This window comes from Ranitomeya variabilis, chromosome 2, assembly GCF_051348905.1.
Source record: "Ranitomeya variabilis isolate aRanVar5 chromosome 2, aRanVar5.hap1, whole genome shotgun sequence".
NCBI lineage: Eukaryota > Metazoa > Chordata > Amphibia > Anura > Dendrobatidae > Ranitomeya > Ranitomeya variabilis.
In genome coordinates, this window is record NC_135233.1 from 90768404 (window position 1) to 90912582 (window position 144179).

The 144179-nt window shown below is 43.4% G+C and overlaps 1 long non-coding RNA gene across 2 annotated transcripts; it reads right to left on the bottom strand.

The window, feature by feature from the left end:
- Window positions 1-19225: 19225 nt before the first annotated feature.
- Window positions 19226-68275, bottom strand: LOC143804519 (uncharacterized). Of its 2 annotated transcripts, none has more exons than XR_013221042.1 (3): window positions 68162-68275; window positions 55788-55909; window positions 19226-19456 (listed from the first exon to the last, which is right to left on the bottom strand). It is a non-coding gene; the product is annotated as an uncharacterized LOC143804519 (long non-coding RNA). The 2 variants fall into 2 exon arrangements; XR_013221041.1 differs by lacking the exon at window positions 19226-19456 and adding an exon at window positions 28161-28224.
- Between the last annotated feature and the right edge of the window lie 75904 nt (window positions 68276-144179).

The window sequence follows — 144179 nt, forward strand, 5'->3', positions numbered from 1 at the left end:
GCTGCACCCAGCACCAAGGTGGGATTCTTGACACCTGTGCTGTGTCTCATTACAAAGGGAACTCTCGCCTCCATTACACAGTTTGACTGTATAAAGGGCTAAATGTTATACGTGTTTCATTCAGCGTGTGCAAGGAGAAAAATTAAAAGAGCAACCTTTGACTTGTGCAGCACTGCTGCTGCATAAGCTGTGGCTCTTCTACTTTCTAACCCCTGAGGGGGGGTTAAAGGTGACCTTTGAAATCGGTTCAAGTAGGCTTCGGCCTACACTCTGCTCCCCCTGCAGAGCCCGGGCTCCAACACCGATCGTTGCTGTCCGGAAGTGCTGGCTGCACAGAGCCAAACACCTCGCCAATGTGTCAGTGGGGTCCAGCATCGCCAGCTGTTCCCCTGCTGTGTAGCCGGCAACGTGTCCTGCAAAAGCCACGCAGACACAACACACCCAAAGCTGCCGCCAGTGCAGGCTTCGGCCTACACTCCCCTCCCCCTGCTCCTCCTCCTCCTGCTCCTCCTCCTGCTGACCCTGGGCTCTAACAAACCGCCAGTTGGGGCCCAGATGTGCTAGCTGCACAGAGAAAAACACCTCGCCAATGTGTCAGTGGGGTCCAGCACCGCCAGCTGTTCCCCTGCTGTGCAGCCGGCATCGTGTCCTGCAAAAGCCACGCAGACACTTGCTCTTGTACCTTCTGCTCCCCATCCTGGTTCCAGTACCGTCAGCTGGTTCCGGGCAGAGCCTTTGGCTTAGGTGCCTCCCTTTGGTATCCGAGTTCCACCAACGTCAGGTGGTCCTTGGTAGTGCTTTCAGGCACGGGTACCTCCTGCTTAGTAACCGGGTTCCAGTAACGTCAGCTGGTCCTCGGTAGTTCCATTGGCTCTTGGACCTTCGGCTACCCATCCGGGTTCCAGCACCGTCAGCTGGTTCTCGGCAGTGTCTTTTGCTCTTGTACCTTCTGCTCCCCATCCTGGTTCCAGTACCGTCAGCTGGTTCCGGGCAGAGCCTTTGGCTTAGGTGCCTCCCTCTGGGTATCCGAGTTCCACCAACGTCAGGTGGTCCTTGGTAGTGCTTTCAGCACAGGTACCTCCTGCTTAGTAACCGGGTTCCAGTAACGTCAGCTGGTCCTCGGTAGTTCCATTGGCTCTTGGACCTTCGGGTAGCCATCCGAGTTCCAGTTCCATCAGCTGGTTCTCGGCATTTTCTCAGCCTTCTTGTACCTTCTGCTACATTTCCAAGTTCAAGAGACTAAACACGATGACCCGGAAGACCACCCCTAAGATGACGACGACACCAGAGACGACAACCACCGTGATGACGACGACCCTGGAGACGATGACCCCGAAGACCACCCCGATGACGACGACCCCGGAGACGACGACCCTGAAGACCACCCCGATGACGACGACCCCGGAGACGACGACCCTGGAGACGACGACGACCTGGAAGACCGAGAAGCAGAAGAACAAGAGGCTGCAGAACAAAGAGCAGAAGGACATTAAGCATAACACAAAATATCAGAGCAAAAAATATTATGTAAATTATAAGCAGAAGAAGACTAAGCAGTGTATGGGGGTGAGTCCGTTCCTCCTCGTGGTGCCCCTGGATAAAGCCTGATGCTGCAGGCCAAACTGAACGCGGACAAATGTAACTGTTTTGTGACAGGCAGAACGGAAGGTGTAATCTTCAAACTTTTATAGATAACAACTACGGGAATGCCTGTCACAAATAAGAATATGATGAAGAAGTTGAATATGATGAAGATAATAGTAAAATAAAAAGAATATGAACAATGTAACCCAAAAAATAATAGGTAGAAGATGAAGAAGATGAATAAGGTGAAGAAGTTGATGTCAAAGAAGCTGATGATGAGGATAATTAAGAAGAAAGCGTGGGAGAAGTAAAAAAGAAGGTGAAGGGCGTGGAAGTAGTGAAACATCAATATCTGACATAAAAAAAAAAAAAAAAACATAGTCAAATTCTTTCTAACGCCGAACTTCATAAAAAAAAATAAAAAATCCTGCTATTCTATTACATTGGGCTAAACCTCTGTCCCTTTAATATCTCCGCCACGTCCCCCAATACATCCTACAATATTCTTAGTTGTTTTCCTTCATGTAGAATGAACCTACAAGTGTATAAAGGGTTTATTTTAATTCCGATATTTTCGTCCCATTGACTTGCATTGGGATCGGGTATCGGTATCGGATTGGATTCCGATACTGTGACGGTATCGGCCGATACTTTCCGATACCGATACTTTCCGATATCGGAAAGTATCGCTCAACACTAGTAGTCGGCTGTCAGGCATTCTGACCACGTGTCCAGCCCACCTGGCTTGGACTTTCAGCAGGAGAGTGTAAATGCTGCAGAGCCCAGTTTGTTCCAGAATTGCGGTGTCCAGGACATTGTCTTGCCACCTGATGTGGAGGAATCTGCGGAGGCAACTCATGTGGAAATAATTAAGCTGTTTAGCATGCCGGCTGTAGACTGTCCAGGTCTCGGATAACCCCTTCTGAACCCCTATGTTTCCCCCTGAGTAAAATAACACTTATACTCACCTCCAGTGCCAGCGCCATTCCAGTTTTGCCGGCACAGGCTCTTTTGAGGATAACAATGTCACAAGCACCCTGCCGCCAATCAGCTCTTGCTTCACTTTCCTTCCTTAGGACGTAATTGGCAACTGGATGTCTTGATTTTTTCAAAGCGAGAACAGTGATTGGCTGCAGTAATTGCATCACATAACAATGTCACGTGATCACCAGGAGAGCCAGTGCCGACACTGTGGGAACGGCGCTTGCATCCAAGGTGAGTATATGTGTTATTATTTTACTGCTGGGAAACACAGGATTTCAGATGGGATTATCTGGGTAATGGACAACCCCTTTAAATATCCAAGCTAGGAGTTCATCATTGAGTTTAAAAGTCCCGATTAATCAAGACGATTGCTGTTTATGCCAGTCTTGATGAGGGGCGTGGTGGAATCAGAGGTGCCTGATTCATTAAAAAGCTGAATCAGGCACATCTTAAAAATGTTGAGCACCTCAGTATGCCCCCTCCACATATTAATCCAGTCAGAGATGGGTATCATTTCTGGTGTAATGTACGCCGCAACGAATAAGATAAGTGGGCATCACCACAAACCATCCCGCCTGGTCATGTCATCGCTCTAAACTTACCAAAATGTTTGCGCAGCTTCGAGTTGCGCATGCAACTTTTCAAAGAGATTTACTCCAGATTTCTGCCGTAAATACTTTGATAAGTATTTCAAGTGTTTATTTTTGTTAATATTGATGATTATGGCTTACAGCCAATGAAAACTCAAAAGTCATTATCTCAGTAAATTAGAAGACTTTATAACACCAGCTTGAAAAAATGATTTTAAAATCTGAAATGTTGGCCTACTGAAATGTATGCTCAGTAAATGCACTGAATACTTGGTCCGTGCTCCTTTTGCATTGATTACTGCATCCATGCTGAGGTGTTATGCAAGCCCAGGTTGCTTTCATAGCAGCCTTCAGCTCGTCTGCATTGTTGGGTCTGGTGTCTCTCATCTTCCTCTTGACAATTCCCTATAGATTCTCAATTTTTCAAGGTGGTGTTTTAAAGTATTCTAATTTACTGAGATAATGACTTTTGTTTTTTCATTGGCTGTAAGCCATAATCATCAACATTAATAGAAATAAACACTTGAAATAGGTCACTCTGTTTGTAATGACTCTATATAATATATGAGTTTCACTTTTTGTATTGAAGAAATGAAATAAATTAACTTTTTGATGATATTCTAATTTTGTGAGATGCATCTGTATTTCAGGTTCTTAGCGCACATTTTGTTCAAATTGTGTGAGCATCCGTCAGCGACAAGGTGACTTCTTTAAATGGGAACCTATATTAATAAATTGTAAATGTGAACTGTTCATAGAAACCCTTAATAGATCTCCCACATACAGGAATGAGGGGGTAAGTAAGTATTGGGTGCGCTCATCTCTCATCTGTCCAAGCCTGTTTTTAATTAGAGCATACCTGCCCTTAAAACTTGTAGACCTAAACCCAGACCAGGTAGGTCTGTGTAGATTTCCATTTAAAAAGTTAGCTTTGATACTGGCAGATGGGCTCACACAATTTGATCAAAATATACACTGACAATTAGAGATGAGGGGATGTTTTGAAATTTAAATTTGCCAATGTCGCTAAAGTTCCCCCCAAAATTTGATTTGTGCTGAATAAATTTGGGAAAATTTCAATCCTGCAAAGCATGTAATTGCTTGGAAAACCAAATGGAGAAGAAGAGAGAGAACCCCACTGGCCATGAAATGTTACAATTTATAGGCAAGAGAGAGGACTCCGCTGACCACAGAAGAGAGAAGAGATGATGTAAGCAGGTTGGGGGATGCAGTGACAGACAGGAGGCAGATCAAGGGTTAAAATGTTTTATTAAAACAGGGAGTTACTCCATGCAGGGAGATAGGTAAACGTGAGGTAAATAAAAGGCAGTACAGGGAATACAGGGCTTAGGTTGAGGGGGAATCAATATAGGAGTAACGAGTGAAGTTGTTCTCAAAGGAGTCACTTATCAAATACACGTTTTCCTGTCAGAATAGGTCCTGGAGCAGATGATGGAGCTAACAGCCGTCGACACAATGTAGATCCCATGGGGTCCTGAAGAAGGCAATGATACGTGCCAGGCTGGCAACGTTGAGTCTTTGAAATGTCCCGTGGAGTCCTCAGTAAGGAGACTTCGGTGGCCGGCAAGGTATAGGCCACAGTCCTGTCAGAATTAGGCGAGGCTCGACGAATATGCACTGGGGATTCAGAAAACAGCAGTACCCGGTCACAGTCACAATCTCTGTCAGGCGGTACATGTGCAGCACTGACTGTTACAGAGCAATTGGTACCGCGATGCCTGAGTGCCGACCTGCACACAACGGGCTTCTCGTCAGAGTCCCTGCAGTTCTTCTCTCATGGCTAGGCGCATCCCTCTGCTGCTAACGGCTCCAAAGCATGAGCTATCACTCTCCTCAGCCGTGTACTCTGCCTTCCTGCCAACTGCTGTACCTATGCGCTATACTCACCCTGGTAATGCTTAGTCACGCCCCTTGTCAGCCCGTACACAGATCGATCTGGTTCCCTAATCTTTCCCCCGGGGCAGCAGGGGATGCAGCCTCATCAGTTCTGGCCCTGGCACACAGGTACCCGCGGTGCGGTCGTCCCCCTTACAATGGAAAACTGTGTTCCACTGGGAACCGCTAATCTGTGATGGCTCAGGTACTGACCACCACTGTGCAAGATATGATAATCCATAAGTATGATGGCTACAAGGGATTATGGGGAGGATTTCAGGAAATTTAACTTAAACTTAATCCTCCGATGATCGATCGGCTCCTCTCTTCTAATAACCTCAAAGTATTGTCTATATAGCTGTAATGGAAATCAAAACTCATATATTGTTTCACATATAGCAGAGTGCTGCTTATTTCTACATTATAGAAATGTAATTACAGCAATTTGCACATTCATTTCATTTCATTAGGAGGTGCTTATCAATTGCATTTTTTTATAATAGAAGAAAGTAAACGCTACCATGGCTGCAGGCTGGTAAATCCTCATATTGCGCACGTATAGTCGGAAAGTAACTGGAAGAAAATCTCCCACAAAAAACCTTTACAAATGCATTAAAAACGCTAAAAAAGCTTTACAGATCTATAAAAAAGACATTTCAAGAAAATGTTAACAAAACATTAAAAAAAGTGTTTCAGGATAAAAAATGCCTAGAAAACACTACAAAAAAAGGAACGTTGCCTGAAGCAGTTTCCACTTCAAAAACCCCTGACAATCTTATTTGCACAAAGAAATCAAATGGTATTTCTGCATTTCAGCATACTTCTTCAGGTAAAACCCAATCTCCAAGCAGAAATTAATTTTCCGCATAATTATTGTTAATTCAGTCATTTTCTGCTTTTAAATTCTTATTTTCATTTTTGCGTCATGAATAGTGTTGAGCGATACTTTCCGATATCGGAAAGTATCGGTATCGGAAAGTATCGGCCGATACCGTCAAAATATCGGATCCAATCCGATACCGATACCCGATCCCAATGCAAGTCAATGGGACGAAAATATCGGAATTAAAATAAACCCTTTATACACTTGTAGGTTCATTCTACATGAAGGAAAACAACTAAGAATAATGTAGGATGTATTGGGGGACGTGGCGGAGACATTAAAGGCACAGAGGTTTAGCCCAATGTAATAGAATAGCAGGATTTTTTTTTTTTTTATGACGTTCGGCGTTAGAAAGAATTTGACTATGTTATTTTTTTTTTTTTTATGTCACATATTGATGTTTCACTATCACTACTTCAACGCCCTTCACCTTCTTTTTTACTTCTCCCACGCTTTCTTCTTCATTATCCTCATCATCAGCTTCTTTGACATCAACTTCTTCACCTTATTCATCTTCTTCTTCATCTTCTACCTATTATTTTTTGGGTTACATTGTTCATATTCTTTTTATTTTACTATTATCTTCATCATATTCTACTTCTTCATCATATTCTTATTTGTGACAGGCATTCCCGTAGTTGTTATCTATAAAAGTTTGAAGATTACACCTTCCGTTCTGCCTGTCACAAAAGAGTTACATTTGTCCGCGTTCAGTTTGGCCTGCAGCATCAGGCTTTATCCAGGGGCACCACGAGGAGGAACGGACTCACCCCCATACACTGCTTAGTCTTCTTCTGCTTATAATTTAGATAATATTTTTTGCTCTGATATTTAGTGTTATGCTTAATGTTCTTCTGCTCTTTGTTCTGCAGCCTCTTGTTCTTCTGCTTCTCGGTCTTCCAGGTCGTCGTCGTCTCCAGGGTTGTCGTCTCCGGGGTCGTCGTCATCGGGGTGGTCTTCAGGGTCGTCGTCTCCGGGGTCGTCGTCATCACGGTGGTCTTCAGGGTCATCGTCTCCAGGGTCGTCGTCATCACGGTGGTTGTCGTCTCTGGTGTCGTCGTCATCTTAGGGGTGTTCTTCCGGGTCATCGTGTTTAGTCTCTTGAACTTGGAAATGTAGCAGAAGGTACAAGAAGGCTGAGAAAATGCCGAGAACCAGCTGATGGAACTGGAACTCGGATGGCTACCCGAAGGTCCAAGAGCCAATGGAACTACCGAGGACCAGCTGACGTTACTGGAACCCGGTTACTAAGCAGGAGGTACCCGTGCCTGAAAGCACTACCAAGGACCACCTGACGTTGGTGGAACTCGGATACCCAGAGGGAGGCACCTAAGCCAAAGGCTCTGCCCGGAACCAGCTGACGGTACTGGAACCAGGATGGGGAGCAGAAGGTACAAGAGCAAAAGACACTGCCGAGAACCAGCTGACGGTGCTGGAACCCGGATGGGTAGCCGAAGGTCCAAGAGCCAATGGAACTACCGAGGACCAGCTGACGTTACTGGAACCCGGTTACTAAGCAGGAGGTACCCGTGCCTGAAAGCACTACCGAGGACCACCTGACGTTGGTGGAACTCGGATACCCAGAGGGAGGCACCTAAGCCAAAGGCTCTGCCCGGAACCAGCTGACGGTACTGGAACCAGGATGGGGAGCAGAAGGTACAAGAGCAAGTGTCTGCGTGGCTTTTGCAGGACACGATGCCGGCTGCACAGCAGGGGAACAGCTGGCGGTGCTGAACCCCACTGACACATTGGCTGGTGTTTTTCTCTGTGCAGCTAGCAGTACCGGGCCCCAACTGGCGGTGTTGGAGCCCGGGGTCAGCAGGAGGAGGAGAGGGAGCAGAGTGTAGGCCGAAGCCTGCACTGGCGGCAGCTTTTGGGTCTGTTGTGCCTGCGTGGCAGTTGCAGGACACGTTGCCGGCTGCACAGCAGGGGAACAGCTGGCGGTGCTGAACCCCACTGACACATTGGCTGGTGTTTTTCTCTGTGCAGCTAGCAGTACCGGGCCCCAACTGGCGGTGTTGGAGCCCAGGGCTCTGCAGGGGGAGCAGAGTGTAGGCCGAAGCCTAATTGAACCAATTTCAAAGGTAACCTTTAACCCCCCCTCAGGGGTTACAAAGTAGAAGAGCCACAGCTTATGCAGCAGTAGTGCTGCACAAGTCAAAGGTTGCTCTTTTAATTTCGCTCCTTGCACACGCTGAAAGGAACACGTATAACATTTAGCCCTTTATACAGTCAAACTGTGTTGGAGGCGCGAGTTCCCTTTGTAATGAGACGCAGCACAGATGTCAAGAATCCCACCTTGGTGCTGGGTGCAGCCTCCTGAGCGTTGTTATTTGCTGTACAGGAGTCTGCGCTGTCGTGTTATCCCCTGGCCTAGCGCTGTTAGCGCTGCCCATGTTCTGGCATCATTTAATGTCGGCCGGTGCGTTTCGCGATGACCATGAATCCCAGCCCCGCAGTGTCTTAACATTGTTAAAACACTGCGGGGCTGGGATTCAGGGCCTGGCGCAGCACATATGTTCGCCTCTCACACTCGGGTCCTTACACCCGCTTCAGACTGTGCGGCGTCATCTGATCCCTTATCGCATGCCACGGCCATGAAGCCGCACAGTCCGCAGAAGGCGGAAGGAGATGAGGGACAGGCGAACTGATGCACCGATCATGCCCATCAATCACACCCTCGCAGTCCCAATAACTAAGACAACGAGGGGCGTTGTGTGGGTCAGGGCGGCCGCAGAGGCGCAGGCAGCCAAACCATGATGCCAGAAGACGGGCAGCGCTACCAAGGGGGTTGCAGCGTGTCATTACAAAGGAAAGTCACACCACCGGGACGGTTAAATGGTCACACAGAGGACACATTTTAGACGTGTTTTCAGTTCCACATGTGCGAGGAGAATACGTTTATGAGCCACCTTGCACACATGCAGCATTACCGCTGTACAAGGTGGCCTTTAAAACGTACAAACGCCTGGGGGAGGGGGGACAGGTTCCCTTCAATTTCAGTTCTTGTGTCTGCGTGGCTTTTGCAGGACACGATGCCGGCTGCACAGCAGGGGAACAGCTGGCGGTGCTGAACCCCACTGACACATTGGCTGGTGTTTTTCTCTGTGCAGCTAGCAGTACCGGGCCCCAACTGGCGGTGTTGGAGCCCAGGGCTCTGCAGGGGGAGCAGAGTGTAGGCCGAAGCCTAATTGAACCAATTTCAAAGGTAACCTTTAACCCCCCCTCAGGGGTTACAAAGTAGAAGAGCCACAGCTTATGCAGCAGTAGTGCTGCACAAGTCAAAGGTTGCTCTTTTAATTTCGCTCCTTGCACACGCTGAAAGGAACACGTATAACATTTAGCCCTTTATACAGTCAAACTGTGTTGGAGGCGCGAGTTCCCTTTGTAATGAGACGCAGCACAGATGTCAAGAATCCCACCTTGGTGCTGGGTGCAGCCTCCTGAGCGTTGTTATTTGCTGTACAGGAGTCTGCGCTGTCGTGTTATCCCCTGGCCTAGCGCTGTTAGCGCTGCCCATGTTCTGGCATCATTTAATGTCGGCCGGTGCGTTTCGCGATGACCATGAATCCCAGCCCCGCAGTGTCTTAACATTGTTAAAACACTGCGGGGCTGGGATTCAGGGCCTGGCGCAGCACATATGTTCGCCTCTCACACTCGGGTCCTTACACCCGCTTCAGACTGTGCGGCGTCATCTGATCCCTTATCGCATGCCACGGCCATGAAGCCGCACAGTCCGCAGAAGGCGGAAGGAGATGAGGGACAGGCGAACTGATGCACCGATCATGCCCATCAATCACACCCTCGCAGTCCCAATAACTAAGACAACGAGGGGCGTTGTGTGGGTCAGGGCGGCCGCAGAGGCGCAGGCAGCCAAACCATGATGCCAGAAGACGGGCAGCGCTACCAAGGGGGTTGCAGCGTGTCATTACAAAGGAAAGTCACACCACCGGGACGGTTAAATGGTCACACAGAGGACACATTTTAGACGTGTTTTCAGTTCCACATGTGCGAGGAGAATACGTTTATGAGCCACCTTGCACACATGCAGCATTACCGCTGTACAAGGTGGCCTTTAAAACGTACAAACGCCTGGGGGAGGGGGGACAGGTTCCCTTCAATTTCAGTTCTTGTGTCTGCGTGGCTTTTGCAGGACACGATGCCGGCTGCACAGCAGGGGAACAGCTGGCGGTGCTGAACCCCACTGACACATTGGCTGGTGTTTTTCTCTGTGCAGCTAGCAGTACCGGGCCCCAACTGGCGGTGTTGGAGCCCGGGGTCAGCAGGAGGAGGAGAGGGAGCAGAGTGTAGGCCGAAGCCTGCACTGGCGGCAGCTTTTGGGTCTGTTGTGCCTGCGTGGCAGTTGCAGGACACGTTGCCGGCTGCACAGCAGGGGAACAGCTGGCGGTGCTGAACCCCACTGACACATTGGCTGGTGTTTTTCTCTGTGCAGCTAGCAGTACCGGGCCCCAACTGGCGGTGTTGGAGCCCGGGGTCAGCAGGAGGAGGAGATGGAGCAGAGTGTAGGCCGAAGCCTGCACTGGCGGCAGCTTTTGGGTCTGTTGTGCCTGCGTGGCAGTTGCAGGACACGTTGCCGGCTGCACAGCAGGGGAACAGCTGGCGGTGCTGAACCCCACTGACACATTGGCTGGTGTTTTTCTCTGTGCAGCTAGCAGTACCGGGCCCTAACTGGCGGTGTTGGAGCCCAGGGTCAGCAGGAGGAGGAGAGGGAGCAGAGTGTAGGCCGAAGCCTGCACTGGAGCAAGTTGAAAGGGAAACTTTAACCCCCCCCCCAGGCGTTTGTAGCTGAAAGAGCCATCGTGTACAGCACTAATGCTGGAAAAGGTAAACTTAGCTCTTTTAATGATGGTCCTTGCACATGCTGAACCTAACACTTATGAAAAGTGTCCCCTCCTACCGTGATACCATTCGGTAGGTGGAACTTTCCTTTGTGATGTGACGCAGCACAGCCGTCATTCTTACCCCCTTGGCGCCGTGCGCCGCCTCCTCAGCGTTGTTTGAATCAGTCCCGGAGCCTGCGCTGTTAGGTTAGCCCTTGGCCATGCACACATTTTGCGCTGCCCGTCTTCTGACATCATTTGGTGTCAGGCTGGCTGCGCCTGTGCGGCCGCGCTGGCTGAGATCCCGCCTCGTACTGTCTTCTGATTTCATCCCACTGGGGGCCTGAGATACGTGGCCATGCGCAGTGCATATCCTCGCCTCTCACTCCCCTCCCTACGGCTTCTTCAGACTGTGCGGTGTCACGGCCGTGGCATGCTATTAGGGACCAGCTGACACCGAACAGTCTGAAGAAGCCATAGGGAGATGAGTGAGAGGTGGAGGTTCAGATATGCACTGCGCATGTCCATGGATCTCAGGCCCCCAGTGGGATGAAATCAGAAGACAGTACGAGGCGGGATCTCTGCCAGCGCGGCCGCACAGGCGCAGCCAGCCTGACACCAAATGATGTCAGAAGACGGGCAGCGCAAAATGTGTGCATGGCCAAGGGCTAACCTAACAGCGCAGGCTCCGGGACTGATTCAAACAACGCTGAGGAGGCGGCGCACGGCGCCAAGGGGGTAAGAATGACGGCTGTGCTGCGTCACATCACAAAGGAAAGTTCCACCAACCGTACGGTATCACGGTAGGAGGGGGCACTTTTCATAAGTGTTAGGATCAGCATGTGCAAGGAGCACCACGAAAAGAGGCACTTTTTCCCTTTGCATCATTACTGCTGCACAAGGTGGCTCCTTCAGTAACAAACGCCTGGGGGAGGGGGGCAGGTTCCCTTAAATTTAACTTGTTGTGCCTGCGTGGCGGTCGCAGTACACGCTGCCGGCTGCACAGCAGGGGAACAGCTGGCGGTGCTGAACCCCACTAACACATTGGCGAGGTGTTTGGCTCTGTGCGGACAGCACTTCTGGACGGCAACTGGCGGTGTTGGAGCCCAGGGACAGGTGGAGGAGGAGGAGGTTGGAGGAGGTTGGAGGAGGTAGGAGGGATTGCCACACACACAGCAGGGGAACAGCTGACGTTACTGAACCCCAATAACAGAGGAGGGACTGTCGGGACTGTGCGTACAGCACTTCTGGACGGCAACTGGCGGTGTTGGAGCCCAGGGACAGGTGGAGGAGGAGGAGGTTGGAGGAGGTTGGAGGAGGTAGGAGGGATTGCCACACACACAGCAGGGGAACAGCTGACGTTACTGAACCCCAATAACAGAGGAGGGACTGTCGGGACTGTGCGTACAGCACTACTGGACGGCAACTGGCGGTGTTGGAGCCCAGGGACAGGTGGAGGAGGAGGAGGAGGTTGGAGGAGGTTGGAGGAGGTAGGAGGGATTGCCACACACACAGCAGGGGAACAGCTGACGTTACTGAACCCCAATAACAGAGGAGGGACTGTCGGGACTGTGCGGACAGCACTTCTGGACGGCAACTGGCGGTGTTGGAGCCCAGGGACAGGTGGAGGAGGAGGAGGTTGGAGGAGGTAGGAGGAGGTAGGAGAGATTGCCACACACACAGCAGGGGAACAGCTGACGTTACTGAACCCCAATAACAGAGGAGGGACTGTCGGGACTGTGCGGACAGCACTTCTGGACGGCAACTGGCGGTGTTGGAGCCCAGGGACAGGTGGGGGAGGAGGAGGTTGGAGGAGGTTGGAGGAGGTAGGAGGGATTGCCACACACACAGCAGGGGAACAGCTGACGTTACTGAACCCCAATAACAGAGGAGGGACTGTCGGGACTGTGCGGACAGCACTTCTGGACGGCAACTGGCGGTGTTGGAGCCCAGGGACAGGTGGAGGAGGAGGAGGTTGGAGGAGGTTGGAGGAGGTAGGAGGGATTGCCACACACACAGCAGGGGAACAGCTGACGTTACTGAACCCCAATAACAGAGGAGGGACTGTCGGGACTGTGCGTACAGCACTTCTGGATGGCAACTGGCGGTGTTGGAGCCCAGGGACAGGTGGAGGAGGAGGAGGTTGGAGGAGGTTGGAGGAGGTAGGAGGGATTGCCACACACACAGCAGGGGAACAGCTGACGTTACTCAACCCCAATAACAGAGGAGCGACTGTTGACTGTGCGTACAGCACTTCTGGACGGCAACTGGCGGTGTTGGAGCCCAGGGGCAGGTGGAAAAGCAGAGGAACACAATGTAGGCCGAAGCCTGAGAAAGTCAAAAGGGAACCTTTAACCCCCCCCCCCCCCAAGGTGTTTGTAGCTGAAAGAGCCAGCTTGTGCAGCACAAAAGATGCAAAAGGAAAAGGTGGCTCTTTTCATCATGCTCCTTGCAAACACAGAACTAAACACTTATAAAATGTGTCCCCTGCAACCGTAAAACCGTCCTGGAGGTGGGACTTTCCTTCGTAATGTGACGCAGCACAGCCGTCATTCCTACCCCCCCGGCGCCGCGCACCGGCTCCTCAGCGTTGTTTGATTCCGTCCCGGAGCCTGCGCTGTCATGTTATCCCGTGGCCAGGCACACTTAGCGCTGCCCGTCTTCTGGCATCATTTGGTGTCAGGATGGCTGCGCCTGTGCGGCCGCGCTGGCCGAGAGCCCGCCTCGCAGTGTCTTCTGATTTAATCCCACTGGGGGCCTGGGATCCATGGACATGCGCAGTGCATATCCTCGCCTCTCACTCCCCTCCCTACGGCTTCTTAAGACTGTGCGGTGTCACGGCCGTGGCATGCTATTAGGGACCAGCTGACACCGAACAGTCTGAAGAAGCCATAGGGAGATGAGTGAGAGGTGGAGGTTCAGATATGCACTGCGCATGTCCATGGATCCCAGGCCCCCAGTGGGATTAAATCAGAAGACACTGCGAGGCGGGCTCTCTGCCAGCGCGGCCGCACAGGCGCAGCCATCCTGACACCAAATGATGCCAGAAGACGGGCAGCGCTAAGTGTGCCTGGCCACGGGATAACATAACAGCGCAGGCTCCGGGACGGAATCAAACAACGCTGAGGAGCCGGTGCGCGGCGCCGGGGGGGTAGGAATGACGGCTGTGCTGCATCACATTACGAAGGAAAGTCCCACCTCCGGGACGGTGTTACGGTATCAGTGGACACATTTTATAAGTGTTAAGTTCTGCGTGTGCAAGGTGCTAAACAAAAATAGCTACCTTTTCCTTGTGCAGCATTACTGCTGCACAAGGAGGCTCTTTCAGTAACAAACGCCTTGGGGGGGGGGGACAGATTCCCTTACATTTCAGTTGTTGTGTCAGCGTGGCGGTCGCATGACACATTGCCGGCTACACAGCTGGGGATCAGCTGACGTTACTGAAACCCAATAACACTGGGTCGTATGTTTTGACTGTGCAGACGGCACTTCTGAGCCTCAACTGGCGGTGTTGGAGCCCAGGAATTTAAATTCAGGTGGTAGAAAGATGAACACAACAGGAGACCTGGATAACGTATACAGTGACCTAATTATTTAATCAGGAGGAGGAGTGGCAAATTCCTGCGAGATCCAGGCCTTGTTCATTTTCAGGAAAGTAAGCCGGTCAACGTTATCGGAGGATAGTCGCATGCGACGGTCAGTTAGTACACCACCTGCAGCACTAAAGACACGTTCCGATAATACACTGGCCGCAGGGCAAGACAGCACCTCCAATGCATACTGGCTTAGCTCTGGCCATGTATCCAGCTTTGAGACCCAAAACTTGAAAGGGGAAGAGCCGTCTGGGAGTACAGCAAGAGGGCAAGACATGTAGTCTGTCACCATCTGACGGAACCGTTGCCTCCTGCTGACTGGAGCCGTCTGTGATGGTGTAGACTTTTGTGGGGGGCACAGAAAACTGTGCCACAGTTGGGCCATACTGGTCTTGCCTTGGGCAGAGGCACTGCTTCTGCTCCCTCTTTGTGCAGAGCCTCCACCACTGCCTGGACGCACTGAGCTGCTTTGGAATGCACTAGCAGCACTTCTCTCAGTTGGAATGGAGAAGATGATGGAATTGACCAGTGTGTCTTGGTACTCCCGCATTTTTCGCTCCCGGTTCAACGGTGTGATGAGGCTTTCTACGTTGTCCCGGTAGCGAGGATCGAGGAGGGTGAACACCCAATAATCAGACATGTTGAGAATGTGGGCGATGCGGCGGTCGTTTCTCAGGCACTGCAGCATGTAATCCACCATGTGCTGCAGACTGCCAACTGCCCAAGAAACGCTGTCCCCTGCTGGAGGCGTGATCTCTGCCCGCTCGTCATCACCCCACCCTCGCTGTACACACTGAGTACTGGACAATTGTGTAACTCCCTCCTCTGGACGGATGTCTTCCTCCTCCATTGACTCCTCCTCATCCTCCTCACAAACTGTCCCCTGCCTACGCGTTTGTGAGGAACCACGTGGCGCTGACTGTCCAGAAGATGATGGAAATGGTGAATCCTCATCCTCCACCTCTTCCACAACATCATCCCTTAGCGCTTGCAGTGATTTTTCAAGCAGGCAGATAAGGGGGACAGTCATGCTGACTAGTGCATCATCTGCACTCGCCATCCGCGTGGAATAATCAAAGGGACGCAAAACCTGGCAGACGTCATTCATAGTGGCCCACTCTGTGGTTGTGAAGTCTGTACGGCGCTGACTGCGACTTCTTTGCGCCTGAAGCAGCTGGTACTCCATTACAGCTTGCTGCTGCTCACACAACCGCTCCAACATATGTAACGTGGAATTCCACCTGGTAGGTAGGTCACATATGATGCGATGTTCCGGCAGGCGGTGTCAGCGCTGCAGAGCCGCAATGCGCGCTTTTGCCGTGCTGGAACGCCGCAAGTGAGCACACTCTAGGCGGACCTTGTGCAGCAGTGCATCAAGATCCGGATAGTCCCTCAAAAAGCTCTGCACGACCAAATTGAGCACATGTGCCAGACATGGGATGTGAGTGAGGTTGCCGAGGCCCAGAGCTGCCACCAGATTTCGGCCATTATCACACACTACCATGCCTGGCTGGAGATTCGCTGGCACAAACCACACATCGCTCTCCTGCTTGATGGCATTCCAGAGCTCCTGCGCTGTGTGGCTACGATTCCCCAAAAAAATTAATTTCAACACGGCCTGTGACGTTTGGCCACGGCTGTGCTCATGTCGGTCGTAACAGGTACACGTTCATCACGGGTCCATGTGGAGGTGGACTGTGACGGCTCCTGCAGCGATGATTCTGAGGAACTGGTGTAAGAGGAGGAGTCAATGCGTACAGAATGGATTCCTGCAATCCTTGGAGTGGGCAGGACACGTCCTGCGCCACTCGCACGGTCTGTACCCGGCTCAACGACATTAACCCAATGGGCAGTGAGGGAAAGGTATCGCCCCTGTCCATGTTGACTGGTCCACGCATCGGTGGTGAGGTGGACCTTGCTACTGACGGCGTTCAGTAGCGCGTGTTTTATGTGTCCCTCCACATGCTTGTGCAGGGCAGGGACGGCTTGCCTGCTGAAGTAAAAGTGGCTAGGCACATTGTACTGTGGGACTGCCAATGACATCAAGTCACGGAAGCTGTCAGTCTCCACCAGCCTGAATGACAGCATTTCCAGTGACAGAAGTTTGGCAATGCCTGCAGTCAGAGCCTGTGCTAGTGGGTGGTTTGACGAGAAAGGCCGCCTTTTCTCCCATGCCTGTACTACCGATGGCTGTAGACTGGGCTGGGAGTGTGTGGATGACTGGGAAAGTGGCGCTGCGGGTGGAATTACAGTGGGTCTCTGGACAACAGGGCCAGAGGTTCTTCCACGGCGATCCTGGGAGGAAGCCGAACCAGCTGCGTGTGAGCTAGAGGAAGAGGCAACGCGAGCTGAAGAGGTGGTAGCTGCCGCTGTTGGTTGGCCTACCTCTTCAGTGTGTTTTTCTAACTCCGCCGGGTGCCTGTTGCGCACATGTTTCCACATGTTGGAGGTATTGAGGTTGCTGACATTTCGACCTCTTTTGACTTTTTGATGACACACGTTGCATCTGACATAGCAAATGTCATCTGCAACTGTGTCAAAAAAGGACCAGGCACTGCAAGTCTTGGGAGCGCCCTTTTTGGCTTTTGGAAGAGACATGCTCCTAACGGGTGCCAAAGCGGAGGCTGCAGGATCCGCAGTCTTCCCCCTCCCTCTCCCTCTTTGGGCCGTACGGGGAATCTCTTCCTCAGAGCTGCTCCCACAACCTTCCTGTCCCTCACGCCAAGATGGGTCGAGGACCTCATCATCTACACTACCCTCTGCCCCCAACTGCTCCTCCTGGGTAGTCTCAGCAGCAGAGCACGCACCAGTAAGTGGCACCTGAGTGTCATCATCAGCTGATGCGGCCTGCGATGTGGTTACCGGAGCCACTGGCCCACCCGCCTCTTCAGAGGAAGACAGAAAAAGCTGTTGGGCATCACTGCACCCTGCCTCTTCTTCCATTTCTCCAATGCTGCTTGGCTGGCCCCCTGTTTCCAAGCCAAGAGATTCAGAGAACAGAAGTAGAGACGGCTCCTGTCCTGGGCTCTCTGTCTGCCTGGGCAATTTGGCAGGTGGTGAAGAGACAGATGGCTGCTCTCCAGTGCTCTGTGTCTGAGAGGATGTGGCACTAATGGAAGTTGATGCATTAGCTGCCATCCATCCGACAACAGCTTCAATTTGGTCTTGACGCAGCAGCGGTGTACGGCGCTCTGACACAAAGCTGCGCATGAACGACTGTTGCCTGGTGAAAGTGGGTGCTGATGAGTCACCGGTGCCCGCAGCAGGCACAGAATCCCCACGTCCCCTCCCTGCTCCGCGCCCACGCCCACGTGCCTTACTCACTGCCTTCTTCATCTTGGTTGACTGATAAAGATAAGCAGAAAAGTACTAACGGATTTGTGTGCTTATTCCTGAGCAACTCCTCCTAACAGGTATAAGAAACACTAATTTTCTAAAGTGTGGACTAGATTTTAATATGAGCTAATGTGGCCTACACAAATGTAAAGTGGTGTAACTGGTGTGTTTGGTGAACTTTATTATTTATTTCTTTTTGGGGGGCTGAACTGACAACAGATAGAGCTGCAGTCACACGGAGACCGTGCAGACAGACGTAAACGGCGCTGCAAGGCCCAAAAACCCTCCTCTACGTTATCCTATGTAGTGTTTTTCCACAAGTTAGCTGGAGACGGGTGGAAAGACACTAATAGGATTTTTTTAAATAAATTAGCAGCAAACTACACTACTTGAAAAAAAAAGAAAATTGATTTGGCGGTATGACGCAGTGAACAACCCTGAGCTGGAGACAACCAGGCTATGGCTGCTCACAGACTACAGGGCGAGCTGCAATCACACGGAGACCGTGCAGACAGCCGTAAACGGCGCTGCAAGGCCCAAAAACCCTCCTCTACTTTATCCTATGTAGTGTTTTTCCACAAATTAGCTGGAGACGGGTGGAAAGACACTAATAGGATTTTTTTGAATAAATTAGCAGCAGACTACACTACTTGGAAAAAAAAAAAAAAAAAAAGAACAGTATGAGGCAATGAACCACCCTCCCTGAATTGAATACAACCAGCTATGGATGGCCTATGTGGCTGCACTCAGACTAGAGAGTGGGCTGCACTCACACACACACACACACAGACCTTGCAGATCGCTGTGAAAACAGCGCTACAAGGCAAAAGCAAGGTGAATAGTAGGTGAACACAGCGGTTGCTAAATTAGCCTTTGGAAAGCACAAAGAAGCAAATCGCTATCTCTAAACTGTCCCTCAGTCAGCAAACAGCGTCCTGTCACTAACTGAATTCACAGCAGAGTGATCGCAAAATGGCGCCAGCGACTTTTAAACTGCAGCATGACATCATTTCAGCAGCCAATCACAGCCTTGCCAGTACTTTCATGCCCTCCATGCTAAACAGGATGTGCCCACACTTGGAATCATTCTCATTGGCTGAATTTCTGCATTTTGAATCTTGGAACTTCCGATTCCGGTATCCGATACGCGGCAAGTATCGGAATCCCGGTATCGGAATTCCGATACCGCAAGTATCGGCCGATACCCGATACTTGCGGTATCGGAATGCTCAACACTAGTCATGAACTTTTGTTTCAATTATCATAGCACAATGAATTCCTGTGGGGAAGTTTAGATTAGACCTCTGCCAATTACTAGCTATAAAGGTTTACTACCAACCTCTTGCCCCTCCACATACTGTACTACCATTCCTTCAAATCTTACCTTTGACATTAAAATCGTTTTCCCTTCCACTTTGATTTATTACACGAAAAGATAATCATGGAAAAGGCAGAGGATTTATATTCAGCACCTCTCCGTCATTGGCAAGCATCCTGGAACTTTCTTATTTTTATTCTGAATTACGTTATTTATGTTATAAAATTATACATCCTGTTTTATATAATTGGCATAAAGACCATGCACCTAGAGCTCTAACACAAGCCACAGAAAAAAAGACTGTAAAATTCAGCAACTTTGGTAGCTTAACTTCTTTTCTTTAATTAATTCTTCAATACATGGATGCTTTAACAAAAATTGTAGGAGTCGGATCATCTCGGTAATCATTTTTTTTTACTGTTCAAATGGATCTAAAATAAAAAATGAAAATTGATCAGTTTATAAACAACCTGTGTATACAGTTCCTATACTGACTTACACTATGTTACTACAGTTACAGACCAGATACAAACTTTGTATAGTTTCTCAAAAGGGTTTTTTGACAAATGACCTTTATGACATATCGGCAAAAGGAAGAAAAACCAGAGTAAATGCGTAAATGACAATGAAAGAATAAAGCTGCCCCCGTCCACACCAGGTTCTGTATGAATATTGTCTATAGACACCGAGCTAATTATCACAGGAGGGGGCGGAGTCAGACGAAAGTCCTCTATCTTCTAGTCACAGCAGTGATAATCACTAGGTGATAAAACCCTCAGTCTAAGTAAACAAAAGCACACAGCTTTACATGTGACACATTATTAAATTCAGTATTTTATTTATTTAATTTGCAGACAGATTCCCTTTAAGAAAGAGGCCATAGAGTCCAGAAAGATATTCTATTATGAGACTTTGACCAATAAAAGCTTGTTTCATGAATATCTACCGTAAATTCTCATTGGATGGGAGCTTCCTTTATTGTATATAATTCTGACATAGGTTCCAATACATCTCTGTCACAATTCATCACATTCTGTAACATATCAATCTGATTTGATCAAAGAGATTGAAATTTCCAATTCTGGTTCAACTGTTTCCAAAGGTCCCATAAGCTTTAAAAGGGTAAATTTTATTGTTCAAGGTGATATTATTTATTGATTTTTTTATTGAAAGTTAAACCCTATGTGTATCTATTTTTTGGGACTCCACTATGGTTGGTACACAAACCTTGCATGTGGCACAGAAAAAGGTTCTCCCACCCTACAGTTGTGCAGCGTACACCCATTCGTAAACCCGCAATCTACTAAAGATCCACATTTTAAAACATTGATCTGACGACTGTATAACTGTATTGAAAATAACATACAAATATCAGTGAGTGGCTCAAAACTCAACTCTGAAGGAAATGTAAGAATTCATTTCCAGAAACAAAGGAACATAAAATAAATTGCCTTCATGCACAAAATAAGTTTTAAAACACAGTACATTTTGCCATATTCCCCAACTATATTATCTCTCACTTTTGTCCACACAGTCTATCAGTGTAATATCTCAGAAAATCTTTTTAGGCTAGGACTTCACATTAAGATCAAATCTGAGACCAGCTGTGCAACCAAGAACATTTATTCAACTTGCTGCTGCGCAAGTTAGATTGGGAGCAGGAGACGGGGACAAATAAGTCACAACTGACTATGGCGGCAAAGTTGCAACCAGAGGTCCAACAAAGTAATTTTTGAAACCGTTGCTTTGTATTCACGTTAGTTTGTAGGTCACATTTTAAGTGATTTCGATCTTATCTTTGTGTTGCTCTATATATGTGACGTATGTGGAACCTTAGCCTTAGGCCGGGTCACACTTGCGAGTGCAATGTGAGCAACTCTCGCGAGTCTCTCGCATCAATCCCCGGCACTGCCACCAGCACTTGGGACCGGAGTGTGCGACTGCATGTATTTCTATGCAGCTGAACGCTCCGGTCCCTAGAGCAGGCGGCAGTGCCGGGTATTGATGCGAGAGACTCGTGTGAGTTTCTCGCATTGCTCACGCAAGTGTGATCTCGGCCTTAACGTAAAGTAACTATGTTTGCACTACTCCACTGGAAACTGTGATCAGGCAGCCCTGTACTCAGGATTATTGCGGGTGCATACCTTCATAGGAGTCAGTTTTTAAAAATCTCCTTACAATATAGATGATGATTGATCTCTACAAATATCTATGGTTGTCTCTGCTTATTAATATTGTTTTGTGAAGTTTTAATTTAACTATATCTAAAATTGTAATTTTTTTTGTAGTACAGTTTATTTGAGGCTTTGCAATATCTGCTTTGACTTGATAACTATTGACTTTCGCTGAAGCATTTTGCTTTGCTTTAGACGTTTGTCTAATCATATCTCTCTTGTGAATGTAATGTGAAAGAAGAGCAGTACAGGGCAATGTTTAAAATTCAGCTATAAATTTCCGTGTGATAAGTGAGCCATTTACTGATATCATCTGCAGCTGGATTATCTCATTCTTTTATGAATTGAAATTATTCCAGTGTGAGCTATGTAATTACCAATATCTTGTCTCCTTGAATTACCATCTGCACCTAGGAGGATTTGGTAAAAAGGTAGGTAGGTGACAGGCAATGCCCCAATAGGAAAAATATACAAATAATTCCTGAAACGGGTATGTCTAGTAAGAGACAGCATGGTTACCTTCATTATGGACCGTCACAGTAAGCATTTGTTTTTGTCCCATCATTGTAGCTTAAAGGACTGTTCACACTTGAGACACTTTGCAGATTATACAGCAGTCCTTCTCCCATGATCCACAGGACTCTTGCACATATTCAGTGTTGAAGGGCTCACACATTCTACACAGGTCTCCCTGTGGATTCCCATAAAGCTGAAGAGAACACGCAATCCTCAGAGACTCATCAACTTAAAAGAGAATCTGTCGGCACAGAACAACTGTACACATCAAGTTGTTGTGGCTAGACAGTTCAGTGAACCTCCGCACCTACTTGGTCTCCCCGCTATCCCCTCCCTATTCCACCTTCTCTAGCTCCATAAAACAAGAGCTGTCAATTAAAGAAAACAAGTAGGTGGGAACGTTCGTCGCACCGTTTGGCCACACCCAGAGTGCACCAAGCACCCACGCTTGATTTGAACAGTCATTCACTCACTTAACACGCTCAGCAGTAAGTTTGAAATGTCTTGTTTTCTCATGACAACATATAACCCACCTATATCCATCTGCTAATCATAAGTTAGTCAGCAAAGGTAGCCCACATCACATTTCTTGCCCAGAGATCTCCACCAACCTATATGTAGTCAGGGGTGCATACATTTACATGACTCACTCATGCACATTAGATGGAAGTTACCCAAACCCACTGATTTTGCCAGGATTGGCCAACTGTCAGCTTTGTATTGGGGATTGGAGATATTGGATTTCAGCATACCCAATTCTTTGTACTCAAAGTATTTGGCATCAACTTTTTCCCTCTCACGATTTGAAAACACATACAGGAGCTTCTCACAAAATTAGAATACCATCAAAAAGTTAATTTATTTCAGTTCTTCAATACAAAAAGGGAAACTCATATATTTTATAGAGTCATTACAGAGTGATCTATTTAAAGTGTTTATTTCTGTTTATGTAGATGATTATGGCTTACAGCCAATGAAAACCCAAATGTAATTATCTCAGTAAATCAGAATACTTTATAACATCAGCTTCAAAAATTATTTTAAAATCTGAAATGTTGGCCTACTTAAATGTATGTTCAGTAAATGCACTCAATACTTGGTCAGGGCTCCTGTTGCATCAATTACTGCATCAGTGTGGCATGGCATGGAGGCGATCAGCCTGTGGCACTGCTGAGGTGTTATGGAAGCTCAGGTTGCTTTGATAGCAGCCTTCAGCTTGTCTGCATTGTTGGTTCTGGTGTCTCTTATCTTCCTCTTTACAATACCCCATAGATTCTCTATGGGGTTAAGCAGCATTGGACTGGAGCACCTTGGGCCCACCAGAGAAAATCATTCTTGGGGCTCAATATGTAGGTACAGAGAAATAAATACAACACCACCAATTGTGCAGCAAAACACGCTAATATCAGGGTATAATATAAGGTAGTACACGTCTTAATTATGTATAAAGGGTTGGGGTAGCCCCCTCATAGAATATAAAGTAGCCCACTCATAGAATATAAGCAGCCCTCATATAGTATAATGCAGCCCCCTCATAGAATATAATGTAGCCCCCTTCATTGAATATAATGTAGCCCCCTCATAGAATATAATGCAGCCCTCCATAGAATATAATGTAGCCCCCTCATAGGGTATAATGCATCCCCCTGATATAGTGTAATGCAGCCCCCCACAGAATATAATGTAGCCCCCTCAGAGTATAATGCAACCTCCTCATAAGGTATAATGCAGCCCCCCATAGAATATAATGTAGCCCCTCATAGGGTATAATGCAGCCCCCCTCATATAGTATAATGCAGCCCCCCACAGAATATAATGTAGCCCCCTCAGAGTATAATGCAGCCCTCCTCATATGGTATAATGCGGCCCCTATCATAGGGTATAATGCAGCCCCTCTCAGGGTATAATGCATCCCCCCTCATATGGTATAAATCAGCCCCATTCATAGGGTATAATGCAGTCCCCCTCATAGGATATAATGCAGCCCCCTCATATGGTATAATGCAGCCCCTGCACAGATGCAATACCTAATGAAACAGCCAGCCTTCAATCAGGGATTGGCCGTGTGGTACACCAATGCACTAAGATACATAATCTGTATGTGGCATGTTCACACAGGGAATGCAGAGCATCTGGTTCTCAGCCTATTAATGATGCCCTATGGCGGGCTGCCCAGTGCTAACTATAATGCATCCTGTGTGAACAGAGGCCACAGTGTACAGAACCATTTGGGCCCAACTGCACCCTGCAAAAAAATACAACTTGCAAAACAAAACATATAAATATATGTAAGGTATTGGTTGATATTCTGGCCATAATATGTAAGCTGGCAACCCACGTCACGGGTCCTTACTTTTTGCCAGTCCTACTCTAACATGAAAAACACCAAAAAAGGAAAAATTCAAGAAAACACACCAAAAACAGGCAGAGATGCTTACCTGTCTAAATGGGCCTCAATACAAATGTACAAGCAGGGTGCAGCGGACCCAGATAAAATAGCAGATGCACAGGTGCAATACCTAATGAAACAGCCAGCCTTCAATCAGGGATTGGCCGTGTGGTACACCAATGCACTAAGATACATAATCTGTATGTGGCGTGTTCACACAGGGAATGAAGAGCATCTGGTTCCCAGCCTATTAATGATGCCCTATGGTGGGCTGCCCAGTGCTAACTATAATGCATCCTGTGTGAACAGAGGCCACAGTGTACAGAACCATTTGGGCCCAAATGCACCCTGCAAAAAAATACAACGTGCAAAACAAAACATATAAATATATGCAGGGTGCAGTTGGGCCCAAATGGTTCTGTACACTGTGGCCTCTGTTCACACAGGATGCATTATAGTTAGCACTGGGCAGCCCACCATAGGGTGTCATTAATAGGCTGAGAACCAGATGCTCTGCATTCCCTGTGTGAACACGCCACATACAGATTATGTATCTTAGTGCATTGGTGTACCACACGGCCAATCCCTGATTGAAGGCTGGCTGTTTCATTAGGTATTGCACCTGTGCATTTGCTATTTTATCTGGGTCCGCTGCACCCTGCTTGTGCATTTGTATTGAGGCCCATTTAGACAGGTAAGCATCTCTGCCTGTTTTTGGTGTGTTTTCTTGAATTTTTCCTTTTTTGGTGTTTTTTATAATGCAGCCCCCTCATAGAGTACAATGCAGCCCCCTCATAGAGTACAATGCAGCCCCCTCATAGGGTACAATGCAGCCCCCAGAATGTAATGCAGCCCCCTCATAGGATATAATGCAGTCCCTTCATAGAGTATAATAAAGCCCCCTCATAGGGTACAGTGCAGCTCTCCTCACAGGGTATAATGCAGCCCCCCTCATATGATACAATACAGCCCCCCACGTAGGGTATAATGCATCCCCATAGAGTATAATGTAGCCTCCCTCAGGGTATAATGCAGCCCCTCTCATAGGGTATAATGCAGCCCCCCTCATAGGTTATAATGCAGCCCCCATCATAGGGAATAATGTAGCCCTCTCATAGGGTAAAATGCAACACCCTCATAGGGTATAATGCAGCTCCCTCATATGGTATAATGCAGCCCCCCTCATAGGGTATAATTTAGCCTCCTCATAGGGTACGATGCAGCACCCTCATAGGGTATAATGTAGCCTCCTCATAGGTTATAATGCAGCCCCTCATATGGTATAATGCAGCCCCCTCGTAGGGTATAATGCAGCCCCCCTCACAGGGTATAATGCAGCCCCCTTGTAGGGTATAATTCAGCCACCATCATAGGGTATGATGCAGCCCCCTTCAGGGTATAATGCCACCCCCCTCATATGGTATAAAGCAGCCCCCCATAGGGTATAATGCAGTCCCTTCATAGAGTATTATAAAGCCCCCTCATAGGGTATAATGCAGTTCTCCTCACAGAGTATAATGCAGCCCCCCTCATAGGGTACATTACAGCACCCTTCATAGGGTATAATGCAGCCCCCCTCACAGGTTATAATGCAGCCCCCATCATAGGGTATAATGTAGTCTCCCGCAAGGTATAATGTAGCCAGCCTCATATGGTATAAAGCAGCCCCCCGTATAGGGTATAATGCAGCCCCCTCATAGGGTATACTGTAGCGTCCCTCAGGGTATAATGCAGCCCCCCTCATATGGTATATAAGCAGCCCCCCTCATAGGGTAAAATGCAGACCCCCATAGGTTATTATGCAGCTCCCATCATAGGGAATAATGTAACCCTCTCATAGGGTATAATGCAGCACCCTCATAGGGTATAATGCAGCTCCCTCATGTGGTATGATGCAGCCCCCTCGTAGGGTATAATTTAGCCTCCTCATAGGGCACAATGCAGCACCCTCATAGGGTATAATGTAGCCTCCCCATAGGGTATAATGCAGCCCCCTCATCTATATATATAATTGTCTAAGGGTTTTTCCGTCTGTCTGTCTGTCTGTCTGTCTGTCTGTCTGTCCTGGAAATCCCGCGTCTCTGATTGGTCGAGGCCGCCAGGCCTCGACCAATCAGCGACGAGCACAGTATCGACGTAGATGTCATAATGGTTGCCATGTCAATGATGATGTCATAAAGGTTGCCTCGACCAATCAGCGACGGGCACAATCTGCCGTGAATTCTGGAATCATCATTGTCCATATACTACGGGGACATGCATATTCTAGAATACCCGATGCGTTAGAATCGGGCCACAGTCTAGTATGATATAATTCAGCCCCCCTCATTGGGTATAATGCAGACCCTCTCATAGGGTATAATGCAGCCACCATCATAGGGTATGATGCAGCCCCCTTCAAGGTATAATGCCGCTCCCCTCATATGGCATAAAGCAGCCGCCTTCACAGGCTATAATGCAGCGCCGCTCTATGATGGGGATACAGTTGAATGTGGTGTGCACTGGAACAGCGCTGATGCCGGGCCCCCTGACTTACTTACCCCATAGCGGCTGCGTGGGCTGGATGCCCCTGGGGGAGTGGGGGCCCTGGTGTGACCGCCCTGATAGCAGGCAGTGTTAGCCACAGCCTGCAGCTAACACTGCCCAGCATTAAAATGAAATGAATATTCACTCCTCCCCACACCCATGGGGCATGGGGAAGAGTGAATATTCATTTCTCTTTAGCAGCGCAGAAAGGCTTTAGCCGCAGCAGCTGGCTTCTGCCTCCTGTCACCCGCTGCTGCTCCACTGGCACCGGGCAGGGCCCCCTGACCCATGGGACCATAGCAGTTGTGTGGTGTGCTGCTATTAGCGACACGCCGCTGGCTGGGGGCCTCTGGAGCAGTGGAGGCCTGAGGCAGCTGCCAGCCTGTATACTAGCAGTTGTCAGTGCCTGGACCCACCAAAGAATCCTCTGGTATTCCAGTTGGCCAGTCTGACCCTGGGGTTAAGGTCAGGCGAATTTGCTGGCCAATCAAACACAGTGGTATTGTTGTTTTTAAACCAAGTAGTGGCTCTTTTGGCAGTGTGGACAGGTGCCAAGTCCTGCTGGAGAATGACATTTCCATCTCCAAATGGCTTGTCGGCAGAGAGAAGCATGAAGTGCTCCAAAATTTGATGGCAGACAGCTGCGCTGACTTTAGTCTTGATAAAACACAGTGGTGCTACACCAGCAGATGACATAGCTCCTGAAACATCATTGATTGTGGATACTTCACACTAGACCTCAAGCAGCTTGGATCGTGGCCTCTCCACTCTTCCTCCAGACTCTGGGACCTTGATTTCCAAATGAAATGCAAAATTTACTTTCATCTGAAAACAACACCTTGGACCACTGAGCAACAGTCCAGTTCTTTTTCTCCTTAGCCCAGGTAAGACGCTTCTGGCATTGTCTATTGGTCATAAGTGACTTGACACAAGGGATGCGTCACTTGTAGCCCATGTCCTGGATCCGTCTGTGTGTGGTGGCTCTTGAAGCAATGACTCCAGCAGCAGTCCACTCCTTGTGGTTTACCCTCCTTATGGAGTGTGTCAATGACTGCCATGTGGACATCTGTGAAGTCAGCAGTCTTCCCCATGATTGTGGAGCCTACTGAAACAGACTAAGAGACCTTTTTAGGAAGCCTTTGCAGGTGTTTTTGTTAATTATTTTAATTTACTGAGATAATAACTTTTGGGTTTTCAGTGGCCGTAAGCCATAATCATTAACATTAACAGAAATAAACTCTTGAAATAGATCACTCTGTTTGTAATGACTCTATATAAAATATGAGTTTCACTTTTTTGCATTGAAAAATCAAAATAAATTAACTTTTGATGATATTCTAATTTTGTGTACTTGTGAAAGCACATACCGACCATTTTGAGTGTTCATGTATAAGGGTATGTGCCTGGAAAGACGGGCTTCTTTCAGGTATTGGTAAAGTTGATTATGAACGGGTTAACATAAAATTCTTAAATTGTATCAGTAGCAGATATCTCGGCTTTCACTTTTTAGCTCACCAGAAAACCTTGAACTTCTGCTTTCCTGCGATCTCTGGCGTTAGAAGATTTGTACACACGCTGATACTTCCATACTTCCCTGTAATGAAAATGTTCTACAAAGTGATAAAATAGTGGCATTTAATAAGTAAGTTATGTTTGGCAACAATCCACAGCCACAAAACCTCTCTAATCCATTCTCCTTCTACTGCATTAAGAAAATTACTTTTATTCATCTATGTGATATCTACAGAGAACAATCTTTGCTTACAAGAGTTCATTTAATTAAATGCTTTAAGAAATGGATTTCTATATTTGCAGGACATTTTATAACAACATTTCAGAAAAAGAAATATATCGGTGTGACATCTGTTCTCATATATTCACAAGCTCTCGCCGTAGTAATCATCGCGGTGCTGATATCACACATTGTAATTTGCCTTTAGATGTTATAAAACATTATATTTTATGTAATGGCTATCTATCTTTGTCTTTGTTGTATTAAAGGGAGTGTGATCTTCATTTAGAAATATTATAATTTTTTTTATTATTATTTTTCAGCTGAAATTTGATTTTTATTACATTACGTGGAACCATGTTGAAGGAATGGAATTATGTGACTTGAAACACTAACGACTGTATGAACTATACTGTTTCATGCATCACTATACAAAATGCACAGAATAAAACCCCAGTTTAAAATTTTTGCATGGTGTTCGGCATGATTGGCATTACACTAAACCAGTTAGGATTTATCATACGGTCATGTACATGACTATGAAATTGGAAAAATAGCAAAAAAGGAAACCATAATAGCACACTGGACTGCCCTTGTGTTATTTTTTCAAATGTCCTTTTCAGCTGCATGCCAGCCACACCATAGGGTCTTTAATACTTCAGTACTGGAAACTTCATAATTCGTGCTGCTATCTTCAACATGTTATCTTTATCTATTATGGTACCCCAACAGACCTCTCCTCACCAATCCTTAGCATACTTATACAGAAAAACTAAAAAGTATAAACGTGATTTCTCCCCAAACCAGAATAAAAGCATGATTTTGCTGCCCTCATCTCCTACAGCAAACTAAAACTGCTCTCTTGGTACATTTGGTAAATATTTCTAGAAACTGTCTTGATTCTCATGCTCTGCAACTTGCCATCTCCTTTATTTCAGTGTGCAGTTTCTCTTTATCAGTATTTTGCCAGCACTATAGGTGCTGGAACGTAATTTACTAGCATATATTACTCTTGTCATTATACATTGATTTGCCTGTGTCAAACTAAAAAAATGCCTTTCTGTTCTACTCGCTTGCAGTCCGACAGTAAGGCATGCACAGGCAAAAAAAGCGTAACCCTGCCCATACTTCCTTTAATCCACTTGATCTCTAGTCTGCTAGAGATTGATTATACTTGACAGCCGGCATTGGACAGCAAGTAAGACAGACGGGAGATACATAATGGACATAATTTCTGAGGGTTTTTTTGTAGGGGACACAACATAATTTTGAAATTAATTGATTTGTAGACTACATATTTGGGCTCTTTGACACCAGCATATACATCTAAGGAGTCCTATCGGATGTTGTATCGGATAGCAATCAACAATATTAGTCTATGGGGCAGTACTGATGCTTTTTTTCCCATTCCAATATGGCATGAGAAAAAAAATCACAACACGCAGAGAGTTGCTCCACAAATTGGAAGACACGCACCCATTCAAGCCTATGGTTGTGTGTAAAACATCAGATAGCACTCAGATGTCATCAGAGTGCAGTATGACATCCAATGACTCAGGCAATGTAGAAGATGGAGAAATTATGCTCTCCATCTTCTCCTCACCTGTGATGCAATTCTCTCACCTGAAAAAATCGGATCACAGTAAGCTGACACTGATCAAAATCGGATCAGAGATTGCACGAGACAATCAATTCTCGTATGACCCCAGCCTACAGCATATTATCCACCAAATCAGAGCGAACTGCCTGAAATAACACTGACCATTGAAATGAAGATCATAATTGCTTATGTAGGGTTTTACGCTCTCAGGTATTATGCAGCATTCACACAGGCACTGGATTCTTGTATCACAACAATGTGACATTTATTTTTCACAGGTTGCACAGCGCCAACACAAAACCATGAGCATAAATCTCTAGCCTTCTCCAGGTAACTGAACAACACAGACCCCGGCTCCTCACACACGGCTGAGCTAGTCCCAATCTAGTTTAACCACTGATGCTTGTAGTTTGGTGCACTCGGCCTGTGCAGTCTCTTCTCAGAGAGGGATTTTAGCTTGTCTCTCTCTCTTCAGCTCAAACGCAAATCCGCTCTGGTCAGCTTCCCCAGCTGACTCACTAAGGTGACCAGGGAGCCTGGTTATATGCAGAGCCAGCCATGTGCAAATTATCAGCGCATGTAGAGCTAGGATATAACCCTAGGTTACCTGGCTTTGCTACACTTAATAAAAAACCCTTCATATGCTTTACATAACAATTACACAGTTGTGATACCTGCATATGTCACAGAAAGACTAAATTCTTCATGAAACGTTCACTTTAACTTTTAAAATTTACATTGTATTTCATTAAAATTTATTTTAGGAATGTACCTTTGCAGAATTTTGGCCCAAAAAACTGTTGACAGCGTGCAAGGACAAAGCAATCATAATGTCGTACTGCAGAAAGTTTTGATGGACTCATTAAACTTGCCCCTGGAATCCTTCTAACTTCTGGGAAGAATGTTTCCACTAGTGTGTTATCCAGTTTGGCTTCCTACATCACATATGGGTTAGAAATCAGCAGGAGGTTATAGTGTTTGCTTGACAAGAAGCAGGTGTGAAGTATCCTGTAAGCAGCATGGGAGAATGGGAGCTTCCCCTACATTAAACTACATAACCTAATCTTTATACTCCACCCTTGAAGATTACCTTCTCAATGACCCTCTAATGGACCATATTTAATATAGTATCTGTTACATGTTATCACCACCTACAAAATAAATGTTCTTCTCTACACGAGCATCAGCCAGGTGAAAATGTTTTCTTCACTTATGGGATCAACTCTGGATTAGAGGTAATACAAGGTTGGGTAGAGATTATTTTTTGGAATTTTATTGGGATTCTACAAGTTTTTTCCAGAAAGATCACCACTATTGCTGCCTTCACCTTTATCATGGGGGCTTGCTGTATTCTGTACTGCATTAGTATTGTGACCTGGTGTTGATAAATACAGCTACCTTTTTCCTGTTATACGCCAATAAAGTGGTGAAACATTTGAAGAATTTCTTGGGCAGGCGTTCCGGAACATTTTGGCACATCTGGCCTGTACTGGTGTGAAAACACCAAAAGTCATCACATTTTTCCAAGAACTTTAAGTAGCTTCAGAAATCTGGTGAAAACCGTCGATAAATTGGTCCCATACGTTTTTTCAAACTTTGCGGGATTAATTTCCTACTATAGGATAATAAATAGAATGTAAGATAGAGTGGAAATATGGGGCTACATATGAGTGTAAAACAGGAAGGGGAAATGTCTGTGTTAGCATAGGCTTAGACTCCACTTATCAAAACGTATTATTCTATATTCATTTAAAAAGTTTTTACGGAGCTTTGTTCGGGGAGAGATCTGCTATAAGATTCGTCTAATAAATGCTTCAAAAATATTTGGAAAACTCTTCCTATTTATTTCTATACACCAAAAGCAAAACACCCTCACACCAAGGCCATATACTGGAAAACATATATATTTTATTGAATTAAAAACAACATATGTAACATATAAAATTATTGAAGGTAGTGGCCACCAGTGCAGGAGCAATGGTGGGTCACATGCAGGTAACAACCTCAGTAGACACAAAGGTAAAACAACAGAGAGTAATCAATGGCAGAGCATATGTGACAATGGTTATATGACAAATGTCTAAGTATTCCTTCAACATGTAGTGTAGTAAATACATACACATATAGAGTATAATACAATGCCCTTGGACCACATTAAGCAGCTGAAAGCAGCTTGGCAGAAATACTCACATACCACATAAGTATAGCGTCTAAATGCTGGTATAATTACCGAGAGGAAGAACCCGAGGACCCACCACACCGGACGCGCGTTTCGCACTGAAATGCTTCGTCCGGACGAAGCATTTCAGTGCGAAACGCGCGTCGGGTGTGGTGGGTCCTCGGGTTCTTCCTCTCGGTAATTATACCAGCATTTAGACGCTATACTTATGTGGTATGTGAGTATTTCTGCCAAGCTGCTTTCAGCTACTTAATGTGGTCCAAGGGCATTGTATTATACCCTATATGTGTATGTATTTACTACACTACATGTTGAAGGAATACTTAGACATTTGTCATATAACCATTGTCACATATGCTCTGCCATTGATTACTCTCTGTTGTTTTACCTTTGTGTCTACTGAGGTTGTTACCTGCATGTGACCCACCATTGCTCCTGCACTGGTGGCCACTACCTTCAATAATTTTATATGTTACATATGTTGTTTTTAATTCAATAAAATATATATGTTTTCCAGTATATGGCCTTGGTGTGAGGGTGTTTTGCTTTTGGTGTGTCAGTATTAACTTACCTTCATGGCTTCATTAGGGATATGATTTTGGTGTTTTTTTTATTTATTTCTATAGGAAATCCACTTTGCTATTCATATGAGGAGGGTTTTTTTCCTTTTTTTCCAGAAGAGATTTTGAAAAATGCCGGGTTGAAAAAAAAATGGCACTTTGAAGCAGATCTTTATGTAATCCTCTTCGAACTTAGCACTATCAAATCAATAGGCTGCAAAAACAATTCTTCCAAAACTCTTCAAAACTGCTTCAGGAAATACTTCCGGAAAGGGAAAACTCCTCAAGATCATTCAAAGAAAGGACGATTACCTAAAACAGTTTCCATTGAAGACTCATTGACTTTATTGCCTAAAAATCTCTGTGTGAACATACAGTATATCACAAAAGTAAGTACACCCGTCACATTTTTGAAAATATTTTATTATATCTTTTCATTGGACAAAATTGAAGATATGACTCTATGACACAATGTAAAGTAGTCAGCATACAGCTTGTATAACAGTCTAAATTTGGTGTACCCTCGAAATAACTCAACACACAGCCATTAATGTCTAAACGGCTGGCAACAAAAGTGAGTCCACCCCTAAGTGAAAATGACCAAGTTGTTCCCAATTAGCCATTTTTACTACACAATGCCAAGACTCATTAGAGTTACAAGGTCTCAGGTGTGAATGAGGACCAAATGTGTTAAATTTGGTGTTATTACTTTCACACTCTCTCATACTGGTCACTGGACTGGAAGTTCAACATGGCTCCTCATGGTAAAAAAACTCTCCGAGGATCTGAAAAAAAAGAATTCTTGTTACAACTAAAGATGGCCTAGGCTATAAGAAGATTGCCAACACCATGGAACTGAGCTGCAGCACAGTAGCCAAGGACCATACAGCTGTGTAACAAAACAGGTTCCACGTCAGTAATGGAACATCCTCCTACTTCCCGTGCCTCCCTGGGCCCGTGTGGACAAGGGCTGTCTGTTTAAAACTGTACCAAGCTGACCTTCTATGTCTCTAGTGGGTGCAGAACGTCACATTGGTGAAAGTGGGGAGACCGAATTACTTGTTCCTTCTAGCGAAATAGTGACGTCAGGCGGGGTGGCGAGGTACGGGTTCATCACAGTCATTCATAAAGCATAATGCACCTCCATAGTCATCCATGTACTATAATGCCCCCCCATACTATGGGGAGTCATCCATAAAATATAATGCACAGCCCATAGTCATCTGTGCACTATAATGAACCCCCAAAGTCAGCCATAAATTAAAATGGACTGCCCTTGGTCATCCATAAAGTATAATGCACCTCTATAGTCTTCCATAAAGTATAATGCACCCCCATGGTCATCCATAAAGTATAATGCATGGCCCATACTCATCTACAGTATAAACTATAATGCACCCCATAGGCATCCATAAAATATAATGCACAGCCCATAGTCATCCATAAAGTATAACACACCTCATAGTCATCCATAAATTATAATGCACTGCCCTTAGTCATCCATAAAGTATAATGCATAGCTCATAGTTATCCATAAAGTATAATGCCCCCCATAGTCATCCATAAAGTATACTGCACCCCCATAGTCATCCATGTACTATAATGCACCCCAAAGTCATCCATAAAGTATAATGTACTGCCATTAGTCATCCATAAAGTATAATGCACTGCCCATATTCATCCATAAAGTATAATGCACCCCATAGGCATCCATAAAATATAATGCACAGTCCATATTCATCCATAAAGTATAATGCACCCCTATAGTCATCCATAAAGGATAATGCACCCCCATAGTCTTCCATAAAGTAGAATGCACTCCATAGTCATGTATAAAGTATAATACACCCCATAGTCACCCACAATGTACCATGGACCCCCATAGTCATCCATAAAAGACAATGCACCCCATAGAAGTCATCTATAAAATATATTGCACCCCATAGTAGTCATCCATAAAGTTTGTGCATTTGTGTCTGGACATGGTATCGCATGTATGGCTGCATTTTCTCTTTGTCAGTGATGTTTTTTTACCGCAGAATCCAGTTTCAACAAATTTTTCTAAACATTTGATTCATAGCCTCCAAATGCCTTAAGAGAACATGTGTAACACTCTGAGGTTTCTTAGGACTGTATTAAACCTATTTCAAGCTCTTTAACACAAAGTCTAAGTAATGTTAAAGCAACTTAATTTTTTATATTATTTAAAATAAAAAAAATGTGCAAAAATTATATCTTTTGGTGACTTGTCAGGCAGACTACAATGTGAAGAACACTGGACACTGGTTCAAATTGACAGTGTTGCTGTCAGAGGTAACATCATATTGCTGTTACTGAGACTAGTGATATGCCATATATTCCATAAAACAGTGGGTGACCAAGGTGTGAAAGTGAACTATACCTGACCAACTCAAGGGCTGACCAAAGTGTGAAAGTAAACAGTGTCTGATAAACTCAATGACAATGTCTTAGGGTACCGTCACACAGTGCAATTTTGATCGCTACGACGGCACGATCCGTGACGTCGCAGCGATCGTATGATTATCGCTCCAGCGTCGTAGACTGCGGTCACACGTTGCAATCACGGCGCTGGAGCGATGCCGAAGTCCCCGGGTAACCAGGGTAAACATCGGGTTACTAAGCGCAGGGCCGCGCTTAGTAACACGATGTTTACCGTGGTTACCAGCGTAAAAGTAAAAAAAAAAAAACCGTACATGCTCACCATCTGATGTCCGTCTGGTCCCTTGCCGTCTGCTTCCTGCTCTGACAGATCCGGCCGTACAGTGAGAGCAGAGTGCAGCGGTGACGTCACCGCTGTGATCTGCTCTCACTTTCCGGCCGGCAGACAGTCAGAGCGGGAAGCGGACGGCAAGGGACCGGACGGACATCAGATGGTGAGCATGTACGGTTTTTTTTTTTTTACTTTTACGCTGGTAACCACGGTAAACATCGGGTTACTAAGCGCGGCCCTGCGCTTAGTAACCCGATGTTTACCCTGGTTACCAGCGAACGCATCGCTGGATCGCTGTCACACACAACGATCCAGCGATGTCAGCGGGTGATCAAGCGACGAAAGAAAGTTCCAAACGATCTGCTACGACGTACGATTCTCAGCAGGATCCCTGATCGCTGCTGCGTGTCAGACACAGCGATATCGTAATGATATCGCTAGAACGTCACGAATCGTACCGTCGTAGCGATCAAAATTGCACTGTGTGACGGTACCCTTAGGTAAACTATTACAGACCAATTCAAATCCCCCACACTGTTTTTAAATTTGCAGTTCTGTATTTATTCATGAACTCTTGTGAACTTTTTTCTTCAGCATAGTCACTATTTTTTTTAGACATACAAAATCTTTTTCCAATAAATAATTTGATCAAATTGCCCTTTTTACCAAAATTATTTTATGGTGTCACATGTCTTGCATTGTTCATGCGTCTGTGGTGGAAGCAAAGCTGAACTTTGGGATCCTGAAAAATGCAGCAAGAACCACAGCACAAAATGCAGCAAAATATGCTTTTTGTAAGCAGCTGCTTTACTGCAAAGAGAGCAAGTTTTGCCTGCAGAAAAAAGCAATGTGTAAACATAGCTGTATATTTCTAATTGGAGGTATTTGTTAATATTATTATTACACATACTACATTTTGGGGATGGGAATACCCCCTTTAAGTCTGTTTTTATTTACTGTAGGCTAAAAAATGTTTCTACAAGAGATATCTTTCTGTCTTTATTGTTTGCCTGCCCAAGTTTTCATAATCATATTCTGCAGTATTTACCTACAGTATTTACATGGTAGCTATCTCTTTATGAAATTATTTGTGATTCTCCAGAGATTTGTTGGAGAAAGTAAATCCTATGATTTTGCAGGGATTTGGTGGAGTAAAAGAAGATTACGAATATTTTATGAGCTCCCGTTTTTCAGGAAGGGCGAATTTAAGAAAATGATTGTTTCTAATCCTTATTACTTAACCATACTCAAAGTTATTAAAGCAGTTTTCCTGGACTTATTTTTTTTAATCAATCAATTTAATGTGAAGTGTTAAACATATTTGTAACTTCTTATGACATTATTCTTATGGATCAGCCAATGTTGATGGAATTTATTTGACCTAATCTCCCTCTGCGCTTGGTCATCTACAGTACATCAAGTACTTTACAGCTATCACATGCCCATCCCCACCAAAGGAAAATACAAGAAGGACATGGGGCACTAGGAGAAGAGGGTTGGGGGATTGGTTTGTGAGTATATCTTATTTTTTATTTTTCTACCAAGCGTGTAAAGCAAACATGAAAGAGAAAAGAGATTGGCAACCCCTCTAATCCAGGACCAAATCCAAAGATTGAGAAGTTGAAGTATGCTGGGCTTAATTTATGCATGTGAAATTAATGAATCATTTACACAATGATGGCTCTTCCCTGTTTCAGGATACTTGTAGGGAAACAGTAGTCTTAGATTGTGGACAATATAGAGCTAAAGGAACATTCTATAACTTTATCCAAGCATGTTCGCTCATCACTAGCTGGAACATGCAACACAAACTGCGCTCCAGTAAATGCAATAGAAAGTTCAATGCAAACAGTATAAACAATTCCTACCATCAGGTAATGTCTTTGAGCTTATGTATATTATAATGTACATATGTAGCTGAGATGAGATCAGCGGAGTAGCAGAGCTAAATTTATAACTACACATTATGCAATTATCTGTATTGCCCTGATGATAAAATAGACAATTTCATCTTAGTTACTGTGGTTATATGACGATACTATTGAAACAGGGTACTACAGGTAGAGTAGTACACTGACCTCAGAATATTTCTTGTGCATCCTACCCTGTATTGCATAAATCATATAGTATATCTTCAGTAATTTTTGTATATTATAGATAATAATACTTTGTTTTTCATTATTAGTTTGCTACATTTAAATCATAATCTGAATTGATCTAACTTGAAGCTTGTTGGCCTCAATACAAAGCCTATAACTCCTCTTTAATAGTATTTCTCTTCTCGTATGTGCCAAAGTTATCTTTTGGGGTCCTCTAGACTCCAGGGCATGGGTGCAGCTGCAACCACTGTACCCATTATAGCTACACCACTGGTGTGTCCCCTAGACATGTCCTATGAAATCAGAATGTTGACTGTTGTGAACTCTATTTTTAGGCTCCCTCTTGTGGTCACAAGCGGTACTGTGTAGTGTTGTCTTCTGCAGGTTGGCTGCATCAGCTGGTTCGTTATCCTTGGTTCATTTCCTATTTAACTCACCTGGATACTCAGTTCCTTGTCTGCTATCAATGTATTCAGTGCTCTTCAGATTCCTTGTGATTACCTTGCTCCCAGCCTCTCCAAGACAAGCTAAGTTTTTGTCCGTTCATTTTTTGATTATCAGCATTCATCATGTTTCTTGTCCAGCTTGCTAAGATGTGATCTCCTCGCTTGCTGGTTGCTCTAGGGGACTGAGTTTCTCCACACACACCGTTAGTTGGTGCGGGGGTTCTTGAAATCTCAGTGTGGATATTTTGTTAGGGTTTTTTACTGACCGCACAGACCCCTTACTATTTTCTGCTATCTAGTATTAGTGGGCCTCATTTGCTGAATCTGTTTTCACCCCTGTGTATGTGCCTTCCTCTTACCTCACCGTTATTATTTGTTGGGGGCTTCTATATCTTTGGGGATTATTTCTCTGGAGGCAAGAGAGGTCTTCCTTTCTCTCTAGGGGTAGTTAGTTCCTCAGGCTGGCTCGAGACGTCTAGGATTTTTTAGGCACGTTCACCGGCTACTTCTAGTGTGTTTGGATAGGTTCAGATTTGCGGTCAGTCCAGTTTGCCACCTCCCTAGAGCTTGTCCTATGTTTGTTACTTAGCTGGAGTAATTCGTGATCCTCAACCACTAAGGATCATAACAGTTGACATACTGTATATCACAATATTCATAGAGTCAAAGAATTTTAGAGTTTAAAGGGACCTAAAGGGTCATCATGTCTAACACCGTGCTTAATGCAGTTTAGGATTTACTAATTCATCCCAGACAGATGTCTGTCCAGCCTCTGTGTGAAGACTTTCATTGAAGGAGAACTCACCACCTCTCATGGCAGCCTGTTCCACTCATTGATCACCCTCACTGTCAAAATTATTTTTTTAATATCTAATCTGTATCTTCTCCCTTTCAGTTCATTCCATTGCTTTACATATTTCCATGTGCAAATGAGAATAAGGATGATCCCTCTACACTGTGACATCCTCATCAGATATTTGTAGACAGCTATTTAGTCTCCTCTTAGTCTTCTTTTTTGCAAGCTAAACATTCCCTGGTCCTTTAACCGTTCCTCGTAGGACATACTTTGCAGTCCACTCACCATCCTGGTAGCTCTTCTCTGAACTTGCTCCAGTTTTTCCACGTCTTTTTAAAATGTGGTGCCCAGAACTAGACACAGTATTTTAGATGAGGCCTGACCAAGGAGGAGTAGAGGATAATTACTTCACGTGATATAGACTCTATGATTCTCGTAATACATCTCAGAACTATGTTTGCATTATTTGCTACTGCATCACACTGTTGACTCATGTGCAGTCTGTGATCTATTAGTATACCCAAGTCTTTTTCATACATGGTGTTGCTTAGTTCTATTCCTTCCCTTCTGTAGATGTATTTTTTTTCTTGCCCAGATATAAAATCTTGCATTTGTCCATGATACATACCATTTTATAAGTTGCTGCCCAATGTTCACGCATATCTAGATCCTTCTGAATTCTTTCTGTCTTCTCTAGTGTTACCTATCACTCCTAGCATTGCATTGTCTGCGAATTTCATTAGTCTACCTTCAGTTTCCTTACATAGATCATTATAAAAATGTTAAACAACACTGGGGTCAGGAGAGAGCCTTGTGGTACCCCACTTGAAACAATCATCCAATTGGATGTGCAACCATTTATTACCATTACCATTATCTTTGAGTATGATCACTGAGATAGCTATGAATCCACCTAACCGTAGCCTTGTCAATCCAATATTTGGTTATTTTTTCAATAAGGATAGTATGAGATACTTTATTAAATGCTTTGCTGAAGTTGAGATATACTATATCTACCGCATTTCCATTATCCACGCAGTCAGTGATTCTATCATAGAAGGAGATTAGATTAGTCTGTCACAACTTAATTTCCGTCTATGACAGAATTACCGACTGGTTGGATCAGGGATATGCTGTAGATATAGTAAATCTTGACTTCAGAAAAGCATTTGACAAAGTATCCCACACCATCCTTATTGAAGAAATGACTAAGTATGGAGTGGACAAGGCAACTGTTAGGTGGATTCATAACTGGCTTAGTGATCGGACCCAAAGAGTGGTCGTAAATGGCTGCACATCCAGTTGGAAGAATGTCTCAAGTGGGGTAGCACAGGGTTTTGTCCTGGGCCCTGTATGTTCAACATCTTTATCAATGATTTAGATGAAGGAATTGAGGGTACACTGATTAAATTTGCTGATGACACAAAGCTAGGAGGGATAGCTAATACTAGAGAAGAGAGAGAGAGAGGATTCAAAAAGATATAAATAAACTGGAGCAGTGAACAGCAACTAACAGAATGGTTTTTAACAAGGAAAAATGTAAAGCACTACATACAATAAAAAAAAGCATATACAGAATGGAAGGAATAGCGCTAAGCAACAGCATATGTGAAAAAGACTTGGGTATACTAATAGATCATAAACTGAACATGAGTCAACAGTGTCAAAAACTTGGAGAAAATCGAGTACAAAAAGCCAGTAAAATATCAAATTTTATTATTGTAACCAATGATAACACCAAAACAATAAATATCAAACAATATATTACACAGGTCAACAAAAAAAATTTTTTTTTCTGGTGTCCAAAATATTTTAATGAATTTGGGGTATTTTTGGGGTGCTGATTCTGAATATGCTATCAGTTTTGCCAGATTGGCTCAAGTTTTTGAGATTTTTGGTATCTTATTTATAGCACTTGTTGGTAAATGCGACGCATCATCTCATTAATTTCTTTGGATTAGTACTTGAACTGAGCAGTTCTCAATATAGTTTTGTGTTAATTAGTGTTCTAAAAGTTTGTTCATAGCTTGATTTTTGCACTAACTTTATGTTGTTGTCTGTTTTCCAGTGAAAAGCATGAACTCATCAAGAAGAAGTTGTCTTAACGATCCAGACTCATTCTGTTACATTTGTGGTGAATACACACTGCCAAAACATAGAAGAAACATAACAGACTTCGTAAAAAAAGTGTATTTTGCCTATTTTGGGGTTATGCTTGGGGACCAAGACAAGTTTTGGGCACCACACATAGTGTGCAAAGCATGTATCGAATTATTACGAAAATGGAGCAAAGGACAGAGAAAAAGCTTCAAATTTGGTGTTCCAATGGTGTGGAGAGAGCCAAAAAATCATCATGATGACTGTTATTTCTGTGCAGTGCAAGTGCAAGGATTCAATAAGCATAAGAAACGAAAATGGGAGTAACATGGAATCTGCAAGAAGGCCTGTCCCTCATTGTGAAGATGTGCCTGTACCTGTGTTTACCATAAATAACAGTCATCATGATGATTTTTTGGCTCTCTCCACACCATTGGAACACCAAATTTGAAGCTTTTTCTTTGTCCTTTGCTCCATTTTCGTAATAATTCGATACATGCTTTGCACACTATGTGTGGTGCCCAAAACTTGTCTTGGTCCCCAAGCATAACCCCAAAATAGGCAAAATACACTTTTTTTACGAAGTCTGTTATGTTTCTTCTATGTTTTGGCAGTGTGTATTCACCACAAATGTAACAGAATGAGTCTGGATCGTTAAGACAACTTCTTCTTGATGAGTTCATGCTTTTCACTGGAAAACAGACAACAACATAAAGTTAGTGCAAAAATCAAGCTATGAACAAACTTTTAGAACACTAATTAACACAAAACTATATTGAGAACTGCTCAGTTCAAGTACTAATCCAAAGAAATTAATGAGATGATGCGTCGCATTTACCAACAAGTGCTATAAATAAGATACCAAAAATCTCAAAAACTTGAGCTAATCTGGCAAAACTGATGACATATTCAGAATCAGCACCCCAAAAATACCCTAAATTCGAGGAAATATCTTTGGCACCAAAAATGCTGTTGACCAGTGTTATGATACATGGGTTTTGAAACTAATAGGTGAGTAAATCCAAGGTGTGGAAAAGGGGCCAGAGAAAAGTCAGGACATATATATATACATGTGTATAGGGTACAGCTGCAGGATAAATAATCTGCCAATAGGACTTGCAGTTTTAACATATAAATCACTAGCTGTGCTTCTATCGACTGTCACTAACATGCAGTACTGCGATCCCTGCTGCTGTGCCCATGCCATTAGAAAATCATGTTAAATAAAGCCAAAGTATTTACCCATAATGATGACTGGTCCCGACTTTGCCTCGGCCATATACCCCACTGATTAAATTTGCTGATGACACAAAGCTAGGAGGGATAGCTAATACTAGAGAAGAGAGAGGGAGGATTCAAAAAGATATAAATAAACTGGAGCAGTAGGCAGCAACTAACAGAATGGTTTTTAACAAGGAAAAATGCAAAGCACTACATTTTGGCAATAAAAAAAAGCATATACAGAATGGAAGGAATAGCGCTAAGCAGCAGCATATCTGAAAAAGACTTGGGTATACTAATAGATCATAAACTGAACATGAGTCAACAGTGTGATGCAGCAGCAAAAAAGGCAAATGAGGTTCTGGGATGTATTAACAGAAGCATACAGTCTAGATCACGTGAAGTCATTATTGCCCTCTACTCCTCTTTGGTCAGACCTCATCTGGAATACTGTGTCCAGTTTTGGGCACCGCATTTTAAAAAAGACATCAACAAACTGGAGCAAGTTCAGAGAAGATCGACCAGAATGGTGACCGGTCTGCAAACCATGACCTATGAGGAACGGCTACAGGACTTGGGAATGTTTAGATTGCAAAAAATAAGACTGAGAGGAGACTTAATAGCTGTTTACAAATATCTCAAGGGCTGTCACATTGTAGAAGGATCGTCTTTATTCTCATTTGCACAAGGAAAGACTAGAAGCAATGGGATGAAACTGAATGGGAGGAGACACAGATTAGATACTAGAAAAAACCTTTTTGACAGTTAGGGTGATCAATGAGTGGAACAAGCTGCCATGAGAGGTGGTGAGTTCTCTTTCAATGGAAGTCTTCAAACAGAGGCTGGATAGACATTTGTCTGGGATGATTTAGTGAATCCAGCTTTCAGCAGGGGGTTGGACCAGATGACCCAGGAGGTCCCTTCCAACTCTACCATTCTATGATTCTATGATTCTATGACTTGTTGACTACAAATCAAATGACACGACCAAAAGAGTCACGACCAAAAGAGTCGGTCCAGCGGAAGGCACAACAAACACCAACAACGGGATGGGAAAAGGGGAGGAAGGCCCTAATAGTAGGGAACAAGAGATGGGGCACCTCCTAACTCAGCCTGTGCCTGTCCCTAAGCCCCCCTAATGCACTATTTGGGTCTTCCCTCCGCCACCGTCAAGTACCTTGTCCCTAGCTGTCACCTCACAAAACCCTGGCTAGTACAATGGCCAGGAAAGATGCTAGTCTCACCACTGCAGATAGAACAAACCCAGGGGATAGTGATAAGTGCGAGACAGACAAGGTATATAATTAAGCAACTTAGCTCCAGGCTCCGCTGCCAAGTTCTACACCACAGAGGATACGGAAACAGGAACTCGAACTCCACAGGAGTAGCAGATTCAGTGCTGACACCAGAAAGCTGCAACTCCAAGGCTGGCAAACATAGAAAACTCTATTACAACAGTCAGCTGATGCATCATGTGACTATTTAAATATGGCGGGAATGGTCACCACCCACTTCAGCTGACCTAGCAGCAAATCAGCTTAACTCTTCATCCTCCTGCTTCTTTGAATCACATGCTTCTATTTCTGTTCTTCTGCAAGCCATATGTGAACAAATTGCCCCTTTAAAGGGGATATCCACTACTTTTGACAACCACATCTTAAATACTATGACCACTCTGGTCTTGATGTGGCAGCGTGCTAGAGTCAGATGCTTCTGATACATTGAGAGTTGCACGCTTCTTAATAAATCCAGCACGTGTAACGTTTGTGCCTCAACACAAATCTCAGTCTAGGACTGGACTTACATTTGTCATGTAAGGAACTCTGCTACTTGTTATGAATTTAACAAGTGGAAGTCTCCATACTCCTGTTCCTGCAAAGATCTTTGTCAGAGCTAAGCAATAAATGCAACATTTTAACATTGCCTCAAATGACATTAAAATGTTTACAGGAAAGATATACATGTTGGTACCGTGTTAGCCAGGAGATAGTAAAAACTTGAATGAATTGGGCCTTACATACCTCTGTGTAAAATAAAATTAATAGATACTCACCTTCCGTTCCAGCGATGTTGGCGTCTCCTGGGAATATCATCACATTGTTATGCCATATAAGAGCGCTGCAGCCAGGCACTGGTATGAGGCCAGTGCAGGAGGTAAGTATCTGTTATCAAATACTATATTTCCCATTGTAAAATAAACATTCTTAAATGACTTGTATATTCATGGGTTTCTATTTTGAAGAGTAATCTGAAATTATATTTATTTTTGAGCTATACCCACTCACAGAATTTGAGGATAAGTAAAAGTAAATATTTTTAGACTTCATAAGGACTTCAGGGATGGGCGTCTATCCATTCCTTTCCTGAAGTGGATGACTTCCTTCCACTGAATACATCTCTTAAGATTCTTCATTACTGCATGTAATCATATGTCAAAAATGATACAGGATTTCAAAATTATGTCAAAACTTTATTAGCTGGAGTCTAAAAAAACTAAGCTATTGAGTTCTACAATGATGTACCTTGGGACCAGTGAATTCATGTAATAAGATAAGATACAGTAGGTAGATAGATAGATAATAGATAGATAGATAGATAGATAACAAAGCAAGAATAAGAAAGAACTCAAATAATGTAGTTTAATAAATATGCACACCCTGTCAGATTGTGAAGTAATCTTCTATGTGCAGCTCTCTTCTAGTCAACCCACAGATGTTCAATTGGATTCAGATCTGGGATCTCGCTGGGCCATTCCAAAAGCTTGATCTTCTGTTGGCAAAACCATTTTGTTGTTGATTTGGAGGTATGCTTAAAGTCGTTGTCAATTGTCATACTGAAAGTTGAAACTCCTCTTCATCTTCAGCTTTTTAACCCCTTTCTTCCATCGGACAGAATAGTACATCGGATGGCAGAACCCCCGCTTTGATGTGGGTTCTGGTGGTAAGCCCACATCAAAGCCGGGACATGTCAACTGTTTTGAATAGCTGACATGTACCGTCAATAGGTGTGGGCAGAATCGCGATCCACCCTTGCTTATTAACTAGTTAAATGCCGCTGTCAAACTCTGTCAGCGGCATTTAATAAGCACTTACGGCCATCAGGCTGGAAAAGTGTGCACCGGTGACCCCCGTCACGTGATCGGGGGTCATCGGTGCGTTGGCATGATAACCAGAGGTCTCCTGAAGACCTCTATGGTTGTTGATGCCAGATTGCTATGAGCACCACCCTTTGGTCAGCGCACATAGCAAAGCTGCAATTCTACTACATAGGGGTGATCTGTGCTTCACCTCTATGTAGCAGAGGCAATTGAGTTGTGTCAGCTTCTAGCCTCCCATGGTGGCTACTGAAGCATGCCAAAATTATTTAAAAAAAAATTAAAATATGGAAAAAATAAAAAAATATAAAAAGTTTAAATCACCCCCCTTTCGTCCCATTCAAAATAAAACATTAAAAGGAAAATCAAACCTACACATATTTGGTATCGCCGTGTTCAGAATCGCCTAATCTATCAAAAAAAAGGATTAACCTGATCGCTAAACGTCGCAGTGAGAGAAAAAAGTCAAAACGCTAGAATTACGTTTTTTTGGTCGCCGCGACATTGCATTGAAATGCAATAACGGGCGATCAAAAGAATGTTTCTGCACCAAAATGCTATCATTAAAAACGCCAGCTCGGTGTTCAAAAAATAAGCCCTCACCCAACCACAGATGACGAAAAATGGACACGCCAGGGGTAACGGAAAATAGCGCAATTTTTTTTTTTTTTTTTAGCAAAGTTTGAAATTTTTTTTAACTACTTAGATAAAAAAAGAAACTAGGCATGTATGGTGTCTATGAACTCGTAATGACCTGGAGAATCATAGTGGCTGGTAAGTTTTAGCATTTAGTGAACCTAGCATAAAAACAAGTGTGGGATTGCACTTTTTTTGCAATTTGACTGCACTTGGAATTTTTTTTTTCCCATTTTCTAGTACACGACATGGTAAAACCAATGGTGTCCTTCAAAAGTACAACTCATCCCACAAAAAATAAGCCTTCACATGGCAAAAAGTTATGGCTCTGGGAAGGAGGGGAGCGAAAAACAAAAACGCAAAATCGAAAAAAGCTCCAAGGGTTAAGGGGTTAAAGAAGCACTCACATCAAAGTTTTATCCTTGTAATATTGTGCAATCATCATACTATACAACACTGTGTCCTTACAATTGCTAATGTTTTCTTTCTACCCAACTAATTCTTCTCTTTTTTTCTGCTCTATGTAAAAACAGACAGTCTCTTGCCCCTGCATTCCCCTCTTTAAGGCTGCTTTCACATATCAGGTTTACTGAACGCTGCCTGCCTGCACATGAATGTAGACAATGACATCTTTAGTGTGGGTGGTTTAATGTCCGGGTGGGCAGGGCTATTGGCCAATGCGCTCCCGTCCTACTGTCCCAGAAGAGGAGCTGCTGCAGAGAGGCCAGATTTCTGTGCATGTCAGCAGCTCTGTGTCTTTCTGCTGGTGATCTGTGCCCCTCAGCTTTGTGCCCCCCAGCTATGTGCCTCAATCAATATGATCTCTGTGCCCCAGAACTATATGTCCCTGTCATCTGTGCCTCCCAGGTATGTGATATCTGTGCCCCCTTTGATCTTTGTGGCCCCAGCTATGTGCCCCCCCATGATCTCTCCGCCACCCCCAACTATATTCCCCCGTGATCTCAGTGCCTCATGTGATCTCTGTGCCCCCTGTGATCTCTGCAGCCCCAGCTGTGTGCCCCTTGTTAACTCTGTGACCCCTGCTATGTGCCCCCTGTGATCTCTGTGCCCCCAACTATATAACCCCCTGCGATCTCTGTGCCTCCAAGCTATATACCCCCATGTGCTCTCTGTGCCCTCCTGTGATCTCTGTGGCCCCAATTATGTGCCCCCTGTGATCTCTGTGGCTCCCAGCTGTGTCCCCCTGTGATCTATGTGCCTCCCTGCTATGTACCTCCCTGTGATATTTGTGCTCCCTTTGATCTCTGTCCCCTCCAGCTATGTGCCCTCCTGTGATTTATGCCCTCCTGGGATCTTGGTGCCACCCCCTGTGATCTCTGTGAACCCTATGATCTCTGTGCCCCCTGTGATCTCTGTGCCACCTCCCAGTGATCTATGAGCCCCACCCGGTTATCTATGTGCCTCCCCAGCGATGCCTGTCCCCCCAGTGCTGTATATCCCCCCTCCCCATGTGCCGTATATCCCCCCAGGGCTGTATGTGGCCCAAGTGATATGTATATTCCCCAGTGATACATTTGCCCTAGAAGTGCTGTATATCTCCCTGAGTTCTGTATTTCGCCCCAGCGCTGTATATCCCTCACCTGTGATGTGTATAGCCCCCAGTGATGTATGTGACCCCACCAGTGATGTATATTCCCCCCAGGGACATATATACCCCCAGTGTTGTCTATGCTTCTAAGTGATGTATATAGCCCCTCAGTGATGTCTATTGTACCCAGCCTCCCCGGTGATGAATGTTCCAGCATCTCCTGTGATGTCTATGCCTCCCAGCCCCTCCTGTAATTTATATGACCCCAGAGTCTCCTGTGATGCATATACAGCAGTCTCAATGTTTCCTATGTTATGTATATACAGCAGCCCCTGTGTCTATTATTTTATGTATAACAGCAGTACCCAGCTTCTCCTATGTGATGTATATTCAGCAGTCCCAGTGTCTCCTGATGTATAGACAGCAGTCACAGTGTCTCCTATGTGATGCTTATATAGCAGTCCCATCGTTTATGTGGTGTATATACAGCTATCTCAGCATCTCCTATGTGATATATATACAGTAGTCCCAGCGTCTGATGTATATGATTTACAAAAGTTATGACAAAAAGTTGACTTCTCTCCTGGCCAACACAAAGCTGGAAAAGCAGCTGTGAGAAGCAACATGATCAGTATCACCTAACATCACAGCTGCACCAAAGAGAAGCAGCTCCAGCCATCACATTAAAGGGAACCTGTCACCCCGTTTTTTAAAGATGAGATAAAAATAGCGTTAAATAGGGGCAGAGCTGTGCTTTACATTAGTGTCTTTTTTGTGCCTTTATTCCCCAGCTATGCTGCCGAAATACCTTTGTAAAGTCGCCATTTTGGACTGTCACTCACGCTGGTCTGGTCATATGGGCGTGGTGACATCGCTGTTTCTTCTCCCAGATCTTGCTTATCTGTCCGTTGGTGGCGTAGTGGTGTGCGCATGTCCAGCTGCCGAATCCACTGCGCAGGTGAAGGAAAAGAGCGCGATCTGCGCTATTCCCCTGGTGATTGGTGGGGGCGGCTATCTTCCTGAGGCCGCGCGTGCGCAGATGGAGTGCTCTACTGCACGGGGCTTCAGGAAAATGGCCGCGGGATGCCGCGCGTGCGCAGATGGAGATCGCGGCGGCCAGGAAACTCGGCTTCAGGAAAATGGCCGCCGCGATCTCCATCTGCGCACGCGCGGCTTCCGTGAGCTTCACGGACACATTTTTTTCTTGTCTTTTCATAAATACTTCAGTTCTAGTTCTGCTGTGCCAAACTTAAGCCACTTCTTGATGATCAATAATAATGCTTTTGAAAGATTTTACCTTTCTCCTGATTGATAATGTTCAATAATGAGATCCTTTTGCTGTGTTGTAAGCTGTTTATGGAGCATGACTTTTGCTGTTAAATGCAACTAAGAAAATGTCAGGAAAATCCTCCTAGAACAGCTAAACTTTATACAGAATTAATCAGAATCACTGTAACTGAAGGCAGCTGCGCACTGACTACTATTTAACATGAATATAAATGTAAATAGCAAATTCTGAACACAACCACATCCAGAATTATAAAAGGGCATTCACATTTATGCAACCATGTTATTTTAGTTTTGTTATTTTTAGTTTTTTGCTCAAACTGATTCCACTTTGTTTCTCACCAGATTCGTAAAGCTTATGGGTGATATTAACCCCTTTCCGACAATGGGCGCAATAATGCACCCACGTCGGACTCCCTCCCTTTGATGTGGGCTCTGGCTCTGAGCCCACATTTTTACCGGTACATGTCAGCTATTTTGTACAGCTGACATGTGCCTCTAACAGTCGCAGGTGGAATCGCGATCCACTCGCGGTCGGGGTCAATCTCCAACAGCGGTGGTCGGTGCTCATAGCAAGTGAGCATTTCTGATACGCACAGGTGATCTGATCATTGCCTGTATATAGCACAGGCGATCAGACAATTGCAGATTCTAGTCTGCCATGTAGACCATTGCATACAAAATGTAAAAAAAAAGTTTAAAAAAATCTATATAAAAAAATATATATAGAAGTTCAAATCACCCCCCTTTCAACAACAATAATAAAAAAAATCAAACATACACATATTTGGTATTGTTAAGAATCGCCTGATCTATCAATAAAAAAAGAATTAGCCTGATCGTTAAATGGCGTAATGAGAAAAAAAGTAAAGACGCCAGAATTACGTTTTTTTTTGTTGCCGCTACATTGCAATAAAATGCATTAACGGGCAAACGAAAGATCTTATCTTCACCAAACTGGTATCAATAAACACATCAGCTTGGCGCGCAAAAAATAAGCCCTCACCCAGCCCAGAATCCTGAAAAATTGAGACGCTACAGGTCTTGAAAAATGGCGCAATTGTTTTCACCCCTCAAATAAAAAAGAACTTAGACATGTTTGGAGTCTATGAACTCATAATGACCTGGAGAATCATAATGGCAAACAAGTGTTAGCATTTAGTGAACAAGGTAAAAAAAAACCCGAAAACAACTGTGGAATTGCACTTTTTTTGCAATTTCACTGCACTTGGATTATTTTTAATGTTTCCCAGTACAAGATATGTTAAAATCAATGGTGTCGTTCAAAAGTATAACCTGTCCTGCAAAAAATAAAGACTCACATGGCCATTTTGACCAAAAAATAAAAAAGTTATGGCTCTGGGAAGAATGGGAGCAAAAAACGAAAATACAAAAAAACGAGAAATGGGGTTAAGGGGTTAAGGGGTTAAAGGTGGAAAAAGTTCTTTTAGTATGATTTTTTTACATGACAAACACCTGGCTATTTAACAGGGGGGCTGTAAACTTTTTCTATCCACTGATAATTAAAAATGAACCATGAACTGTGGCTTAATGTAGGCTAAACTTAAATTACACTGAACCTTAATCTATGTTCAGTACAATTAAACCATGATGATCGTTCCAGGTGTTGTGACTTTCGGATAATTGTAAGTGATTCCCTGATGCTTCCCTTCTCTATTATTGAGGTGCTCCTACTCATTCTGAAAATAGATACTGTATAAATCACAGGAGTGACTTGGTGGTTATTCATTGTCACTCCTATAAATCAGAAATGACTTGTGTGACATGACTCGACTTTAAATTCAGATGTCTGTGGATGCTATATTGAAACTGTGTACAACACTTGGCTTATGCAGAAATATGATATATGTGTGTATATGAAAACTAAGACTCTATTTAAAGGGTTATCCAAGACTAACATGGAAAGATCATTAACAAGTCAGTACTGGACAACTCTTTTAAAGGGAATGTGTCAGTAGGTTTTTGCAATGTAATTTAAAAATAGCATGAGACAGGGACAGAAGCCCTGATTCCAGTTTTCTCTGCTGCAGATCTACCAAGATATAGTAACAGAGAGCTGCTAATCAGTGCGGGTGTGTGGCTGGACTAGGATGCACAAGGCCTGTTGTCCTGTGGTGATAATCTTGTGCTGATAAAACTCTGATGGTATTTAAACAGAAACCACAGCCTAGTAAGTGACATATCACTGTAATCAGAGTTTCAGCTCCTACCATACGGTGCTCTCAGATTCCATAGCAAAAAACATAGTAGCAGATTCCTTTCAACACTGTGATGTATGGTTAGAGAAATAAATTCATTTACGTGTATTATAAACACAAATTCCATATAAATGATAATGTGCTTACTTATAAAAGCACATGAAAAATCGAATAGTAAATACAATTTGGAGAATAAAAATATATCTTTGTTTTATAGCTGTACATAGAAACAGTACTGCTCATACCTCAAAGTTATATAATTCACTTTGTGTGGCAGAATTTGAGCTAAAATCTGTAATGTACTGGCATTGCTACGACATATGTGCAAAGCCTTGTGCCAAGAACAGTAATACAGTTGGGCTGCACATTACGGCTCACTTGGCAAAATGTGGAGTTTATTTTTTTCTAATAATAAATAGAGAAAATACTATGTTGTTCTTTTAATCTTCCTTCCTGTTGCCAGTAATGCTTGGAATTACAGAGGATAAAGCAGATAGTGAATCATTAATAATCTATGAGACACATGCAACAGATATTTCCCACTGTAGAGCCAGCATGAAATATAGCAATTGGTAAAATCGGAAACAAATCCCCCAAACAGCCCTGTACATTATGCATTGTATTGGACTTTAGTTGTTCAAATGTGTATTTTACACAGAAAATCTGTAATGAATCTGCTTTGGGGCTTTCCTTCTTGCCCATAGTCATATACTGTAGTTACACGGTTAAGACTTGTGTGGCCATAAAGTTACAGCAAAGGCATGGACGGGAGAGGATGTAGAATTTGCAATAGAAAGGAATTCTGTAGTCTAGCACATATCTTAGATGTGTCTTGCGTATATCTAAGACTATGTCATTTTTTAATCAATTTTGAGATGACAAAAAAAAAAATGAAATAAAATGATCCAGTACAGGATCCGTTCATGTGAATGGCCACTGAAATCAAGCTGAAATTCGTCTTTTATTTGGATCAAAAAACATAGGCTCTATTTCATCAAAGTAACTTCACCCGAATTCTGGTGTTAATTGCTTTGAAAAATTGTAATTTTTTTGCTCAATTAGTATCTGATCAAAACATTTTACATTTTGCAGTTTTCACACTAGTTTCTTCCGAAATGGACAAAGATGGGGTGTGACAGGAGAGTGACCCCACAGCTCGTCTAATTCAAGATAAACTGAGGCATAACTTATGCCAGAAATCTAACTCCAGTCAGGGACTGGAGTAAGATTTCTGTCTTGGCACAGAGAGGCACAAGCTACTCATCAGATGCTCATAATTCGTTAAGAGGTGTGCTTTGTTTTCTATTAAATCAATTCACTCATACCTAGTAAGTATACCATGTAAAATGCAACAAATCTAATTAACGGTAAACTTGTCATTTTTGGATATCCTTATCAATACAAAATGATTTGATTTTACAATATTTTATATAACATATATATATATAATATATTATACAGCACCATGATCTTTCTGATTAAAAAGCTTCAATTAATTTTTCATCTAATTTTATGCTGTGATAATATAGCCTGCACTCCATCATTAGACGCTCATTATCCATGCACCTACAGGTGTGTGTGGGGTCACTTCCTGTTCCTTGCCACCTAATTTAAAGTATAACATCTAATTCTGTACAATAGCTGTACAATGCTACATTTGCCAAGGCAAAGCTTAATAGAATCCCCATCGATAATTAAAAGCAATACTTAAAAGCTTAAAAGCAGTGAGGTTGTAGGACTCATTTATAGCCCAGCCTTGCATTATTGACAGATCGTCAAAATATATTTCACTTTGATATTAGTAAAGTAATTAGTGTGAAGCTAATAAAAGTGGATGTAAAACATAATCTGCTTTTTGTTTTGAAACCTGAAAAATGTCATTCCACCAGCTGTGATTGGTCTTGTACTGTTTAAATCAGTCTTTATGGTAAATGTATTTTTAAAAAAAATTTTGATGTTTTTTCTATATTTTCATATCACGATCTATATTACAAATTTCATGCTAAATGCCGATCTATGTAATGCCATAATTCAATCTATTTTGTAATATACTTGAATTAAAAATGCCCTGTCTTTCCCTAAGTACACTAACTGCTTTTCTTTTTTTTTTCTACTTGCAATGCATGCTGCGACACTCAAACATATTGTCATCAAGGGGTAGAGGCTACAGTCATTGCCTCAGTCTCTTCCCCTTCCATGAAATGAAGTATCATTGGTGACCTTAATTTTAGGGTCTGGGCTGTCACTGTGTGATGTGCACAAAGACAGTGCGCTCTATTGCTTGTTGACATTAGTAGTAACGAGCTGGCAACAGAGCGCACTGTTATTGCGCACTGTAAAATGAAGGGAAGGAACCAACGCTGCCCCCAAGGCGCTGGTCTTTGCATGCCGGGTATTCTTACAAAGCTCCTTGACAAGCAGATAGTGTGGATAGAATAGAGAAGCTTTCATTAAAGCATAATTTGTACTTCGCACTATCCTATTAAAAACTCAAAAATCTTGCAATTTCCACACCGGCTACTACGCCTAATATTAGATTGATATTTCCTGTTCTTGTCAGCAACCACACAAACTTCAGGAGCTGTAGACTAACGAAGTTCAGTTGTATAGAAATTTAAAGTGGACATAATCTGATTTGGGCAAGGACAGGGGGTCATGATCTGTTACCGCCTATTGTGAATGATGACTCCTATGTTATCTTCTCTTTATAGAGGTGTTTCCTGTCATTGTAATCCTGTCTGTCATGATCATGAGACTGATGAAAAGTCATCTGTATGACTCAAAGTGTGGGTGTAGTATGAGGAGGTGGTCAATGTGAAAGCTGCAAGACTTCTGTTTTTATTTTTAACATAGATTATAATGTGTATGTGGAATTATTTTATCTGCTAACCTATGTTTGGACATTGATATTATCATGTGCCAGTAAAGCAGGAAATCTCTTTAAAACCAAGTGGTGGATAAACCTCTTTTTCTTCCCAGTAGGATATATGCTGTTCATGAAGTGAGCCACCAGTAAAAGAACAAAGTATGCATCAAATATTGGGGTGAGCTGGTTTTATTCCCTCTTTATCTATATGAAGACAAAAACTGGAAGGACACTACAAGGTATGATGCTATGGTTAAAGGGAATCTGTCCGCAGGTTTTTGCTATTGAATCCGAGAGCAGCATAATGTAGTAAAGGAGAACCTGATTTCAGAAGAGATTGCAGAAGATTATCCAGGAGATTCCAGGAGGTTTGCAGGAGATTAGGACTAGAGGACTAGATCTCACGTGCAGCCCAGTCAAGCTAATCTGTGTAACCCTGCCCCTACCACTGATTGACAGCTTGCTGACAATGTATAGTGTGCACAGGAAGCTGGGTTGAGGGAGGGTTATGCACAGCTCATCAGTCTGACCACTGCTATATTTACAGCAGAGAAACCAGTCCTCATATGTATTGGACTGTGTGATGTGAACAGTGATAGAAGTGGCCTACTTAGATCTCCTATCATAGATGGTCTAGTGAATGGCTGCCTAGTGAAGCAGAGGCGTGAACTGTGTCCTGGACTTCTTTTGGCTGGGGTACCTATAAGACGTGATTTAGCTGTTGATGATTAGAAGATAGTGTCTTTTTGAAGCCTGATGGGAATCACAAAGTATTAATACAAGTATAGAGACCAGAATTCTTAAGGGTCAAAGGTTCAGGGAAACTTGATGTAGAGTCTAAAAGTGCATTTACACTGTAAGATTATCATGAATAAGCATTCCTCGGGACGGATGCTTAACGATAGTCTTGAGGATAAATAGACTGCCGATCACCCGACAAATGAGCAAAATGCACATTGATTGGGTGAAATAAATTATCTTGTCTGCTTCACAAAATATTATCATTTTTTGCAGGTCGCACAGTTCCAATTTTTGGAGGCTGATTCCACTCTATAAGGGTTGCAGGAAGACAAGCAGCCTTCGAGGAGTGTAGAAGGAGGAAGATAGGCTGCAAAGAAGGCAAACTGTGAAGCTCAAAAAAGAAGAGAATGTCCAGCTCCACCGAATCCGTAAAAAAGAGTATTCTTTATTCACAAACTTCAAACATAGAGGATACAGACTTCAGCACGAACCATATGGGTAAGAATCTCAACGCGTTTCTGGAGACTAAGCTCCCTTAATCATGACAAGTGGATACCGCGTGGCTCTCGTCTCTTCCTCTCCCGCTAGCTGGTCTGACCTACCATTCAAAACTGTTTTCAGTGCAATTTTTCCAGTAAAACTTACATTTTGATGCAAATCAGTTAATTCCTATCGGGGTTCCACTATATATACCATTCATGCTACATTTAGCACACTGATGAAGGTCCATTGCAGACCGAAAGGTTTGTGGTTACTGTATGTATATTAAATACCCCCTTTTTTGCATCACATTGGAGTGTGCTAGTTGTAACTATTCCACGTATTAAGGTTTGGAAACCTATATCTATGCACCTCCTCTTTTAGGCTGTGCTGAACATTTTCTATCTCATATCTTTCCAGAGTAAAGTATACAATGAACTCTCTGACTCTCCCCTGGGACTTTTTATCCACGTCTCTTTGTGGGGAATCCACCCATATGGTCCCATCTGCATTGTTGTTGGGACACACCTCAACATCTGGCTCACTCCTTACCAGTGTGCATCTTACCTTGCTGCCTATAGCACTTGATATCTATAACATTCTTGGATTTAACCTTTTGAACAACATACTTTAAAGTTAAAACATTTATTCAAAATCCATAAAATCATAGGGCCCTAAACAGCTGCCTACTCTGCCCAAGCCAATATTGAGCCTATTATGGACCTACGGGCCTGCACTTACAATCACTTTTTAACTTAAATCTTTCAAGTTATTCTAATCTCTATAAAACTATTTCTTTTTATCCTATGGTGCGAATTAGTCACCTGTTATTGGATTCCTTGCAATATTCATATACTGGTACTTGTTTCAAATCTTCTTTCCAGAGCAGGAAAACAAAGTTTTGTTTTTATTTCCAGAAATAGATAATCCAGCTTCGAGCCAATATCTGAGAAGACAGATGCCATTCATAGAAAATGTTACTTGATCTGCTGATGCTGGCTTATATGTAAAGGTGAAGACATAGATAAATGAAAACAGATCATATATCATTATGGTGCAACTGTACAGACAGCTGCATCCCACATCATATTAGACCCAGTGACTCAGCAGGTCTTCCTAGCACATGTTTTTCTACAATAGATGTAGACAGAACTGTATTCAAGGTAATACAGATGGTACTGGTCAAAGGGCCAGGCAACTAAGCCCAAAAATGTGCCTACACTCACCTACCGGCATTTACGTGCTGTCTAACACTTACTGCAAAATAAACAGCCTCTGTTCAGTCAGCAATGCAGGAAGCCTATTATTCCTTTGTCCTGTTATGGGTACATCTAAAGGATACAGAAGCATTGAATTACTGTGATTGAATCAGACACTCCTCTTGATATTTTATGTTAGTAAATAGCTGTATTCCTCGTGAAATAATAATTCTGAATCATCTTTCCATTTAACTCTGCATTGTGCTGTTCATCTGCCATTGCAACTAGAAATTTAAGATTAAATTGACAACTGGGTGTTACCAGTGGAAGGTTTCACTATGCATTTCCAGGAGTACTTAACAAGAACGTGACAATATAAAAACAAATGCTCCAGAATTGTTGTTCATGAGGAATATAACTATTTACTAAAACAGACATTGCAGGAGCAGCTGTCATGCATTTGAGCCTGTGCTTCGTGGTCGGCTTCTATATCCTCTGAGCCACAGCAGTTACACCATTTCTCTGGGTGTTTTTTGTCTGCTATCCTTGCTTTAGTCTTTTTAGGTTAACGGGTGTTTTAATTTATTCATTTGTCTGCCCAATCACCTTTGGGATGTGACTATTTATACTTTCGCCCTGAGGGTTTTTCCTGCTGGTGATGGTCTCATTTTGATGTCAAGCCATACTGCCATTGTTTATGCCAGTCAGTGAAGGGCCAGCTAAGGTTTATTTCTCCGATTATGCTTTTCACCCTGCACCTATCTTCTGTTTCTTGTTTAGGAAGGAGGTGGCATACTCTCTAGCAGTAAGTACCTTTTTTTCTCATTTTGTATTTCGTGGTTTGCTTTAACCCACTCTGGGATCTCTTTCTATCTGGGCACTCCTTCTTTTCTGTAGGTAAATTGCACTCTGCACTGCCCTGTGGTTCCTGAGATTAGAGTCATATGGAATCCCAGCAAGATCATAAAGGAACTCTTAACCCCTTCCACACCAAGTGAAAATCAATCTGCTCCACTCAAGTTAAATGTCGAGTGGACCCCAAAGAGAACCTGCAATCTGCAAATCAATGCGACCTTCTGATCCCAAATACCTCAAAGGTCTGAGCAGGATGCAGCACATTTTTGACAGCACCTCCCCTTCTACGAGGGTCCACCAGACCTTCAGGACCAGGTTTATCTGGATGAGATGCATGGAAAGAATGAAACAACCTACTGAAATTTACTTCTGGTGCTGGTACACATATTCTCTCTTTTGGACCATAACCATTCCAATGCATAAAGTACTAAAGGAAATGGCGAACAAAATGACTATCAACAATTCTTGCTACCTGAAATTTCAAGTTACCGTCCACCATGACGAGAGGAGGTGGTAAGGTTGATGATTCCGATGACGCAACATATTTTCTATATCTATGTATAGAATCTATATATATATCTATGAAACACATAGTGGATTTTCAGTGTTGTGGTAACTCAAAGCGGAAATCCACAGAATTAATGACGGCGACCACCTTATATGGAACAGTGAACCTGGGACACAGTTTCAAGGAAAGAACGTTTAATTTAATATTTCTAGTAGACAGCCACACAATCATTTTCACACAGGTCCAAACCTGGCATATGTTTTTTTTATCAGCCATGCATTTATATTTGTCCTCCAAGAACCTTCAGGTTGCTCTGTACAACTTGCCATACAAAAAAGTGCAGCAAAGAAAAACATTCCTCTCCAGAAGCCCCCGAGGGTGAAAACGTTATGCTCCCAAAAATGGCGAATTACCAGTGGTCTCATGACGACAATTGTTTAAGGAAAATTCTGCCAAAGGTACGTAAGATGACCACTTTTCCTGGTTCTCGGAAACAAAACACCTAAGGTAGGTCTTTAAGCTTTGATTTATGCGTTTGGTCTGACCGTTAAATTGAGGATCGAAGGCCGAGGAAAAATGTACATATACCCCCCTGATGGGAACAAAAAAGCCCTTAAAAATGAGGATACAAACTGGGTCAACTGATTTGAAATCACATAGGAGAGAACCGTGTGAAGCTTTGCGATTTCACTGATAAACACTTGAGCCAAGGTTTTGGCATGTGGAATAGCCGATAAGGCAATGAATTGTGCGGAATGCAAAGAGGATAGCTGGGACGTTCTGATCCCAGATACTCCAGAGGCAAGGACGGACACTGACCGCCTGGTGCCCCTGTAAAAGAACTGTGTCTGGGCCCCCTCCTTTTATGGCAACAAAGCTACACGTTTTATATATATATATATATATATATATATATATATATATATATAGTACAGACCAAAAGTTTGGACACACCTTCTCATTTAAAGATTTTTCTGTATTTTCATGACTATAAAAATTGTACATTCACACTGAAGGCATCGAAACTATGAATTAACACATGTGGAATTATGGGAATTATATATTTAAAAGGAACCTGTCACCCCCCTCAGGCGTTTGTAACTAAAAGAGCCACCTTGTGCAGCACAAATGCTGCATTATGACAAGGTGGCTTTTTTAGCTATGATGCCTGTACACGCTGAAATAAACGTTTATAAAATGTGCCCTCTCATACCGTGAAACCGTCTGGGGGGCGGGACTTTCCTTCCTAATCAGACGCAGCACAGCCGTCACTCCGGGCCTGTGCGCGCCGGGCGCCGCCTCCTCTTGCAGCATTATTGTCCCCAGCGTCTGCGCGTTAAGTTTTTTTTTCGGGCGTGCACAATTGCGCTGCCCTTTGTACTTACAGCGCAGGCGCCGGGGACAATAATGCAGCAAGAGGAGGCGGCGCCTGACACGCACAGGCCCGGAGTGACGGCTGTGCTGCGTCTGATTAGGAAGGAAAGACCCGCCTCCCTGGCGATTTCAGGGTATGAGGGGGCACATTTTATAAACGTTTATTTCAGCATGTGCAGGCATCATAGCTAAAAGAGCCACCTTGTCAGAATGCAGCATTAGTGCTGCACAAGGTGGCTCTTTTAGTTACAAACACCTGAGGGGGGTGACAGGATCCCTTTAACAGAAAAGTGTGAAACAACTGAAAATATATCTTATATTCTAGGTTCTTCAAAGTAGCCACCTTTTGCTTTGATGATTGCTTTGCACACTCTTGGCATTCTCTTGATGAGCTTCAAGAGGTAGTCACCGGGAATGGTTTTCACTTCACAGGTGTGCCCTGTCATGTTTAATAAGTGGGATTTCTTGCCTTATAAACGGGGTTGGGACCATCAGTTGTGTTGTGCAGAAGTCTGGTGGATACACAGCTGATAGTCCTACTGAATAGACTGTTAGAATTTGTATTATGGCAAGAAAAAAGCAGCTAAGTAAAGAAAAATGAGTGGCCAACATTACTTTAAGAAATGAAGGTCAGTCAGTCCGAAAAATTGGGAAAACTTTAAAAGTGTCCCCAAGTGCAGTGGCAAAAACCATCAAGCGCTTCAAAGAAATTGGCTCACATAAGGACTGCCCCAGGAAAGGAAGACCAAGAGTCACCTCTGCTTCTGAGGATAAGTTTATCGGAGTCACCAGCCTCAGAAATCGCAGGTTAACAGCAGCTCAGATTAGAGACCAGGTCAATGCCACACAGAGTTCTAGCAGCAGACACATCTCTACAACAACTGTTAAGAGGAGACTTTGTGCAGCAGGCCTGCATGGTAAAATAGCTGCTAGGAAACCACTGCTAAGGACAGGCAACAAGCAGAAGAGACGTGTTTGGTCTAAAGAACACAAGGAACGGACATTAGACCAGTGGATATCTGTGCTTTAGTCTGATGAGTCCAAATTATGTCCACAGCGGCATGCTATTCCATCCGGTTTGCGTTTAGTTGGACCATCATTTATTTTTCAACAGAACAATGACCCCAAACACACCTCCAGGCTGTGTAAGGGCTATTTGACCAAGAAGAAGAGTGATGGGGTGCTACACCAGATGACCTGGCCTCCACACTCACCAGACCTGAACCCAATCAAGATGGTTTGGGGTGAGCTGGACCGCAGAGTGAAGGCAAAAGGGCCAACAAGTGCTAAGCATCTCTGGGAACTCCTTCAAGATTGTTGGAAACCATTCCCGATGACTACCTCTTGATGCTCATCAAAAGAATGCCAAGAGTGTGCAAAGCATTTATCAAAGCAAAAGGTGGCTACTTTAAAGAACCTAGAATATTAGACATATTTTCAGTTGTTTCACACTTTTTTGTTAAGTATATAATTCCACATGTGTTAATTCATAGTTTTGATGCCTTCAGTGTGAAAGTACAATTTTCATAGTCATGAAAATACAGAAAAATCTTTAAATGAGAAGGTGTGTCCAAACTTTTGGTCTATACTGTATATATACACAGCCACACACATACATGTTTATATATTACATACCGTATATACTCGAGTATAAGGCAACCCAAGTATAAGCCGAGGCACCTAATTTTGCCACGGAAACTGGGTATGCTTATTGACTCGAGAGTATAAGCCGGGTATGTATTGTCCCCTCATTCCTATTCTGGTATGTGTGGTTCCCTCAATCCTGTCCTGCTCTGTGTGGCTCCCCCTGTTGTATGCATGGCTCCCCTGTCCCATCTTGTATGCATGGCTCTGCTCCCCCTTCTCCCATCCTTGTATGCATGGCTCTGCTCCCCCTCCTCCCATCCTTGTATGCGTGGCTCCACTTCCCCCCTCCCATCTTGTATGCGTGGCTCCGCTTCCCCCCTCCCATCTTGTATGCGTGGCTCTGCTTCCCCCCTCCCATCTTGTATGCAGGCTCCCCGTCCTCCTTCGTCCTCCCTCATTCTCCTTTATGCCCCCTTTCCTCCTTCTCCTCCCCCACCGTCCTGGGCTGGCTTTTGACCCCAGCCTTAAAAAAAAACCTTGCTCAGGTGCCGCTCCCCACATCCTGGCACCCTAGGTATGTGCCCTCACGTGCCTAGTGGCAAATACGGCCCTGCAAACACGTCCTACAGCTTTCATCTCACAGTAGTCAGGGAGGGGGGAATACAGCAGAGCTCTATGTCATTATAAATACCTCTAGGACTGACAGTGACCTGAGTTAGAAACAGCAAAAGTATTCTCCCTCCTCCACACTGACCACCATGAGAGGAAAGCTGCTGGAGGTGTTTGTAATAGCACTGCTGTATTCTGTAAAGATGGTGTAGACATCATGGAGGAGAGCAGAGCTGTGTGTTATTACTTGTCTCCCGAGAGAAAGTCTGTTCTAAGCTTTTCTGGGGTGTGTTCTCTGCAATGCAGATGCGATATAAAAATTAAAAATATGTTTTACTAAGCCAAGCAGCCACCATTACTATTTACTAGTACTAGTGAAAGGTCCTATTTAGCACATTTGTGGTTTACATTGCACAAAATTCTAAAGTAAATTAACCCCTTCACCCCCAAGGGTGGTTTGCACGTTAATGACCGGGCCAATATTTACAATTCTGACCACTGTCCCTTTATGAGGTTATAACTCTGGAACGCTTCAACGGATCTTGGCGATTCTGACATTGTTTTCTCGTGACATATTGTACTTCATGATAGTGGTAAAATTTCTTCGATATAAGTTGCGTTTATTTGTGAAAAAAACGAATATTTGGCGAAAATTTTGAAAATTTCGCAATTTTCCAACTTTTAATTTTTATGCCCTTAAATCACAGACATATGTCACGCAAAATACTTAATAAGTAACATTTCCCACATGTCTACTTTACATCAGCACAATTTTGGAACCAAATTTTTTTTTGTGACGGAGTTATAAGGGTTAAAAGTTGACCAGCAATTTCTCATTTTTACAACACCATTTTTTTTTAGGGACCACATCTCATTTGAAGTCATTTTGAGGGGTCTATATGATAGAAAATACCCAAGTGTGACACCATTCTAAAAACTGCACCCCTCAAGGTACTCAAAACCACTTTCAAGAAGTTTATTAACCCTTCAGGTGTTTCACAGGAATTTTTGGAATGTTTAAATAAAAATGAACATTTAACTTTTTTTCACACAAAATTTATTTCAGATCCAATTTGTTTTATTTTACCAAGGGTAACAGGAGAAAATAGACCCCAAAATTTGTTGTACAATTTGTCCTGAGTATGCTGATACCCCATATGTGGGGGTAATCCACTGTTTGGGCGCATGGCAGAGCTCGGAAGGAAAGGAGCGCCATTTGACTTTTCAATGCAAAATTGACTGGAATTGAGATGGGACGCCATGTTGCATTTGGAGAGCCCCTGATGTGCCTAAACATTGAAACCCCCCACAAGTGACACCATTTTGGAAAGTAGACCCCCTAAGGAACTTATCTAGATGTGTGGTGAGCACTTTGACCCAACAAGTGCTTCACAGAAGTTTATAATGCAGAGCGGTAAAAATAAAAAATCATATTTTTTCACAAAAATGATCTTTTCGCCCCCAATTTTTTATTTTCCCAAGGGTAAGAGAAGAAATTGGACCCCAAAAATTGTTGTGCAATTTGTCCTGAGTACGCTGATACCCCTTATGTGGGTGTAAACCATTGTTTGGGCGCAGGGCAGAGCTCGGAAGGGAAGGAGCGCCATTTGACTTTTCAATGCAAAATTGACTGGAATTGAGATGGGACGCCATGTTGCATTTGGAGAGCCCCTGATGTGCCTAAACATTGAAACCCCCCACAAGTGACACCATTTTGGAAAGTAGACCCCCTAAGGAACTTATCTAGATGTGTGGTGAGCACTTTGACCCAACAAGTGCTTCACAGAAGTTTATAATGCAGAGCCGTAAAAATAAAAAATCATATTTTTTCACAAAAATGATCTTTTCGCCCCCAATTTTTTATTTTCCCAAGGGTAAGAGAAGAAATTGGACCCCAAAAATTGTTGTGCAATTTGTCCTGAGTACGCTGATACCCCATATGTGGGTGTAAACCATTGTTTGGGCGCAGGGCAGAGCTCGGAAGGGAAGGAGCGCCATTTGACTTTTCAATGCAAAATTGACTGGAATTGAGATGGGACGTCATGTTGCGTTTGGAGAGCTCCTGATGTGCCTAAACATTGAAACCCCCCACAAGTGACACCATTTTGGAAAGTAGACCCCCTAAAGAACTTATCTAGATGTGCGGTGAGCACTTTGACCCAACAAGTGCTTCACAGAAGTTTATAATGCAGAGCCGTAAAAATAAAAAATCATATTTTTTCACAAAAATGATCTTTTCGCCCCCAATTTTTTATTTTCCCAAGGGTAAGAGAAGAAATTGGACCCCAAAAATTGTTGTGCAATTTGTCCTGAGTACGACGATACCCCATATGTGGGGGTAAACCACTGTTTGGGCGCATAGCAGAGCTCGGAAGGGAAGGAGCGCTATTTTACTTTTCAATGCAAAATTGACTGGAATTAAGATGGGATGCCATGTTGCGTTTGCAGAGCCCCTGATGTGCCTAAACATTAAAAACACCCACAAGTGACACCATTTTGGAAAGTAGACCCCCTAAGGAACTTATCTAGATGTGTTTTGAGAGCTTTGAACCCCCAAGTGTTTCACTACAGTTTATAACGCAGAGCCGTGAAAATAAATTCTTTTTTTTTTTCACAAAAATGATTTTTTAGCCCCCAGTTTTGTATTTTCACAAGGGTAACAGGATAAATTGGACCCCAAAATTTGTTGTCCAATTTGTCCTGAGTATGCTGATACCCGATATGTGGGGGGGAACCACTGTTTGGGCGCATGACAGAGCTCGGAAGGGAAGGAGCGCCATTTGGAATGCAGACTTAAATGGATTGGTCTGCAGGCGTCACGTTGCATTTGCAGAGCCCCTGATGTACCCAAACAGTACAAACCCCCCACAAGTGACCCCATATTGGAAACTAGACCCCCCAAGGAACTTATCTAGATGTGTTGTGAGAACTTTGAACCCCCAAGTGTTTCACTACAGTTTATAACGCAGAGCCGTGAAAATAAAAATTCTTTTTTTTTTCACAAAAATGATTTTTTTAGCCCCCAGGTTTGTATTTTCACAAGGGTATCAGGATAAATTGGACCCAAAAAGTTGTTGTCTAATTTGTCCTGAGTATGCTGATACCCCATATGTGGGGGGGAACCACTGTTTGGGCGCATGACAGAGCTCGGAAGGGAAGGAGCGCCATTTGGAATGCAGACTTAAATGGATTGGTCTGCAGGCGTCACGTTGCATTTGCAGAGCCCCTGATGTACGCAAACAGTACAAACCCCCCACAAGTGACCCCATATCGGAAATTAGACCCCCCAAGGAACTTATCTAGATGTGTTGTGAGAACTTTGAACCCCCAAGTGTTTCACTACAGTTTACAACGCAGAGCCGTGAAAATAAAAAATCCTTTTTTTCCCACAAAACTTATTTTTTGGCCCCCAGTTTTGTATTTTCCCAAGGGTAGCAGGAGAAATTGGACCCCAAAAGATGATGTCCAATTTGTCCTGAGTACGCTGATACCCCATATGTTGGGGTAAACCCCTGTTTGGGCACACGGGAGAGCTCGGAAGGGAATGAGCACTGTTTTCCTTTTTCAACGCAGAATTGGCTGGAATTCAGATCGGATGCCATATCCCGTTTGGAAAGCCCCTGATGTGCCCGAACAGTGGAAACCCCCCAATTATAACTGAAACCCTAATCCAAACACACCCCTTACCCTAATCCCAACAGTAACCCTAACCACTCCTCTAACCCAGACACACCCAACCCTATTCCCAACCGTAAATGTAATCCAAACCCTAACCCTATCTTTAGCCCCAACCCTAACTGTAGCCCCAACCCTAGCCCCAACCCTAGCCCTAACCCTAGCCCTAACCCTAGCAATAACCCTAGCCCTATCACTAGCCCTAACACTAGCCGTAACACTAGCCCTAACCCTAGCAATAACCCTAGCCCTAACTCTAGTCCTAACTCTAGCCCTAACCCTAACCCTAATGGGAGAATGGAAATAAATACATTTTTTAATTTTTTTATTTTTCCCTAACTAAGGGGGTGATGAACGGGGGTTTGATTTACTTTTATAGCGCTTTTTTTAGCGGATTTTTATGATTGGCAGCCGTCACACACTGAAAGACGCTTTTCATTGCAAAAAATATTTTTTGCGTTACCACATTTTGAGAGCTGTAATTTTTCCATATTTGAGTCCACAGAGTCATGCGAGATCTTGTTTTTTGCGGGATGCGTTGACGTTTTTATTGGTAACATTTTCGGACACGTGACATTTTTTGATCGCTTTTTATTCCGATTTTTGTGAGGCAGAGTGATCAAAAACCAGCTATTTATGAATTTCTTTTTGGGGAGGCGTTTATACCGTTCCGCGTTTGGTAAAATTGATAAAGCAGTTTTATTCGACGGGTCAGTACGATTACAGCGATATCTCATTTATATAATTTTTTTTATGTTTTGGCGCTTTTATACGATAAAAACTATTTTATAGAAAAAATAATTATTTTGGTATCGCTTTATTCTCAGGACTATAACTTTTTTATTTTTTTGCTGATGATGCTGTATGGTGGCTCGTTTTTATTGCGGGACAAGATGACGTTTTCAGCGGTACCATGGTTATTTATATCAGTCTTTTTGATCACGTGTTATTCCACTTTTTGTTGGCGGTATGATAATAAAGCGTTGTTTTTTGCCTCGTTTTTTTTTTTTTTTTCTTACGGTGTTTACTGAAGGGGTTAACTAGTGGGCCAGTTTTATTGGTCGGGTCGTTACGGACGCGGCGATACTAAATATGTGTACTTTTATTGTTTTTTTTATTTTATTTAGATAAAGAAATGTATTTATGGGAATAATATATTTTTTTTTTCATTATTTTGGAATATATATATATATATATTTTTTTTACACATTTGGAAAATTTTTTTTTTACTTTTTTACTTTGCCCCAGGGGGGGACAATACAGATCGGTGATCTGTCAGTTTGCATAGCACTCTGACAGATCACCGATCTGCGAGAAGTGCAGGCTGCTTCACAGTGCCTGCTCTGAGCAGGCTTCTGTGAAGCCACCTCCCTCCCTGCAGGACCCGGATCCGCGGCCATCTTGGATCCGGGTCTGGAGCAGGCAGGGAGGGAGGTAAGACCCTCGCAGCAACGCGATCACATCGCGTTGCTGCGGGGGGCTCAGGGAAGCCCGCAGGGAGCCCCCTCCCTGCGCGATGCTTCCCTGCACCGCCGGCACATCGCGATCATGTTTGATCGCGGTGTGCCGGGGGTTAATGTGCCGGGGGCGGTCCGTGACCGCTCCTGGCACATAGTGCCGGATGTCAGCTGCGATATGCAGCTGACACCCGGCCGCGATCGGCCGCGCTCCCCCCGTGAGCGCGGCCGATCGCGTATGACGTACTATTCCATCCTTGGGAAGTAGGGCCCACCCCACATGGACGGAATAGTACGTCTAATGACAGAAAGGGGTTAAAGTAAATTAAAAATGGTACTCTCTACTTATCCCATATGTATCTTTCTATCTATCATTATTTATCTATACATCTATCTATTATCATCTATCTACCTACCTACCTAATTCCTATTTTCAGTCTATGTGTCTGTCTGTCAATTGGTGTTTGTCAATCTAGGAGAGGGGGCTAATGCTGAGGCTAACACAATGTATGAGACCTATAGAGAAACAGAGTAAAATAAATGACTAATCAAATAATGACTAATCAAAATATCGCTAGTAATATAACTAGTGAAAAGCTATAAACTTTATTACACAATACAAAAACACATGTAAAAACTCAATGGAAATGATAGGAAAGTGGTGATGATTAATAGCGAAAACGTGCGTCGGGGCCACGGATCCAGCAGTTACTATCCCCACATGGGTAAGCACTATTATCAGCATTTCTTGTAAGCACTTTGCACCTTATTGTAGCAGTTTACACACCGGTTTAACTGTGACGTAGCCCTTAATTAGGCAATACTATGTCTCCTGATTTAGTAGGAAACTGGCAGTACAATATGCCATATAGGCCCTTGTACTTCATGGTGTGCACCTTATGAACAGTGCATCCCCCTTTTTTTGCTACATAGTGCAAATATTTAAATTGTATGGTACTGCTGCTTCCGTTGTTGTGTCATCACCATCATTTCCATTGAGTTTTTACATGTTTTTGTATTGTGTAATAAAGTTTATACCTTTTCACTAGTTGCGATATTTTGATTAGTCATTATTTGGGGACGTTATAGTCCGTTTCTCTATAGGTCTTATTTAGTATGGGAGTTGTCCAGTTTTCCAGTAACAAATTTGGCATCTGCACCCTGGTAGGGCATTAGTGGGTGTTCCAAAAATGTCGGATTATGTTCAATTAACACAATGTATGAGTAATATGATTGAGCATGCTTAGATAATGGACGCCCTCCCCTTGAAAAACTAAAAGGGGGGTCGCATGATAACACAGCCCCCACGACAATATGATGGTTTTTGTTATGTGTTTTCTTTAATAAGAGGCTAAATGAGAGGTTTATAAAGGGTTAATATTCTAAGTAAGCTGTGCGAGTGCACGAGCAGGTTATTTCTGGTTTTGACTGGTGATGTTTCCCGCATTTTGTCTGTGTTTTGATTGGTGGATAAGAAAAGTGCGGGAAGAATTTATGCTATATAAACAGCTGTTTTCAACGGTTCCCTGTCAGTCACCTGAAGAAGATTGAAGATCCCTCCCTCCCTTATTATATAGTTCATATTAATTTGTCGTGTCATTTATTTGTGGGATAATCGCCCGGTCTTCCGGGTGGATTTGGTACTGTTTGGTATGATTTAACTCAGTTATTAAGTTTTAATGGATTATTCTTTTGTAATGGAGTATAATAAAATTTGAAGAGTAACTCAAAATAAACGCCACGGCCATTTTATTCCAAATCAATTTGGTTGTCATGTGTGAGTTATTGGGGTTTGTTACTTTTTGGGGGTTTGTGTTACCATGCCCTATCCAAACATGCTCGCTCATGACCAGTAACCACTACTCCCAACATCATAGTAGTTCATATATAAATAGTTGTTTATTTTTCAAAACAATACTGTATTGTATGCTTACAAAATGTCCACAAGGCAGCAAGGATCCTGTCAGGCTGGTCCACACTCGTCCTCTGCAGCAGATTCCTGCTCCAATCTGCGACTCCAGTGCACAGAAGACACTTGCAGATCATCCTGTCAGCCAATCACAGATGTGCTTGTAAGGCAGTGTGTGATTGGCTGAGAGGTAACCATGCACAAATGTCACTTTGCACTCCATATAACCTTAAACATGTACCAGGCGCTCTGTAGATCTCTATCCCCATCCACCCCCTATATAGTGGATCTATCATTTTAATACATTTATTCCAGGGGGGCTAGCAGCCAGCCCTTTTCCTACCTAGACCAGTGATTTATTCATTCCTCCCCTCACCCCCCTATTTTCATGTGCAATGTAAAGACCCAGTCCCGCGGATCACTGAGGCTCTGGGAAGAGTGCACGAACTACTGCACGTGCACAGCAACAGTGAGTCACAAGCAGAGCAAGCTTCAGTGACTCACTGTGACAGAGGCCCTCCCTTCCTGGTCCAGCGTCTGCTACCCGCAGAGACAGCCGGCCGGACAGCAGCATAATATATGCTAGCAGGTGAGGAGGGCGGCCCTTTAACTGTCATATCACATGCGTGCAGCAGAGCTGGCCCCCCTGCTTCTCCTGTTAGCAGTAATACTGCCTCCAGCTGTCATTCACATTCATTGCTTTGTATGTCTGTTGGGGCCCCCTCTTGCTCTGGGCCCCTGTGCGGTTGCACAGGTTGAACAGGCGGTATGTCCGCCCATGTCCAGAGGCCTCAGGATGCAGCACATTTATGAAAATATATTTCTAAAGGTGGTATTGACATTATATTCTCACCATATGTTGGTAACAATGCATCCAAACTACACAGGTAAAGAAAGTAAACCATAGATGTTCATAAAATAAGTTATGTGAAATAGTGAGAAGTGACACAGGGATAAAAAGTATATAACACGTGAAGAAAGAGAGGTGAAAAAAGCCATGGAAAGTCATGGCACCAGCTGAAATCTCTCAGTAATTAGATAGCCACCCTGCCACAGTGAAAAATAATATCAGCTGGTTCAACTGATCGCCTATAAAAAGGTGTTTCATTAGCAAGGTGCCACACAAGAAATATATAATGAGGAATACAACCAGTGAGCTGTCTCAAGACCTTTGCAACCATATTGTTGGAAAACATAGAAATGGCATTGCTTATAAAACAATTTCTAAACTACTGAAGGCTCCAGTAAGCTTTTTTTTTATGCCAGAATTCAGAAAGGGAAAGAATATCATTTCACTATAACCTGGCTCCTCGCAAGATTTCAGACAGAGGAGTGAAGAATTATCAGAAAAGTTGTCCAAGAGCCAAAGACCACCTGTGGAAAGCGACATAAAGATCTTAAATCTGCAGGCACAATTGTTTCAAAGAGAACTATAAAGTAATACTCTCAACCTCCTTGGCCTGCATGCACACTCACCATGCAAGACTCTGTTGCTGAACAAAAAGCATATTCAAGGGCATTTACACAAGCCTGTGAAATACTGGGAGAATATGGTATGGTCAGAGGAGACCAAAATTGAATTCTTGGGATGCCATAATACACCATGTTTGGAGGCCAAAAGGCTCTGCATATCATCCCAAGAATACCATAACAACAATGAAGTTTGGAGGTGGGAACATCATGCTGTGGGGCTGGGCTGTTTTTCAGCATACTGCACATGCAAACTTCAAAAATTGAATTGAAGGAAGGGTAAATGGACAAATGTACAGAGATATTCTTGATAAAAAAAAACCTGCTGCCATCTACCAGGATAATAAAGATGAAATGAGATTAGACATTTCAGCAAGACAATGGTCCCAAACACACAGTCAAGGAAACTCTCAATTGGTTTTAGAGAAAGAAAATAAAGGTGCTAGAATGAGCAAGTCAATCAGCTGACCTCAATCCAATAGAAAAGTTATGAAGGAACTAAAGCTCAGAGTTCATGTGAGTCGCCCCGCGGGCTAGGGGTACTCGGTACCGGGTCCTGCGGTTCACAGGGGGATGTCACAGTGGCTGCGACCCGGTCCATGGCCCAGGGCGCCCATGTAAAAGGGAAAGGTCTTGAAAGGGATAGAGTTTATGTTCGTAACGCTACCTGTGGTATTCGGTCAGGGTGACCGACGCTCTTCAAGGGGTCTGCTGGGGTGATGTTAAGGCAGCTAGATGGTATACCTTCCCACAGGTGAAGTCCCTAGGGCTTCCCAGTGTGTAGATGGTGGTATGGTGAGAGGCGCAGAGAAGAACGAGGACACAAGGTTGCAGTCTCTTTACCTTTACTGTAAGCTTCAGCATCCACAGTCCAGAACACCAGATCATGGGGCAGGCAGAGTCCGGCAGGTTTGGAGACAAGTCCAGAGTTCCCTTGTCCAGGTGGAAATCAGTAGCCTTCCTTTGCGCTGCGGTGGTGTAGTGGCTTCACATAAGGGTCTCACAGATGTGGTGTTTCGTTCTCTCTGTCCCCCGTATAGGATAGGACAAAACCTGTATGACTGGTGACTTGAACCTGTTTATAGGGTCTCTTAGATAACCCAGCTCTGTAGGTGTCACCGTGCCTCCTGGATGTAGGTTCGGGCAGGTAATGTAATAATTATAGGGGATAACTCAGGAGACTCTTTGCGTGGAACAAGACAACTACAGGACACAGTTTTATAAGTGGTAAAGTCTATATTATTACACGGTGATTCAAACAGGTGCAGAGAGAAACTCAAGTCCACAACACTTGGTGCAAATAATAAATGCAGCTTAGCTTAGCAGTCTATAGGAAACTTCAGAGGAAAATGCAATCACGCAGAAAGTGTATGAAGCACAATTATTCTTGATGATACTTGACACGAATAAGTCCTTGCTTAGTCCAAAACACAGATAGATAAGCTTATAAGGCAGTTCAAATAATATCTTAGCTCAACCAGGGAGGCCTGGGTAATAGTCTCAGGTTCTTGCAGAGCAGCAACAGCTTACATGTCCAGCAAATGCAGATGGAAGTAAACACGAGCAGCAGATGAAGGAGGATTACTAGAACTGGTGTGTTATGGTTCTCAATGGCAAGAGAACATAGCCCAGCAAACATAAGAACTAGCTCTTGGAAGGATGGAAACTAAACTGACCATGAACTAAACCTGCCGCACAACTAACAGTAGCCGGGTAGCGTTGCCTACGTTTTATCCCTAGACGCCCAGCGCCAGCCGGAGGACTAACTAATCCTGGCAGAGGAAAATATAGTCCTGGCTCACCTCTAGAGAAATTTCCCCGAAAGGCAGACAGAGGCCCCCACATATATTGGCGGTGATTTAAGATGAAAATGACAAACGTAGTATGAAAATAGGTTTAGCAAAATTGAGGTCCGCTTACTAGATAGCAGGAAGACAGAAAGGGCACTTTCATGGTCAGCTGAAAACCCTATCAAAACACCATCCTGAAATTACTTTAAGACTCTAGTATTAACTCATAACATCAGAGTGGCAATTTCAGATCACAAGAGCTTTCCAGACACAGAAACGAAACTACAGCTGTGAACTGGAACAAAATACAAAAACAAACGAGGACTAAAGTCCAACTTAGCTGGGAGTTGTCTAGCAGCAGGAACATGCACAGAAAGGCTTCTGATTACAATGATGACCGGCATGGAAGTGACAGAGGAGCAAGGCTAAATAGCGACTCCCACATCCTGATGAGAACAGGTGAACAGAGGGGATGATGCACACAAGTTCAATTCCACCAGAGGCCACCGGGGGAGCCCAAAATCCAATTTCACAACACTGGTGTATGCAGCAGGAACTCAGAGCAGAGTAGCAGGATAACCCCACAGGTTCACAGGAGCAGGTATATAGCCAGGGAGTCACCAGAGGTCAGGAGCTGGATGCAAGGCAGAATACTCTAGCACAGACTGAAGGCTGGGGTGGAGTTTTATAACAGGAAGACACAGTGCACATGAGACCAAAGACACCATCTTGGAAAAGGGCAGTAATGCACAAAAAGGTAATAAAAAATGTTCAGAGTCCTGACATTACTCCCTGCTTAGAAGCGGCCTCAGGACGATCCTGGACCTGGTTTCTCAGGGAATCTCTGATGAAAACGAGAAATCTTCTGTTGGGCATTGATGTTTTCCACAGGTTCCCAAGAGTCTTCCTCAGGGAGATATCCCTGCCATCTTATCAGATATTGGAGCCGATTCCTGCGAATCCTGGAATCAATAATTCCCTCCACCACAAATTGTTCTTGCCCATCAATCACCACAGGCTGCGGAGGTGGCACAACACGTCCCTGGAAGGTATAAGAAGATACAGGCTTTAGTAAAGATACATGAAAAACTGGGTGTACCTTCATAGTCCTAGGCAGCTTCAGCCGGCAGGCCACAGAGCTCACAATACCATTGATCTTGAAAGGGGCAATGAATTTCTGTCCAAGTTTTTCTGAAGGAATGTTTAACTTCAGATTCTTAGTTGCTAACCACACGGAATCTCCTACCTTGAACATGGGTGCAGGTTTACGGAATCTATCAGCCGATCTCTTATAACGTTCTTGAGCTGTGGTCAGGGATTCCTTCAGAACCTCCAGATTTTGCCTCATCGCAGTCAGCCTTTCCTCCACTGCCGGAAGCGGAGAATTAATTGGAGACCTAGGTAAGATACATGGATGATAACCCAGATTGGCAAAGAAAGGTGTAAATTTAGTGGAGGCACTCTGAGAATTGTTATATGAAAATTCGGCTAATGGCAGCAACTCCAACCAATCATCCTGGAGATGGCTGGCATAGCATCTTAGATATTGTTCCAGTGTCTGGTTGGTACGCTCAGTCTGACCATTTGTCTGGGGATGGTAAGAGGAAGAGAGACAGACATTAATATTGAGTGCAGAGCAAAACCCCTTCCAGAGTCTTGAAGTGAACTGCACTCCACGGTCAGAGATGATCTCATCCGGAACCCCATGCAACCGAAAGACATTCTGTATAACCAAGTTCACTGTATCTTTAGCTGAGGGGAGGCCGGTGCACGGAACAAAATGAGCAGCTTTAGTCAGGTGATCAACTACCACCATGATTGTATTCATGCCCCCCGATGTAGGCAGCTCCACAATAAAGTCCATTGATATAGACCCCCAAGGGTGGGATGGAACAGGTAATGGTTGTAGAAGACCCGTAGGTGCCACATGAGGAGTCTTGTAACGAGCACATACCTCGCAAGAGAGAACATAGTCCTTGATATCCTTCAGGCAAGTTGGCCACCAGAAGAATCGGCTCAGGAACTCTTGTGTCTTCTGTACCCCCCTGTGACCAGCCAACTTGGAGTCATGTACCAACTTGAGGATCTGCAGACGGACGACCTCAGGGACGTAGATACGTCGATCTCTGAACCATATGCCACCCTTAAAGACAATGTTAATATCCACAGGTGGGTTGGCCAGAAATACATCACCGTCATAGGCCTCCCTGCACTCCTTCCACAAGTCCTGATCGTGGATAACTCCGATGAAATTGGCATCAGATAGAATGGTCTTGGACGGGGCTCCAGGTACGGAATCCGCAGCATGGATTCGGGATAAAGCATCAGCCTTCCCATTACGAGAACCTGGACGGTAGGAGATAACAAAGTTAAATTGATTTAAAAATAAGTTCCAACGAGCTTGATGAGGAGAAAGATATCTAGCGGATCTAAGGAACTCTAAATTGCGATGGTCAGTTAGCACTATGATCTGTTGTGCAGCTCCTTGCAGATGATACCTCCATTCTTTGAAAGCCGCAATAATAGCCAGCAATTCCTTGTCTCCCACGTCGTAATTCTTCTCTGCTGAGGTTAGTCTATGGGAAAAGAAAGCACACGGAAGTAGCAGACCCTTCTCTCCAGTTCTTTGGGAGAGAATAGCCCCCAAAGCATTATCAGAAGCGTCCACCTCCACAATGAAAGAAAGTGTTGGATCTGGGTGTATCAACAGCGGTGCTGATGTGAAACAGATCTTAAGCTGATCAAAAGCTTCTTGAGCCTGTGATGACCACTTAAAGGGCTTTTCCTTCTTTGTCAAGGAAGTAATGGGACGGACAATATCAGAAAAATTTCGAATGAAGCGTCTGTAGAAATTTGCAAAACCAATAAAACGTTGGACCTCCTTAACGTTCTTGGGTACCGGCCAGTCAAGGATAGCCTGAATCTTACCAGATTCCATGTTCAGCCCCTGGGGAGAGATGATATAACCTAAGAACTGTATCTCAGAACGATGGAACTCTCATTTCTCCGGCTTAATATGCAGATGGTTCTCTTTCAGACGTCTTAAAAGAGTTTTGACATGTTCTTCATGTTCCTGTAGAGAGTCAGAAAAGATTAGTATATCGTCCAAATAGATCACTACAAACTGGTCCAACAAATCTCTGAAAATGTCATTAGCAAGGTGTTGAAATGTTGCAGGGGAGTTACAAAGCCCGAAGGGCATCACAAGAGATTCAAAGTGTCCATACCGGCATCTGAATGCTGTCTTCCACTCATCCCCTGGACGAATACGCACCAAATTATAAGCCCCAAGAAGATCCAGTTTAGAGAACACCTTAGGATGGCGGACTCTTTCCAGTAATTGAGGAATCAGAGGCAAAGGGTAACGGCTTCGTACGGTTACCTTATTGAGTTCCCGATAGTCAACACAGGGTCTCAGGGTCCCATCCTTCTTCTTTACAAAAAAGATAGGTGCCCCTGCTGGTGAGGAAGAAGGACGTATGAAGCCTTTGGCCAGATTTTCATCAATATACTCCTTTAAGGCTTGAAGCTCAGGTGCCGCCAAAGGGTATACCTTACCAAAAGGAATAGCTGCCTGTTATGGACTGGTAATTTAGGAGCGACATGCGACTAGCTCTGGGCAGGTGGTAACTATAAAGACCGCAGTTCCTGATCTTAACACAACACTAGCAGTAGGCGTGGAATGTTCCTGTCACTCCCTGGACATCTCGTCACAGCCGGAGAACTAGCTACCCCTAAAGGTAGAAAACGGAAAGCTATCTTGCCTCAGAGAAAATCCCCAAAGGAAAGGACAGCCCCCCACAAATATTGGCTGTGAGAGGAGAAGGAAATGACATACGTAGTATGAAGCAAGATTAAGCAAAGGAGGCCAATTCTAGCTAGATAGACAGTAAGGAAAGAAACACTGTGCGGTCAGTAATAAAAACTAGAAAAAGTCCACCGCAGAGATATGCAAAAATCTCCACACCTGACTAAAGGTGTGGAGGGCAAAATCTGCAGCCCAGAGCTTCCAGCTTAGCTAAATAGATCCATACTGATAAGCTGGACAAATGAACAAAACATAAATGTGCAGAACAATAAGTCCACAACAAGTGGACCGCAAAAGGACAAGCAAGGACTTAGCTTTGCTGAACGGATCAGAGAGTCAGGGAAATCCAAGAGCCATGCCTCCAGGCAGGGACAATTGACAACTGGCATTGATTGAGGAATAAAGCCAGACTAAAATAGCCGAGCCGAAAGGAGATCAGTAGAAGCAGCTGCTAATGCTAAATCCAAGAAGCAGCTATACCACTCAAAACCACAGGAGGGAGCCCAAGAGCAGAATTCACAAAAGTGCTACTTACAACCATTGGAGGGAGCCCAAGAGCGGAATTCACAACAGTACCCCCCTTGAGGAGGGGTCACCGAACCCTCACCAGAGCCCCCAGGCCGATCAGGACGAGCCAAGTGAAAAGCACGAACCAAATCGGCGGCATGGACATCGGAGGCAACCACCCAAGAATTATCCTCCTGGCCATAACCCTTCCACTTGACAAGATACTGAAGCCTCCGCCTCGAAAAACGAGAATCCAAAATTTTTTCAACCACATATTCCAACTCCCCCTCAACCAACACCGGGGCAGGAGGATCAACAGAGGGAACCACAGGTACCACATATCTCCGCAACAACGATCTATGGAAAACATTGTGGATGGCAAAAGAGGCTGGAAGGGCCAAACGAAAAGACACTGGGTTGATAATCTCAGAAATCTTATAAGGACCAATAAACCGAGGCTTGAACTTAGGGGAAGAAACCTTCATAGGAACGTGACGAGAAGATAACCAGACTAAATCCCCCACACGAAGCCGAGGACCAACACACCGACGGCGGTTAGCAAAACGCTGAGCCTTTTCCTGAGACAACGTCAAATTGTCTACCACATGAGTCCAAATCTGCTGTAACCTGTCCATCACGGAATCAACACCAGGACAATCAGAAGGCTCAACATGCCCTGAAGAAAAACGAGGATGGAAACCAAAATTACAAAAAAAAGGCGAAACCAAAGTAGCCGAACTGGCCCGATTATTAAGGGCAAACTCGGCCAACGGCAAGAAAGCCACCCAATCATCCTGATCAGCAGACACAAAGCATCTCAAATAGGTTTCCAAGGTTTGATTAGTTTGCTCAGTTTGGCCATTTGTCTGAGGATGGAACGCCGAAGAAAAAGACAAATTAATGCCCATCCTAGCACAAAAGGACCGCCAAAACCTGGAAACAAACTGGGAACCTCTGTCAGACACAATATTCTCTGGAATGCCATGCAAACGAACCACATGCTGAAAAAACAATGGAACCAAATCAGAGGAGGAAGGCAATTTAGGCAGAGGTACCAAATGGACCATTTTAGAGAACAGCTCACAAACCACCCAGATAACAGACATCCTCTGAGACACAGGAAGATCCGAAATAAAATCCATGGAAATATGCGTCCAGGGCCTCTCAGGGACAGGCAAAGGCAAAAGCAACCCACTAGCGCGGGAACAGCAAGGCTTAGCCCGGGCACAGGTCCCTCAGGACTGCACAAAAGAACGCACATCCCGCGACAAGGAAGGCCACCAAAAGGACCTAGCAACCAAATCCCTTTTACCAAAAATCCCAGGATGACCGGCCAACACAGAACAATGGACCTCAGAAATTACCTTACTTGTCCATCTATCAGGAACAAACAGCTTCCCCACAGGGCAGCGGTCTGGTTTATCAGCCTGAAATTCCTGAAGCACCTGCCGTAAATCGGGGGAGATAGCAGAAAGAATCACCCCTTCCCTAAGAATGCCAACCGGCTCAAGAACTCCAGGAGAATCAGGCAAAAAACTCCTAGAGAGGGCATCTGCCTTAACATTCTTAGATCCCCGAAGATATGAGACCACAAAATCGAAACGGGAGAAAAACAGGGACCATCGAGCCTGTCTAGGGTTCAGCCGCTTGGCCGACTCGAGGTAAATCAGATTCTTATGATCGGTCAAGACCACAACGCGATGCTTGGCTCCCTCAAGCCAATGTCGCCACTCCTCAAATGCCCACTTCATCGCCAACAACTCCCGATTGCCGACATCATAATTGCGTTCCGCCGGCGAAAACTTTTGGGAAAAGAAGGCACATGGTTTCATCAAGGAACCATCAGAGTTCCTCTGTGACAAAACGGCCCCTGCCCCAATCTCAGAAGTGTCAACCTCAACCTGAAAAGGAAGAGACACATCAGGCTGACGCAAGACCGGGGCAGAAGTAAATCGGCGCTTAAGCTCCTGAAAGGCCTCCAGAGCCTCAGATGACCAATTTGCCACATCAGCGCCCTTCTTCGTCAAATCGGTCAGGGGCTTAACCACACTAGAGAAGTTGGCAATGAAACGGCGATAAAAATTAGCAAAGCCCAAAAATTTCTGAAGGCTCTTCACAGATGTGGGTTGAACCCAGTCATGAATGGCTTGGACCTTAACAGGATCCATTTCTATAGATGAAGGAGAAAAAATAAACCCCCAAAAAGAGACCTTCTGGACCCCAAATAGACACTTAGACCCCTTCACAAATAGAGCATTATCACGAAGGATCTGGAATACCATCCTGACCTGCTTCACGTGAGACTCCCAATCATTGAAAAAATTCAAAATATCATCCAAATACACAATCAAGAATTTATCAAGATAATTGCGAAAAATATCATGCATGAAGGACTGAAATACAGAAGGAGCATTAGAAAGCCTGAAAGGCATCACCAGGTATTCAAAGTGGCCTTCGGGCGTATTAAATGCAGTTTTCCATTCGTCACCCTGTTTAAAACGAACAAGATTATACGCCCCTCGAAGGTCAATCTTGGTAAACCAACTAGCCTGTTATGACCCCAATGGCGAGGGTCTCAGAGGAACGTGGAAGTCTGCAGAATACAAAAATCCAGCTCATAGGGCAGTGGTAACTGGGTTGACCATATATCTACTCCTAACGCCAACACTAGAAGTAGCCGGGGATCATTCCTACGTTGGTTCTAGATGACTCGCTCCAGCCGGAGAATCTAGCTACCCCTAGTAGAGGAAAATAAAAGACCTTTCTTGCCTCCAGAGAAGGGGACCCCAAAGCTGGATAGAAGCCCCCCACAAATAATAACGGTGAGGTAAGAGGAAATGACAAACACAGAAATGAACCAGATTTAGCACAGAGAGGCCCGCTTACTGATAGCAGAATAAAGAAAGGTAACTTATATGGTCAACAAAAACCCTATCAAAATCCACACTGGAAATTCAAGAACCCCCGAACCGTCTAACGGTCCGGGGGGAGAACACCAGCCCCCTAGAGCTTCCAGCAAAGGTCAGGATATAGATTAGGAACAAGCTGGACAAAAATACAAAAACCAAAACAAATAGCAAAAGCAAAAGGCAGACTTAGCTGAATACTGGAACCAGGATCAGTAGACAAGAGCACAGCAGACTAGCTCTGATAACTACGTTGCCAGGCATAGAACTGAAGGTCCAAGGAGCTTATATAGCAACACCCCTAACTAACGACCCAGGTGCGGATAAAAGGGATGACAGAAAAACCAGTGTCCAAAAAACTAGTAACCACTAGAGGGAGCAAAAAGCGAATTCACAACAGTACCCCCCCCTTAGTGAGGGGTCACCGAACCCTCACCACGACCACCAGGGCGATCAGGATGAGCGGCATGAAAGGCACGAACTAAATCGGCCGCATGAACATCAGAGGCGACCACCCAGGAATTATCCTCCTGACCATAGCCCTTCCACTTGACCAGGTACTGAAGCCTCCGCCTGGAGAGGCGAGAATCCAAGATCTTCTCCACCACGTACTCCAACTCGCCCTCAACCAACACCGGAGCAGGAGGCTCAGCAGAAGGAACTACAGGCACAATGTACCGCCGCAACAAGGACCTATGAAATACATTGTGAATAGCAAACGACACAGGAAGATCCAGACGAAAAGACACAGGATTAAGGATTTCCAATATCTTGTAAGGCCCAATAAAACGAGGTTTAAATTTGGGAGAGGAGACCTTCATAGGAACAAAGCGGGAAGAAAGCCATACCAAATCCCCAACGCGTAGTCGGGGACCCACACCGCGGCGGCGGTTGGCAAAGCGCTGAGCCCTCTCCTGTGACAACTTCAAGTTGTCCACCACATGACTCCAGATCCGCTGCAACCTATCCACCACAGAATCCACCCCAGGACAGTCAGAAGGCTCCACATGACCCGAAGAAAAGCGAGGATGGAAACCAGAGTTGCAGAAAAAAGGCGAAACCAAGGTGGCGGAACTAGCCCGATTATTAAGGGCAAACTCAGCCAACGGCAAGAATGTCACCCAATCGTCCTGATCAGCAGAGACAAAACACCTCAAATAAGCCTCCAAAGTCTGATTGGTTCGCTCCGTCTGTCCATTAGTCTGAGGATGGAAAGCAGACGAAAACGACAAATCAATGCCCATCCTACTACAAAAGGATCGCCAGAACCTGGAAACAAACTGGGATCCTCTGTCTGACACAATATTCTCAGGGATGCCGTGCAAACGAACCACGTTCTGGAAAAACACAGGAACCAGATCGGAAGAGGAAGGCAGCTTAGGCAAAGGAACCAAATGGACCATCTTGGAGAAGCGATCACATGTCACCCAAATAACGGACATGCCCTGAGATAGCGGAAGATCAGAAATGAAATCCATGGAGATATGTGTCCAAGGTCTCTTCGGAACAGGCAAGGGCAAGAGCAAACCGCTGGCACGAGAACAGCAAGGCTTAGCTCGAGCACAAGTCCCACAGGACTGCACAAATGACCGCACATCCCTTGACAAGGAAGGCCACCAAAAGGACCTGGCCACCAGATCTCTGGTGCCAAAAATTCCTGGGTGACCTGCCAACACCGAGGAGTGAACCTCGGAAATGACTCTGCTGGTCCACCTATCCGGGACAAACAGTCTGTCAGGTGGACAAGACTCAGGCCTATCAGCCTGAAATCTCTGCAACACACGTCGCAGATCAGGAGAAATAGCTGACAAAATAACTCCATCTTTAAGAATACCAACAGGATCAGCGACTCCAGGAGCATCAGGCACAAAGCTCCTAGAAAGAGCATCGGCCTTCACATTCTTTGAACCTGGTAAATACGAGACAACAAAATCAAAGCGGGAGAAAAACAATGACCAGCGGGCCTGTCTCGGATTAAGGCGTTTAGCAGACTCGAGATACATCAGATTTTTGTGATCAGTCAAGACCACCACACGATGCTTAGCACCCTCGAGCCAATGACGCCACTCCTCAAATGCCCATTTCATGGCCAACAACTCCCGATTGCCCACATCATAATTTCGCTCGGCAGGCGAAAACTTCCTAGAGAAAAAGGCACAAGGTTTCATAACAGAGCAACCAGGGCCTCTCTGCGACAAAACGGCCCCTGCTCCAATCTCTGAAGCATCCACCTCAACCTGAAAGGGAAGTGAGATATCGGGCTGGCACAAAACAGGCGCCGAAGTAAACCGGCGTTTCAACTCCTGGAAAGCCTCCACGGCAGCAGGAGCCCAGTTAGCCACATCGGAGCCCTTCTTGGTCATATCCGTCAAAGGTTTCACAACGCTAGAAAAATTAGCGATAAAACGACGGTAGAAGTTAGCGAAACCCAAGAACTTCTGAAGACTCTTAACTGACGAGGGCTGAGTCCAATCAAGAATAGCTCGGACCTTGACTGGGTCCATCTCCACAGCAGAAGGGGAAAAAATGAACCCCAAAAAGGGAACCTTCTGTACACCAAAGAGACACTTTGAGCCCTTGACAAACAAAGAATTTTCACGCAAAATTTTAAAGACCAACCTGACCTGCTCCACATGCGAGTCCCAATCATCAGAAAAAACCAAAATATCATCCAGATAAACAATCAAAAATTTATCCAGATACTTCCGGAAAATGTCATGCATAAAGGACTGAAAAACTGAAGGCGCATTGGAGAGCCCAAAAGGCATCACCAAGTACTCAAAATGACCCTCGGGCGTATTGAATGCGGTTTTCCATTCATCACCTTGCCTAATGCGCACAAGGTTGTACGCACCACGAAGGTCTATCTTGGTGAACCACTTGGCACCTTTAATCCGGGCAAACAAGTCAGACAACAGTGGTAAAGGATACTGAAATTTGACAGTGATCTTATTTAAAAGCCGATAATCAATACAAGGTCTCAAAGATCCGTCCTTTTTAGCCACAAAAAAGAATCCAGCACCAAGAGGGGAAGAAGACGGACGAATATGTCCTTTCTCCAAAGACTCCTTGATATAAGAACGCATAGCGGCATGTTCAGGTACCGACAGATTAAACAGTCTTCCCTTAGGAAACTTACTGCCTGGGATCAAATCTATAGCACAGTCACAGTCCCTATGAGGAGGCAGAGCACTGGACTCAGACTCATTGAAGACATCCTGATAATCAGACAAATACTCCGGAATCTCCGAAGGCGTAGAAGAAGCAATAGACACAGGCAGGGAATCCCCATGAATACCACGACAGCCCCAACTAGAGACTGACATAGCCTTCCAGTCCAGGACTGGATTATGGGTCTGTAACCATGGCAGCCCCAAAACAACCAAATCATGCATTTTATGTAAAACCAGGAAACGTATCACCTCGCGGTGTTCAGGAGTCATGCACATGGTAACCTGTGTCCAATACTGCGGTTTATTTGCTGCCAATGGCGTAGCATCAATTCCCCTAAGAGGAATAGGATTTTCTAATGGTTCAAGAGTAAAACCACAGTGCTTAGCAAATGACAGATCCATAAGACTCAGGGCAGCACCTGAATCTACAAACGCCATGACAGGATAAGACGACAGTGAGCAAATCAAAGTTACAGACAGAATAAATTTAGGTTGCAAATTACCATCGGTGACAGGACTAACAACCTTAGCTATACGTTTAGAGCATGCTGAGATAACATGTGTAGAATCACCACAGTAGTAGCACAAGCCATTCCGGCGTCTATGAATTTTCCGCTCATTTCTAGTCAGGATTCTATCACATTGCATTAAATCAGGTGTCTGTTCAGACAACACCATGAGGGAATTTGCGGTTTTTCTATCACATTGCACAGAATTAGGTGTCTGTTCAGACAACACCATGAGGGAATTTGCGGTTTTGCGCTCCCGCAACCGCCGGTCAATTTGAATAGCTAGTGCCATAGTATCATTCAGACCTGTGGGAATGGGAAAACCCACCATAACATTCTTAATGGCTTCAGAAAGGCCATTTCTGAAATTAGCGGCCAGTGCACACTCGTTCCAATGTGTCAGCACGGACCATTTCCGAAATTTTTGGCAATACACTTCAGCCTCGTCCTGCCCCTGAGACATAGCCAGCAAGGCCTTTTCTGCCTGAATCTCAAGATTGGGTTCCTCATAAAGTAAACCGAGCGCCAGAAAAAACGCATCAATATCAGCCAATGCCGGATCTCCTGGCGCTAGCGAAAAAGCCCAATCCTGAGGGTCGCCCCGTAAGAACGAAATAACAATTTTTACTTGCTGAGCAGAGTCACCAGATGAACAGGGTCTCAGGGACAAAAACAATTTACAATTATTCACGAAATTCCTAAACTTAAACCTGTCTCCGGAAAACAGTTCAGGAATCGGTATTCTAGGTTCTGACCTAGGATTTCTGATAACATAGTCTTGTATGCCCTGCACACGAGTAGCCAGCTGGTCCACACTTGTAATCAAGGTCTGGACATTCATGTCTGCAGCAAGCATAGCCACTCTGAGGTAAAGGGGAAGAAGAAAGAAAAAAAAAAAAAAAACTCAGATCTTCTTTCTTATAATCCCTCTTCTGCAATGCATTACACATTTAATACAGGCCTGGCAAACTGTTATGACCCCAATGGCGAGGGTCTCAGAGGAACGTGGAAGTCTGCAGAATACAAAAATCCAGCTCATAGGGCAGTGGTAACTGGGTTGACCATATATCTACTCCTAACGCCAACACTAGAAGTAGCCGGGGATCATTCCTACGTTGGTTCTAGATGACTCGCTCCAGCCGGAGAATCTAGCTACCCCTAGTAGAGGAAAATAAAAGACCTTTCTTGCCTCCAGAGAAGGGGACCCCAAAGCTGGATAGAAGCCCCCCACAAATAATAACGGTGAGGTAAGAGGAAATGACAAACACAGAAATGAACCAGATTTAGCACAGAGAGGCCCGCTTACTGATAGCAGAATAAAGAAAGGTAACTTATATGGTCAACAAAAACCCTATCAAAATCCACACTGGAAATTCAAGAACCCCCGAACCGTCTAACGGTCCGGGGGGAGAACACCAGCCCCCTAGAGCTTCCAGCAAAGGTCAGGATATAGATTAGGAACAAGCTGGACAAAAATACAAAAACCAAAACAAATAGCAAAAGCAAAAGGCAGACTTAGCTGAATACTGGAACCAGGATCAGTAGACAAGAGCACAGCAGACTAGCTCTGATAACTACGTTGCCAGGCATAGAACTGAAGGTCCAAGGAGCTTATATAGCAACACCCCTAACTAACGACCCAGGTGCGGATAAAAGGGATGACAGAAAAACCAGTGTCCAAAAAACTAGTAACCACTAGAGGGAGCAAAAAGCGAATTCACAACACTAGCCCCCTTAATCAGAGCAAACAAATCAGAGAGCAAAGGCAAAGGGTATTGGAATTTGACCGTGATCTTATTAAGAAGGCGATAATCAATACATGGTCTCAAGGAGCCATCCTTCTTGGCAACAAAAAAGAATCCTGCTCCCAATGGTGATGAAGACGGCCGAATATGCCCCTTCTCTAAAGACTCTTTAACATAGCTCCGCATAGAGGCATGCTCTGGCACAGACAGATTGAAGAGTCGGCCCTTAGGGAACTTACAGCCAGGAACCAAGTCGATAGCACAATCACAGTCCCTATGAGGAGGAAGGGAACTGGACTTGGGCTCATCGAATACATCCTGGAAATCTGACAAAAATTCAGGAACATCAGAAGAGGGGGAAGAGGAAATTGACATTAAAGGAACGTCACTATGTACCCCTTGACAACCCCAACTAGTCACAGTCATCGATTTCCAATCCAACACTGGATTGTGTACTTGTAACCATAGAAAACCCAGTACAACAACATCATGTAAATTATGCAACACCAGAAAACGACAATCTTCCTGATGTGCTGGAGCCATGCACATAGTCAGCTGAGTCCAATACTGAGGTTTATTCTTGGCCAACGGTGTAGCATCAATACCCCTCAGAGGAATAGGACTCTGCAAAGGCTGCAAAGAAAAATCACAGCGCCTGGCGAAGTCTAAGTCCATTAAGTTCAGGGCAGCGCCTGAATCCACAAATGCCATGACAGAGAAAGATGACAATGAGCAAATCAGGGTCACAGACAGGAGAAACTTAGGCTGTACAGTACTAATGGTAACAGATCTAGCGACCCTCTTAATACGCTTAGGGCAATCAGAAATAGTATGAGCAGAATCGCCACAGTAAAAAACACAGCCCATTCTGACATCTGTATCCCCTCTGTTCCGCTCTAGTCAGAATCCTATCACATTGCATAGGCTCAGGACTCAGTTCAGAGGACGCTGCCATATGGTACACCACTTTGCGCTCGCGCAGGCGCCGATCAATCTGAATGGCTAGGGACATAGATTCGCTCAAACCAACAGGCGTGGGGAACCCCACCATAACATCTTTAAGGGCTTCTGAAAGACCCTTTCTGAAAATTGCTGCCAGAGCGTCCTCATTCCATTTAGTGAGCACAGACCATTTTCTAAATTTCTGGCAGTACAATTCTGCCGCTTCCTGACCCTGACACAGGGCCAAAAGTGTTTTCTCAGCATGCTCTACAGAGTTAGGTTCGTCATACAATAATCCGAGCGATTGAAAAAATGCATCTACATTAAGCAATGCCGGATCCCCTGACTCAAGGGAGAATGCCCAGTCCTGAGGGTCACCACGCAGCAGAGAAATAACTATTTTAACCTGCTGAGTGGGGTCACCAGAGGAACGGGGTTTCAGAGCAAAAAACAATTTGCAGTTATTTTTAAAGTTCAAAAACTTAGATCTATCCCCGTAAAACATATCTGGAGTAGGAATTCTAGGCTCTAAGGCTGGAGTCTGAACAACATAATCTTGGATACTCTGAACTCTTGCAGCAAGCTGATCCACACGAGAAAACAAACCCTGAACATCCATGTCCGCGCCCAAATCCACCCAGAGATTAAGAGGAAGGAAAAAGACAAAACAGACTAAAGAAAAAAAAAATGGCTCAGAACTCTTTTTCTTTTCCTTCTTTTGAGATGCATTCAACTCATGTTTGGCCAGTTGTACTGTTATGGACTGGTAATTTAAGAGTGACATGCGACTAGCTCTGGGCAGGTGGTAACTATACAGACCGCAGTTCCTGATCTTAACACAACACTAGCAGTACATGTGGTTCCGTAGCCGTGGATTCAGTTACAGCTTCTGTTAACGCTGAGTTGCTCCTTGTTGGAAAGATAATCTCCTTGGTCTCCCAGTTGATAATTGGGTTCTGAGAACGCAACCAAGGAATGCCTAAAATCACAGGAAAATGAGGAGAAGAAATTAGCAAGAAAGAAAGTTGCTCCTGATGATTAGGCTCCAACACAATTTCAAGGGGTACGGTCTCCTGATCCACAGGCCCAGAGATTAAAGGTGACCCATCCACTGTTTCCATGGTAATTGGAGAGGCTCTTTGCTGAATTTCAATACCATGTTCCTTGGCAAATGCGATATCCATGAAATTGCCACCTGCACCAGAGTCAATCATAGCTGCACTGGAAATCCACTGTCCTGAACGCAGGATCTTAATAGGGAGAGAACAGTGAGAGTTCTTTTCCTTAAGCTCCTTGGGGGGTGAAGTCATAGAAAGTGAATGGAATACAGTATTTAAAGGAAGGCTACATTCAGAGATGTCAGATTCATCATCACAGTTGTCATACTCCCCTACTGCTGCTAGCACCTTGTTAGGCCGTCTAGGACACTTAGGACAATTGATCAAGAAGACTGGCCGCAGTAGAAACATAGACTTTCACGAAGGTGATGCTTCCGGCGCTCATTGATCTCGCGCCTCTGAATGGAATCAATTTGCATGGGCACCTCCTCCACCTCCCGAGATGTTTTACCTGCAGGCTCTTTGGAAGGAAGGGAAAAGTTAGAAATATGGTTATATGCAGCAAACGTCTCCTGCCTACGCTCAGTAAGGCGAATGTCAATGCGCACACAATGCTGTATAAATGTCTCTAGCTCTTGTGGTGACTCAGAGTGAGCTAGTTCATCTTTTACAATACTAGACAGACCCCTTTTAAAAATAGGCAATTGTGCATAACTGTCCCAATTGGTATCTACCGCTAATCTCCTGAATTCAGTAGCATACTCAATAACAGAACGTTTTGCCAGGCGTAAAGACAATAAAGCAGATTCAGCGGTTGCACGGCGATTAGGATCATCAAACATTAATGGCATAGCGGCCAAGAAATCATCCAAGTTATTTAACCGTGGATCACGAGACTCAATCATCGGATTCGCCCAGGCGAGCGCTCGTGCGGTCAGCAGCATTATTACACACAATACTTTGGATCTATCATTAGGAAAACGGTCAGCATGCACATCAAAATATAGCATACATTGATTCACAAAGCCACGAAATTTGTCGCGATCACCATTAAATCTGAATGGGGGCAACTTAGGTGGGCTAGCTGGTGGTGGTTGCCCAGAGGGAAAAGTCGCTTGTGCAGCTATTTGCGTGCTTTTGTCCTGAAAAGCCCGTCCATACTGGGACTCTATGCCAGCAAGTTTGTTTTCCTGGGCTGCCATGCGGGTGCTTAAGTCCTGCAAAGCCTGTCCAAACACTTGTAGATTGTGTTCAAAGCTTCCAAACTTCCTTTGCAGACCTTCCACATCTTTCTGCAGTGATCTAAATATGGAAAACACCTGCTCTAGTCTGCTTTCTGCAGTCATTGTTCCAGCAGTCTCCTTTTTTTTTTAGGCTAGAGTATCCTGTAATAATTATAGGGGATAACTCTTGGAGACTCTTTGCATATCAAATGCAGCTCAGCAGTCTATAGGGAACTTCAGAGGAAAATTCAATCACGCAGAAAGTCTATGAAGCACAATTATTCTTGAGGATACTTGACACAAATAAGTCCTTGCTTAGTCCAAAACACAGATAGATAAGCTTATAAGGCAGTTCAAATAATATCTTAGCTCAGCCAGGGAGGCCTGGGTAATAGTCTCAGGTTCTTGCAGAGCAGCAACAGCTTACATGCCCAGCAAATGCAGATGGAAGTAAACACTAGCAGCAGATGAAGGAGGATTACTGGAACTGGTGTATGCAGCAGGAACTCAGAGCAGAGTAGCAGGATAACCCCACAGGTTCACAGGAGCAGGTATATAGCCAGGGAGTCACCAGAGGTCAGGAGCTGGATGCAAGGAAGAATACTCTAGCACAGACTGAAGGCTGGGGTGGAGTTTTATAGCAGGAAGACACAGTGCACATGAGACCAAAGATGCCATCTTGGAAAAGGGCAGTAATGCACAAAAAGGTAATAAAAAATGTTCAGAGTCCTGACAGGTAATCTGCAATTAGCTGTCCTGCCAGTCTCTGAAATAAGGCGTAGAGGTCCCATGGTGTTCCAGCTACCGGGATTTTGCGCCTCAGAAGGAGACAGCTTGAACGGGGCTGGTCCCCTTCTGGTATCCTCTCCATTGCTTTGACTTCCTTCACACTTGCTGCAATACAATTCTGTCTTTTAATGTCTCTTTCTGGGAGCTGCAGCTCTGAGGGCATGTGTAGCGCCCCCACTGCCGCAGGGCCGAGGGGTACCCGGTACCGGGCCTCTGAGTCTCTGCTCTGGGGTTGTCACGGTGGTTAGACCCGGTCCGTGACCCTGCTGAGGGGCGTACAGTAATAGATGTGGGTAGATGATGGTGGTGGTGATGCTGTAGTGGTGCGGTGCAGTAAATAACGAGGACACCAGGTTGCAGTCTCTTTACCTCTTTACTGAAGATCTCTGGGTCCTCAGTCCGGAATCCGGATAACCAGGCTGCGCAAGTCCGGCCGGTCCAATGGCACCTCCAGAGTTCTCTTAACAGGTGGAAATCTGCGCCTTCCTCCTAGCGCTAGGTGTTGTGGTCCTTCCCTGCTGTGCTTACGGAAAGTTCCCACAACTGTTGTGTCCGTTTCTTAAGTTCCCTCACAACTCGATTAGATGATGTTCTGCTAATCCTCCGTCCCTCCCTGATGTTACGGTTGGAACGGCACCCGTATGACGGGTAGGCTCGGAGCTCTTCCGGGACCCTAGAGTCGCCCCTCTCCACAAGTTGCCCCCCAAGACTGCATAGGTGATTTAGGTGAGACAGCCCGCCTTAGACTGACTGTCCTGCTGTTGGTTTAGAGTATTGCTTGAAGCTGAATATTGTAATACTCCCTCGGCGTTCCGGCCGCCGGTTGTGCGCCTCAGTAGGATGTTGCCTCGGTCTTACAGCACGACTCCTACTGGTATTCTCCTTGTTGCTTTGATCTCGTTTCTCACTCAGCACAATCTATCTCGCTTCCAGTCCCTTCTTGGGTACCGCCGCTATACTGAGCAGGCACGGTCCCGTTACGTTCGCTCAAGTTTCCAGGCCTCTGTCAGGATCCCACCCCTGACAGGGACCCTACCGAATCTTCTCCCACAACACCCTCTGCCACAAGGTGTTGCCTGGTTCCAACCCAGTCAGCTTTCTGTCTAACTTCCTGCCTGACCCCCAGTTTTTCAATGGTGGGGAGTGGCCTAGTGAATAGAACCCTTAGCTCCCCCTGGTGGCCCGGCTGTGAAATGTATTGGTGTCTGTGATACCTGGTCAGATGAACTCTTTCAGTGCCATCGGACGTACCATAGCTCCCCTTAGTGGCGGAGCCACAGTACTGCAACGACCAGGACTCTGGGGCGCTGCACATGCACAGCTCCATTAACCTTCTATCCTCCTCAGACTCTGGTCTGGAACTAACAGAACTCCTGACTGGACCTCTGTCAGGAACTGACTCCTGTCTGGAACTGACTAACTTTCCCTACAGACTACCAGTTCTATATATATGGGGTGTGACCTAATAAATAGGAGCAAAAGCTCCCCCTGGTGGCCTGGAGTGTGAAATGTGTTGCATGTTTGTGATACCTGGATGCAGTTATCCTTCTTTGCCTCCAAACGTAGCATCACTATCCCCGAGAGAAAAGCAAAACCACTGCAAAAGTTAATGGCAGGGGAGGAGGGAGCAGCTGGATCAGAAATTGAAGAGGGGAATGATTTCTGCAGAGACTAAATACTTTCGGTTTCTAAATAGTGCAGAGAAAAGAGAAAAATTGGCTGGGTAGAAGGGCAACATGAGAAATTTTAAGTGCACAGTGCTATATAATATGATGATTGCAATATATTAAAAGGTTAAAAGGATAAAAACTTTGATTAGAGAGCTTCTTTAAATGTCTTGGGTTGGCGGAATTTTCTTTTGCATTTTAAAAAAATAAGAAATGCAAAAAGTAAGTACAGTTGTTTGTGACAAATAAGCACATTGTCTCAGATACTGATGTCAGTTTTTTCTCTGTAAAAAATTGTGCTGGCTTATTCCTTTTTTCTAGTGCATTAAAAATGAAGAAAAAAGTGTAATGTAAATGCACCAGGACAAATGCCAGCTGTACTGTATCACTAATCAATCATACTTAGTCTGTCACGCTGCTGCTTGTACTTTTCCTATTTCTCTTTCAAACTTATTAATTTAATCTCTATTATTCACAGATTGCTATACTCATTTTCTTCATTTGTGTGGTTGTACAACCTAAGGCTGCAGTCACACTATCAGTATTTGGTCTGTATTTGTCATCAGTATTTGTAAGCCAAAACCAGGAATGGGTGATAAATCCAGAAGTGTTGACGTGTTTCTTTGATACTTTTCCTCTGACTATTCCTCACCTGGTTTTGGCTTCCACATACTGATGTAAAATACCGACCAAATACTAATAATGTGACGCTGGCCTAATGCTGAGTATTTTTCCTTCGTTTTTAGGATTTTCTTTCCCTATCTCTATAGCAAAGCTGTGTTGTGAATTCTGCTCTTGGGCTCCCTCCGGTGGTTGTTGGTGGTAGTGCAGTTGTCTTGGGGTTGTAATCTGGGCAGGTGTTTCTGCTGATTGCAGCTCTATTAGGTATTTAGGTGTGCAGGCTCCATGAGTCAGTGCCAGTTGTCCATTGTACTTGGAGGGATTGCATCTCTCTCTGGCTACTCATGCCATGCTGCCAATTCAGATAAGATAAGTGTCTGTTTTTTGTCTCTGTGCACACATGCAGTGTGCTTTGCAATTCAGTGCAATTTATTGTGTTTTTGTCCAGCTTAGACTTTGTTTGGATTTTTCAGTCATGCTGGATTCTCAGGAGTTGCAGATATACTTTATATGTCTTTAGTTAGATGTGGAATATTTGTATTATCTGCTGTGGATATTTTTAGGATTTTAATACTGACTGCTTAGAATTCTGTCCTATCCTTTCTATTTAGCTAGAAGTGCCTCTTTTGCTAAATCCTGTTTTTTCTGCCTGCGTGTGTCTTTCCTCTTATACTCACAGTCAATATTTGTGGGGGGCTGCCTATCCTTTGGGGTTCTGCTCTGAGGCAAGATAGAATTCCAATTTCTATCTATAGGGGTATTTAGTTCTCTGGCTGTGTCGAGGTGTCTAGGACGTGTTAGGTACATCCCACGGCTACTTCTAGTTGCGGTGATAGTTTAGGGTTTGCGGTCAGTACAGGTACCACCTACTCCTGAGAAAGTCTCTCATGCAGCTCCAAGGTTACCAGATCATAACAAAGCTGTAACTTCTGGCATCCTCTCACCTGAATCAGCCTCAAAAGGCTGCTGCATTTCCTGCCTCAGCTTTTATGCAAACTGTGAAAGTTCTTGGTGAACTTTGCTATACTATTTGATGTGATAGCTGCAAGCCAAGCTTGGCTGAGGCTGAAATTTAGCCCTTTCATTTGAATACACACAGGCTTTAATTCTTGTAACTTTTGTAGTTATGCTTTTCTACAGAATGGAACTACAGGTTAGCAGCACAAAGTGAAAATACTTTTTGCTGCTGACTTATATAGCAAGCAGTCACTGAATTGTGACCAAATTAGACAAGTCAAAAACCGGGGAATGAACATTTGTAGGAGCAAAAATCACTATGCCTATCTAAGTAGAGTAGTAATCACCTATCGTAGGAATCAATTGATCATTCGTCAGGTGCGATGATTTTTACCTGGCTCAAACCCATCGTTTTTGACACTATGGTGCACTTTGTCATCAGCACATTTGCTGCTGACAAAATTATACTCTATGTACAATTGTCTAAATTGTTCTGTGAGCATAGAAATGTTGTCAGCCTTTGTATTTAAAGAGACAATTAGGCCCCTTTCACACATCAGGTTTTTGCCGTCAGGCACAATCCGGCGAATGTTGAAAAAAACGGATCCGTCACAGATTGTGAAAAACTGATGCGACGGATCCGTTTTTTGGATGGATCCGACTAGCTGATGCAGCTAATTGGATACTAAAAAATTCTGAGCATGCGCAGTTAAAAAAAAATGGAATCCGGTGCCGGAATCCATCATCTGATGGATCCGGTGCCTTCCGGCGCCCATAGGCTTCCGTTCTACAAAAAGCCAGAAGCGCCAGATCTGGCGCTGTCTGTTTTTTTGCCGCAGACAAAAAACTTAACTTTGTAAGTTTTTTCCAGATGCCGGGCAAACACTTTTCACCGGATCCGGCGAAAGACAGATGAAACGTGAGGCCATCTGGCGCAATCCGGTGATAACACAAGTCTATAAGAGAAAAACGGATCCGGCGGCAGCTTTCGCCAGATCTGCTTTTTCCAAAATTCGCCAGATTGAGCCTGACGACAAAAACCTGATGTGAGAAAGGGGCCTTAGATGAATTGATGGCCAAGTCCCAAGCTTCTCTCCATGTGCTTCCCTAAAGTGCCCTCTTACCCACTCCTGCTTTTCATGTGGTTGATCTTATTATTCTACCAAAATGCCAGTTAAGTCTATGTAGGTAAAACAAATATGAATTTTTTGGAGATGTGGTTGTCACACAGCACCCAAATTGCCATCAATGATTTGGTAAAGCATTTTTTATACTGCCATTTTTAATTCAGTTGTACACTGCCCTTACAAGCCAAACATCAGTACCAGTAACTGCTGACTACCAAATCATGACAGTGTTCTGATTCACATGATTTCACGATTCCACAGTATTCCCTGTGCGGGTGACAGTCACTTGATCACATGTATGAAATTTTATAGAAGCTAGATGAGTCTATTTGACCGAACATAATAGAAAATGCTCAGAAGTCAAACGTCCCTCTCATGAGCTGCAGACTGTAAACTGAGACGTTTGCTCTGCATCTATGTAATCTATAACTTTCCATGACCATCTACACCAGGGATGGACAATTAATTTCCCAAGGGGCCACATGAGAAACTAGGACTTCTACGGAGGCCTGAACTATTTGTCATAGTCGCTACATCATATCTGCAGCCAGAGTCGTGTAGCTGGAGCAGGGGGAGATGATTAACTGCTTAATTTATTTTCATGCAGGACAATCCACTGGACAGAAAAATGAATTTATGGAAAACCCTTTTAAATTTGCCAAGCCTGCTAGTTATTTTTTTGCTTTTAAATTTCTAATGGCTAGCAATGGGTTCAAATAATAAAAAAAAACCCGGATGTTACATACCCTTCCCAAGTCCAGCACTACCTTTGTTGCTACAGTCTCTGTTTTTCTGGCCTTAGCAGTGACGTCATTACTACAGAGCAAAACACCCCTGCAGCCAATCACTGAGCTCAGCAGCTCATTCTGTCTACTTCGACACAGCTGCTGAGCTCAGCGTTGTGTGCTATACCATGATGTCCCCACTGCAATCAGTAAATGGACCAATGTAATGGCGGAAACCAGTGATGGACTCGGGAAAGGTTAATAACATCCAATTTCATTATGAGCTGAGAGAAAAGATATTTGGACTATTCGATATGTTTAAATAGGTTCTTACCATGGACTTGGCATGGGGATGAATCCTCTTTGTTTGCTGCATCGTCGAGGAGGAAGGAAAAAGCCATTTTTGCAGTTAAACAACAATGGCCACTTACGATTGCCAAAGGTAACTCCTGGAATAAAATAAAGAGGAACAAGATTAACACTGAACTTTAACAAGACCAAAGCTGAACTTTGTCGTCAAAACCATAACTGCTATGTTTTGAGATGAGACAACAAAACCTATGAAGAAAAGCACCCAACATTAAAAATTACAAATATATGCTTTGCCTGATTACTCCTGTTTTGTTAAAAATGGTCCAAATCTTGCACATTTGCCTGAGGCTTGTAAGCGTATTATCTCAACTGTAGCTGCAAACTTTAGATATTTAAGCTTCGACTTCCCCTTTAAATGTATTATTGCTTCTATAAAAATGTTGCTGAGAATGTGAAAAGCTGAAATGCATAATGACGAGCACTAATTTTATTATCATTAATATAAAAAAAACGAGCCTGCAGACAGGTAATTATTCTCTAAAAAATATTTATAGTCTTTTTACTGTTTTCCATTAGCATTTCAGAAGTAATAAGCATAGAAAAGCATAAAAATATCTGCAATAAATTGGATTAGCTGCGAAGGATCCCTGTGTATTTTGCAAGCACAAAGGCATAAAGGTGTCTTCAGAAAATCTAAATATATTAAGTAAAACATAAATGTGTTATTTTGTGTCAGACACAATGGCCACATTAACCCAAGAGAAAAGGTGTAAAGTATTAAAAACCTCTGAACAATTTCTCAACCCTATGTTGAAGTGTGAAGAATGACAATTTAACTTTGCTGTGAGATTCTGGTGCCCCAGATAAGCAAAAATGACACATACAATCCAATATTCACAATGTTAGGAGACATTTTGGTATGCAACATATGTTATAACACTAAAATATACAGATCACCGGGTCTAGTTAGTACACACTACCAAGTTCTGCAGGAATTAAACACCTTGATAAGCAGATCAGTATACTTTAAGGGGTTGTCCAATGACACTGCTATGTCACGCGAGCCATGTGGCCGCTTCCATCTATCTTCCTTTGGACGTGACTGACATTCGGAGGGAGTCAGAGAGCAGTAGTATGCTTAAACTTCTTTCAGATGTCAGTTTTGTTTTGTCCAAATGAAGTAAGAGGGAAGCAGCCGCTGATTGGCTGCAGGGCTTGTGTGACATAATAATGTCACTCAAGCCCTCGGTACAGCAGGTGCTGACACCACTGGAAAGGTGCCTGCAGCTGCTATTTATTTAATCATCAACTATTCTGGTGTTTCTTATACTGTAAATCCATGAGAACAACTGAAATATCCTTCACAGGGGCCAAAAACTATCTGTGGCTGCCATTGCCTTTAAAGTGAACCTGTCTGCAGGATTTTGCTAAGTAAACTATAGGCATTGTCAGGTTGGCAGTGTTAAACTGATTAAAATTATACCTGTGGTTAAAAAATCTGTCTTGTGGTTCTTGTGTAATCAGTGATGATGAGCGCATTCGAGACTGATGCAATCTTCAATGTGTGAAATAGCGCACGAATTGAATCATAAATTGTTTGAATTCACCGAGACCTGAAAATTTCCTGAAATACGACTCACAGTTGAATGGTAACTGATATAATGCCGGTGAAGTTTTGTGATTTGTGACCATACATCCCTTTCATTAATCTGAAGTACGCTGAATGATAGAGCTGTATTGCTAGGGGAACACTGTTGTCATGCCAACATTGCTGCTCCCTCCGGGAGAGTTAGTTTACAAATCGTATTTGCACATTGTACCCTTGATGGCAATTTATATTGAACTCTTTAATATCAGGAAAATGCTGGAGCACTGATGTATTAACCTCTTTAATGCTGGGGGCCACTGAGTCACTCCGCTCTAATGACATTTCCTCTGGGCAATGATTTGAGTCACCGTTTCTTGTTTACGTGTCTGTTGTAAAGTTTAGACACGCTTCTTCAAAATGACTGACAGCGATTAATGCCTCTGGTAATTCGCGTCACGGTGAAGACATTCTGCATCACACACTGATTATAGGGCAGGATTTGCCAACTGAAAAATCATGAACACACCGAATGCAGTCAAAACAAAACTGCCAAAAAATTGGATTTGTTTCCTGTACATTATATAGTAGAATGAAAAGAATCATTGAAAACTACAACAGTTCCCACACAAAAAAAGCCTTCATTTGGGTATGATGGCCAAAAAGATATAACAGTTATATCTATATTATATATGTATGTATATATATATATACATATATATATATATATATATATATATATATATATATATATATATATATATATATATATATATATATAAAGTTAAGACTTTTATAAGACTCGGAAGAAAAACTGAAAGTGTAAAAATAAAAATTGGCTGCAGGGGAAAGTGGTTAAAATCATTGTTCTGTTTTTGTGTCCACATTTCCTACTAAGATCAACTGTACCTCTATGGTCCATAACTATAATAATTATAATAATAACAATTTTTGTTTATATAGTGCCAACATATTCCGCAGCACTTTACAATTAAGCGGGGACATGTACAGACCATAAGTGGTCTGATCCTGCACTCATGCTCCTTCCATTCTTCTTCTTGCTAAGTCTACATTCACACATCCTTGTAACTGCTACCATCCGAGAGGAACACATAGAATTTTTCTCGGTTGTCATCCAAGTGGCAGCCCAGTTTCTGTTTTTTTCTGGTATTCTTGCTTCTAAGCCAACAAAAACCCTTGGAAGGCTACCTGTATTTATTCATGTTCATCATTAAGCAACTAATCCATGAGACATGAATGCAAAATCCACAATAGCGTCCTCAACTATCATGCATTAAAAGTAATCTGTCACCAGGTTCTTGCTACCCCATCTAAAACAGCATGATGAAGGGGCAGATCACTGATTCTAGCAATGTGTTGTACTGGGCTGCTTGTTTCAGTGTTAGTAAAATCAATGTTTTACCTGCTAAAAAATCTACTAGTTTTCTGAATGCTGAGCTCTGTATAAGCAATTGGTAGCTTTCTCTGTACACTGTGCATAGGCAGGCAAAAATATATCACTGGTGGGGGCTGGTTATGCTCATGAATATGGCAACAAATTTATTAATTCTCTAGTGATAAGTTCTTGCTGATAAAACAGATTTTATTAAAACTGCAAAAATCATTAACAGGGTTGCCAATCATCCAGAAATTTCATGACAGTCAATGATAATAGAGCACTTTGACCTTTTCTGAGATTTTTCTGAAGCTGAAGAAACTTATACAGATTATTATGACTGTAATAATAATTTTACAGTTTATAGCGAATGCAGTTGATGCCTTATCAGAATTCTGGGCTGTAGACATGTTGTCACTTATAATCATAATAATTTATTATGGTTTTCCAATGTTTCCATGAAAAATATTGTTTGTCGGTGATTTTTGGTAAGCTGTCCAGAAAAAATAAAAAGTCAAGTTGGCAACCCTGATCGCTGGAATCAGGGTTTCTGTCTCTACATTATACTGCTCTCCGATAAATCTGGTAACAGATTTCATATAATAATATTGGTCTGCTCACATGGGCAAAAGAGACATTTGGGCCCAGGTTTGACTGCAACTCCTGCACCAACTATAGTTATTCCCCTACGTATGCAATATGTAATAAATAGTTTTGAACAGATAATCTTTGGTCTCTGAAAACCACTCAGAGGGAACTTGACAGGTCCCCCATGCACCCAGGACCTCCAGCAGTTGTGTCTACCTATCTAAATTCCCTGGCTAACAGTCCCTAAATTACATTGAACACATTAGAAGATATGATTAAAGATCTGATTAAGTCCGTTTATGATATGTAAATGAGGCCTTTGACTAGTCGATGGGGCATTAATTTCCCAAGACTAGTCTGCCCACTTAGCATGTTATCACTCCCCTATGGGCATGATAACATGACTTGCAAGAGCAGTCATCATCGCCATCGTTATACAAATCTTGCTCTTGCACGCGGATTTTCTCCCTCACATCATTGAACCTCTGAAGCCAGGTGTACGCGTTGCGGCTTCGGAGAGGATCACTGTGCTTAATCGGAAGTCTTCTGCACTTCCAATCATATGAAGTGTACCTCGCTGAAGCTGGGACGCATTTGTTCTCCCACTCCTCACCCTGAGAGTCACCCTCCTCTTCTTCTGGTATCTGAGATTCCATGATGGTTAAGGTGTGATGATGAGGGTCTGGATTCTGATCAGACCCTACTTCGTCTGGCCATGGATGCAACATTAAAAAAAAATTGTGCATCGGTGCACATGATTTCCTCCTCTGGATTCTGTGAATCTTTGGACCTCTGGTGCCCATGGCATGGAATGTATGAAAAATTCTGCAGACTGGCCCATCTGTCGTTCCCTACAGTCAGTTAGGCTTTTTTGAAATTTGTGATGCAAGGGGAAATAAGGATGATTTGGGTGCCACCTCTGAGGATTGCACTGTGTTTGATGTTAAGGTGGAGAAAGAGGAGGAGAGGCAACTTGATACAGCTCTTGCCATCCAGTGGACCACATGTTCTTTCTGGCCCTAATATACTAGGCGTTCTGCTGTATGGCTGCCAAGGAAAGGGAATGGAGTAGCCCTTCCTGTAACAGATGTTGTCAGTGGTCTTTGGATAGAACGAGACAGTGTGTGTTCAGTTGAGCTTTCAGTAACATTAACACCTAACCCATGTACATCTTGAACACCAAGCCTATTCCCCCTTCAACCATGACCTTGCGTTTTCCCACTAATGTTGTATGTAACCTTTCCCTCTTGTAACCTGCTGTTTCACAACCTTAGGCCCACACCTGTCAGTCACCTGTGAGTAAATGAACAATCACTATTTATTTTCTTAGATAGTCTGCCGGAACATCACTGTTATACCTAACAATTTTTAAGAGGAAGTGTGGCCTTTTGAATCCTCACTGCAACACAGTTTTATCTCAAACAATTTGGATTAGCAAATTAGGCCTCCTGGCTGAACCTCTATGTTAAGCCTAACGATTTTTTATAAGAAATGTGGCCTTCTGATTAATCAATGCAACACAGTTTTATAACAAACGATTTGGATTAGCAAAAAAACCCTGTTTATGCCTAATGATTTTTAAGAGGAAATCTGGCCGTCTGGTTCCTCAGTGCAACACAGTTTTATCCCAAACTACTTGGGTTAGCAAATAGGGACTCCTGGCTGAACCCCAATATTAGGCATAACGATTTTTAAGAGGAAATCTGGCCTTTTGCTTCCTCACTGCAACACAGCTTTATCCCAAATGATTTTGAATAGCAAATGCAGCCTCCTGAGACTGCAACACAGTGTTAGCACAATCTAGTTTGATGCTGGAAGAGCGATTTCATACAAGACCGGGTCCTATCTAGCTAACAGACAAGATCACTTTCAGCAGCAGGAGTGCTTCTCTGCACTGTGACACTGAGACAATGGTGACAGCAAAACAAGATGTCTGTTTCTTATATGGACAAGTGACTTTGGCAGACAATCCCAGAAGACCTTGTGTCATGATGTTGTGGATGGTTTCTGTGCCCTGATTGGCTGCTGGAATGTACACACCTTAAGTTATTAAAGAAAAAAAATTACACTCTGCGGCTCCTATGACCTAGACACACCACCACCCCTCTGTGACCAAATTTTGCTGACTTTGATGAAAACTGCCAACCATGAATCTGAATGTGCTATGTTTGTGCCGAATTTGAGATTGGTGAATGTTTTCTGAACAAGTACGCTCATCTCTAGTTTGGACGAACCCGATGAACCTTAATATCCACGGGTTTGCTCATCTTTAGTTATGACTGCTTTGCGGCCTCTAGTCCTCTGAAAAAAAGGCCAATAGCTTCTATCGATCAATATTTTTTGGACAGGATTGGAATATCCTGGTATCCATAGGTGTTCTAGTGCTGTATTAAGCATGGATGCATCCTTAAAAGTCCTCGGTACATGGTAAGCCCCGTCCCCCATTCTTCCAAGTGCAAAGACACACTCATAATAATAATAATAATTTTATTTATATAGCGCCAACATATTCCGCAGTGCTTTACTTTATAGAGGGGACTTGTACAGACAATAGAGATTACAGCATAACAATAAACACAGATCAAAACAGATACCAAGAGGAATGAGGGCCCTGCTCACAAGCTTACAAACTATGAGGAAAAAGGGGAGACACTATAGGTGGATGGTAACAATTGCTTTCCTTGTTCGGACCAGCCTGATTTTAATATGGCTTCTATACTAAAATTCTCAAGGCTGGCTCATTGAATCACTATAATTTTTTTTTTTTTATTGGAAGACATGCGCTTATCTAGCCAGGCAACAATTTACAAATGTAAAAATGTGCTGACAGGTTCACTTTAATGGAAAAGGCACTTGTTGGACACATGTGCGTATGTCTTCTCTTTTTCGTGTCCACGCAATATCTGTTCTTAAAAGGTTGCCACAGAAACTGCATGTGGTAATCCAGTCTAAGGGTTTCCGTTCAATTCAACCTATTTTCTAAATAAATAAAATATTGCGTAGAGTGGAAAAAGTAGGACTTGAAAACTCAAAAGGATGAAATGATTTGTGCTTTGGACACAGTAGTTCATGATCGCATGCTTTAATGAACATTTTCATTTACAATAAGTTTGGCAAGAAGTCATTTACTATATGTAGTCAGATTTAAAAGGAAATATTTGCATGTTGGCTTATGTGTTGTGTAATGTTCCTGATCTGCAGGTCTCGGTCTCTCAGTTCTGAAGAGAAGTTAACAGCTAATAGGAATTAGTCATAAATGGGCTCTCTTAGTAGGAGATCAAACTGATGATTTGTTGTCCTTTCTAAATGTTTATGACCCTAGGAGCAGACAGAGCCAACAGCTTAATAGCATCTCAAATGAGCAGATTTTACACACGCACACAAACACACACACACACACACACACACACACACACACACACACGCAAACCAGCGGGAATGAAACCCGCTATTATTTCACCAATATATAAATTGGAATAGCACAATGTGGAAATATCGGTGAAGATAAGGGTTTTTCAATTCATGCATTATCGCACATCAAGAGTTTCATGCAGTTTAGTAACTTTTTATTTTTGAGATGGCCTGTAGATCAAAGTTACCTAAGTAAGCAGTTATGGAATTTAGTTTTTCCATTGTAAAAAACGTCTGGAGACCCATAGATAAATTCATAGATAAATTCCCATTTACCTGGGTGATGGCTGTCCAAATGTCCATTCAAACATCAACTCATCCTCAATAAGTACTCCAAGCCAACATGTCTGATGACAAGTGACAAGGCGCTCTTTTATCATTAACTGCTTCTTTTACGCGGACATAAAAATCATCGTTTGCCGGCAGTACAACGCCTCTGTATACAGTCATGAGGGTCCGACAATATTAAATATTTTAGGGAGTGAGAGATTGTTCAAATGAATCTTCTGTGATAATTGTAACATGTACATGTAAGTAAATAAGCGGCAATCAACTTGCGATATTGTCAGTTGAAGTTGGTTAGGGGCTTATCTGGCCACATAAATCGACCTTTAGCAAAGACTGTTGTACAGCTATTAGAAATACTTCCATTAAAAGACTGCCATAAAATTCAATCACTTGGCAGCAGCATTCTGTGTATGATCACTCTAACGACCTAATTTGCCATCTGCTACAATGTACAATGGTTTTAATGTTGTATCTTATTTGCTCATTTTCTACAAGTGTTTTTCTAGACTGTGTCATCTTTATGAGGAACATTTTGTTGTTAGTGATTGCATATGTTAATATTAGCATAAATACAAAGCTAATCTATATATCTTGAAAAAGGCTCTGATTGTGATGAAACATTGAACACATATTCCTTAATTATTTTTCTTTCTTTCTCTTTCTTTCCCCTTTCTCTCCATTTTCTATCAATTTTGCTTTTCTCTTTCTTTTCCCTTTTTCTCTCTTATGCTCTCTCTTCTCTTCCCCTTTCTCTCCATTTTCTTTCTTTCTTTTTCTTTTCTCATTTGCAAACATATATTGGAAAAAGTTACAAAAAGTATTTTCCTGTTTATTTCAGTGAATGTTATCTAGGTGATAATTCATACATACTAGAATATTAGGTGCTTCTACAGTTTGTGCAAAATAGTGTGACCATGAACATTTGATCTTAAATGTTTCCATTCAGGTTTGCTTTTTTGAGCCTTTAGGAAATTAAACTATTGCTAAATCTCCTGTTTTGAAATCTGAATCTTCCTGCAAGGACTTGAAACATGAAGAGCCACTTAATACAAGCTATAGAAAGAAGTGAAATAGATGGCAGTATCCCTGATTTGATACATATCTACTATCTTCAGATATACTAAACAAATGAATGTTGCAAGTTTCATCTCTGTTGTGTTATGTACTTTCTTTTCCCCATTCCTAAACAAACTGGCACTGCTGTCTTGCCCCGACTCTCTGGGTTGGAGCTTACAATGGAGACAGTGTTCATAACATGAATGTTTCAATGAATTAAGAAAAAAAGGTACTCCAGCGTGGAAAAATAGAAAACTTCGTCTCTAATGGAAAAAATTCATAAAAACAGGCACAATGCGGACAACACGTAGATCCCAGAGAGCTACCAACCGACGCGTTGAGACACTCCAGTCTTAACCATGATTAAGACCGGAGTGTTGAAACGCGTCACTTTTCCCTTGTCACATCCTGACTAGTGTTGAGCGATACCGTCCGATACTTGAAAGTATCGGTATCGGAAAGTATCGGCCGATACCGGCAAAATATCGGATCCAATCCGATACCGATACCCGATACCAATACAAGTCAATGGGACTCATGTATCGGACGGTATCCCTGATGGTTCCCAGGGTCTGAAGGAGAGGAAACTCTCCTTCAGGCCCTGGGAACCATATAAATGTGTAAAATAAAGAATTAAAATAAAAAATATCGCTATACTCACCTCTCCGACGAAGCCGGGACCTCGGCGATTGTAAGCGGCAGCGTTGTTTGTTTAAAATTCGCGGTTTTACTTAGTTACGTGAAATCCCGGCTTGTGATTGGTCAGGGCGGCCATGTTGCCGGGACTCGGACCAATCACAGCAAGCCGTGACGAAATTACGTCACGGCTTGCTGTGATTGGTCCGCATCCCGGCAATATGGCGCCGTGACCAATCACAAGCCGTGACGTCACTGGAGGCTGGACACGCGCGCTTTTTAAAATAAGCGCGTGTCCAGCCTCCCGTGACGTCACGGCTTGTGATTGGTTAATGGCGGCCATGTTCCTGGGACGCGGACCAATCACAGCAAGCCGTGACGTAATTTCGTCACGGCTTGCTGTGATTGGTCCGCGTCCCGGCAACATGGCCGCCCTGACCAATCACAAGCCGGGACTTCACGTAACTAAGTAAAAGCGGGAATTTTAAACAAACAACGCTGCCGGTTCCTGCGCTGAGGTCCAGGCTGCGTCGGAGAGGTGAGTATAGCGATATTTTTTATTTTAATTCTTTATTTTACACATTTTTACATTAATGTTGTTTCGATACCGATATCCGATATCACAAAAATATCGGATCTCGGTATCGGAAATTCCGATACAGCAAGTATCGGCCGATACCCGATACTTGCAGCATCGGAATGCTCAACACTAATCCTGACCTTTCTAATGATTGCATTGTATTATTATGCTACTGGTGCACTTATTAGTATAATTCTTTATGTTCTAACCCGACTCTTGTACCTTAACTACAATTTGATTTACCTCTTCCACGCCCTTTTGGATTTGACCCTGTACAGTTTGAATAATGCTTGTGTTCAAGGATGTAATTATAGCAGATGCAGGGTCATCAGTTGCACTGGGGCACTTCAGCCTAAGGGTTTTCCCAAATGGTCCCTTTTTCCCATACGAGAAGGTCAATACTACTAAAGACCTGTGCATGTGGAGCTTGAGATTCAGGTTTCACTGCCGAGTCTGTTTCTGCCTATTTGTTATTCGCTTGGCTATTTCCAGGCTACATTCCTGGTGTTTAATAATGTCATTGTCCCTGTTTCTCTGACACTCACTCAACTTTCTCTACCACTAGCAGCTACTTTGTGGATGGAACCCAGTGAAGATCAAGCTCTTGTCTAAGGGTGAAATTGTGAAAACCAAGGTGTTATTGGCACAAATAAAGCTGTGCGGGTTGCATCATGCCTACTGTATCTGTGAAAGTCTATGATTTCATCACATTTCACCTTTTTCTTTAATATCATTAAAGCAATTTACTTGCAGTTCTTTCTTCCAGAAGTAAACAAGAAGCTGTCATGTCACAGTGGCACAACATGTCAGGGAAATAAATGGTCGCAATTTCATCCCAGATGAACATGACGGATCTTGTGTTTCCCGAAGACGCTGCAGCATTTCACTACCCTACAAATGTGCCACACAGAAGATGGTCAGCAGTCGACACAAGCAGATGTCCCTCAGCATTGTACGCATTTACTTCTCACATTTATTCTCATGAACATTTCCAGCTTTATTAACTTGAGGGACACAGTAATCCAAAACTTTACTCCAGTACAGACTTATTCGGAAATGTAGCAAAGCTGATTTTTTTAATTAATCAATAATGAGACATCATTTATTGCAATGTGCAATCATGCAAACTAGCATACACAAAACTATGACATAATTGTGGGATTCGTATCTTAAAAAAGGTGCAACAAACCTAGCCGAAGGGGGCTCACTTCCCTCCGTGCTAAATATAATGGGAGTAATTAATTGGAGGTTGTGATCCAGCGATGTTGCCAAGATTGACCTCATACTAATTTTCCACCATATTGTTCCTTCTTTCATGGAATCAGACATTCTAGAACATCTTATTCTATACATACACTACAAGGAAAGAAGTAAAACTGCAAAATGATATAAAAGGCAGAAAGGAAGTGAAACAAGGTAGGTGGTAGGAAATATTTAGTTCTGCGAATGCTGAAGTGCTACATATGGTGATCACAATATTTATGGGTCAATGGTTGCAGATGTGCATTTTATTAGATCCTGATTGGTTTAGAACATCCGAGTTTTCCATTTCCATCTGGCTAAATGCTCCCATGGTGACGCAAGACGAAGGATAATAAATCATAATATAAAGCTGAAGGGAATTCGTGACATAGATACCTTTACCACACAAACCTGAAAGCAAAGAAATGGTTGGAAATTATCTTTTTTGCATTTCCCAAGTATATAGGAAATAACAAAGGGAATATTACACAAAACATCCGACTCACGCAGCCTGTGAAATGTGGTAAAAGGTTTTTACTGCCCACAGTATATAATTCTCTAATTAATATGAAAGGAACCTAGGTTTGCAATGGCTGTTCATGAACTTGCCATTATCACGAATACTGCTAAATAATGGCATATATTGCTGAATAGCAGTACTATACAGTGTGTAGCATGGCATTTTATGTAATGACACACTATATTGCATAACAGTGTCAAAAAAGATATTTGCCATACAATGTTGAAATATCAGTACTAGGGAGGAGCGCCAGGTGGATCGATCCGGAGGACTTTGGTTCCTCAGTCAGGTCAGTAGAAAAAAAGTATAGGGATGACCTGTCAGTGGCTGCCTGAAAGCTCTAAAATGGCTATCATGGAGAGGCTTACTGGATTCTAGGGTCTGCCCTGGCCTTCACCCTACTCTTGTACAGGGACTTAAGCGGGCCCATGGGCTGGGGCCATGGAATAAGCTGCTGTTCAGTGGTGCAGTCTGGAAGGAGAGGACAGGTAGCCCGGTCAGAACCAAAAGGACAGGAAAATTACAAAATCCATAAGAATAGTCATAAATACAAGCAGAGGTGAAAAGAAGGAACCATGATAACAACAAGGAGATAGATAGACAGGACTGAACCACAGAAGCACAAGACTATGTCTGGCAGCTTCCAGCAGTAAGCTGGAAGCGTAAGTAGGGTGTGGTGCTCCCTAATTGGCAGGAGCAGGGCGCTGATGATTCCAGCTGGATAGCACAACACCCATACTGCCATAACTTCTGGTTTCAACATCTTTTCTATCACCAGAGCTGCCTGCAGAATGGAGATGGCGGGGCCTGGTGACAGAAGAAGGCATCGCAGGAGCAGGTCATGGTGATAAAAAGTAGCCGCAAAAGCTCGCTATCTGTCATCACCTTTTCAGTTTGTCAGTAATAGGTATCAGCCTCTGAGGATTCATACTTTTTTTTATGAGTTGCAAGTGAAGGAATTTAAAGTAGACCATAAATCTGATGACAGAAAGCTCTAAATTGTATGCCATCTTTCTGCCGTATTTCTTCTACATTATACAATCAAAGGAACTATAACCTTTAGAAGCACCTTTACTTATTAGAGCAATGTTTGTTGCCTTGAGAAACAATTAGAACATTTCACTCAGTTTTCTCTACTTGCATCTGTTGTGCAGAAGAGCCGAGCTGTATTCAAGGGCAAATAAACAAAACTGCCCTGACTGATGCTACATACGAATGGGTGGAAGTCATACACTGAAGCCTGACAATGCAACTACTAAAATGTATACATAACAATATAATATATATCTTTAGGAGGAGCAGAGTACAAACGTGTACAATCACTTTTCTATAATTTGATGCACGAGTATATGCAATCATGTGTGTAAGTGCACATCCTGAGGACACTGAAACACATATTACTGTCAGATATGTAAGACATGACTAACCTAAACCCCAGATTCATGTGAAATGGTGTGTCAAAAGTCTTCCATTCCATATCCCTGCGTTACCATAAAACTATTGCTCCCATCTGCAGCTGCAATTGAATATTTAGTAAATCAGTTGTGTCAGAATTTGTAGATAAGATTTCATAATTGAAGAAGAAAATCCTTGATTTGCTATTGCTGAAACCAAAATAAAAATAAAAATATTTTGGAATTTGAACATGAAAAGTTTTATAAAGTTGTGTTTGTATTAAAATTAGATTGTTTATCATTAATAATTCATGGTAATACATTAAAGGGTATCTGTCAGCAGGTTTTTGATATGGAATCTGAGAGCTGTATGGTCTACGAGCAGAGACCCTGATTCCAGCGATGTGTCACTAAGGCCTCTTTCACACTTCCGTCTTTGAGCTCCCGTCGAAATCCGTCAATTTTTGAAAAAAACGGACCCAGCAAATTTTTCTGCTGGATCCTGTTTTTCCCATAGACTTGTATTAGCGACGGATTGTGACGGATGGCCATCCGTTTCATTAAAAAAAATCACAGAGAAAAAAGCAGGGATGGTTACCTGCTGAAGCCTCCAAACAAATGCACCAGCCGGGCGCATCGGACCCGAATAATGATGGCAAAAACACAGGTGCAAAAAATACCGATGAAACAACCACTTTCAATCCAGTATTGGTTGTTTGGAATTAGTGCACAAAAGGATAAGTGATAATAGTCTGTATGTGGCATTGTTCACACAAGCAATGCAGAGCATCTGGTCTACAGCCTATTAGTAACGCACATACAGGCGGGCTGCCCAGTGCTACAAAATGCATGCTGTATGAATAGAGGCCTACAGTTTACAGAGCCTCTAATAGGCTGTAGACCAGATGCTCTGCATTGCTTGTGTGAACAATGCCACATACAGACTATTATCACTTATCCTTTTGTGCACTAATTCCAAACAACCAGTACTGGATTGAAAGTGGTTGTTTCATCGATATTTTTTGCACCTGTGTTTTTGCCATCATTAATCGGGCCCGATGCGCCCTGCTGGTGCATTTGTTTGGAGGCTTCAGCAGGTAACCATCCCTGCTTTTTTCTCTGTGATTTTTTTTTGTCAACTTTCTGGAGGATTTTTAAGTCCTCTTTGTGCGCCTGTGAGCTTTTACCATCCGTTTCATCCATCGTGCAATGGATCCATCAGAAAATTGCTGTCCGTCGGGCGGGGACAACGCACAGAGGAACGTTTTTTCTGTACGTCGGAAAATCAGCGGTGGATCCTGCGCTGCCTGTCGTTGGCTATAATGGAAGCCTATGGGCGCAGGATCCATCGCTGACTGTCAAAAGCAGGAATCCAGCGACGAGTTCCGTCTTTTGAAACTGAGCATGCGTGGAAGAATTTCCCCTCAGGCTCTCTCTCTCTGCCTATGCAGCATCAATAGTAAAAATATATAATGTTAAAAAAATATCGGCAGCTGGCGTTCCCAGTAATGCATTGCGAAATGCGAGACCGCTACGTCATCAGAGGTCATTGTAACGCAAGGCATTACTGGGAACGCCAGCTGCCGGGAGCATAATGAGCATCGGTAATGCTGCGCGGGTCACCGGAAGGTGAGAATATTGCGGTTTTCTGCTGCAAAAACGCATACACAACAGTTGCACATAGCCTCGACGGGTCCGTCAGATCAGAGATCTGACACTATAGTATGATGTCCCCCTCTGGGGCAATGTTACAAAGTAAAAAAAAAATATTTACATGTGTAAAAAAAAAAATAAAATTCCAATAAATACATTTCTTTATCTAAATAAAAAAACAATAAAAGTACACATATTTCCTATCGCCGCTTCCGTAACAACCTGACCTATAAAACTGTCCCGCTAGTTAACCCCTTCAGTGAACACCATAAAAAAAAAACGGGGCAAAAAAACAACGCTATATTATCATACCGCCAAACAAAAAGTGGAATAACACATGATCAAAAAGACGGATATAAATAACCATGGTACCGCTGAAAACGTCATCTTGTCCCGCAAAAAAGAGCCGCCATACAGCATCATCAGCGAAAAAATAAAAAAGTTATAGTCCACAGAATAGAGCGATGCAAAAATAATTATTTTTTATGTAAAATAGTTTTTATCGTATAAAAGCGTCAAAACATAAAAAAATATATAAGTGAGGTATCGCTGTAATCGTACTGACCCGAAGAATAAAACTGCTTTATCAATTTTACCAATTGTGGAACGGTTTAAACGCCCCCCCCCCCAAAAAAAAGAAATTCACAAATAGCTGTTTTTTGGTCATTCTGCCTCACAAAAAACATTTTCCCATTAGGGTTAGGGTTAGGGTTGGGGCTAAAGTTAGGAATAGGGTTGGGGCTAAAGTTAGGGTTAGGCCTAAAGTTATAATGTTAGGGTTAGGGCTGCAGTTAGGGTTGGGGCTACAGTTAGGGTTGGGGCTACAGTTAGGGTTAGGGTTGGGGCTAAAGTTAGGTTTAAGGTTGGGGCCAAAGTTAGGGTTGGGGCTACAGTTAGGGTTTGGGCTAAAGTTAGGGTTAGGGTTGGGGCTAAAGTTAGGGATAGGGTTGGGCTAAAGTTAGGGTTGGGCTAAAGTTAGGGTTAGGGTTGGGCTAAAGTTAGGGTTAGGGTTGGAACTAAAGTTAGGGTTAGGGTTGGGGCTAAAGTTAGGGTTAGGGTTGGAGCTAAAGTTAGGGTTAGGGTTGGGGCTAAAGTTAGGGTTTGGATTGGGGTTGGAATTAGGGTTGGGATTAGGGTTAGGGGTGTGTTGGAGTTAGGGGTGTGGTTAGGGTTGGGATTAGGGTTAAGGGTGTGTTGGGGTTAGGGGTGTGTTTGGAATTAGGGCTAGGGGCATGTTCATGTTAGGGATGTGGTTAGGGTTATGGTTAGGGTTGGGACTAGGATTAGGGGTGTGTTGGAGTTAGGGGTGTGGTCAGGGTTGGGATTAGGGTTAAGAGTGTGTTGGGGTTAAGGGTGTGTTTGGGATTAGGGCTAGGGGCATGTTCATGTTAGGGGTGTGGTTAGGGTTATGGTTAGGGTTGGGATTAGGGTTAGGGGTGTGTTGGAGTTAGGGGTGTGGTTAGGGTTGGGATTAGGGTTAAGGGTGTGTTGGGGTTAAGGGTGTGTTTGGGATTAGGGCTAGGGGCATGTTCGTGTTAGGGGTGTGGTTAGGGTTATGGTTAGGGTTGGGATTAGGGTTAGGGGTGTGTTTGGGTTAGGGTTTCAGTTAGAATTGGGGGGTTTCCACTGCTTAGGCACATCAGGGGCTCTCCAAACGCGACATGGCATCCGATCTCAATTCCAGCCAATTCTGAGTTGAAAAAGTAAAACAGTGCTCCTTCCCTTCCGAGCTCTTCCGTGCACCCAAACAGGGTTTACCCCAACATATGGGGTATCAGCGTACTCAGGACAAATTGGACAACAACTTTTGAGGTCCAACTTCTCATGTTACCCTTGGGAAAATACAAAACCGGAAGCTAAAAAAAAATTTTTGGAGAAAAAAAAAAGGATTTTTTTATTTTCATGGCTCTGCGTTATAAACTGTAGTGAAACACTTGGGGGTTCAAAATTCTCACAACACATCTAGATAAGTTCCTTGGGGGTCTAGTTTCCAATATTGGGTCACTTTTGGGGGGTTTCTACTGTTTAGGTACATCAGGGGCTCTGCAAATGCAACGTGACGCCTGAAGAACCAATTCGTCTAAGTCTGCATTCCAAACGGCGCTCCTTCCCTTCCGAGCTCTGCCATGCGCCCAAATGGTGGTTCCCCCCACATATTGGGTATCAGCATACTCAGGACAAAATGGACAACTATTGGGGTTCAATTTCTCCAGTTACCCTTGGGAAAATACAAAACTGGGGGCAAAAAAATAATTTTTGTGGAAAAAAAAAGATTTTTTATTTTCACGTCTCTACGTTATAAACTGTAGTGAAACACTTGGGGGTTCACAGTTCTCATAACACCTCTAGATAAGTTCCTTAGGGGGTCTACATTCCAAAATGGTGTCACTTGTGGGGGGTTTCCACTGTTTAGGCACATCAGGGGTTCTCCAAACGCGACATGGTGTAACATCTCAATTCCAGTCAATTTTGCATTGAAAAGTCAAACGGCACTCCTTCCCTTCCGAGCTCTGCCATGGTTTACCACCACATATGGGGTATTAGCGTACTCTCGACAAATTGCACAACAGCTTTTGGGGTCCAATTTCTTCTGTTACCCTTGGGAAAATAAAACATTGGGGGCGAAAAGATCATTTTTGCGAAAAAATATGATTTTTTATTTTTACGGCTGTACATTATAAACTTCTGTGAAGCACTTGGAGGGTCAAAGTGCTCACCACACATCTAGATAACTTCCTTAGGGGGTCTACTTTCCAAAACGGGGTCACTTCTGGGGGTCTCAATGTTTAGGCACATCAGGGGCTCTCCAAACATGACATGGTGTCCTATCTCAATTCCAGTCAATTTTGCATTGAAAAGTCAAACGGCGCTCCTTCCCTTCCGAGTTCTGCCATGCGCCCAAACAGTAGTTTACCTCCACATATGGGGTATCAGCGTACTCAGGACAAATTGCACAACAACTTTTGGTGTCCAATTAACTTGGTAAAATAAAACAAATTGGAGCTGAAGTAAATTTTTTGTGAAAAAAAGTTAAATGTTCATTTTTTTTAAACATTCAAAAAATTCCTGTGAAACACCTGAAGGGTGAGATGTTCAGTTTTTAGAATTGTCTCATACTTGGATATTTTCTATCATATAGGCCCCTCAAAGTGACTTCAAATGTGATGTGGTCCCTAAAAAAAATGGTGTTGTAAAAATGAGAAATTGCTGGTCAACTTTTAACCCTTATACCTCCCTAACAAAAAAATGTTGGTTCCAAAATTGTTCTGATGTAAAGTAGACATGTGGGAAATGTTACTTATTAAGTATTTTGTGTGACATATCTCTGTGATTTAAGGGCATAAAAATTCAAAGTTGGAAAATTGCGCACTCAGGAATGGCAGAGCAGACAAACTGATACCTTGTTATAGCACAGAGTTAGACGATCAAGCACCTTGCAATAGTAGAGCTGTATATGTCGATAGCACACCGGAGCAGCTGAGCTAAGTAGAAAATCAGAAAATCAGGTATCTGGTAGCAGCAGACCCAGGGGGGAATATAAGTAGAGTCCTGGAGACCACATGTTAGCAGCATGTACTTGTTACCTGAATACTCCAACGAGGTTTAGCTTGGCCTTAAAAGGCCTTACATACTATAGCAACCCGGCGCACACCAGCACAGGGAGGGAGCCAGCCAAAAGTCAAAAAAAGAACCACGGCAGTGGAGCAAGGACAGTTGAGAAACACAGCCATGGTCATAATGTATAATAAAATTAATCAATTGAATATAGACCCAAAAAATACACCAATGCTTAAAGTATGGAGGTACAATATTTCCAAAACATTTGTCTTTGACACATAGGGCTCAATTCATCAAGCTGCTTTCACCATGATGCTAGTATGAAACACTTTGAAATTTCAAAATGTTTGCTCAACTCAAAGTTGTCCAAACATTTCTGTGGCTTTTGGAGTTTTTATTACTAGCCAGCTCTACCACAATATCGCCAGAAATGTACGCCAGCATCTGGCATTTCTAACAAAGGATGACTGCAACAGAAATGGTTTACAATATTGCCTTGCTACTTTTCTATGAGTCTACGAAAGTGTAACATCTAGTATCTAGTTGACCGCAATGTGACACATTTGAGCTACAGACAATAGAGTTGTGTTATGATTCTCAATGGCAAGAGAACATAGCCCAGCATATATGAGAACTAGCTCTTGGAAGATGGAAACTATACTGACCATGAACTAAACCTGCCGCACAACTAGAAGTGGCCGGGTAGCATGCCTACGTTTTTTTATCCCTAGATGCCCAGCGCCAGCCGGAGAACTAACTAATCCTGGCAGAGGAAAATACAGTCCTGGCTCACCTCTAGAGAAATTTCCCCAAAAGGCAGACAGAGGCCCCCACATATATTGGCGGTGATTTTAGATGAAATGACAAACGTAGTATGAAAATAGGTTTAGCAAAATCGAGGTCCGCTTACTAGATAGCAGGAAGACAGAAAGGGCACTTTCATGGTCAGCTGAAAACCCTATCAAAACACCATCCAGAAATTACTTTAAGACTCTAGCATTAACTCATAACACCAGAGTGGCAATTTCCGCTCACAAGAGCTTTCCAGACACAGTAACGAAACAGCAGCTGTGAACTGGAACAAAATGCAAAAACAAACAAGGACAAAAGTCCAACTTAGCTGGGAGTTGTCTGGTAGCAGGAACATGCACAGAAAGGCTTCTGATTACATTGTTGACCGGCATGAAACTGACAGAGGAGCAAGGTTATATAGCGACTCCCACATCCTGATGGGAGCAGGTGAACAGAGGGGATGATGCACACCAGTTCAATTCCACCAGTGGCCACCGGGGGAGCCCAGAATCCAATTTCACAACAGTACCCCCCCCTCAAGGAGGGGGCACCGAACCCTCACCAGAACCACCAGGGCGATCAGGATGAGCCCTATGAAAGGCACGGACAAGATCGGAGGCATGAACATCAGAGGCAGTGACCCAAGAATTATCCTCCTGACCGTATCCCTTCCATTTGACCAGATACTGGAGTTTCCGTCTGGAAACACGAGAGTCTAAGATCTTTTCCACAACGTACTCCAACTCACCCTCAACCAACACCGGAGCAGGAGGCTCAACGGAAGGCACAACCGGTACCTCATACCTGCGCAACAATGACCGATGAAAAACATTATGAATAGAAAAGGACGCAGGGAGGTCCAAACGGAAGGACACAGGGTTAAGAATCTCCAATATCTTGTACGGGCCGATGAACCGAGGCTTAAACTTAGGAGACGAAACCCTCATAGGGACAAAATGAGAAGACAACCACACCAAGTCCCCAACACCAAGCCGAGGACCAACACGACGACGGCGGTTGGCAAAAAGCTGAGTCTTCTCCTGGGACAACTTCAAATTGTCCACCACCTGCCCCCAAATCTGATGCAACCTCTCCACCACAGCATCCACTCCAGGACAATCCGAAGATTCCACTTGACCGGAGGAAAATCGAAGGATGAAACCCCGAATTACAGAAAAACGGGGACACCAAGGTGGCAGAGCTGGCCCGATTATTGAGGGCGAACTCCGCCAAAGGCAAAAAAGCAACCCAATCATCCTGATCCGCAGACACAAAACACCACAAATATGTCTCCAAGGTCTGATTAGTCCGCTCGGTCTGGCCATTAGTCTGAGGATGGAAAGCAGACGAAAAAGACAAATCTATGCCCATCCTAGCACAGAATGCCCGCCAAAATCTAGACACGAATTGGGTCCCTCTGTCAGAAACGATATTCTCCGGAATACCATGCAAACGAACAACATTTTGAAAAAACAGAGGAACCAACTCGGAAGAAGAAGGCAACTTAGGCAAGGGAACCAGATGGACCATCTTAGAGAAACGGTCACACACCACCCAGATGACAGACATCTTCTGAGAAACAGGCAGATCCGAAATAAAATCCATCGAGATGTGCGTCCAAGGCCTCTTCGGGATAGGCAAGGGTAACAACAATCCACTAGCCCGAGAACAACAAGGCTTGGCCCGAGCACAAACGTCACAAGACTGCACAAAGCCTCGCACATCTCGTGACAGGGAAGGCCACCAGAAGGACCTTGCCACCAAATCCCTGGTACCAAAGATTCCAGGATGACCTGCCAACGCAGAAGAATGAACCTCAGAGATGACTCTACTGGTCCAATCATCAGGAACAAACAGTCTACCAGGTGGGCAACGATCAGGTCTATCCGCCTGAAACTCCTGCAAGGCCCGCCGCAGGTCTGGAGAAACGGCAGACAATATCACTCCATCCTTAAGGATACCTGTGGGCTCAGAATTACCAGGGGAGTCAGGCTCAAAACTCCTAGAAAGGGCATCCGCCTTAACATTCTTAGAACCCGGTAGGTACGACACCACAAAATTAAACCGAGAGAAAAACAACGACCAGCGCGCCTGTCTAGGATTCAGGCGCCTGGCAGACTCAAGGTAAATTAAATTTTTGTGGTCAGTCAATACCACCACCTGATGTCTGGCCCCCTCAAGCCAGTGACGCCACTCCTCAAAAGCCCACTTCATGGCCAAAAGCTCCCGATTCCCAATATCATAATTCCGCTCGGCGGGCGAAAATTTACGGGAAAAAAAAAGCACAAGGTCTCATCACGGAGCAGTCGGAACTTCTCTGCGACAACACCGCCCCAGCTCCGATTTCAGAAGCGTCGACCTCAACCTGAAAAGGAAGAGCAACATCAGGCTGATGCAACACTGGGGCGGAAGAAAAGCGGCGCTTAAGCTCCCGAAAGGCCTCCACAGCATCAGGGGACCAATCAGCAACATCAGCACCCTTCTTAGTCAAATCAGTCAATGGTTTAACAACATCAGAAAAACCAGCAATAAATCGACGATAAAAGTTAGCAAAGCCCAAAAATTTCTGAAGACTCTTAAGAGAAGAGGGTTGCGTCCAATCACAAATAGCCTGAACCTTGACAGGATCCATCTCGATGGAAGAGGGGGAAAAAATGTATCCCAAGAAGGAAATCTTTTGAACCCCAAAAACGCACTTAGAACCCTTCACACACAAGGAATTAGACCGCAAAACCTGAAAAACCCTCCTGACCTGCTGGACATGAGAGTCCCAGTCATCCGAAAAAATCAGAATATCATCCAGATACACAATCATAAATTTATCCAAATAATCGCGGAAAATGTCATGCATAAAGAACTGGAAGACTGAAGGGGCATTAGAAAGACCAAAAGGCATCACCAAATACTCAAAATGGCCCTCGGGCGTATTAAATGCGGTTTTCCACTCATCCCCCTGCTTGATTCGCACCAAATTATACGCCCCACGGAGATCAATCTTAGAGAACCACTTGGCCCCCTTTATACGAGCAAACAAATCAGTAAGCAGTGGTAACGGATATTGATATTTAACCGTGATTTTATTCAAAAGTCGATAATCAATACACGGCCTCAAAGAGCCATCTTTCTTAGACACAAAGAAAAAACCGGCTCCTAAGGGAGATGACGAAGGACGAATATGTCCCTTTTCCAAGGACTCCTTTATATATTCTCGCATAGCAGCGTGTTCAGGCACAGACAGATTAAATAAACGACCCTTAGGGTATTTACTACCCGGGATCAAGTCTATGGCACAATCGCACTCCCGGTGCGGAGGTAGTGAACCAAGCTTGGGTTCTTCAAAAACGTCACGAAAGTCAGACAAGAATTCAGGAATCTCAGAGGGAATAGATGATGAAATGGAAACCAAAGGTACGTCCCCATGAGTCCCTTTACATCCCCAGCTTAACACAGACATAGCTTTCCAGTCGAGGACTGGGTTATGAGATTGCAGCCATGGCAATCCTAGCACCAAAACATCATGTAGATTATACAGCACCAGAAAGCGAATAATCTCCTGGTGATCCGGATTAACACGCATAGTCACTTGTGTCCAGTATTGTGGTTTATTACTAGCCAATGGGGTGGAGTCAATCCCTTTCAGAGGTATCGGAGCCTCCAATGGCTCCAAATCATACCCACAGCGTTTGGCAAAGGACCAATCCATAAGACTCAAAGCGGCGCCAGAGTCGACATAGGCGTCCGCGGTAATAGATGATAAAGAACAAATCAGGGTCACAGATAGAATAAACTTAGACTGTAAAGTGCTAATTGAAACAGACTTGTCAGGCTTCTTAGTACGCTTAGAGCATGCTGATATAACATGAGTTGAATCACCACAATAGAAGCACAACCCATTTTTTCGTCTAAAATTCTGCCGCTCGCTTCTGGACAGAATTCTATCACATTGCATATTTTCTGGCGTTTTCTCAGTAGACACCGCCAAATGGTGCACAGGTTTGCGCTCCCGCAGACGCCTATCGATCTGAATAGCCATCGTCATGGCCTCATTCAGACCCGCAGGCACAGGGAACCCCACCATAACATTCTTAATGGCATCAGAGAGACCTTCTCTGAAAATCGCCGCCAGGGCGCACTCATTCCACTGAGTAAGCACAGACCATTTGCGGAATTTTTGGCAGTATATTTCAGCTTCATCTTGCCCCTGAGATAGGGACATCAAGGCCTTCTCCGCCTGAAGCTCTAAATGAGGTTCCTCATAAAGCAACCCCAAGGCCAGAAAAAACGCATCCACATTGAGCAACGCAGGATCCCCTGGTGCCAATGCAAAAGCCCAGTCTTGAGGGTCGCCCTGGAGCAAGGAAATTACAATCCTGACCTGCTGTGCAGGGTCTCCGGCAGAGCGAGACTTCAGGGACAAAAACAATTTGCAATTATTTTTAAAATTTTGAAAGTGAGATCTATTCCCCGAGAAGAATTCAGGCAAAGGAATTCTAGGCTCAGACATAGGTGCATGAACAACCAAATCTTGCAAATTTTGTACCTTTGTGGCGAGATTATTCAAACCTGCAGCCACACTCTGAAGATCCATTTCAAACAGGTGAACACAGAGCCATTCAAGGATTAGAAGGAGAGAAAGAGAGGAAGGCTGCAGTATAGGCAGACTAGCAAGTGATTCAATTAAGAGCACACTCAGAACTAGAGGGAAAAAAAAAAAAAAAATTGTAGCAGACTTCTTTTTTCTCTCCTTTCTCAGCCAGTAATTTAACCCTTTTTGGGCCGGTCAAACTGTTATGATTCTCAATGGCGAGAGAACATAGCCCAGCATATATGAGAACTAGCTCTTGGAAGATGGAAACTATACTGACCATGAACTAAACCTGCCGCACAACTAGAAGTGGCCGGGTAGCATGCCTACGTTTTTTTATCCCTAGATGCCCAGCGCCAGCCGGAGAACTAACTAATCCTGGCAGAGGAAAATACAGTCCTGGCTCACCTCTAGAGAAATTTCCCCAAAAGGCAGACAGAGGCCCCCACATATATTGGCGGTGATTTTAGATGAAATGACAAACGTAGTATGAAAATAGGTTTAGCAAAATCGAGGTCCGCTTACTAGATAGCAGGAAGACAGAAAGGGCACTTTCATGGTCAGCTGAAAACCCTATCAAAACACCATCCAGAAATTACTTTAAGACTCTAGCATTAACTCATAACACCAGAGTGGCAATTTCCACTCACAAGAGCTTTCCAGACACAGTAACGAAACAGCAGCTGTGAACTGGAACAAAATGCAAAAACAAACAAGGACAAAAGTCCAACTTAGCTGGGAGTTGTCTGGTAGCAGGAACATGCACAGAAAGGCTTCTGATTACATTGTTGACCGGCATGAAACTGACAGAGGAGCAAGGTTATATAGCGACTCCCACATCCTGATGGGAGCAGGTGAACAGAGGGGATGATGCACACAAGTTCAATTCCACCAGTGGCCACCGGGGGAGCCCAGAATCCAATTTCACAACAGAGTTGTCATTGCCTCTGAATTCTTTTCTTTACAGCATTAATGGGCACAGACAAAGGCATTGTATTTCCCAATGTTCTAGAAAGGGAAGAGGAATTTGATAATTCCTCACTTTATCAGTGGGATGCTGGCACATACTGTACTTTCCACTGCCGGTATGGATTTAACAACCAGGATCTTGGTGTATAGTATAATAGTATAATATTAGTATATACCTTAAACATGGCATGCACACAGCCATTTAGAGTGACAATTAATGGAAATTTGCATCCATTACAATAAATAATGATAAATAAGAAGATTAAAGCTCCTGCATGGAAAATGTTGAGGTAGATAATGTAAGCCGTGTGTGGGCTGGAACTTATCAAAAGAGTTCTTGGTATTTTCTGAATGTGCATTCCCTTCCCCATTTATAGAATGGAATATTCTTCCATGTATGAAAATGTAAAATATTCCTAACAAAACTAAGAATAACATTTACTGGGAATGTTCCATTGTGAATAACTGGAAATGACGTTATCTGTCCCAATCATGGCGGACATTATTAAACAATATAATGTTTAATGTTCATTTAAAGGAATAAATCAATCTTTAGCCTAAAGATAATATTATTATTAAGTTCCCATTCATGTGAGTCACTTAAAAAATAAAAAGTTGTGATGGTCCTTACTGAGTAGGGCATCCCGTAATTAAAGGGAACGTGTGTTCCTCATGAAAAAGAAGAAACAGTTACACTTCAAACAAATCAACTTTACTCAACACAACTGGTGTGTAGTGTCACTTTAAGAGGCTTAGCATACCTAATCATTTTTACACTTAGAAGAGACACAAAACTTTAATTTCACCACCACCAGAGTTCTATAACTAATGCAAGTTCCCTGCCCCTAGTAATATACTTTACCAGCCACCATCTTCTTCTTTTCTTGGCACTGATCCAACCAGTCTTTTGCAGTGTTTACTGGGCGATCAAGAAGTCACAACTCAATTTAAGTCTATGGGAGCCAGAACAAAGCCAAAACGAGGCTCTCATAGACAAACATTGAGAGTTTTTGATTGTTACCTCTGACTTACGGTCACTCAGAAGCTGCAGTCAAAAGATGGACGGGAAGCGGCGACAGGTAGAGCTGAAGACAGCGGCTGATAACTATAATACCAGGGGCATACTTATTAGTGATATTACTCCGCAGTGAAATAAAAAAAAATGCTGGAGTGGTGCTTTAACAGTTTTAATTCATATAAGGTGTCACTAATGCTTAAAGAGTAATTGTCTTATTTTTTTCATAGTTCAATAGTGAAGGTGAACATTAGAAACTTTATAATACATCATATTAGAGAAATTCGCTTCTTTCTCCCCCTTGACTGAGGTTTCATGTTCAAAATTCTCAGTTCATGGGTAAAATTCTTTCACATTTCTGTGTTTCAGGTATGTGTGGCATCCATTTGTTTCACAGATACCACAGGTACCCATTATAATCTACGGTGCTGCACACATGTCCGTGTGTTTGCTTGGACCATATGACTGGACATTCCTTCTTCATACCAGCACATGTCCAGAAACATCATCTGTGCACTTACCAAGGGTGTTACTGGGATTATCCACTTAACAACTGTCACATAGACAAGCGCTTATGGCCAGGGACGCTACATTTCCTTTATTGCACAATAGGTGAACATCGTGGAGGCTGGAGTTGAGTCCCACCCTGGCACGTCACATGTGCTCCTGACACCGAGGATTGCTGGTCCAACTTCTATCAGGGTTTCTTCCTCATCATACATCAGTTCCTGCACCCCTTCCTGCTCCTCTTCATCCTCTATCACCGATGTGCATTTTGGACCAAACCAGACCTTCGTCAGGGAGTACGAAGGGCTGGTCTGGTTCTGAAACACGCGTCAGGGTTCTGAAGCCACTCATCTCATTCAGCACACTGCCCCCCCCCCCGGTATGTACTCCACTGCTATAGGCATTATTCATTAATCATGTGTCATGTCTTACATCTAATCTGAATATGCTAGGTAAATTAACATAGCTCCATTGGCGTTTTTTACCTATTACTACCTAATCATCAATACTATGATTGGGCATATACTGTATATATGTATACATATATCAAATAAATATCCTGTCTGGGATCTAATTACTTATCTCTCTTACATCTCTATATGTATATGCCCCCCTCATTAGACTTACATTGACGCTAACATCCCCTTTGAAAAAGCCATCAAAACGTGAAACGCGCGTCAGGGGTCTTAGGGTGGACCACTGTTTCCAGTCGGACTTACAATGGGTAAGCAGTGATGTCGGTATTTTTGTATGTTGCTGGTAACTATGCGGTGTTAATCACTTTTTGATACAAGCACGATTCTCTATGTTCTAACACCACTAATAGTGATACTTTCTTCTAAATACATGGACACATGCTACACCAGGTCATATTAATGGAGCAGTGATTCCCTCTTTGAGTGCTCAGTTGTTGTTTCCCCTCATTGTATAATCCTTGTTGTATTGTTTTTTATACTGAATATTTAAATAAAAATTGACTATTTTAAGATCATGTGGTGGTGAATTATATATACTCTGGTTCTCTCGGTGTTTAATTTGATGTTTGAGTATTTCACCTGGCAATGTGCCGATTTAATATATGGGAAAGGTTTTAAATCATATACCTTTGACCCTTATGAATATGTAGTGCAGGATTGCTTTTGTTTGTATATTACATTGACACTAAGTACTGTATACATGACTACCACTCATGCTTTTTTATGGTTCGTACTCTTGTCCATATTGACACCGTTGATAAATTGTTAATGGTTGTGGATCTCTAGGTGTCACTTTTGTCCCTTGAACATGTATGTTCAAGTACAGCAGAGGCATTGGTACACTGACAAAGACCTTGGACAATTTCATGACAGCGTCCCAGCTCCGTGCCCTGATGACCAGGTATTTTTGACAAGGAGGGGAAGTTTTTAAACATTGTCAAGCAATACCTGGCCAACAAAACCATGAGCGGTCCCTCTATGCCTTGGTGGTGTTGTGCTGCCCTGGTGCTAGCGTTTTGTCTGAGCAGGTTTTTAGTTCTGTCAGCAGAAAGTGCTGACAGGCTCACTCTGATTAACAAAGCTTAGATTAGATTCACCTTTTCCATACCACTACTGTAGATGACAGCAGCACATAAAGTGTTTTTAATGTTCAATATTTGAATGAAGCCCACCAGTTGTTGCCATCTAGGGTCTATGAATGACTGGATGACCCTACGTACACTGCTCAATAAAATAAAGGGAACACTTAAACAACAGAATATAACTCCAAGTAAATCAAACTTCTGTGAAATCAAACTATCCATTTAGGAACCAACACTGTTTGACAATCAATTTCACATGCTGTTGTGCAAATGGAATAGACAACAGATGGAAATTATTGGCAATTATCAAGACACATTCAATAAAGGAGTGGTTCTGCAGGTGGGGACCACAGACCACATCTCAGTACCAATGCTTTCTGGCTGATGTTTTGGTCACTTTTGAATGTTGGTTGTGCTTTCACACTCGTGGTAGCATGAGACGGACTCTACAACCCACAGAAGTGGCTTAGGTAGTGCAGCTCATTCAGGATGGCACATCAATGTGAGCTGTGGCAAGAAGGTTTGTTGTCTCTGTCCAAACACTGGAGGTGCTACCAGGAGACAGGGCAGTACACCAGGAGACGTGGAGGGGGCCGTAGCAGGGCAACAACCCAGCAGAACGACCGCTACCCTAACTTTTTTGCAAGGAGGAACAGGAGGAACACAGCCAGAGCCCTGCAAAATGACCTCCAGCAGGCCACAAATGTGCATGTGTCTGCACAAACGGTTAGAAACTGACTCCATGAGGATGGTCTGAGTGCCCGACATCCATAGATGTGGGTTGTGCTCACAGCCCAACACCGTGCAGGATGCTTGGCATTTGCCACAGAACACCAGGATTGGCAAATTAGCCACTGATGCCCTGTGCTCTTCACAGATAAAAGCAGGTTCACACTGAGCACATGTAACAGATGTGACAGAGTTTGGAGACGCTGTGGAGAGCAATCTGCTGCCTGCAACATCCTTCAGCATGACCGGCCTGTTCCCCAGACCTGAATCTGATTGAACACATCTGGGACATCATGTCTCGCACCATCCACCAATGTCACATTGCACCACAGACTGTCCAGGATTTGGCGGATGCTTTAGTCCAGGTCTAGGAGGAGATCCCTCATGAGACCATCCGTTGCCTCATCAGAAGCATGCCCAGGCATTGTAGGGGGGTCATGAAGGCACTTGGAGCATCATTTCCTTGTCTTGAGGCATTTCCACTGAAGTTGGATCAGCCTGTAACTTAATTTTCCACTTTGATTTTGAGCATCATTTCAACTCCAGACCTCCATGGGATATTAGTTGTGATTTACATTGATCATTTTTAGGTTTTATTGTTCTCAACACATTCCAGTATGTAATGAATAAAGATTTACAACTGGAATATTTCATTCAGAGATATCTAGGATGTGGGATTTTAGTGTTCCCTTTATTTGTTTGAGCAGTGTATATTTTTTTCCTGGCTTTGCACTTTGTGCAAAGCCCTTATGAGTGTAGGAGTACAACAACTACACTTTCTTAATTTTTTTGAGGCACTCAAGTTGGTACATTCAAGGGTGTATGGATGACCCTGCTTGTAATTATTGGCAGGCTCTGCACTGTGTGCAGAGTGAATGTAGAAGTAACACAGCTACACATTGTTAACAATATTTGAATGAGGCACTACAGTTGGTGCCGTTAAGGGTGTATGGATGACACTGCTTGTAATTTTTGGCAGGATTTGAACTCAGTGCATAGCTTTTATGAGTCTAGGAGAATAATCACATTACAATTTTAATAGAATATGTATAAGGACCTATTTTATGTTTAATACAGAGTGTATCTGAGTCCTCCATTTTTGGAATTTCTTATTTCCTTCACAAAATTGCACTGAAATTTCCAATTTTTTTAATAAAAAAGTAAATTTTTGTTTAGTCAGAGATGGGAGTCAGTGATGCTTCCACGGGTCTTCCTCATTCTGTTCTCCTTTCATTCAGCACTTTTTTCATCCATTTAAACATTTTCACTACCCCCCAGACCTCTTTGTAGGGTCTGCTGGATTAATGCTCAGATTTCCCATTGACTCCCGTTATACTCATTACTCAAAGCATTAGATCATTAGAAATTGCTTGGTTTGAGTAACGAGCATTTTAGTGCTCACACATCTCAACTCACCACTTATCATGGCATCTTGTTCCACTCATTGACCCCAATCACTGTCAAAAGTTTGGCTAATATCTAATCTGTATCTTCTCCCTTTCATTTTCATTCTATTGCTTTTTGTTTTTCCATGTGCAAATGAGAATAAGGATGATCCCGCTACACTGTGACAGCCCTTCAGATATTTGTAGACAGCTATTTAGGCTCCTCTTAGCCTTCTTTTTTTGCAAGCTAAACATTTCCAGACCCTTTAACTGTTCCTCTTAGGACATACTTTGCAGTCTGCTCACCATCCTTGTAGCTCTTCTCTGAACTTGCTCCAATTTTTCTATGTCTTTTTTAAAATGTGGTGTCCAAAACTAGACACAGTATACTAGATGAGATCTGACCAAGGAGGAGTAGAGGGGGGATTATTACTTCACGTGATGTAGACTCTATGCTTCTCTTAATATATCCTAGAACTGTGTTTGCCTTTCTTGCTGCTCTATCACCATACCTCCCAACTTTTGAAGATGGGAAAGAGGGACAAAGTTTGCGGCGCGCAACGCACGCCGCGGCAAATTTTAGGCCACACCTCTGACCACACCCATTCATAACTAGTCACACCCATATCCACGTCCCAACCACACCCATTTAGCACTGCTGATCACACTGTTTCATAAAGAATAACTATAAACAAAAAAATATGGCCACACAGTGCTCCATACTGTATAATGGCCACACATGATGCTCCATACTGTATAATGACCGCACATGATGCTCCATACTGTATAATGGCCCCACATGATGCTCCATACTGTATAATGACCGCACATGATGCTCCATACTGTATAATGGCCGCACATGATGCTCCATACTGTATAATGGCCACACATGATGCTCCATACTGTATAATGACTGAACCTGATGCTCCATACTGTATAATGACCGCACATGATGCTCCATACTGTATAATGACCGCACATGATGCTCCATACTGTATAATGACCGCACATGATGCTCCATACTGTATAATGACCGCACATGATGCTCCATACTGTATATTGGCCACACATGATGCTCCATACTGTATAATGACTGCACATGATGCTCCATACTGTATAATGACCACACATGATGCTCCATACTGTATATTGGCCACACATGATGCTCCATACTGTATAAAGACCGCACATGATGTTCCATACTGTATAATGACTGCACATGTTGCTCCATACTCTATAATGACCGCACTTGATGCTCCATACTGTATATTGGCTGCACATGATGTTCCATACTGTATAATGACCGCACATGATGCTCCATACTGTATAATGACCGCACATGATGCTCCATACTGTATAATGACTGCACATGATGCTCCATACTGTATAATGACCCCACATGATGCTCCATACTGTATATTGGCAGCACATGATGCTCCATACTGTATAATGACCCCACATGATACTTCATACCGTATAATGGCCACACATAGCTACTCCTACACACGTGGCTGCGCTCCATACACTTTGCACACACGGCCCCGCTCCATACACCTCGTACACACGTGGCTCTGCTCCGTACACATTTGGCTCTGCTCCGTACACATCGTACACACACGGCTCAGCTCCGTACACCTCATACATACACGGCTCCGCTCCATACACCTCATACACACACGACTCCGCTCCGTACACCTCATACACACACGGCTCCACTCCATTCACCTCATACACACACGCCTCCGCTCCGTACACCTCGTACACATTCAGCTCCGCTCCATACACCTCATACACACACGGCTCCGCTCCATACACCTCATACACACACGACTCCGCTCCATACACCTCATACGGCTCCGCTCCATACACACACGACTCTGCTCCGTACACCTCATACACACACGGCTCCGCTCCATTCACCTCATACACACACGGCTCCGCTCCGCACACCTCGTACACACACGGCTCCGCTCCGTACGCCTCGTACACACACGGCTCCGCTCCATACACCTGACCTCGTACACATATGGCTCTGCTACATCCACACTGTAAACACCTCCTGACCCCACACATAATGCAGCTTACTTACCTCATCCAGCAGCACCATGGCAAGTTGGGTATGCAGTATTCAGTGTCAGAACACACACTCCATGGCGGGACATGCAGACGCACCATGCACAGAACTTTATGCTCAGTAAGTACCTCCATGAGAAGGTATGCAATGTAACACTTGCCTTACGAAACTCCACCGACTCTTCTTCCCGCTCCATCCTTCATATCTGCCGCTCAGCCCTTCGTTCTCCTCTAATTTGTCCATGGAGCTCGGCAAGCAGCTGATTGGTGGATGGGCCTGTCAGTCAAAGAAGTCTCCAGCAATCAATCTTCCCTAACAGAATTCTAAACACAAGAGCGTGCACTGTAATACACAGGTTTGTCTCCAGATGTTCTTGTGACATCACTGAAGGCGGCCATTTTTCCGAAGATAAAAACCTACTTAGTTTTTATTAGACAGCGTTTATAAAATGGCATCGGTAATGAAGTCATAAATTCGCCCTGGTAATGTGGTGACTCAGGGGAAGGGGCGTGGCCTTACACAAGGGGGAGTGTGACGGCTGTTTCTCCTGTTGTCTGCGGGAAGCAGAGTGTCCCGTGCTGGACAGCGGGGAAAAGCATCAAAACCGGGACAGTCCCGCACAATGAGAGACAGTTGGGAGCTATGGTATCACACTGTTGGCTCATTTGCAGTCTGCGATCAATTAGTATACTCAAGTCTCTTTCATATATTTTGTTGCTTAGTACTATTCCTCCCATTCTGTAGATGTGGTTTTCTTGCCCAGATGTAGAATCTTGCATTTATCCCTGTTAAATACCATTCTATTAGTCACTGTCCATTGTTCAAGCTTACCTAGATCATTCTGAATCCTTGTCTTCTCTAGTGTTAGCTATCCCTCTTAGCTTTGCATCGTCTGCAAATTTGATTAGTTTACCTTCAGTGTCCTTATCTAGATCATTTATAAAATTGTTGAATAACACTGGGTCCAAGACAGAGCCTTGTGGCAACCCACTTAAAATACTCTTCCAATTGGATATGCAACTTTGTATTACCACTCTGAGTTTTCTCACTGAGCCAGTTGTGAATCCACCTAACCGTACCCCGATCAATCCCATACTTGGTAATTTTTTCAATAAGGATATTATGAGAATCTTTAGCAAGTGCTTTGCTGATGTCAAGATATTGTATATCTACCTAATTGCCCTGATCCAACCAGTTAGTGATTCCATCATTGTAGGAAATTACGGTAGATTTATCTGGCATGACTCGTTTGCTACAAACGCATGCTGGCTCTAGTTATCTACTTTACTCTTAACCAAGTACTTACAAACATCATGCTGTTTGATAATTTCTTCAAATATCTTTCCTGGTATAGAAGTCAGGCTCACTGGCCTGCAATTTCCTGGCTCCATCCTCTTTCCTTTTTTGAAGATAGGGACAACATTTGCCCTTCTCCAATCCTCTGGGACTTTTCCTGTATTCCAGGAATTTTCAAAGATTCTGGCTAGTCTTTCTTAGAGAGCACGGATGCAAAATAGGAATTTAAAAGTTCGGCCTTCTCATTTTTTACAATTTCACCCTTTTCATCCTGTAATAATCCTATAGCATCTTTGACTTTTCTTTTGCTTTTGAACATTTCGTCTTCTTCATTGTTGCTTCCAGTCTTACCACACCATGGTGGTAGAGTCGATCATTCTCATGCTCCCTACTCCTTCTGGGTTCAGCAGCCGATTGAACAGGTCTACTCAGTAACTGACGACTATTTCTGTATGTATACTTATACAGGCAAGGTTGTCATTCACTAGCTAGTACCGCCCACTGTACTCCAAAGCTCAAAATGAGCAGATATTAGCTATGTTCCCCACAATGAGCTTTTGGTGCATTTTTAATATCGCTGGGTTTGACGTAGGTTTTGGTGTGTCATTCTTTAAATAAAGCTGCTTTGTTTTTGAAACTTCCTGGTATTCAGATTTCACTGAACTCTATTGTTATACTTAGGTGTTGGTTCCATGCATTTTTGATGCCTCTCCGCCGTAGAAGCGCACTAAAAACGCATGTACATTTTTTACCTGCAGTTTTTTCTCATCAAATGTAAGTGTATGGAGAAAATCTGCACGTAGAACTCAGCATACTCGTAAGAGAATTTACATGTTGCGGATTTGAAGAGCACATCGGAGGTCAGTTTACGCACTGTATAAAAGAAGCACAGTGGGAATAAGATTTCTAGAAATCCCATCCACTTTGCTGGAACTGTAAGACACTGGATTTTTGACCCTGGGAAAACATTCAGCATCAAAAACAAGGCAAAAGCTCATTATGGGAACGTAGCCTTATGCTGAATCTTTTCCTGCAAACTTATACATCGATCTTCTCAGTGTCTCCTGTGCTATAACTGAAACCTATAGATTAGAATTGCATGTTCAATATTACAAGTTTCCTTGGGTTTTATGGATTTTAAATCCCAGGTAAAAAAAAGACCTTTCTAATTCATGCTTCAGATAAAGCTTTCAGATACAGCTTTGTGTTGTAGATATAGAGTCAAAAGTTTTCTAAGCATGGTTTTCATGTTTCCCTTATGCATGTGATTTCACTTTTTTAATATATCATTTTTATTGAAAGTTTTGTTAAATAACAGAACAAATTAAAATAAAATTGACATTATTGGCATATCGTATTTTGCCCAGTAATAATTTCACTTTTTAACCATTTGGCAAGGCATGCTGTACATTTGTGGCAGAAGTGCACATACAGGAGCTCAGCCTATTCACAACAGTTTAATCTCTTAGATAAACACAAGAATTTTTAGTACTGTTTGAGGGACAATAAATATGTAACAAATAAAAAAATCACTGCTCTAAAAACATACATTCTTTATTAGATATGTATTAAAAATTGCATAGCTTTTCATGCCAGTATTAAACAAAAGCTAAAAATTCACTATGGCATACAGACAGATGCATCAAAGGCACTTATTGGAAGGGCACATTCTAAAATTCCACATTTAAAAATTATGATCACCTTATTAACCCATAAATATCACCTATGCAAAAATATTAAGTAATGAGCAAAAAAACTAACACCACCCCAATTCAGCCCTACTTATATAAGCGATATGGCACCCCTGGTCCAATGTTGGCTTACCCTGCCAATGCCCCAATAGGCACCTAACTAGTAAATCAATACTGCCAAAGTTAAATTGCTAAGTTATCATGCAATATAAGTACACATCCCATAAGATACAGTTGCATGTAAAAGCTTGGGCACCCCTGGCTAAAATTACTGTTATTATGAACATTTAAGCAATTTGATGACAAAATGATCTCTAAAGAGCCTAAAGTTAAAGATGACACATTTCCTTTGTATTTTAGGCAACAACAAAAAATACTTTCATGTTTTTCATTTTAAAAATTACAAAAAGGAAAATGGGTCAATGCACAAGTTTGGGCACCCTACATGGTTAGTACCTAGTAGCACACCCTTTTGAAAGTATCACAGCTTGTCTGGCTACAAAAAACATTTACAAGAGCCTTTCACTTCTTCCAGTACTATGAGATTCATGCGGCACTTGCATGCACTGCTATTTTGAGGTCTAGACACAGATTTTCAATGATGTTCAGATTAGGGGACTGTGAGGGCCATTGTAAAACCTTCAGCATGAGCCTTGTGAAGTAGTTTATTGTGGATTTTGAGGTGTGTTTAGGATCACTATCCATTTGTAGAAGCCATCCTCTTTTCAACTTCAGCTTTTTTACAGATGGTGTTATGTTTGCATCAAGAATTTGTTGAAATTTCATTGAATCCATTATTCCCTCTAACTGTGACATGTTTCCTGTGCCATTGGCTGCAACACAATGGGGGACCTGACAGATTCCCTTTATTTAATTGGTGAAAAAACAATCCAAAGGTTGTGTAAAAAAAATGGTGCCTTTTTCCATGACCCGTAGCATCTCCATTTTTCGGGATCTGGGGCTGGTTGATGGCTTATTTTTTGCACGCCGTGCTGACTTTTCTATTGATACCAATTTGGGGTAAATACGATGCTTTGATCTCCTGCTATTGCATTTTATTACTATGTTGCAGCGACCAAAACCCTGTAATTCTGGCATTTCTATGTTTTTTCTTATTACGTCGTTAACCAATCGGATTAATTTAGTTTATATGTTGATAGATCGGGCGTTTTTTAATGTGGCAATACCTTATATTTGTGGGGTTTTTTAACTGTTTTATTTTGAATTGGGCAAAAGGGGGATTTGAACTTCAGGTTTTTTATATTTTTAAAACATTTTTTTCTCCTACTTGCTTTAATTGTCCCCTTAGGAGACTTGAAGATGTGAGCATCCGATCATCCAACAAAATGTGAGCATCCTTATTCTACAAAAATTAGGGCTCCAGCCCTGCTAATTGTAGGAGAAATCATCATCTCCTATGAACGCTGGCCACAAGGGACTAGTTGGCAAATTTTGGCTTGATGGGCAATTATAAACCAGTGGTCCTCGAGTAGCGGACGCCAATTTTTAGCCTGCTTATCTCTGGCTGCTGCATTAAAGCAGCAGAAGTAACAGGCTTTAACCCCTTCCCAACATGTGCCATATTAGTACTGCGCTGTGGGAACTGCATTTCTGCCAACCGCAGTACTAGTACAGTGGCACGATCACCGTGATCTCACGGTGAGCGCCGCGGCGATCGCGTGCGGGTGCCAGCTGTATGTGACAGCTGACACCCTGCAGCAATGCCCACGATCGGTGCTAACACCGATCGTGGGCATTTAACCCCTCTGATGCCGCTATCAGTAGTGACAGCGGCATAGAGAACAATTGTGCAGGGAGGGAGATCCCTGCGCACTCCCTCCTGAACAACACGATACAATCGCAGTCATCAAAGCAAAAGGTGGCTGCTTTGAAGAACCTAGAATATAAGACATATTTTCAGTTGTTTCACACTTTTTTGTTAAGTATATAATTCCACATGTGTTAATTCATAGTTTTGATGCCTTCAGTGTGAATTTACAATTTTCATAGTCATGAAAATACAGAAAAATCTTTAAATGAGAAGGTGTGTCCAAACTTTTGCTCTGTACTGTATCTCTCACAATAAAGCGATGCAAAAATAATTAGTTTTTTATAAAATAGTTTTTATTGTGTAAAAGCGCCAAAACATGAAAAAAATATATAAGTGCGGTATCACTGTAATCGTAATAATCCGAAGACTAAAACTGCTTTATCAATTAACCCCTTCGTGACATGCGCCGTACTAGTACGGCGCTGCCGGCACTGCATTAGTGCCAGCCGCAGTACTAGTACGGCGCCCCGATCACCGCGGTCTCACGCTGAGCGCCGCGGTGATCGGGTGCGGGTGTCAGCTGTATATGACAGCTGACACCCCGCAGCAATGCCCACGATCGGCGCTGTCGCCGATCGCGGGCATTTAACCCCTCTGATGCCGCTGTCAATAGTGACAGCGGCATAGAGGGGGATCGCGCAGGGACGGGGGCTCCCTGCGCTCTCCCACCGGAGCAGCGCGATGAGATCGCGCTGCTCCGGTGACCTGGAAGGAGTCCCCGGATCCAAGATGGCCACGGGACTCCTTCCGGGTCATAAGATGACCCTGCTTGCCGGCGTCTGCTAAGAATTCCTCATAGCAGGCGCCGGCAAGCCTCTGCAATGTGCCTGTCAGATCGATGATCTGATAGTGTGCACAGCACTCTATCAGATCACCGATCTGTGATGTCCCCCCCTGGGACAAAGTAAAAAAGTTAAAAAAAAAATTTTTCCACATGTGTAAAAAAAATAAAAATAAAAAATTCCTAAATAAAGAAAAAAAAAAAATATATTCCCATAAATACATTTCTTTATCTAAATAAAAAAACACCACACAATAAAAGTACACATATTTAGTATCGCCGCGTCCGTAACGACCCCACCTATAAAACTATATCACTAGTTAACCCCTTCAGTAAACACCGTAAAAAAAAAAAAAAAAAAACGAGGCAAAAAACAACGCTTTATTCTCATACCGCCAAACAAAAAGTGGAATAACACGCGATCAAAAAGACGAATATAAATAACCATGGTACCGCTGAAAACGTCATCTTGTCCCGCAAAAAAAAAGCCGCCATACAGCATCATCAGCAGAAAAATAAAAAAGTTATAGCTCTCAGAATAAAGCGATGCAAAAACAATTATTTTTTTATATAAAATAGTTTTTATTGTGTAAAAGCGCCAAAACATAAAAAAATTACATAAATGAGGTATCACTGTAATCGTACTGACCCGAAGAATAAAACTGCTTTATCCTTTTTACCAAACACGGAACGGTATAAACGCCCCCCTAAAAGAATTTCAGGAATTGCTGGTTTTTGTTCATTCCGCCTCCCAAAAATCGGAATAAAAAGCGATCAAAAAATGTCATGTGCCCGAAAATGGTACCAATAAAAACGTCAACTCGTCCTGCAAAAAACAAGATCTCACATGACTCTGTGGACCAAAATATGGAAAAATTATAGCTCTCAAAATGTGGTGATGCAAAAACTATTTTTTGCAATAAAAAGCGTCTTTTAGTGTGTGATGGCTGCCAACCATAAAAATCCGCCCAAAAAACGCTATATAAGTAAATCAAATCCCCCTTCATCTCCCCCTTAGTTAGGGAAAAATAATAAAATGTAAAAAAATATATTTATTTCCATTTTCCCGTTAGGTTACTTTCACACTAGCGTCGGTACGGGGCCGTCGCGCTGCGTCGGCCCGACGTACCGACGCATGCTGTGCAAGCGCCGCACAACGGGGGCAGCGGATGCTGTTTTTCCACGCATCCGCTGCCCCATTGTGAGGTGCGGGGAGGTGGGGGCGGAGTTCCAGCCGCGCATGCGCGGTTGGAAATGGTGGACCGTCGGCACAAAAAAAGTTACATGTAACGTTTTTTGCTGCCGGCGGTCCGCCACAACACGACGCAACCGTCGCACGACACTTGCGACGTGTGTCATTACGTCGCTAATGTTAGTCTATGGGGAAAAAACGCATCCTGCAGATGACTTTGCAGGATGCGTTTTTTCGCCAAAACGACGCATTGCGACGTATGCAAAAAAACGCTAGTGTGAAAGTAGCGCTAGGGTTAGGACTAGGGTTAGGGTTGGGGTTAGGGTTTCAGTTAGAATTGGGGAGTTTTCACTGTTTAGGCACATCAGGGGCTCTCCAAACGCGACATGGCGTCCGATCTCAACGCGTTTGCGTTAAAAACGCATGCGTTTTTATAGAAAAAAACCAGAACACTCACTGAAAAGTCACCCACCACCATCAAGGTGATAAAGGGATCCAAACCCTAACCCTAACCCTACCCCTAAACTCATCCCTAACCGTTTAATGAACATTTTCTGACAGTCATAGTGCCACGTATTTCAGTGCCACGTATTTCAGTGCCACGTATTTCAGTGCCACGTCTTTCAGTGCCATGTCTTTCAGTGCCACGTCTTTCAGTGCCACGTCATTTCAGTGCCACGATATTTCAGTGCCACGATATTTCAGTGCCACGTATTTATGTGCCACGATATTTCAGTGAAATACGTGGCACTGAAATATTGTGGCATTTACGTGAAATACGTGGCACTTAAATACGTGGCACTTATATACGTGGCCACTGAAATATCGTGGCACTTATATACGTATATACGTATATAAACGTATTTCAGTGCCACGTATTTCAGTGCCACGTATTTCAGGTTAGGGTTAGGGGTAGGGTTAGGGTTTTTTCTTGTTTTTTTCTATAAAATTGCATGCGTCTAAAAAACGCATGCGTTTTACCGCGTTTACATGCGTTTTTTCACACATGCGTTTTTTTAAAAAACGCATGCAGATAAAAACGCAAGTGTGAAACCAGCCTTACCCTTGGGAAAATAAAAACATGGGGGCTAAAATATAATTTTCGTGGAAAAAAATATATTTTTTATTTTTGCGGCTCTGCGTTATAAACTGTAGTGAAGCACTTGGGGGTTCAAAGTTCTCACAACACATCTAGATAAGTTCCGTGGGGGGTCTAGTTTCCAATATGGGGTCACTTGTGGGGGGTTTCTACTGTTCAGGTACATCAGGGGCTCTGCAAATGCAACATGACACCTGCAGACCAATCCATCTAAGTCTGCATTTCAAACGGCGCTCCTTCCCTTCCGAGCTCTGCCGTGCGCCCAAACAGTGGTTCCCCCCCATATATGGGGTATCAGCGTACTCAGGACAAATTGGACAACAACTTTTGTTGTCCAATTTCTCCTGTTACCCTTGGGAAAATAAAAATGTGGGGGCTAAAATATAATTTTCGTGGAAAAAAAAATATTTTTTATTTTCACGGCTCTGCGTGATAAACTGTAGTGAAACACTTGTTGGTTCAAAGTTCTCACAACACATCTAGATAAGTTCCGTGGGGGGTCTAGTTTCCAATATGGGGTCACTTGTGGGGGGTTTCTACTGTTTAGGTACATCAGGGGCTCTGCAAATGCAACATGACACCTGCAGACCAATCCATCTAAGTCTGCATTTCAAACGGCGCTCCTTCCCTTCCGAGCTCTGCCGTGCGCCCAAACAGTGGTTCCCCCCAATGTATGGGGTATCAGCGTACTCAGGACAAATTGGACAATAACTTTTGTGGTCCAATTTCTCCTGTTACCCATGGGGAAAAAAATTGCGGGCTAAAACATCATTTTGTGGAAAGAAAAAATTATTTTTTAATTTTCACAGCGCTACATTCTAAACTTTAGTGAAACAACTGGGGGTTAAAAGTGCTCACCACACATCTAAATAAGTTCCTTAGGGGGTCTTCTTTCCAAAATGGTGTCACTTGTGGGGGTTTCCACTGTTTAGGCACGTCAGGGGCTCTCCAAACACGACATGGGTTCCGATCTCAATTCCAGCCATTGCATTGAAAAGTCAAATGGCGCTCCTTCCCTTCCGAGCTCTGCCATGCGCCCAAACAGTGGTTTATCCCCATATATGAAGTATCAGCGTACTCAGGACAAATTGCACAACAACTTTTGGGGTCCAATTTATCCTGCTACTCTTGGGAAAATAAAAAATTTGTGGCAAAAAGATCATTTTTTGTGAAAATTAATATTAATTTTTTTTTACAGCTCTACATTATAAACTTCTGTGAAGCACTTGGAGGTTCAAAGTGCTCACCACACATCTAGATTAGTTCCTTAGAGGGTCTACTTTCCAAAATGGTGTCACTTCTTGGGGTTTCCACTGTTTAGGCACGTCAGGGACTCTCCAAACACGACATGGGTTCCGATCTCAATTCCAGCCAATTTTGCATTGAAAAGTCAAATGGCGCTCCTTCCCTTCCGAGCTCTGCCATGCGCCCAAACAGTGGTTTATCCCCATATATGAAGTATCAGCGTACTCAGGACAAATTGCACAACAACTTTTGGGGTCCAATTTATCCTGCTACCCTTGGGAAAATAAAAATTTTGGGGCAAAAAGATCATTTTTTGTGAAATTTAATATTAATTTTTTTTTACGGCTCCACATTATAAACTTCTGTGAAGCACTTGGAGGTTCAAAGTGCTCACCACACATCTAGATTAGTTCCTTAGAGGTTCTACTTTCCAAAATGGTGTCACTTGTGGGGGTTTCCACTGTTTAGGCACGTCAGGGGCTCTCCAAACACGACATGGGTTCCGATCTCAATTCCAGCCAATTTTGCATTGAAAAGTCAAATGGCGCTCCTTCCCTTCCGAGCTCTGCCATGCGCCCAAACAGTGGTTTATCCCCATATATGAAGTATCAGCGTACTCAGGACAAATTGCACAACAACTTTTGGGGTCCAATTTATCCTGCTACCCTTGGGAAAATAAAAAATTTGGGGCAAAAAGATCATTTTTTGTGAAAATTAATATTAATTTTTTTACGGCTCTACATTATAAACTTCTGTGAAGCACTTGGAGGTTCAAAGTGCTCACCACACATCTAGATTAGTTCCTTAGAGGGTCTACTTTCCAAAATGGTGTCACTTGTGGGGGTTTCCACTGTTTAGGCACGTCAGGGGCTCTCCAAACACGACATGGGTTCCGATCTCAATTCCAGCCAATTTTGCATTGAAAAGTCAAATGGCGCTCCTTCCCTTCCGAGCTCTGCCATGTGCCCAATCAATGGTTTACCCCAACATGTGGGGTATCGGCGTACTCAGGACAAATTGTACAACGACTTTTTTGGTCCAATTTCTCCTGTTACCCTTGGTAAAATAAAACAAATTGGATCTGAAGTAAAAATTTTGTGAAAAAAAAGTTAAATGTTCAATTTTTTTTAAACATTCCAGAAATTCCTGTGAAGCACCTGAAGGGTTAACAAACTTTTTGAATGTGGTTTAGAGTACCTTGAGGGGTGCAGTTTTTAGAATGGTGTCACTTTTGGACATTTTCTGTCATATAGACCCCTCAAAGTCACTTCAAGTGTGAGGTGGTCCGTAAAAAAAATGGTTTTGCAAATTTTGTTGCAAAAATGAGAAATCGCTGGTCAACTTTTAACCCTTATAACTCCCTAACAAAAAAAAATTATGTTTTCAAAATTGTGCTGATGTAAAGCAGACATGTGGGAAATGTTGTTTATTAACTATATTATGTGATATAACTCTCTAATTTAAGGGCATAAAAACGAAAAATTTGAAAATTGCTAAATTTTCATAATTTTCGACAAATTTCTGTTTTTTTCACAAATAAATGCAAGTCATATCGAAGAAGTTTTACCACTGTCATAAAGTACAATATGTCACGAGAAAACAATCTCAGAATCACCAGGATCCGTTGAAGCGTTTCAGAGTTATGACCTCATAAAGTGACAGTGGTCAAAATTGTAAAAATTGGCCGTGTCACTTAGGTGAAAACAGGCTTTGGGGTGAAGGGGTTAAACCACACGCAGACCGGTATAAAAAGATTATTAAAAAAAGCAATTCCTGAAAAAAATGAGAATAAAAAACGATAAAAAAATGTCATGTGCCTGAAAATGGTACTAATAAAAACTTCAACTCGTCCCGCAAAAAGACACCTCAAATGACTCTGTAGGCCAAAATATGGATAAATTATAGCTCTCAAAATGTGGTGATGCAAAAACTATTTTTTTCAATAGAAAGCGTCTTTTAGTGTGTGACAGCTGACAAACATAAAAACCCGCTATAAAAACCGGCTATAAATAGTAAACCAACCCCCCCTTTATCACCCCCCTAGTTAGGGAAAAATAATAAAATAAAAAAAAATTATTTATTACCATTTTCTCATTAGGGTTAGGGTTAGGGATAGAGCTAAAGTTAGGGTTAGGGTTGGGATTAGATTTGGGGTTAGGGTTTCTATTACATTTACGGTCGGGGTTAGAATTTGGATTAGGGCTGGGATTAGGGTTAGGGGTGTGTTGGGGTTAGGGTTGGAGTTAGATTTGGGAGGTTTTCACTGTTTAGGCACATCAGGGGCTCTCCAAACCTTACATGGCGTCTGATCTCAATTCCAGCTTATTCTGCACTGAAAAAGTAAAACGGTGCTCCTTCCCTTCCAAGCGCTGCCATGCTCCCAAACAGTGGTTTACACCCACATATGGGGTATCAGCGTACTCAGGAGAAATTGCACAACTACTTTTGTGGGCAAATTTCTCTTGTTACCCTTTTGAAAATAAAAATTTGGGGGCTAAAAAATCATTTTTCACGGCTCTGCGTTATAAACTTTAGTGAAAAACTTGGGGGTTCAAAGTTCTCATAACACATCTAGATAAGTCACTTGGGGGGTCTAGTTTCCAATATGGGGTCACTTGTTGGGAGTTTCTACTGTTTAGGTACATCACGAGCTCTGCAAACGCAACGTGACACCTGCAGGCAATTCCATCAAAGTCTGCATTCCAAAATGGTGCTCCTTCCCTTCCATGCTCTGCCAAGCGCCCAAACGGTGGTTCCCCGCACATAGAGGTATCAGCATACTCAGAACAAATTGCAGAACTTTTGGGGTCCAATTTCTTCTGTTACCCTTGGGAAAATAAAAAATTTGGGGCCAAAAGATCATTTTTGTGAAAAAAATATGATTTTTATTTTCACGGCTCTACATTATAAACTTCTGTGAAGCACTTGGGGTTTCAAAGTACTCAACACACATCTAGATAAGTTCCTTAGGGGCTCTACTTTCCAAAATGGTGTCACTTGTGGGGGGTTTCAACTGTTAAGGCACATCAGGGGCTCTCCAAATGCGACATGGTGTCCGATCTCAATTCCAGCCAATTTTGCATTGAAAAGTCAAAAGGTGCTCCTTTCCTTCCAAGCTCTGCCATGCGCCCAACCAGTGGTTTACCCCCACATATGGGGTATCAGCGTACTCAGGACAAATTGCACAACAACATTTGTGGTCCAATTTCTCCTGATACCCTTTGTAAAATAAAACAAATTGGATATGAATAATTTTTTTGTGAAAAAAAGTTAAATGTTCATCATTATTTTTTAAGCATTCCAAAAATTCCTGTGAAGCACCTGAAGGGTTAATAAACTTCTTGAATGTAGTTTTGAGTACCTTGAGGGGTGTAGTTTTTAGAATGGTGTCACTTTTGGGCATTTTCTGTCATATAGACCCCTCATAGACACTTCAAGTGTGAGGTTGACCCTAAAGAAAATTGTTGTAAAAATGAGAAATCGCTGGTCAAATTTTAACACTTATAACTTCCTAACAAAAAAAAATCATATGTCCAAAATTGTGCTGATCTAAAGCACACATGTGGCAAATGTTATTTATTAACTATTTTGTGTGATATGACTCTCTAATTTAAGGGCATAAAAACTGAAAGTTTGAAAATTGCAAAAGTTTCAACATTTTTGCCAAATTTCCATTTTTTTCATAAATAAATGCAAGTCATATCGAAGAAATATTACCACTATCATAAAGTACAATATGTCATCAGAAAACATACTCAGAATTACCAGGATCCGTTGAAGAGTTTCAGGGTTATGACCTCATAAAGTGACAGTGGTCAGAATTGAAAAAAATTGCCTGGTCAGGAAGTTGAAAACAGGCTTCGGGGTGAAGGGGTTAAATATAATGGTAGTTGGTACATAGAAATATGAACAGAATGGAGCTTACTACATTAGACACAAGAACAGAAAAAAACTACACCACAGATACAGGAAAAGAACCCAGCCTACTGCATAGATACAGGAACAGCAGCATGCTTACTGCATAAACATCATTCCAGAACCAAGATTAATACATACATACAGTAACAGAAAGGAGCTTAATGCATAGATAAGAGAAGAAGAATTGAGAGAAATGCTATTTATTTGCTGATAAACGGTCAACCTGCAGGTAAATAATGTTTTAAGCCCGGTTAGCCGGCTTTCTGCAAAAGCGTTGGCTAGGGAGAAAATTAAGCTTTATTCTTTCTGCCGCCACTTGTATATTGTCATAGGGTCGGTGCAAGGAGATGTTGCAGTCACCGCTCATTACAAAGTGAGCGTGCTGTAATAACTATCACTACACTATGGTGACATACAGTAGCTACTGGAATATACATAAGAATTTCCAGTTAAAAAGTAACCTTAAATATTATCGCTAAAAGTAATCACAAACTAGAAATTCTTATGTATATACCACTAGTTAACTACCCAATATTTTTTTATAAAATCAATTTTGACATAGCTACATCAAGATGTGCAAAGGGAATAATTTCACTTGTCTGTTCCTAAATTTGGAAAGACAAATGGAATGCCCTAACTTGTGTGAAAGAGCTTTTATAGATTTAGTAAATTGTTGTGAATTCTGCTTTTGGGTTCCCTCCGGTGGTAGTAGGTGGTAATGCAGTTGTCCCTGGGTTGCAGTCTTGGTCAGGTGTGTCTGCTGATTGCAGTTCTGACTGGGGTATTTAGGTGTGCAGGATTCATTAGTCCTTGCCAGTTGTCAATTGTTGTTGGGAGGTGTTGGACCTCTGCCTGGTTCCTCCTGCCTTTCTGCCAAATCAGCAAAGATAAGTGTCTGTTTTTTTTTCCTGTGGCACACATGCTGTGTGCTTCACAATTCAGTGCTCTCCTTTGTGTTTTCTTGTCCAGCTTAGACTGTGTCAGTATTTTCTCAGTCTTGTTGGATTCTCTGGAGTGGCAGATATATATTCCATGTCTTTAGTTAGATTGTGGAACTTTTTGTATTATCTGCTGCGGATATTTTTGGAAGGGTTTTAATACTGACCGCCTAGTAATCTGTCCTATCCTTTCCTATTTAGCTAGAGTGGCCTCTTTTGCTAAATCCTGTTTTCTACCTGCGTGTGTCTATTCCTCTCCTACTCACAGTCATTATTCGTGGGGGGCTGCCTATCCTTTGGGGGTCTGCTCTGAGGCAAGATAGCATTCCTATTTCCATCTATAGGGGTATTTTGTCCTCCAGCTGTGTCGAGGTGTCTAGGGTTTGTTAGGCACACCCCACGGCTACTTCTAGTTGCGGTGTTAGTTCAGGGTTTGCGGTCAGTACAGGTTCCACCGATTCCAGAGAAAGTTTTCATGCGGCTCCAAGGTCACCAGATCATAACAGTACAACTGGCCATTAATGAGTTAAATGCATCTCAGAAGAAGGGAAGAAAGGTGTTGAGCCATTTTTTTTTCTGCAGTCTGTTTTGTCTTTTCTTCCCTCTTTATTTATGGGTGGCTGAGGAGTCTTGTACCAGCATGGATGTTCAGGAATTAGCTTCTCATGTAGACCAGCTTGCTGCTAGGGTACAGGGTATTTCTGATTATATTATTCAGACTCCTGCTTTAGAGCCGAAGATTCCTACTCCTGATTTGTTTTTTGGTGATAGGTCCAAATTTTTGGGTTTTAAAAACAATTGTAAACTGTTTTTTGCTCTGAGACCGCGATCCTCCGGTGATTCCATTCAGCAGGTTAAAATTGTCATCTCCCTGCTGAGTGGCGATCCACAGGATTGGGCATTTTCCCTGGAATCTGGCCTTGCTTAATGTAGATTCCTTTTTTCAGACTTTAGGATTATTATATGATGAACCGAATTCTGTGGATCAAGCGGAGAAAACCTTGTTGGCCCTGTCTCAGGGTCAAGAGGCGGCAGAATTGTATTGTCAGAAATTCAGAAAATGGTCTGTGTTGACTAAATGGAATGATGATTCTTTGGCGGCAATTTTCAGAAAGGGTCTTTCTGAATCCGTTAAAGATGTTATGGTGGGGTTTCCCACGCTTTCCGGTCGGAGTGATTCTATGTCTCTGGCCATTCAGATTGATCGGCGCTTGCGGGAGCGTCAATTTGTGCGCGCTGTGGCGTCGTCCTTAGAGCAAAGTTCTGAGCCAATGCAGTGTGATAGGATTTTGTCTAGAACAGAACGACAAGGATTCAGGCGTCAGAATAGGTTGTGTTACTATTGTGGCGACGCTTCTCATGTCATTTCAGTCTGCCCTAAGCGGACAAAAAGGATCGCTAGTTCATTTACTATCAGTACTGTACAACCTAAATTTCTGTTATCGGTTTCCTTGATCTGCTCATTGTCATCATTTTCTGTTATGGCATTTGTGGATTCAGGCGCCGCCTTGAACTTAATGGATTTTGAGTTTGCCAGGCGTTGTGGTTTTCCCTTGCAGCCTTTGCAGAACCCTATTCCTTTAAGGGGGATTGATGCTACACCTTTGGCTAAAAATAAGCCCCAGTTTTGGACACAGGTGACCATGCACATGGCGCCAGCCCATCAGGAAGATTGTCGATTTCTGGTGTTGCATAATTTGCATGATGTTATCGTGCTGGGTTTTCCGTGGTTGCAGGTACATAATCCTGTGTTGGATTGGAAATCTATGTCTGTGACTAGTTGGGGTTGTCAGGGGGTTCATAATGATGTTCCTTTGATGTCAATCTAATCTTCTTCCTCTTCTGAAATTCCAGAGTTTTTGTCTGATTTTCAGGATGTATTCGATGAGCCCAAGTCCAGTTCCCTTCCACCGCACAGGGACTGTGATTGTGCTATTGACTTGATTCCAGGTAGTAAGGTTCCTAAGGGCCGACTTTTCAACCTGTCTGTGCCTGAACATACCACCATGCGGAGTTATGTTAAGGAATCTTTGGAGAGAGGGCATATTTGGCCATCTTCTTCACCGTTGGGAGCAGGTTTTTTTTTTGTTGCTAAGAAGGATGGCTCCTTGAGATCTTGTATTGATTATCGCCTCTTGAATAAGATCACGGTCAAGTTTCAATACCCTTTACCTTTGCTTTCCGATTTGTTTGCTAGGATTAAGGGGGCTAGTTGGTTTACGAAGATTGACCTTCGGGGGGCATATAATTTGGTTCGTATTAAGCAGGGTGATGAATGGAAAACTGCGTTTAATACGCCCGAAGGCCATTTTGAATACCTTGTGATGCCGTTTGGGCTCACTAACGCTCCATCTGTTTTTCAATCCTTCATGCATGATATCTTCTGGACTTATATTGATAAATTCTTGATTGTATATTTGGACGATATTTTGATTTTTTCCGATGATTGGAAGTCTCATGTGGAACAGGTCAGGATGGTATTTCAGATCCTTCGTGACAATGCTTTGTTTGTGAAGGGGTCTAAGTGTCTCTTTGGGGTGCAGAAGGTTTCTTTTTTGGGCTTTATTTTTTCTCCCTCATCTATGGAGATGGATCCGGTTAAGGTTCAGGCCATTCATGATTGGATTCAACCCACATCCATGAAGAGCCTTCAGAAATGTTTGGGTTTTGCAAATTTTTATCGCCGGTTCATTGCTAACTTCTCCAGCGTGGTTAAACCCTTGACTGATTTGACGAAAAAAGGCGCTGATGTGGCGAATTGGTCCTCTGCGGCTGTCTCTGCCTTTCAGGAGCTTAAACGCTGATTTACTTCTGCTCCAGTGTTGCGCCAACCAGATGTTTCTCTTCCGTTTCAGGTTGAAATTGATGCTTCTGAGATTGGGGCAGGGGCCGTTTTGCCTCAGAGGGATTCTGTTGGTTCTTTGATGAAACCGTGTGCCTTCTTCTCCTGCAAGTTTTCGCCTGCTGAACGCAATTATGATGTTGGCAATCGGGAGTTGTTGGCTATGAAGTGGGCGTTTGAGGAGTGGCGACATTGGCTTGAGGGAGCTAAGCACCGTATTGTGGTCCTGACCGATAATAAGAATTTGATTTACCTCGAGTCTGCCAAACGGCTGAGTCCTAGACAGGCTCGATGGTCCTTGTTTTTTTCCCGTTTTGATTTTGTGGTTTCGTATCTTCCGGGTTCTAAGAATATTAAGGCTGATGCCCTTTCTAGGAGTTTTTTGCCTGATTCTCCTGAGGTCCTTGAACCGGTCGGCATTCTGAAAGAAGGGGTGGTCCTTTCTGCCATTTCCCCTGGTTCTTCAGGAATTTCAGGCTGATAGGCCTGACCGCTGTCCTGTGGGGAAATTGTTTGTTCCTGACAGATGGACTAGTAGAGTGATTTCTGAGGTTCACTGTTCAGTGTTGGCTGGTCATCCTGGTATTTTTGGTACCAGAGATTTGGTTGGTAGGTCCTTTTGGTGGCCTTCGTTGTCACGTGATGTGCGTTCTTTTGTGCAGTCCTGTGGGACTTGTGCGCGGGCCAAGCCTTGTTGTTCCCGTGCTAGTGGGTTACTTTTGCCATTGCCGGTCCCTGAGAGGCCCTGGACGCATATTTCTATGGATTTTATTTCTGATCTTCCGGTTTCCCAGAGGATGTCGGTTACCTGGGTTGTTTGTGACCGGTTTTCTAAGATGGTTCATTTGGTGCCTTTGCCTAAATTGCCTTCCTCTTCAGAGTTGGTTCCGTTGTTTTTTCAGCATGTGGTTCATTTGCATGGTATTCCGGAGAATATTGTGTCCGACAGAGGTTCCCAGTTCGTTTCTAGGTTTTGGCGGGCCTTTTGTGCTAGGCTGGGCATTGATTTGTCTTTTTCTTCTGCATTTCATCCTCAGACAAATGGCCAGACCGAGCAAACTAATCAGACTTTGGAGACTTATTTGAGATGCTTTGTGTCTGCTGATCAGGATGATTGGGTGGCCTTTTTGCCATTGGCCGAGTTTGCCCTTAATAATCGGGCTAGTTCGGCTACTTTGGTTTTGCCTTTTTTTTGTAATTTTGGTTTTCATCCTCATTTTTCTTCTGGGCAGGTTGAGCCTTCTGACTGTCCTGGTGTGGATTCTGTGGTTGACAGGTTGCAGCAGATTTGGGTTCATGTGGTGGACAATTTGGTGTTGTCTCAGGAGGAGGCTCAACGTTTTGCTAACCGTCGTCGGTGTGTTGGTTCCCGGCTTCGGGTTGGGGATTTGGTTTTGTTGTCTTCCCGTCATGTTCCTATGAAGGTCTCTTCCCCTAAGTTTAAGCCTTGGTGTATTGGTCCTTATAGGATTTCTGAGATTATTAATCCGGTGTCTTTTCGATTGGCGCTTCCGGCCTCTTTTGCTGTCCATAATGTCTTCCATAGATCTTTATTGCAGAAATATGTGGTGCCCGTTGTTCCCTCTGTTGATCCTCCTGCCCCTGTTTTGGTTGATGGGCAGTTGGAGTATGTGGTTGAGATTTTGGATTCTCGTTTTTCGAGGCGGAGGCTTCAGTACCTTGTCAAATGGAAGGGTTATGGCCTGGAGGATAATTCTTGGGTTTTTGCTTCTGATGTCCATGCTGCTGATCTGGTCCATGCCTTTCATCTGGCTCGTCCTGATCGGCCTGGGGGTGCTGGTGAGGGTTCGGTGACCCCTCCTCAAGGAGAGGGTACTGTTGTGAATTCTGCTTTTGGGTTCCCTCCGGTGGTAGTAGGTGGTAATGCAGTTGTCCCTGGGTTGCAGTCTTGGTCAGGTGTGTCTGCTGATTGCAGTTCTGACTGGGGTATTGCAGGATTCATTAGTCCTTGCCAGTTGTCAATTGTTGTTGGGAGGTGTTGGACCTCTGCCTGGTTCCTCCTGCCTTTCTGCCAAATCAGCAAAGATAAGTGTCTGGTTTTTTTTCCTGTGGCACACATGCTGTGTGCTTCACAATTCAGTGCTCTCCTTTGTGTTTTCTTGTCCAGCTTAGACTGTGTCAGTATTTTCTCAGTCTTGTTGGATTCTCTGGAGTGGTGTTATGACCCCAATGGCAGAGGGTCTCAGAAATAAATACTAAGTCTGCAAACACAAAAAAAACAGCTCATAGGGCAGTGGTAACTGGGCTGACCGTATATCTAATCCTAGCACCACAAATAGCAGCAGCCGGGGAACGTGCCTACGTTGGTCCTAGACGTCTCGCGCCAGCCGGAGAACTAA